Source organism: Citrus clementina, unplaced genomic scaffold, assembly GCF_000493195.1.
Source record: "Citrus clementina cultivar Clemenules unplaced genomic scaffold, Citrus_clementina_v1.0 scaffold_5, whole genome shotgun sequence".
Taxonomy (NCBI): Eukaryota; Viridiplantae; Streptophyta; class Magnoliopsida; order Sapindales; family Rutaceae; genus Citrus; species Citrus x clementina.
The window spans coordinates 31,889,978-32,017,441 of NW_006262201.1; the positions used below are offsets into that span (position 1 = coordinate 31,889,978).

Consider the following 127,464-nt stretch of genomic DNA (forward strand, 5'->3'; position numbering starts at 1 on the left):
AGTATTTTGAGAAATTTCTCATCAGCTATGTGTAGCTTTTATGTGCATTGCTTATCTTTGAGGATTCAAAATTTCTCTCATATATCGTGAAACTTTTTCAAATTAACATCCATTTTGGTTGAAGGGAAAAATAGTCCTTTTAATTAATCTTGAGAGTTGAAATACGATTTTAGAAATGCAGCTGCTAAGGATTCTATCAGTTTGGACAGCATACTCACTCCTCGTTTTGCATTTCCAAATATTCTATTCTCCACTTCTTATGGACATGGTTAGAGGAAATAAAAAGCTTATACTGTATTATTCTGGAGAAACAGTAGGGAAAACTAGTCAAATTCGCTAATTTTTCTGTAGGAAATTTTTAGACTCTGTAGGCTGGTGTCATTCTTTATTCACTAACCTTTTCTAGTTATTCTGAAGAATCTATTATATGTTTCTGTCCTTTTCCCTGATAGATTGTTTGTTGTTTTGTAACAGATGGTTCACAAGAGATGGCTGGAGAAGAACGAAAGATGATATCATTCTAGAGGTGAAGTTCTTATGTTCTGCCTATAATTTGTCATAAATTCTTGTTCAATCCATTTCTTTGTCTTCTATAATTATGCAATGGTTGGCACCTCAAACCAGAATGCTCTGTTGCCCTCCTCTCACCCTTTCTCTTTTCAGTTCCTCAATTGGTTTGTGATAAGAATTGAATTTTATGACCCAAAAAAGAGAGAGAAATTGAAGCTGATCCTTCACCTCCTCTTCTGATGTCATGTGTGTCCTGTTGGGCTTCAAATATTTTGGTAGTTGCCTTGAGTTATTTATGTCTCTACTTTATTTGGTGTTTATATTAATCTTAAGGTTATCTGTTGAGTACTACTCATTGATGCATGTACGACTTGTGTCCTCGAGGAACTCAACTCGGTGAACACTTTTGACATCACTACTGTCAAGTTTATTTGTGTGTCCAAATTTTAATTTGCAGCTCAAAAGTGCCTATGCGATTGCAAAGTTGAGGAAATCTGGTTATTCAAAACAGAAATTCTACACAGAGGCTGTAGACTTGTATAAGGAGGTATGTTTTGTAATATTGTCTCCTTTTTCTAGAGATTAGGGATGTCTATTTGTTTGTAAAGGTTGCATGGTACAGAATCAAATTTGAGAGCAAAAACCCTTTATTTATTTATTTATTTTGGTGAACAAAGTCTATAATGGAATTGTCATTCATGTAACTACATGAAAAAGTTAGACATTCCTAGAGGTAAATTTCCTTTGTTCTTAATTAATACAAATTGACCTCATTAGTGAGGCTTTGTATGGCAGAAGAAAGTCAAGGATTCAACTCTGTTTAAATGATGGAATTGTATAAGCTTTTCTATTTTATGTATTCTTCCAAAACCAGAAAATATAGAACAAATTGTTTCCCGTGAGTCTAATGCGGTACCTTTCCTTTTTATCTTTATTAGCATTCTGGTGATGTGATACGATTTTTTTTTTTTTGGAATTGATATTGGATTTTCTCTGTGCATGATGATGAATGTGTTTCTTTTCCAGATAAACACTTTGATGGCAAATGGTGACAAAACATCATTAAGGAAAGCTGTTACGGAGAAAATGTATTCTGTATGCTTCTATTCTATTTTTTTGCTCTTTTTTTCTTTTCTGTTTTTTTTTAAAAGAGTCCCATTTTGAAATTTTGCTACTTAGAATGTTAGCTTCCACCCAAATTTTACATAGCATATTGTTTAACTTCTGAGTCACTAACTACGGTTGTCTAATAACAGGCACTTAAGAACGAAATTAAACAAAGAGAATCCATGTGGAGTTCAGTTAATTGGGAATTGATTGAACCAATTATAAAGATGCGAACACTGCGTGCTCGGCTGGCAAGTGTTATTTTCAATTTTTTAAATTATAATCCAGTTTCTTTGAACTGAGACAATAATGCATCCCTTTACTTTTATGAGTTAAACCTTCTTTTCTTTTATCATTTACAGATTGGTGTTGATCGAAATGACCTCAATAAAGTGTTCGTACAGCTTACGCTCGAGTTTTTGGCGAAGCAGGTGAACTGTCCATATTAATTAATATTCTTTCTTATTTAATTGTATCTTAAATTCTTTTTAATGGCAATCAAGTGCCCAAATGGGCTTGTCCCATTCAAATTATAGTTCAGGCTGCGCAAAATTGACTGGTTAAATGAAGGGTTCTGATTTTTATTGTTTTTCAAAAGTGGTGGAGGCCTGTTGCTAAGTGACTGGTTATAGAGTGAAATTTGAAGGGCAAATTAAACAAAGCTAGGATTTAGGTCCCATAATTTGAGTTTTCATAATCTTCATCTTCTATTAAAATGTTTATTTAGTATTATAATGCTATGTATTTTTTATATTCACCATATCATAGATATCTTTATGCATTTAGACATCTTTGGAAAATCAAGTTATCACACTGTACATAGCATTTGCTACGTATTGATTTATGCATCGCACACTTTCTTCTTTTTTGTTTGGGAGCTAGTGATGGTTTATTTATTGTGTACACCGGAATTTCTGGTTACATTTGACCGTAATTATTTCTTTTGCTTTTTGTTGAATATCCATTTGTTGAGAACTAGGCAAATTATGTACCTCTTGTACTCTGCAGAAGTTTGAAGCATATGATTCAAAAGGTGTCACTGTTGCCGGAGATAAAACTAAGGAGGTAGTGTTTTCCTTTTTCATGGTTGCTTACAAAATTCTATTCAAATGTACTGTATATAGTATTTTTTGTTTATGAGTAAACAGCAATACAGGCATCAAAAGTTCAACAAGTTTTTCCTTTGTTCTGTGTAAATGTTTTTCTTGTGATGTTGGATTAGAAAGATCCAAGAATTTTTGCACAACTTTTAGGACAACAATCCATGTTGTGATGGATATTTGGAATACATTGTTTCCACTTTTAAGTCTGATGCTTTATTCACTAAGTTTCTTACCCTGACATTTTAACTTCTGTTCTCTTGATTCCTCTGCAAGCGCGCTAACACATTAATGATTAGTCTAGTAATTTACAATTCGCTAATTTGAATCTAATTTGCCCTTTGGCATATTTTTCATCCTCTTACAGTAATACTAACATATATTTTTCATCCACTTACAGCATTAACTGATGGTTTACATGCTTCTCAGGTTCTTGTCCGTGACATCTGGGTTTTTGAAAAATCTCTCTTTCATCCTGGGGCTTACTGGCGGCTGTGTGGGCGGATTAAAATCTAGTCTGGTGATCCTTTGAGTGGACAATAATTCTGTCATGCTGATGACCCAAGTACAATGTTATGTTTTGTTGCCCAATTTTGTATCTTATTTTTGTAATTTATTGAGTCCCTATAAAATAAAAAAAATTTCCTTGTGTTTTTTAATCAGTCAAGATCAGAATTCAGCGTAATAAGTTATCTCAGCTTCATATTCTCCATTTTAATTACCTTCCGTAATGCAGTTCAATTTTGGGCGAGAATAACTGCATCAACAGATGATCTCAAAGTTGTGGCCGTGCATTTTTTATTTTGAGGAAAAATATAGATATAATGTTGGAGAGATTATCCTGTAAATATTGAAAACATTAGATTTGGGAAATCTTAAATATTATATCTTATAGATGAAAAGTTTATGAATAATTTTAGCAATGTACCTAACAATAAAGGTTTGATGTTGTAACAGAAGCTAAGAATCCAGAGATAAAAATCGCTCTTTATTTCTTTTTAAGTTTTATTTCTATTCTTTTTGTCTATTTTTATTTTTGTTTTGCTCAACTGACCTTTGTTTTGCTCAGTTTAGCTAATTACTTAGTAGTTAGTTATGTTAGTTGGCTTGTTACTTCAGCTGAGAGATTGAACACAGTGCTCTACAGTAGTGTAATTTCTGCAACTCTGGTGACATTATATAGGCTTGGATGATATTTGCTTCAATTTGATAAGTGACCTATGCCAAGTTAGTGAAAATTGAAAAAGCTCTTCTCAATACAACAATCCTTCATAGAAATTCCATTTCAAAAATCTTTTTACCCTTCTTGTTTTCGTACAGAATCTTGTTGCTCTAAACAGAAGCTGGTTTGCCAGAAAACTTTTACAGTTCTGTCAAGCAAGCAAAGAAAAGAACAAAACCTTTCCTAGTCAATTTATTCTCACAGCGCATTAACTTCTGCCAAGAAAGCCATCTTCTTAGCGGCCTTAACATTGATTTAACCGCTCCATTCACATTCACACATCAAAAGGAAAAATATAATACGCCCAAGAAATGGATCAAAGGGAAAAGCAGTTCCAATCTCTTAACATTTGCCGTAGGCTCTACAACCTCATGAAATTTTTAGCAAGGCACGCCCACAAGAGTATAATATCCAGCAGTCCTATGCCTCGCCAGATAGCTCAGGCACCAGCAGGATCCAATGAAGCCAGCTCTAAGAGTACCCAAATGGTGCAACCCATGGCTCAAGCAACACCACCACATGAAGGTGAGCAAGCCAAGACCTCTAGCAATGAACAAGACATAGGCGGCAAGGGGGCATCCGAAATCGAACGCATTGGTGCTTCTACCACAGTTTCTCCTACACAATCTGAAGAGAAGAAACTAGAAAAGGAAGCAACATTGCCACCAGATGCTTCTCAATCAAAAGCTCCAAAGAAAATGGTTAGCATAAATGAAAATATAGAGACAATCAAGATAAGCAAGAAGAAGAGCAAAAAGAAGAAAGAGCAAGAAGTGCCGGATGATTCAAAACCTTTGAAATCAATTTTAAAGGTGGCTTCAGATGTAGACAACAATTCAGACAGCCAAAGCGAAAGCCTTCTTAGTCGTGCAAATGCTGCATGAATGATTTAAGGATCTACCTAAAATTTTCTTCATTGCTATTAATGTAAGTAGTCAAAAGTGATTGCTTTATAGGCTTGATGCAGCAACCACGAGGTTGCTAGATTTATTCGTTCATTTACATTTTATTAAATGGAATTTTATGTCTATGTTTTACGGCCAGTTTCCTTTGCATGGAAATTCATTTAAAATTTAAAATATGATAACTTTTTATATGAAGTAAGCCATCTTGGCGGAGTAGAATAAAATACACTCTTCAATAACATTTTACAGTGTAAACACATTTGGTCCTTACTCCAGTAGTTATCTTTCATTATATTTTGTATGTTAAAGAAAACTCCAATTATATTTTTCATGAAACTTGAATAAAGATTACCTGCAATTGATACGAATAGAATAATCAACCAACTTTAGTTGGTGAATGAATGAAATTGATAAGAATAGAATAATAATAATAATAATAAAGTAAAGCATCAAATGTGACTAAAATATTTCACCAATTCTAATCAAAATGCTCAATTGCATAATGCATTGGTTTCCTTAAGAGCCTCTCATGAGAAAAAAACTAAAATGGGTCAAAATGGGTGTTCGCTATTCTTCCCTCTCTCTTTGCAGTCCCACTCATCAAAATCACCAATCGTTTCGTCTGGCCACCTTTACTTGTGATACAAAGCAAAAATCAATTTTTTCTTTCTATCCTACTGATAAAGATAGGATCTTTAACACCCATTATCGAAGAGTTTCATTTTTTCCCATAACCCAGTTCTCAATTTGTGGTTTGCATTCAAGAATTGGAAATTTGAAGTGTGGCAGAGTGAAAGAGATGGAGACTCGACAGGGAATTGCAACCAAAGAGGCTTTGGATTTGCAGAGTGTTGATCAAGATTTGGTTCAAAAGATGGTTTATGACGCTCTCGTGTGGAGCTCCCTTCATGGTCTTGTTGTTGGTGACAGGAGTGTGCAGGTTAAGCTTTAAAAAAATTCATTTGTTGAATCAATATTATGATCAGTTGGAAAATTCTATGATTTTTTTTTTTTAACCGTAAAAAGATGAAGAAAAGCTAAAGGATCAGAGAAAGTTGAAGTGCTTCTGTTTCCAAGCGATCAACCACTGCAAACATTTATTTTTTTTTTGTTTTCATTGAATTTCTTTGATATTATCTTTCCAAATTGGATTACAGTGATAGTTGTTGTCAAAGTGCTGGTTTTGGAGTAATTTTTTTCAGCTTGGATATTCTCAGTAAATGTTGAATGAGAGGAGATATGAAAATGGGATACTGTACTGTCAGCGATAATCATGTTTAGTTGTGAGTTGAAATACTAGTACATGAATTTGATGTTGTTGTTGTTGTTTTTTCACATTATAGAGATCAGGGAAAGTTCCTGGTGTTGGATTGGTGCATGCCCCATTTGCCTTGTTGCCTGTGTCATTCCCTGAAAGTCATTTCAGAGAGGCATGTGAGTTAGCCCCCATTTTCAATGAACTCGTCGATCGTGTCAGTTTGGATGGAAAATTTCTACAGGAGTCTCTATCCAGGTACTTCGCTCTCTTATAATTTTATTATGCTATTTATGAAATACAAATCGTTTAGGGTAATAAAACAGAACATTTTCTTTGTCGTCTGCATTCCTTTCATATCACGCACTAGCCTTATTGTAAATCATGAAGCATATGATGTTTAGTCTCTTCTTATTTTTAGCAATTATTAATAATTACACTTCAGATATTTCGTGTGAGCTCATATGAATGAGTAATATGCATATGAGCTGTGTCTTGTTCTTTACTGGCTTTATAAATTTATCCTCGGTTTTGACAAATATGTAACATACAGTGGTAGCTACACTATACCCTTTAGTGCCTGAATTGCAGCTTCTACAGTATACTCCCCACAATTTTTTATTCTCGACTCTAGCATATTTTGAGCACCTCACCATTTGCGTCTTCTAAACTTAATTTGATTATCTTCAGAATATTTCTTTGGATTCTTCCTGTATATGTATTGCTTGCACTCTGACCTTTGTTTTGGTGCATGCAATTTTCTCTTATATGATAAAAAAGATTAGAGATGTGTGTAAATTAAATTTGTCTGCTTTTCACATTGCAGAACAAAGAAAGTGGATCCTTTTACCTCTAGGCTCCTGGATATTCATTCAAAGATGCTAGAACTCAATAAGAAAGAGGTCGGTATTTATCTGTAGGGAATGTGGCACACATTTTTCAATTTTTGGAGAGATTCATTTCAGTCGTTGTACCATATAAATGAGCTAATTTTCCGTTAGATTGTGTAGTTTTAATATTGCTCTGATTTCATTTCATTTTCCCTATTTTGCTTCTGTAGCTCTGTTGGTGTAAAGCAGAATTAGGTAACTTTTTGTTGCATGGTGATGAGAATATAATACTCATGTTCCATTGCTTAAACAGGACATACGCTTGGGTTTACATCGTTCAGATTATATGCTTGATGAACAAACTAAATCGCTCCTCCAAATAGAGGTTAACACAATTTCATCTTCATTCTCTGGCCTCAGCTGTCTTGTCAGTGAGCTTCACAGGTGTGTCTCTGTACTTTTTGTCTATCCAAGATCCACTAATGACTAGATTAGTTTCCTGTTTTATTCAACCAATTCATCTAGTTAGCAAGAATTTTCTTGGCCTTGTCTGATAATGTTGCAGAAGCTTACTCATTCACTATGGGGAACGCCTCGGATTAGATTCAAAAAAGGTCCCTGGCAACTCTGCTGTCATTCAGTTTGCAGAGGCTATGGCTAAAGCTTGGACTGAGTATAATAATGCTAGGTTAGACTTGAAATAGAAGGGGATCTTTTTAACTTTTGTTCTGCTGCTTCTAGAGAAGCCATTTTAGTCTTTAGTAACACGGAATATTTTGGTGCAGGGCTTTGGTTCTGGTTGTGGTTCAGAGTGAAGAACATAATATGTATGACCAACATTGGCTTAGTTCTGTACTGAAGGAAAGATATCCTTTTCTTTTAAATATAAGACGCCCATGCAGGAAATGCCTGTGCCTAAGAGGGAAAAACAGGGCTCTATGCAAATAACAAAAATAATCTATCTTTTCGGATTGTACTTTTCAAATAGTCTTTTTAATTTAGATTACTTTCTGCAGTCCTTGTTTCTAAATCTCTCCTTAGCTTAATAACACACATAATGTTACAACTATTCGGAAGACATTGGCTGAAATTGATGCAGAAGGGGAACTACTCCCTGATGGAACACTTCTTGTGTAACTCTTTGGCATTGAACTTCAATTTTTGTCTATATTAAATATGTTTTGTTTCTGATTCTGATATCAAAAAGCTGTGCACTTGCAGAGGTGGCCAAGTAATTGCAGTTGTTTATTTTAGAGCTGGGTATGCACCAACTGATTATCCTTCAGAATCAGTAAGCAAGTTTGCTATTTTCCTGCCAGTTACAGACTTTCTAATCTTTTAGAAGAAATTTTAATGTTAACTGGTGGAGGTTCACCTAGTTAAAAATGTCAGTGTACATATCAAAGTTTTGGGTGATTATAGTCAGGCAGTGGCGCATATAAGTGTATGTGTGGTAGGCTTGGTAAATCTTACTTGACGTATTAGGTAATATGACAAACATTCCAGTTTCAGTATGGTGGAATAATCTAGCTTCATTTACCAGCTATTGGCTCTTCTAAGATCATGAATGGTTCACTAGTTTTCGCTGAGAAAATCTAATGGATATGTTCTCATGTTTCCATGTATCTGTTTCTATGAACTAGATATCCTAACTCCTAATTATTTTAAATGAACATCATGCAAACAGTTCCTATCTATCTACAACCACTGTCATTCATCGTGCTATATTTTCTCTTTTATTGGGTATGTATACCACAAATAAAACTTGACAGCGCATTGTGTTGCCAAGTATGTGATTTTTCAGTACTCTTCTTGTTCATAGGAATGGAGAGCTAGATTACTAATGGAGCAGTCTTCTGCTGTCAAGTGTCCATCAATATCTTATCATTTGGCAGGCACCAAGAAAATTCAACAAGAACTTGCGAAACCCAATGTACTTGAGAGGTAATAATTTGGCCTGTGTCGTGGCTTCAGTGCTCACTTTTTTATTTGTGAATCTTGTGCTTTGTTGTTGGAACTAACTTTCAAAATGATAAATACTGATGGCCTGTAGAGTAGGCTTACAATGCTACACTGCAAATATAGCTCGATTATGTAAATTGTGTGGTAGCCATTATTGGATACTTCTTGTTAAGCCAAAATTGTCCACGAAGGTTCGTTGTTAAAAGTATGAGCCTTCTGCTTCTGGCCAATCATGTGGATCTTGAATGGCTTAATACTGATAATGATTAATCAAACAAAGGTCATCTTTCCCTTGCAAAGGGGTCTGAGGGAATTTCTAGAGAAAAAACTTCATTTACTTTAGCTTTTTGCTTGTGAGCAGGTTCCTTGACAATAAAGAGGATATTGCCAAAGTACGTAAATGCTTCGCAGGATTGTGGAGTTTGGATGATTCTGAGAATGTCAGCAAAGCAATTGAAAACCCAGAGCTATATGTCATGAAGCCCCAAAGAGAAGGCGGAGGTCCTAATATTTTTTAATTTTGCTCCTTTTGTTACTACTAATATTAAATACTATTCATATTCCAATTCATGATTTATGAAGACTGTTTGATCATCTCAATTCAGGGAACAATATTTACGGTGAAGATGTGAAGGAAACCCTTCTTAGATTGAAAAAGGATGGGACTGACGAAGATGCTGCTTACATCCTTATGCAAAGGATATTTCCTAGTGTATCCCTCACATTTTTGATGCGTGATGGCATTTGTCATAAGGATCATGCCATATCTGAACTTGGGATATATGGTGCTTACTTAAGGTACATAAATCATGCACCTAAAGATTTATAGATGTAAACACAATTTGACTAATGAACTGCCCCTACCTAATGCATTGCACCTCGGTCACCAATTTTTCTTTGGAAAGCACTCACATTCTCAAATTGGAATCTGCAGGATCAAGGAGAAGGTGATCATGAATGAACAAAGTGGTTATTTGATGCGGACGAAAGTTGCTTCTTCAAATGAAGGAGGGGTAGCAGCTGGATTTGCGGTCTTGGACAGTTTATATTTAACTTGATTAAACTAGCTTCCTCGCTACTCCCACTGACCCACATGATTCATGATATTATATCATACACACAACCATTACATGCTCTCTCACAGGATCTAAACGTTGAAAGATTCAGTAAGAGCTCCCAGCTTGCTCAATTAATTGACATTCAATCTATGGAAGGAAGAGATACACAGAGAAGTTTCTTCTATAAAGACCATACATTTTCCATTTTTACGAAAGCATTGAATTTGTAATGTGGGTATCGTGGCATGCCTTTTGTAATTTTTTTTTTGGGTAATAAATGATAGTGCTTTCCAGTGTCTGAAGAATATTTGGAACAGAAGCACAATTTGAGATTTGTGTGACATATTGAACAGAGTAGATGGGAATTTGGATGTTACCGAATTCCAGTCCAGGGTTAGAATAGTATCTAAATTATCTCAGAATAGTATCTAAATTATATCAGATCTAAGTAGTTAAGGCCAACAGAAAGGCAGACATGTTTGGTAATTAACATGCAATAGTATTTTATAAAAGAATGTTACAGCATTTGTATTCACAAGAGAGACTTGTAACTAGTTTCTACAAACTATATTGCCATCAAGTATCGAAAAGAGCCTAAAATGAACCAAAAGAATGATAAAAAGTGTCTCCTCTTCGAATGTAAGTTTAGCTATCGTCTTTCCATCCATGTTCTCTAGCTCGTTTCTCCCACAATGCCGAGAGTCTGCTTTCCTCCCCAAGATCCTTTTCAGCCCTCTCCCTTGCCTCTTCACATGTTTCAATGCCTGCAGTGCATTTCTCTGCTTCTCTTTGGTAGTGGGAAGAGGCTTTCCTAGCATCCATTATCAATTCCTTAGACCGTTGCAGGGTTTCATTGGCTACACTTTTTTGTAATGCAAGCTCCTCTGAGAGCAATGCTACAGTATCCTTCTCCATTTCTGCACTCAATTCTGGATCATGTTTACCGCAGTCTGTGCAAATAAAAAAGAAAATGATTTGATAATTAAGAGGAAAAAAATAAGCCCCTTAAGTTTCATGAGGGGAAAAATTATAATTGTCATCACCCTTTAGATATTCACCCTTCTGGCCTTCTTTATTGCCTTAATTTTGAATTCTACATACGGTGACACCTATTAAGTTATACATAAATGACATTACTTTCCATACAGACAAACACATTATTATAACATATTTTCTTCTGAGGGCTGCAAAGTTCCCTGTTTTCAAGGACTAAATTGCCAGAACCATAGTACCACTACATCCAATTTGCATGGAGCACAAACAGTAACAGACAGTAAAAGAGATGCAAGACAGATAAACAGACCTGTAAATGAGTCATTGTTAGGTCCTGCAAGAAATATAAAAGTGAAAGAAGATTAAATAACAGAACCATGTTCTAGAAACTAAAAATGTATATTTTCAACAGAACAAAACTGTGAAATACAAGTATCTGCTTAAAGGTCAGTCACAGCCCTCAACGCTAAGCATAATTAATTCCATAACCAGCATAAAGGCTTTTCTCAGTGTGCAAATTGCAAAACAAGAAGTTAACTAGAAGCACAGTAAATGACTGTTAGATAAACTGTCGGTAGTAACCTACAGTTTCTAGATAATTAAATCATACTGAACTCACTCCATACAGACTTGCACTTTATAGTCGAAACAAAAAGCCATTCAATTATCATGACTTCTCATTTCTCATTCACTTCATGACACCATTGTAACAACAATTATGAAATGTGGCAACACGTGGATCCAAGAGTGTAACAGAACCAATCGGATACTAAAATCAGAGACTGAGGATGCACAAAGATCAGTCAAGAAAGCAAAATCAATGTGAACGATCATTGAACTTACTTGAAGAACACAATGATAAAACAGACCACGCAAACAAACCAACTGATATTCCACTTCCATACACAGCAAAATAATGTCAAGCATGTAGTTTTCACACCCCCCCCCCCCCCCCCAAAAAAAAGTTTCTAAAAGAAGCTCCACAAAACCTCTTAAAAATCAAATCTTTTCCTTAACAAACCCAAATATGCAAACCACCAAAAGTTACCATTTTTGGGATAGTTTTAACATTTAATGCAAGTTCACACTCACCTAGTGGCAAGGCAAGGCCAAGTTCTGAAGAGCACTCGCAGAAACAAGGACATGAAGCAGGAACAACTGATGAATTCTTCTTTATGCGCGCATGAAATGGTGGCCCAACATTGTAGCCAACCAAAACCGCACCAACCAAAAACAAAACCAGCCGGTAAACACCTCTACTACAACGCCCTTTTTGCAGTGAATGAGCCATGTGAAGCTCAACAAGAAACCAAAACAAAAAAGATAACCGCCAACGTCACATATTGGAATCGGTGGTACTTACATAATAAAAACGAAATTTTCCGTATGAAAATCAGAGCTTTACACAAAGTGGCTTAAAAAAAAAAACTTGTGTTTTCGCAAAAATAAAAAATACCCAGATTGAAATATCAGATGCCCATTTCAAGATCAGGGTTTTAGACTCAAGATTCGACTGCAACTCAAATTTCAAGACCAGACAGAATTCGTCTGTTAGGTCAGATGGGCATTAATTATTCAAAAAATGTGGCCACTTTTGCGTATTTTGAGAAAGAAAAGGACACCAGATCCCAATAAAGGTTGCAGAATGAGTAAGTAGGTACAGATGAACAGGCCCGGTTATGAATTTGGTGTTAAAAGAGAAAAACAAAAAATACAAGATATAATGATTGTGTTTGTTGCTTTTTGTTGTAGTTTTAACGGAACCATCAGATTTAATGGAAGATTTGCGTGAACCAATGGGGGAGGTACAATGAGTCCACATGGGCCAGGTCTTCACATGGTAATCTCAAACTGTGGCACTATCTCATTGGTTAGATTCCGTAGCCGTTTGAGCCAATTTACTTGCGAACACACAATAAATAAGCGAGGGAGCTTTTCAATGAATTTGGTTTTGTATAAGAATTACGAAGATAAGAATGGAGTTCGATAATGCTTTTGATATCCCCACAAAATGAAATCTATCTGTATCTAAAATGTATTTATCACATAAATTGCAGTACTTTAGTCAATTTTAATTTTTCTTTTTTTTGGCCTTTTTGGCTGATGTTGATCTATAAACTAAAGTTTTTCCTCTTAATAAAGCCATTGCTTTGCTTAGCTTGTCGGTAACAATTTTCCAAGTTCTAGTTGCCCAATTCTTGATTTGGATAGTTTGAAAATGAATAGGTTGGTTGTTGGCAAGACATGAGGAGGATTCTACTCACTAGCCAAAATGAAAGTGCCATAAATCAATTTTGGCACCTAGTGTTAAGCCCCTGAAATTTTTTTTTAAAAAAGTTTGGCCCCTGAATCTGCATGTGAAAAAAGGCATGTACGTTCTAACTTACAAGCATTGCTTAGATTAGTTCAGCACACATGATCTTCCAAGTAACAATGCAATCAAAAACAAGCTTCAGCATCAACTATTTGCTTGGTTACAGAATGATGTTCAGTCATACATTAACCTAATTGTTAGCTAACGAAGAATTACAATCAAAAGTACAAAAGATACCACTTGTTTAGCTGGCAGTCTTAGGGCATCACGGTGCGACTAAAAAGAATAATCACAAATTGCAGTTACAATATCCAATACTGTACCCTATGAATTTGGTCAATTTGCTAGTGGGATGCCAATGATAATAATGATGATCAGTTCTTTACAGTTTGCAGCTTCAAATGCTTCTCATTCTGGAATTTTCAGGCAAGAATCTACTGGTCTGATCATGCTTAAGATGATTCAGACGCACAATTAGCATCAGAGTATTCTGCATCATTTTCTTTCTCATCATCTTCTGAATCTATCATCAAATGGTCGAAAAACTCATCAAGGTACCAGGGACAGTTCTCATTCCATTCACCCCTGGTGGCATGAGCTCGCCATTTTTGGTCAGCAATCATTTCGGGCGAGAGGCCCCATTCAAGCATTTCTTGGTCCGTGTGATGGATTGCTAAGCTATACTCTCCACCCTCTCCTAACTGCATCACTCGAGTCTCACAGTTGCCTGGGTTATTTAAATGCTCAAACTGCTCAACTGTCCACTTGAACCACTTCATGAGAAAGACACGTGAAGTCAGGCCATGAGATACAATAATCAGATTTAGCTCCTGGGAAGCGTCATGCTGAAGTCTATTCAAGTCTATGTCCCTCCACAGGGATTCTAGAAAATCTGCAAAAATCAATTGGTTTCCAATAGTATGAGTTACAAATCTCTCACTTGGTTCATTTATCTAATATAAAATAAAGAACACAAAATAACACCTTTGATCATGACTCTACTTCAAAAAAGAGAAAAGAAAAGGTCAATTTTTTTGTCAAGCATATTAAAGGAGAAGCCTCTTCAATTCAGTAACTAAAGTTTGTCATTTCCAGCAACAGAGACAATATTCATGTTTGCAGGAAAAATTAGTCAAATCAGTTATGCAAGTAATATCATTGGGTTAAAATCATGGGGCTTTAAAAATCACAAGTAGCCAAGCAATTCAAGGGACAGAAATGTGAGTTACATGCAAAGACATTCATATTTCTCTCCCTAGAAATTGAATGCTTAGCCAATGGAAGACAGGAAAATGTCGACTAACATGATTTTCAATTATTTGCCTAGAATTATTTGGTTGAATTCCAAAGCGAGCTACGTAGCTCAACGCGGTTAGTGATATTTCTTTTTGTTTGTACTGTTGATGTAAAAGATATAAAGTTCATAGCATGCATTGCATGACAAATTCTTTTCCACTTACCTCCTGTCCGGATCTAACAACACTGTTTCTATTGCCTTTTTGAAAAAGCCAAATACTAGTGCTAGGTAATAAAATACTAGCTGAAGAAAATTCAGCTTATAAAATAATCAATGGAAGATCAGACAGTCCTTGGCCCCTTCTCATTATTTCCAAGGAAACTACATGTGCTAGTAAAGCCCACCACAAAATTCACTTTAAAATTTTCAATATTTGCTTCTGCTTCAAAACCAATGAAAGCACTTTCAGATATGTCAAGCCACCTTTCAATACCATATTTGAATCACTTTTTCTCACTTATTACCCACTAACTAGTTTCATGTTTCATTAGAAGCTTAAAGGAAGACAAACATTGTTCCAAAATATCTTCCAATGCCCACATGTTAACTAGCAACACAGAATCCACAAGCAAAAGCAAAACCATGCTACACGTTTGAAAAAACGACAAGAAACACAACAAAATTGCAAAAACCATCCAAATAGTTCTTAAAATGCTTTCCTTGCTTCTGCTTCCAAAACCCCAAAAGCACTTCTAGAGTTTCGAGATACCATTCTCTTACCATTTCAAAAGACTCAGAGAGAGACCAATAATTCAGATGTCAAATTGTCAAAATGTGAGTTTTCTTGCTCATTAAGATACAGCTATATTCTATCTAAACAATTTAAACACGCAATAAGCAAAAAGTAATTTCACTAAAGCAACCAAACACTATATGAAAAACAACTAAATGATATTAGATTTTTTTTTAATAAAAAAGAAAGTTGGAATAAAAAACATACTTGAAACACGGTCAAAAACATCAGCTGCCGACTCCCCTTCAGGAAATCTATAATAAAATCTCCCAAACTTCTCCCTTGTTTCCTTTATTACTTTCATCCTCTCACTCACCTCCAAAATACAAAAAAAAATAAAAAAAATAAAAAATTAGAAAAAACCAATTTTAAATTAATTAAATTAATAAAAAGCTAATAAAAAGCTAATAAAAGAAATGAACTTAATTAACTAACAATAGTAAGAGTTACTCTTTAGAATTTTCATTAAGCATGGTGTAATCCGGGCACCACTAACGAAGTACCTGAAAGTTACCGAAATCCTGTTCGCGAATCCTGCACTCTTCTCTGACGCCAATTATACGCTTCCTGGAGAACGAGCGTCCGATCTCGCGGAGCGTCGACCGCGTGCGCTCGTACGGCGACACGTAGAAGTAGACGCGGTAGTCATTGGCGGAGCCGGAGAGCAATGAGCGGAGGCGGGCCCCGCAAGAGCGACCCTGGTGGATTCCGCCGGGCGTCAGGGGGATCTTGTTATCGGGCGTGGTGGCGTAGGCGCCGGTGTTGAGGTTCCCCTCCGACTCGCCGTGTCGGACCAGGATGATCCGATTCGGCAGCAGGTGCCTCTGGTGGCTGTGGCAGCGCTGGTGGTTGTTTTGCAACATTGTCGAGAAAATTACGACGCTTGCTTATTGTTATTTTTCACTTGATTTTGTTTGATTAGTAGGAACGAATCCGCTTTGCTTTGCAGTTAGTTTTGTAAATTAATTTTAAAAGTTCTGTAATTGCTGTTGATTTATAGGCCTTCTTGCTTTTCGTGGGAGGTACGTGTAACATTTTTATAATAAAAAATGGTGGTCAATTATTGACTAATTTGAAGATTTGAAAAAATAACAAGTTAAAAATTTGTTTCTTTTTTTTTTTTTTTTTTTAAAGAAGAAGCTAAGAGTCGTAAGTCGTAACATCGGGTTCCCTTGTTTTGAGTGAACAATAAACCGAAATTTTTTGTTGGATTTGGTTTGGGAATTTCAAAAAATAGATTGAGAATTTCGAGTTTAATTATAAAATATTGAACCGAAATAAAAAAAAAATTGTTTTGGCATATATATGTTAATCCATTAATCCATTCTATTTGTTTTAATTATAAAATATTGAACCGAAATTTAAAAAAAAAAACAAATTGAATCATATTTTTTTCGGGTTTAGTTTGATTTCTGCCCACTCCTAAACGCTACATGGTATTTTTTAAAAATTAAATATTATTTTTTCAATTTTCTAATTTTATTTTTGAATTTGAAAATTTAAATAGAAAACTAAACCATAGTATTCAATTTTATTTCGACCTGGAATATTTAAATTTTTTTCTCAGAAAAAATATCAAATTGTACTGATAATTTTTTTGGGTCCGATTTGATTATGCCCACCCATACTTAGAAGTAAGAACAAATATAAATTATTTTTCTTTGTCACTCAATTTATTTTGTTCAAGTTAAACTAAACTTATCAACTTAGGTTTTTTTTTTTAATTGATTCTTTAGAAAAAGAAAAAAAATCAAATCGATCCGAATCATAAATTTTAATTAAAAACTGAGCTAACAACTATAATTCTTATTTGAATGGATCCAATATCAAACTAAGAAATATTTAAATTTATCCGAAACTAATCCAATGATTCAGTTTGGATTTTAGATTTGTATGGTTTTAATTTTTGTAGCTCTATATTTCAACTTTGCGAGAGTATAACTTGATTTCATTATGGAAACTTTTTTTTTTCCCCCAAAATCAACAGCAGGTACCCGTATGGAAAATTATTATGAAAATTATGTCCTTATATGTGCTTTTTATCAAAACAAAGGGTCTCAAATATTATTAACCCAAATGGTTAAGCTTTAAGCTTTGTCCTTCATTGAAGCATCGTGAGGTTTCAGTTCTTGCACGAGGATTGGTGCCTCGGTGGAATGCACCGTATAATTTATAATGGTGAGAAAAAGCTTTTATTTCTTTTTTCTAGAATATGTTATGAAAAGGGCAAATTAGGGAATCACCAACATGGCATCCTTATATTTATCAATTGCCAACACACGACGCGTAGTCATGAAAAGAAATAGTGCTTGCCAACTTTTGTTGAACATTTTTTTTGCCCTTTTGAGTTGTACAGAAATGGGTTGAATTTGATTATTAAGGGCATGCGTGTATGTATATACGTATCGCTTTGTGATAAAGTTTCTAGAAATAGAAAATGAAAAGCTAGATGGTGCTTACTAATGTTGTTGAAGCAATCCTGTATAATAAGAATGGCCGAAATCAAAGGGTGCCTCTAAGTTACGTTAAGCGTAACTTACGTTTTTTGTCTTTTTTCTTCTGGCGAATTTCACACGAGTCCTTGTATTCTTTATGTTTATGGATGTATTTGCCTTCTTTTATCAATTATACATCTATTTTTCATTCTTTCCAATGTTCTTTTTATTTTTTTAAATAATAACATACGATTATCAAATGGCCAAACCTAGGTTACGTGTAACGTAACATACATTCAAGAAGTGAAATATCTATTGGCACCCTTGAATTTTATGGAAACTACATTAATTGAATTAAAATGGTAAATTAAAATATCAAATGGTATCTATTAATCAGAATTAATCAGAGTATATGTTGATAATGCCCTTTAATCAGAATTAATTCTTAGGAATGATTTTAACGGTAATTCTGAAAGCTATTGCATGTTAATTTTGAAGTCTGTCATGTATATTTTTTATATTTTTTATATAATTTCTCTTTAATTTAATTATATAATTAAATTACATGCAATAAACCTACAATTCAAGACTAGGATTAATAAATTTAGGACCAGAAGTTTATTCTGAATTTATAGATTTGTATGAATTTGATAATCATTTAATAATGTTTAAAGAAATAAATAAAACTTTAGAGAAAATAAAAAAATCGATAGGAGGGATGGAAGAAGACAAATACATCCACAGCTGTAAAAATTGAAAATAAAAAGAATTAGGAGGGCTCATATGATATTTGCCAAAAAGAAAAAGACAAAGAACGTAAGGTACATTGATTGTAACTTAGGCGTCCCCAAAATGAAATCTTGATTCCTTTATCTTGTTGTAGTTGCGTATGGAACATTTCTAGAACCTTCCATTTCACGCCAACTTTTGACCAAAACTTTCATTTTCAACATTTTCTACGCCTTGGACTGACACTTCCGCATTCACCTAAAGAAAGGATATTAACCAAGTTGGGATATATTCACATTTATAATTTTAATCGGACTTATGAATGAATGAAAAGAAATTGCTATCTTATTTGTGTTAATATATATATATATATTTTAAGTGGAGCGGTGAAAAATAAGTTGTCCTTAAACAATATAATACGAAATTGAGACATGTGGTATCCGATCATATAATACAAAAACTTTAAATAATGAATTCGTGTCAACTCACATTTTCGGCGCGATACTGGAATACACAAATAACTTTATGGATTTCTAGCTTGTACATCTAATTTCAAAGCACAATTGAGAAGCTTTTGTGTCATTTTCTTATAAATGGATGATCTATTCCGTCGCTTGAGAATACAAAGAGAAGTCAGGGACTTGCAAGTTATAATTCCAAAACAAGAAAACATAAAATGGTGGAGACGCGGGGAATCGAACCCCGTGCCTCTCGCATGCGAAGCGAGCGCTCTACCATATGAGCTACGTCCCCTTTGGCTTTCAGGGCTTTAATTTTATTTTTAAATAATATTTATTTGTTTTTTTTGGAATTATTTGACGATGTATAGTATAAGTATATTTGGTCATTTCTGAGCCACTGAGACCTTTCTGCAAAAACAAGTCTGTGATTCTGAAAATGTGTATTAATTAAAATTTAAGGATCTGCGTGCAATGGTTTAGCCAGAAATAAAATGGGGTAAATTTAGATTCTTTAAAAAATTTGATTTTCCTAAAGTGTTTTAAAAGAATTTCATATATAACACACTCATTTACAGTGATTTTGATTATGATCATTTAATTTTCAGCCTGCATTTTTATTTATTATTTAGAGTCGGTAGGACAAATTAAAAATTTTATTTCCCAAATAATTTTTTCCGTTAAAATTTTCAAAAATATTTTCTAAGGGTGTGTTTGGCACCTAACATTACACCATATTACAACTCCGTATAGTATTAAATTAATACAATATCATGTTTGGCTAAAAAGGGATGTGTATAAGGCACTGTGCTAACGCGGTAGTTGCCACATTAGCTTGTCTATTTTTTTTTTTACTTCTAATTTATAATAATAATAATAAATATATATATATATAGTTTTTTAATTTCATATAATTTCATGTAATATTAATTTTTATTTTTATTTTAAATTATAATTATTAATATAAATTAATAATTTAAGAATTTAATATAACTAATAATAAAATTTTGAATAATATTAATTTAAAATTAAAATTAATATAAAAATAATATAAAAAATTATTACATATACTACAAAACTCTTACTTAAATTATTCAGCATAATTCATTTTGTTAGTGAATATATTATAACAATTGTATCATTTTATTATTTTGGATTATCATGTGATATGTATAAATTTTTATTCTATCATTCTAAAATGACTTTTGAACTAATTTTGTAGGTTTTAACTATTTATTTTTGTTGTTATATTATTTAGAGATTATTTGATTAAATTATTTGCTTCGATCTTTATTTCACAGGTTATATATTTAGAGAATATTGAAAATAAATTTTATGCTTTCAAAAATTAAAGGTTATAAGTTTTGATTTTTATGAAGAATTATAATATTGTTTAACATTTACCTAAAAAGTTTATTAAATTTTTAAAACTTAAGATTTTTTATTTAGTATTTTCCTAAGTATTAATAAATATTATTTTCTCATTATATAATTTAAATTAATCACAAAAATAATACAATACAATGCAATACCAGATATGATCAAATTAAATATTAATACAATACAGTGCAATACCAGATATGATCAAATTAAATATTAATACAATACAGTGCAACACTAAATATTGTACAATATTATTATAGTATAATAGTAATACAATACAATATAATACAATATACAAATAATCTAACATTAAAATAATAAAATATAATATAATACAATATAGTATACAAAATGCCCGCTATAAGAATTAAGATTCACTAGGACAGCCACTTGTCTCCCTACATGACACTGCCAATCTCACACACAGGTTGTTAAATGGAATTAATGATCCAACAATTATAAAAACTGTATTAATTTAATTGTACGGCCTGTTCACTAACACAACTTGTGCTGAACCTGTTGATATGTTACAACATTAGTAATATACACACACGCACACGCACACGCACACATATATACATACATACAAATATATGTATATATAGAGTAAATGGGAAGCTGGCAATGAATCTCTCTTATTGACTGAATGTTTGACTTTTCTTGATGTGGTTACTTTCCTTTCGTTCACTTCCGCGTCTGTGTGCATACCAATACATGAATGGCTATGCCAAATTACAACAAATTCGTCGATATGTCCGAGTGGTTAAGGAGACAGACTTGAAATCTGTTGGGCTTCGCCCGCGCAGGTTCGAACCCTGCTGTCGACGTTAATTTCTGTTTTGGCCCAAAACTCCAGAAGTATAGACCCCCGACGGCTATATCCTGCACTGCAGCACTGGCGGCCTGGCACAACCCACATCGCCATCTACCACTGCGATATTTTTTATGGTAAAATGGTTCCATTTACACTAGAACAAAACAATATCTGTCGGAACCTCCTCAATTCACACTCGAGGTTCTGAACTGAACAAGGCCATTTTTCGCTAGACCATACGCTATTAAGTTACAAGACCTAGGAGAATAAGCCACATTATATTGATTATTTTATTTTATCAAGGCTCTTATTTCACCAATTATTCAATCCATCTCTCCTCTACTAGAGTGACCCTTAAGAGTAAAGTTGACAACATTCTTAAATCAGACTCTATAAGTAAAGAAGATAGAGCAACATCTACAACCAGTTTTATTCCTTCTAAAATCGCGTAAGCTTCAGTAATTTCCACATCTCTTAAGCAAGGCTTCTTTGATGTTGCAACAGCTATTACAGTTTCTTGATAATTTCTGATAATGCTCCTGAGTCCAGCAAAGCCGCCTTCCATGTCCATAGCTGCATCAGTATTAAAGCATCAGTATTAAAATTGAAAATTAGAGAATTGAATAAACCGAACTAATATAAGAGTTGAACCAAATCAAACCTATGTTAAACTGTTTGGTTCTTTTTTTTTTTTTCTTTTTTTCCGATTTAGTTCAACTTTCATTAGGAGGAATTGTAAGTAAGATCGATCATAATTGTTCAGTTTATAATTAGCTCATTTCAAATATGTTCATATGTGTCAAATTTTTTTAGACGAGCAAATGGATAATAATATGATGTATAAATATCTTGTTTAAGATTTTTTTTTTTTCCCCTTATCTTAATAGTAGCGCCACCGCCATTTGACACTTGTATCCACATGAGAAATGGAAATTTTTACTCATTCGTATATTTTAACAAGTTTTGTTGCAGAAAGTAGAAACACCCGAAAAAGGCCAAACTCATGGTAGAGAGAGTAATATGAATGAGCTACAAAGTAATCTTTTCCTTTTTTTTAGTTTTAATTTGTTAAGTGAAACTAGTGGAGGTATCTTTTATGAAAGTTCTTTAGTACACTATTAGTCAAACGTTCTTTTCATGGGTATGGTCAACAACTTCATCCTAAATTGTTTTTTTCTTATCATTTTCTACTTCTTCTAGTTTTTTCTATCTCAGATTCCATGAGTATGTCACTTCAGAAGAGTCCCTCTCCAGCCCTTTTTCAATGGAAAATGTGATCCATTGTTCAATTCAGCCTGACCCACAAGCTCTGCTGACCGTGTGATCGAATATCCCATTCATCATGAGACCAAGTCAAACACTAAATTAATTAGCCTCTCCATATCATCAAATCATATTTATCACTAAAGTTCTCAACAAAACAGCAAGCACCTCTAATTGGGAACCCCGTGCACTAACCTATAACTTATACTTGCCCAAACAGAGAAAATGGAAATCTAAAAGTGATGGGATTTTTATTAATTCATTAATGGGAGATAATAGACACTTTCAAAAGATACCCTATGGATTTGAAACTTTTAAATTTAATTAACATTAACTAATTTACCTATTATGAGAAATTTTAAAATACATCAAAGATAGTAAAATTAACTAACTAATGTATATATGACATGTGTAATTTAATTTAATATAATCACCACTTACACGGTAATTTTTTAAAATAAATACATACGTATCATAATATTTTTTTCTTATTGTGTGACTCATAAATTACCTCTCTGATGTATTCTAAACATTTTTCTCTGACATAGCAAACACAATTTGATATGTTTGTTGCTCTTATATCCCCAGAAATTGTACTTAAGTCCTCCATTTTATCTCCAAACTATGTGAGAGACACCTCACCCATAAAACCCCTGAAGCCTCTCTTATTATGGCACGCATATGCAGCTAGCAGCATATGTATAGCCTGCTGGGACAACGTCAGTTTAGAGTGCAGACTTATAATGCATGCATGCACACAAATTCACAAATTAAATCTTGTCCATATTGCTTCAGCATCCACGTGAACATGCTCTAATCATTCATCTTGTTGGCACACAATGCTGGCGCCACACGTGCAGGTGGCTATGATGATGACGGCTCATATTTTGATGATGATGATAATCATGCTGACCCATCATCTCATTACACCTCCTAAACCCTTGTAACCTCCATTCCCCAACTCTTCCTTCTTCCTCTTTTTCCTCTTCCTCTTCTAGGGTTTCTTCATCTTGCAGTTCTTCTTCTAGGCTTTCTTCTTCTTCTTCTTCTTCAACTTCATCGCCTTCTCTAACGAGATGCAATCTCAGCCGTCCACCTTCACGGGAAGCGCGTAGAATCTCCGGCCTGTCAATCCTAACCTCAGTTAACTCTAGCCTCCCATCAGTCCTCACAGACCGGAGATAGAAACTAGGCTGACCGTTCCTGTTTAAAGACGAAAGCGGCGGAGGAAATTTCTTGGCCTCCTTCCTCTCACCACCACCCCCCCTACCATGACGGTAATCTTTTCTCCATCTGGCCTTACTCGAAGACTGATTAGACATCTCCTCCATCTGATGATCGTCGGCTGTCCTTTCATCAGAGCTCTCAAACCCCAGACTCTCAGTGCACGACATGAGCCCGTCGACGCCTCCGCCCATATAATCAATGAAACCTATGCCCCCAGGGTCTTTCTTGGAAAACACAGATGGTGAACAAAAGAGAGGGCTTCTTGTTGTTGTTGTTGCCGGCTGTGGGGAAGGCAAGAGCTTGGAAAACACGGATGATTCAATGACGTTATAAGGGCTAGTGGGTCTACAGGCATCATCACCGGCGCCGGGGTGTTTATTGTACGAAGAAGAAAAGTTGCTGTTGTAGTTGCAGTTGTTGCTGTCGTCATCCATTGTGTTTGTTAAGCCGACGAATGAGTGAACACTCTTTTTACAAAGACTCGTCATTACGTTGATTTGGGGATGAAATAAAGACAGAAATTGAACATATATGTGTGTGTATATATATATACACACACACACAAACACAAAAGAAAAATGAGGAGATTAAATATTCAAACTTTTGGGAAAGGGAGAGAAAGGGATGAGGGTATTAATAATATCCTCACGCCAAAGATAGAGGAGACAAATGGCGAAGCGAGTGCCAACGTGAACGCCTGAGCTGGAGTGATAGATTAGATCCCAATCGAGGAAACGGTGCTTGGTCCCACCAATTATGGCCTAAAACTTCGCTTCATTATCTGTCCATTTTACATTAATATTTACTAAATATGTATATGTATATGGTTCTTTGATTTATCATTTTATCTACCTGTTTTTCTTTTTTAGTTCTTTTTTTTTCCCCTGTTGTTGGGTGAGTCAATTAAGGAAATTTAAAGATTGAGTGCTTTGAAGTGAGTGATAGATATATATCACAGGTAGGTAGCTAGCTGAATTTTAGTTTCTTTTGAGGCTGGCGTGCAGTTGCATGGCATCACATGAGTTGGCATGCGCATGGTTGTAATTACCATATATAATAAATTGTGTCGTCATTCATTTCAATTGTGTATATATGGTTCATAATTTTGGTAATTATAAGAAGGTTACGCGTGTGAATTTTAATCTCGTATATTAGTTTGTAAAATATTGCTAATGTATCATGTACACAAAATTTGTTTTTAATGGGTGCATGATTACTAATTTGGAGTTCAAAGTTTTCTTCTGGAATTATTATTATGTGGCTGTCGACAAGTCTATATGGATTTCAGCAAGAATTGACTGACTGGCTATATAACCAAGCCGCATATGGAGAATTTAATTGCAATCATTGGGGTTCAATTAATGACAATTTAATTACAATAATTGGGGTTCATTTTATAATTAATTTATTATAATACTAATACAAAACGGCCATGCCAATGGATTGAGTAACTAATTTGAGTACTCAAATGAAGGTAGATGATTGGAGCTCAAATTAAACTATTCCATATCTTTCCATTGGTCAGTGTAAAGGGCAGCGATTAATTCATTGGTAGAGGCATATGGACACGAAGTGAAGATGAAGAATGAAACAAGATTGCATATAGAAAAGACAAAAAGAGAAGAGAGGAAACATCATATTCTTTGCAAGTTGGTAAGGAAAAGGTCATCTTCCTCAAAATGGGCAAAGTAGGCATCCGGTGCATTGAAGGGTGCATGCCAGAGCTGAGGCTAAAAGCCGGGCAAGATTTTGTGACGCATATTGGCTGGCGGTGGCCTGCATGGACCAGCTATCAATATTATAAATGGATTTTGCCAGCTGCTGCTTTTAGATTCTATATCGTACACGGTACACCATAAAATATTGTAACTTGAAAGGTATACAGCAAGCTAGATTGTATAAGCTGGTAAGTTTGAAATTAAGGTGAAGCTTTTAAATAAAATGAAAAAACAATTATAGAAATGACTTAAAATTAGTGTCAATTACTTAAAATTATTGTCAATTTATAACCAAAGATCATTTTAGATAATGTCTCTAATTAATACAATGTCGATAGATGTTACCGATCATAACGGGAGGAGAAACATTAAGATCGGGGTGCCACAACGCCAGCAGAATATTTAAAAAAAAAAATTGGGATTTTTATACGAAGTCCACTATTTTCCTCTCTACACCCTCTTTTTATTTAAGAATCTTAGTATCTAAATAACTTTTTGGAAAATTACTTAATTAACTCTTTATTTTCTTTCTCTTATGAGTTTCACAAATTCTCATCAATTCATTCAGATAATTCTTTTAGTTGCAAACAATGGTATTACTAACTAGGAGGAACAGAACCTACCATTTAAAAATAAACATCAATAAATATTTTATTAGCTATGAAAGTTATTGGATTCCGATAAATTAATTTTTATCAAACTTTTTGCCAATGAATATCAAGAAAAAAATTCTTATATATAAAAAGTATGAAATAAAAAAACATAATGTACTAAGAAAAGCTAGAAAAAGAATTCAAAAGAGAGTGAAACTAAGTATTCAGCTTATTAAATGAGAAAATAGAGACAGAAAGATATTAATTAAGGGTAATTTTGAGATTTCAAATTTTAAATCTTTAATAATGAGTATAGAGAAGAATTTACTGGATTCAAATAGCCCCATCCTCATACAAAATATGAAAAGTTAGTGTCAAGAGTCAATATTAACTCTTGCATACTTTAATCTATAACTTAGCCCAGTAGTCATTTACTCAGAACTCTACCCTGGCAAAATCATATTTTAACTACCGACTGTCTTGGCTATTTTGTAAATATATATATATATAATTCAGAAGGATGGTGACTCCTGTTAGTTGCTTCGATCGTCCATTTAGAGAGAACGGGTCAAATTATTTGATTTTAGCTGACGTAAAATGGATATTCTGGGAACATTATGCGCAAATTGAAACCAAAACAATAGATCAAAAGGAGAATCTTTTTATATACACACACACACACAAATGTGGACCAAAGTTGGTATATGACTATAACAAAGCCCACGTATGCTAGCTATTTTCAATCACAAACACCAAGTAAATTATTTTATTTGTATTTTTTCCAGTTGTGGTGACGATAGAGCAGAGCTTGGTGGTCATCTCTTCATCACATTTTGAGTGAACACAAAATTTTATGATCGCGATGCAACGTGCATGCATGCATGGTCCTGTGATTACTCAACATCAATCAGTATCATGATAAAGAAAGATTAATAATAAGTGTGTGTTGGTATCAATATATGCGGAGGCTAGGGTTGATGTATTTTCTTTATTTTCATCAATATCTTTAATTATGAGTTCAATATATTATGGATACTGAATTCTTGTTCTTTCACAAAATAAAAAAGAGTAGGTTTCATGTATAAGTGTTCTGAGTCTTGGGTAGTTCAATGGATAAAACACTCTACATAATGCAGAAGAAAATAAGAATAAATAAAAACTGTTAAATACGATGATTTAGAGTTCCTTTTTATTTATTTATGTATGTTATAAAATGGTCTTGATTACGACCACATTTAATTGATTTAGATCTTTTTGGTTGGCATCATTATATAATCTCTAGGATCTTTAATTAATTACCTGATACCTATCAGGATCTTCCTAACTAAATCTTTATTGTATTGAAAATTTAAGATTTGAATCGGATTATATAAAGATGAGAGGGGTTTGGAGTTGGTTGTTGAGTTTATTTTGTATAACAATATTGAATAAAAAAAAATCTATGTGAAATATTAACTTTCAAAGTCATTTGACTAATAATGGAGTGTTTGTGATATTAAAAATCTTGCCGACAAGCTTTGGAAGGTTCGTCCGGAAGAATTTTCCAAGAAAGTGTGCTCAATGGGTGATGGATATGATCCATTATTATTAGTTGTGGAGTCAATGTCTTGATGCTGATGAAGATCACATCGTTGGTGGGAGCCCTTGATGTTGCATACAATCACCACCCACACATCTTATCTTCAAGAAAAAAATATGAAAAATTATTAGCCACGTGGAAGGAGGGCATTTGTTCACGTGTAAAAATTAGTAATTTGTGTCGTACATCTCTCTTAACGAGGACGATACAATTGGAACTTAATATGCATAGATTTTTATATTTGAAGATTATTGGGGAAATTGTAAGTTGGCATTGTTGCATTATTTGTATTTTGTAGACAGCATTTCATTGATTGAGGAACATTTTAATTGGAAAATTTTATACGTGCTAGTCATTTTACATCGTTCGTACGATCATCGAATTAAAATATGACTTTTTTTTTTCTTTTCCTAAAAAAATAAATTTACATAAGATAAAATGACAAGTCCTTTAAATATATATAAAAAATGACAAATCATTTAATTGAAGTTTATATTTATAGTCAATACATGTACACTAATATTAAAAGTCTTTTTAACCATCATCCCCATCATCATGATAAAAATGAATGATACACATCCTAAATTTTTTATCTTAATAAACTATTTCAAATGATATGACATTCATCAATTAGTTGATGAGATAATACAATTATTTCATTTAAATCTTATAAAGAATTACCCACCACTTAATTAATAACATATATTTGAAATGAAATTTGATATAAAATTTTTGGGATATTTATGATTACTTTTAGGACAAGTATTTAGCCCTCAAGTGCCTGTCGAGTGTGGGGCTTTCTTGGCTTGGGCTTCGGCTGGAATTGGGGGCCATATGATCAGCAAATCCAAACCCTCTCCTATCAGTGGGGAAAAGCATGAATAGGAGGCTTGCAAAAGCCCCAACAAGTATTGGCAAGTGCATCAACAGTACATTTGTATTAGGCCCCGGATGTGGGAAAAAACAACGTCGCGCATCAGAGTTAGTTGTTGCAAACACCAAGAACACAAGCAAAGATGTAAATGCATGCACAAAATCAATCCATCGGATTTTATACGTGTCCAAACATACCCCCTCCTTCTCAGTACCCTTGTCCCCATCTTCAATATTATTGTCTGCTTTCTCGCCCTCGTCCTCGCTGTCCTTTTTGTTGAAGATGTGTAGGCCAGTGGTAGTGGCTATACCATAGTAGAGCTTGCCTTTGCTGCTGTAGTAGCTATCAGTGAATGAGGAGAGAAAGCATACAATTGAGCATCCCGCAAGGGCAACTATAGAGAGGTACTTGTGTGCCGCCAGGCATGTGCCATTGTTTGACAATGAAGGCATCAGTGCTTGGTATGCAAGAACTGTGCCCGTTGGTAAAAGATTTGCTAGATTTGCTGCTGACGGACAATTTAGCTTGGCAACAGCTTTTGGCTTATCTGCACTTTGAACCATGGGGTAGAAATATTATAGTATGCTAGTTTCTTAAGAATTTGCTTGCTTAGTATGGTTTGTTAATTGGGCAGAAGTTATATATAAGCAAGCGAGGTGATGCCCCATTAAGATATTGCATAGTAAGTGGCGAATATGATCGCTTGATGTGAGAAGAAGCGACGCAGAATCCAATCAGTGCCTAATTAATCTGTTAGCCTGAACCAAAATGTGGTTTACATATTCCATATGTTACAAACTTTCTTTACGCCTTTAACTTCATCTCTCTGATGATAATCAGACATTATATGTTCTTTCTAACCTTGTGTAGCAGTCAATCTTTTTCATGCTTTTTATATGCAATTATCTTTTACTCTCCAGTGGCTCAGATGAAAATAGAATAACTTTTAGTTTCAGCATTTATACTTTCAAATGATTCATCTGGATAGAAATAAAAGAGAATCTGAGCAGCAATTAATTAAGTGGAAGAACCTAAAGAACACTAAAGTGAATGGAACTTATTCATCAGAATCATTTGAACATAGCTGAACCTAAAATCAATCATATAATCTTTATAGCACTAAGAGCAGGGAAATGTCTACATTATTGTTTGCAATAAACTGTTACAATTTCCTTAAATTTCCTTTCAGATAATAATTCCTAGTCCTCTTGACTTTGAACTATTCAAATATTACAATAAGACCGTTCTTAATATATCATTACGACGTAGAATAAAACAAACAAGAAAACTGAACCATGAGAAATCCATCTTCGTCAAGAAAATGGATTCATAGATGCTTGTATTTCTTCCAGTGTTCGCCCTTTGGTCTCTGGTACTAGCTTTGCTACGAACAGAACAGTTAAGCTGCAAATGGCTGAGAATGCAAAGAATGTTCCTGGTGAATTACAAGAGAGAAAATGAAAGAAAGATATCAGAATATGACAGTGTATGGTTCGTGTATCATATCATAAACTCAAGAAAACGAGAGGAATTGAACCGAGGTACTACCTGTGGAGCTCCATTTCATTAGAAAATTGAAAGTGAAAGAGATAATCCAAGACCCTAACCAGCTAACCAATGTTACAAGGCTTCCAGCTGAACCTTTCATGTTTATAGGGAATACCTGAAGTGGTAAAATTAATGAATTCAGTTGAGTTACATGTCTTAGTCGCATATTATAGATATTTCATTTTGAACACCATCAATCAAAATATGCAGAGTTAAATCTTTAATGTACCTCTGACATTATAACCCAAGGTATTCCTCCCATGCCTAATGAGAATGATCCTGTGTATACCTAATCACATGTTCAAAAATATGAACAAAGATATTATTTCAGCTACCAATCTGCAAAATCTATAACTTAAAGCAATACTTTTGGATAGCACGTAATCAATCCGATGAGGGTCAGAGCAAATGGTCTTAAGTTTTGAGAAGTCAGAGAAAAGCCTTCCTTGTATTCATTTTTATTTTCGTACATAGCAAGAGGAAAATAATATATAATTTTTTTTTTCCAAGCGAATATTCATTACCAGCACTCCAACTAGTGCTAGAAAAGGAGTTGCCTTTATCCACTGTTGAAGGTCCTGTAAAGGAGAAAGTTTGTATATTCTCATGGAGATTTAAGAATGGGGAAACGGGAAAGAACGATCCGACAGATAATTAAACTTTAGTTTAGAACCTGGAAGAGAAATGACAAAGCGGCAAGGAGGCAACCCAAACATGTTCCAGCTGCAGACACCTGGAAGCATTAGCAGACTTCAGCATCCGCCATTAGTACAACTACATCCAAACATGGAACATATTCTTTTGCTTCTTACCAACAGAAGTGGCCGTCGTCCAGATTTATCCATTAAAAGTACTCCCAACAGTGTCATTGGAATCTGCAGAAGCCAATTTCCAATGCTTTAGAAAAGCCTCTACCAGATTCCAAAAATTTAATTACAGCTAAGAGTCAATTACCTGAATAACAACCATTGCGATCATCCCAATACTACCAGAAAATCCTGTCATACAGTCAGAGATTAGAGCATTCATTTTCTCTCATTCCTTTTTATATCCCATTGACTGTACGAAGTATTCATAATTGGGCCTTCACTTACCAGCTGATATGAATATGGAACTTGCATAAAATGCAATTCCATTGACCCCTCCAAATTGTTGCAATACCATCAAGCCAACACCAACCTTAAAAGAATTTTAAATGCTTCAAAAAATAAAACAATTTATAAAATAATTTGTCCAAAGGAAAATTGCCTCAGCTAGATTGATTTTAAGAAGCTCACAATGAGGGAATGTGCGTATTTCCTCTGGAACAACTCAAGAATGCCACCTTCAGAAAGCCTCTCAAGGGTTTCTGTGTACTCCTATAAAATGAAGCAAAGCCACTCAGTTGTGGTTCTTACTCCTACCAGATGAATCAAATATTTCATATAAAATTAAGAAATTACTCTAATCTCGGCTGCTTCTTCAGAAATATCAGCATCTGCCCCCCTAAGGCGCTGCAGGGCGGCTTCAGATTCTATTCCTTTACCAGTCTTTGCCTGCAAATAATTCATAAACCGTTGATGTTAATGTAAACCCCAAATTTAAAGAACCTATAAAATAATGCATGCGACTCACCAGCCATCTTGGTGATTCTGGGATGAAGCATAGACCTATAAGCTGTACTAGACATGGAATAGTTCCTGAAATCAAAATAAAAGGATTCCCTTGTTACAGACACCCCTCAAATTACAATTCAACACCATAGGAACAGACGAAATTACCAATCAGAGCTAAGATCCGCCAGTTCAGAAAAGCTCCAATGAGATATGTCATTGACACGCCAATACATATCATCAACTGCAAGAGCAAAGATTAGATATTTAAGGATGCAATGATAATGGCTTGAACATTTTATAGAGATTAGTTCACCTGATGGACTGTTGTAAATCCTCCTCGAAGATTTTTGGGCGTGATTTCAGCTATATACACAGGTACCTGTGTGTGAGAATTAGAATAATCTTTTATCTGCTTCCTCAGCGAGTAACTGAACTTGAATTGCAATGCTCTGAAAAAATTACCACGTAAGAAAGGAGACCCATCCCATATCCCACCAACAGCCTTCCGAGATCTAGCCACCAAGCAGCCTTTCACAAACACTGAACTTTCAACATTGTGAACAATTGAGATTTAAGTATGAGAAGATAAGCAAAAGAAATCTTTGAAACATATACCTTCGAGAATACAATTATAGCCCATCCAATGATGCAAACTATGTCTGAGAAGCCCATTGTCTGCTTCCACAAGGCAACCAAAAGATTAAAAAAAAAAAGACATTTGAAAGTAAATCAGAATGGAAATTCAACAACATGGCCAGATACAACAATGGATTCGTAAGAAATACTTACACCTCTTCGGCCAATGTAATCCGCTATTTTCCCACTCATTATTGCACCTATCATAGCTCCGATCGTCAATATTGAACCGAAAAGTGAATACTGCAGATGAACGAGAAGAGAAAACTTATAAAGGGCATCCACAATGCGAAGAAACAAAGAGAAGCAAAACGGTATGTGTCAACTTATACTGAACAAATACAGAGCAAAATTCATAATTTATATGCCTACCTCCGCGACAGAAAGACCAAGATCATTGGTTATTCCAGACTGAGCAGGTGATGAATACCCAATCTACAAACCAATCACAAAATTTTAGTCAATCCCAGAATTCAGACGACCAAGCAGATTCTGATCCTACATTTTCAACTCAAGAAAGAAACAAAAGGTTTGCTGTTTATTCAATTAGTTTCTACTCACTATCAGACTAAAAAAGTTGCTACTCCCCTTATAATTCTCAGAGGACTTATTACATTCTTGAACATTCTCAATTACATTAGAGAGATACACAATTCATGTATCAAATACATTATATTAATAAATTTTGTAACTGGGTCCTGTAGAATCAAGAGCGTACTACTTACAGCAGAACCAAAAACATAGGAACCACAGACAGCAACGAAAGTGCTGAGCACAACAGCACTTGTGGCAGAAGCACTTCCACTTCCACTCTCACCACCACTACTGCCACCACCATGTACCTGAGACTTCTCCTTAAGCAACGAGCTCGATAACCCTTCTTCCATAACACTTTCTTTGCCCAAGATCACAAAAATTTCACACAAATGTTATCATCAATCCTTCGAGAAATTTCTTAAACAGAAGCTGAGACTTTGTTACATCTGCTTCAAGATTTTAAGACCAAAAAAAAAAAAAAAACAAGAGTGGTCAACTGGATACTGACGGTCCCACACGAGTGACTTGTAAAGTTTTCTGTTTTTTTCCGTTTTGGTTGCGTATGCAGTTTGCTTTTTCTTTATTGCTATGTTTATTTATTTTTATTAGGCAGGTGATTGATCGTGAATATTACACCTCACAATAGTGCTTTTATTCACAACAATTTTGTCAAAGCCATTATGAAAAAAATGCCAAATTTGAGACGATGAGAACGAATATGATTCATATTTGATAATGATCAACGAATATGAATCATATTTAATAATGAATAAGATCCGATTTAGATGACGAGTACGAGGGTTCGTGACTAAGCGCCAAATATACTATATTAAGAAAATTGGGGGGACAATAATAATTTTCAGTTATTGATTTTTTTGTGTTTTCATAAATAAAGATATAGTTCGTCAACTTGTATCAAATAAGTCCTCTAACAGTTTCTTATTAAATCCAAATAATCTTTTTTTTTTTAAATTTTTTGACCCCTACTTCTTCAAGATTGACTTTGGTTGACTAGTTAAATAAAGTTAATTGAAAATTACTCAGTCGAGACATTAGTCACAAAGAAATAAAATTTGACTTGAAAAATAAAATATAATCTTCAAAATTATAAAAAACAAAAAACAATGATACGTGGAAAATAATAACTATTTTACTCATTTAGTAAAATAATACTAAACTTGCTCTTTAAAACAAGTTATTATTTACTTAAAATCTCATAGAGGCCATAAATAGTCTCAATTCATTATGCAAAGGACACTCATGGCATTTTTTGTTACATTCATGGCTTGTATTACATTGCCTTTTTCTGTATAAAACTATAACGAAGAATTACTACTGTTACATAGAGGTATGAGAAGTCACTATGTTAGTTTTTATTTTATAGCTTAACACTGCTTTTATTTTGAAACTTCAATTCTAGCCAAAACCATGAAGAAAGAAATTGAAAATTTTGAAAAAAAAACTTGTGTTGGACTAGTCCACTACCTCACTAGCCAGCCACTAAAACTTTGTCAATGATCGAATAGACCATATAATTTAATAATATTAAATTTTTGCGGGTTTTAAATGGCATTCACTTATAATCTATAATGAGACCCACAGTTTTATAAATTGATAGAGCATTAGCAACTGATGCACAAGTCATTCTTCAGCGGGCATAACGTTATTGGAACTTTTTATTATTTTATGTAAACGGTTATTTATTAAATTTATTTACTTAAAGAAGTATAAATAGATATAATTTTTTTAGCGAGTAATTAATAAATGAATTAAAATCTTCAAATAAAGACATATTTTATTTCCTTTTATAAATATCAAATTGGTACATTTTAGTTATTGTAGTAAACTCCCTGATTTTAGGATTAATCTACCAATCATGTGTATAAAAAAAAAATTATTTTAGAAGTAATTGTCTGATAATTTAAATTTACCAAACATGATATGAAATCATTTAAAACTTAATTATTTCAAAATCTAATATAAAAGTGATTTCTTGAAAATCTAATAAAACAATCCCCAAAATACCCATACTCTCTGGTTGTAATGTTGATAACTTTAGTATTAACAGGAAGTGAACAAATATATGATTATTATAAAGTAAATAGAGAAAGATGAAAGGGGTTGGTTGAAAGAAACCAAACTCGAGAGACCCAATGAATACTACCTCCAAGTCGGGATGATTCAATTGCATTTGCATTTGGATTTGGTGACTGTTTATAGTGAGCCAGTCAACAAATACTAAGACATGTGTCAACAGTGGGGCCCGCACTCACAACTAAGCGTATTAAGTTGATAAATTAGCAAATTAAACGCCAAGTGGGCTCCATGGAGTTGAATTATTCCGTTATTTTAGCTAAACGCAAATTAGACATGCAGATGCTCCATGTAGTTGCCAAACAAGACTTTGATTCTTCTTTCACTTGCACCTGTGAAAAAAACTGGGACACATGGAGAATCCTCAACAAAACTCGGAGGAAGGATTAATGCCAAAGTCTTCACCTCCTCAGCCAAATCCTGCAATAGTTGCAAATGAAGCTGGTCAGGGCAGTGGCTTCCCAGAGAGTGATAAATCTTCTGCCACACCCGTTGTGGTTCTGAGCACCTTGGTAGCCATCTGTGGTTCATTTGCTTATGGCTGCACCGTGAGTAGCATTCCACTGTCCTCGTATATGTTCTTGTTTCTTGACCCTAATCTGGCTTTTAAGTGTTTTTTTTTAAGTTTTTTTATTCTGTGGAGAAATTAATAATTCTAATGAAATTTGAGTCTTCAAATTGATTTCCAATTTTCTATTCTATCTCAATCGTGTGGCTGGTATTAATTAAGTAAGCGTACATGGCTGGCAACTCTGACGATCTTATGTTTATTATATTTATATTTTTGTTAATTAAATAGGTTAGTGGGTGACTTTAGAGATGATCATTGGTCAAAACTTTCAACATCACATGGTTGAAGCAAGTGGGTTATTTTTATCCTAAGCAGAAAAGTAATCTATTATAATATATACTAATATCCCGAATAGGCGTAAAGATTTCTTCGGCGGTTGTCATTCCATTTTTTTTTTTTTTTTTCAAATTTCATAGTAGTTGTCAAAGACTTTTTTTTTTTATTTTTTTTCATTTGCCTATCGCGCTTTCATTCAAGAAAAATAATCATGGGGACATCAGAAAGCTTGAACGAAGGACTTCCTTTTATTGTGCGAAGGCCTGTGATTACTAATAATGAAGTTAGTAATGTTAGTGGCCTGCAAGAAAGTGATTCTTCGGCTACACCAGCTGTTATTTTCAGTACCTTGGTGGCCGTGTGCGGTTCATTTGCTTATGGCTGTGCTGTAAGTTTGATCGTTGTTTGCTGCCATCAGAGCAAATCAATATATTTAACTTGGAAGACTAATCTCTATATGCTTGAAGATAATAGACGTTCAGGAAGCAGTTTTGATTGAAATCACTCTCATCATAGGCCACTAGTCAAACAAATAGCTTTTCATTGGCTGCAGTAATGGCTGGTTGATTGATCGATCGATTGATTATTGTTTTCAGATTGGATATTCATCACCTGCTGAGTCTGGAATGAGGGCAGACCTGCGACTGTCTGTGACACAAGTAAGTTGACCAAGCCCAAGTTGTCCATGAATGCAGAATCTAGAAATAAATAAATAAAAGGGAAAATATCCACCGTCCACCTGATTTTATCCACTTTTTTAAAAATACACAAATCCTAATTTTTTTAGCTGCACTCCACCTAAAGTAAGGTTTTCTTACACTTACCCACTCCCGTGTTCACACTGTTAAAATCTCGCTGATGTCATAGGGATAAATTTGTCATTTGACCCTTCTTCCAACCTCTCGAAATGCTTTGTTTCAGCACAATTAAATTCTTTGTTTCATCTGGTTCTCTTCCAATTCAGAACAAGTCTGAACATACTGATCAAAATTACCGGTATAGAACTTCAATTTCTTGTTTTGCATGTGAATGATGTTTGTGCAAACTCCATTAAGAAAATCCTGGGAGTGTGAAATCACCACCAAGATGCGGTCAAATTTCTTCAAGGTCTCTTCCAGCCAAACGCAAGCTTCTAGATCTAGATGATTTGTGGGCTCATCGAGCAACAGAATGGTTGGGTTAATAAAGAGTGCACGCGCCAATGCAATCCTCATTCTCCAACCACCAGAGAAATCACGCGTTTTCTTAGCTTGCATAGTCTTGTTAAAACCAAGACCGTCGCCTTCAGGTGCTGCTTGAAGTCCATAATGTCACCCTCCCACCGGGTAACAGCTTGATTTTCACACACCCATATTTCATGGGCTACCTGGTTTATGAGCCTGAAATCGTGGCTGACGAGAACCATACCCCCATCCCACTCATTCAATGCCTCAGCAAGCGAGTCGATTGTCTCAATATCCAGATGATTAGTTGGTTCATCCAAGAGACCTGCGCTTTTATTTTGTTGTGTGTAATAAAGTCAACGTTCTTACCTTTATTTGCAATTAGATTGATATCACCATTTTCTTCACATTACATTACATCATTACCATGCCAAGAAAGAGCAATATCCCCAAAACCGTTTGCAACTCCTTCCAATCACCCTCCTCAAACTCTGACAGCAAGCCCCACAGCCATTATTATCCACCGCTTTCACTCCACCATAAACATTTCAGTAGCAATCTCCATCGAAATTTCAACAGGCAACACCATTTTCCTAGATTCCCTAGTCCAACAATATCTCCTTTTCCTTTCTTCACTATGCACCCAACCTCTCACCAATCTCCTTCAGTTTCTTTGTCGCCAATAGCTTGATCTCAATCGATGATCGTGCCACCAGCGGCTCGAGCCTGAAGATCGACCATCCATCACCGACCTCCTGTGGCTAGCTACGACTTCTTCAGTTATTAGATTGAGTTTGGGATAAGGTTTCGGCCAGCCACTTTTTTTTTTTTTGCATTTATTTAGGGCAAAATTATAGTTTTATATTTGGGGTAAAATAGTCATTTGATCAATTTTCCGTTAGTTCTCTTAACCGCGTGCAAACGGAGGTGGATGGATGCAAGAAAACCTTACTTTAGGTGGAGTGCAGCTAAAAAAATTAAGATTTGTGTATTTTTGAAAAAGTGGACAAAATCTGGTGGGCGGTGGATATTTTCCCTAAATAAAATCATATAAACTTTGGCAAGAATTTGTCACTCTTGATGCACACAGGCACATGCACACACGCACACACAACATCTATCAATGTTTATGCAGGTTAACTTAATTGATCATTTCTATTCTATGATCTTATATATTTTGATTCCTAAAATTGACCATATCTTTCCGTTATTCTTCTCATTCTGCAGTATTCAGTATTTGGCTCTGTATTGACAGTCGGAGGAATAATAGGGTCATTAGTAAATGGGAAAATAGCAGACCTCGTTGGTCGAAGACGTGTAAGTCATTCAATCTTCTGCATAATGTCTCAATGGATAGTATGAATTTTCAAAATTTTGAATAGTATGATTTTTCTTCTACCTTTATTAATAGTGTTTCAATTAACTGCAAGTGCAACAGACTATGTGGCTATCGGAGTTATTCTGTATTGTTGGGTGGCTGGCAGTAGCATTCTCCAAGGTTTTTTTCCTTTAGCTTCTCAGTGTCGTCACAGTCATGTTTGGTTGGCTGCCTACATGAAAACTGTACTTAGAATTTTATTTGGAATTAAATTGTTCCTTTTGGGTTCAAGTTGCATATCTAGCTATATCTACTTGTAAAATGGTATGTCGATAGGCTGTAACTTACTTCAGTACTTGTTGACAGCATGCTTGGTCACTTTATCTTGGACGATTTTCACTTGGGATTGGACTTGTACTTATGGCTTATGTGGTAAGTGATGTGAACAATTTCGTGGTTGCTGAATTCATGTGTAAGGCATCTGACAGCATTTGCATAATTGTTGCAAGACAGATACCTGTATATATCGCAGAAATAACACCGAAGAACATCCGGGGAGCATTTACAGCAGCTTTTCAGGTATATCTATGTAACTTATGATGATTACATTGCTTGTTTAACTTATTATTAATGAGCATTTACTTTGTCATCAACTCTGCAGTTCTTGCTTACTTCTGGTCTTTCAGTAATGTACTTAGTGGGTACTGTTGTTTCCTGGCGAGCCTTGGCTCTAATTGGTAGCTTCTGCTTCCCATTCAATTGATTTCATTTGCTTAATTGCTAACCCTTTAAGTTCCTGATGTTTCTTTTTTATTTGATTTTCAGCTGCTGTTCCATGTCTGTTGCAAATTATTGGTTTGTTCTTCATTCCCGAGTCTCCAAGATGGCTGGTTAGTCCAAGTCCATAAACTTTTTTCCTGGTGGAATTTAATTTTGCAAAAAGCAGAAACTGGAGTCCCTAGCTTTTTGTTTAAGCTCTTGTTACTATGCTTGTGAATTAAGAGCATATTAAAGTTAATGTGTAATTCTCTTTGCAGGCAAAGGTTGGTAGAGAAAAAGAGCTAGAAACTACTCTACAGCGCCTTAGGGGAAAGAATGCGGATATTTCAATGGAATCTGCTCACATCAGAGTAAAACTTTTAACTCTAATGTTTGACTATCCAATAAAAAGAAAATACATGAAAATAACTTTATACCAATGGCACAATACAAGGAATGAGCATTCCATTATTATTGTACAGGAATATACACAGACCTTTGAGATGGACTCAAAAGTTGGAATTTTTTACCTCTTTCAGCGAAAATATGCTTATCCACTCGTAGTGAGTCTTTAATACTCGTATTAATACTTTTGTGATCTCGTTAATTGCCAGTTCTATGATTTTTATATTAGATTGTTTAATTGGTTTAGGTTGGAGTTGGATTATCAGCAATGCAACCATTGTTAGGAGCAACTGCAATTCAATACTATGCCAGCTACATATTTTCAGAAGCAGGTAAACAACAACATTTTGCGCTACTTCATAGAACTCATGGATTTTAAAGGAAATAACAGTATGAATCTTCTGTTTGTAATAGATTTTTCAACAAAAATTGGGAGTATATCCTTGGCTATCATTCAGGTAATTGACCATCAATCAAACATGGGATTTTTCCATTTGAAATACTCAGGAACATACAATTTGTTTTACAGCTTCCGGTTATTGGTGCATCGGTGCTCCTGACTGATAGATTTGGAAGAAGACCACTTCTTTTGGTAAACATTTCAAAAAAACATATTCACCCCAAAATTATTAATGCAGAAGGTTGGCTAATTTATGTGGCTAATTTATGCTTATACAAATTCATCTATTTGCAGGCTTCTACAATTGTGATGTGCTTAAGTCTCGCTATTATAGCTACGGCATTCGGCTTGCAGGTTCTTCTGGAACAAAATTTTTACACTTCTGCAATTCTAATTTGCAATTCTGTTTGGACATATTTATGATTATTGCTTAAAATTTTTATGTGCAGGGCACACATCGTTGGAATGAGGTTACTTCAGTGCTGGTGTACGTTGGCATAATGGTAATATAATCGATGTAGAAAAGGGAAACTTGTCTCTGTATGTTATGAGAGCTTACTTACATTAGAGGGTTTGCTGTAAAGATTCTTTTTTATTGTTTTGTCTATCAATATGGAGCAAAATGTGACTAATTGACACTGAATCTGCAATCAGGGGTTTAGTGTAGGTTACTCAATAGGCTTGTCAGGATTACCAGGTGTCGTAATGGCAGAGGTATATGACTACGTGATCTAGCTCTACATCTTTTCATGAATATCTCAACCAGAGTCGATACATGAGCCATTGAACTTCCATTTTCAGATATTTCCCATAAACATGAAAGGTTTAGCAGGAAGCCTGGTGATTTTCATCCACCACTGCATCAATTGGACCATTACATTCACATTCCATTTCATGATGGAATGGAGCAAAACAGGTACCTGATACCCCTGATGCTTATACATTTTCCATTTCGCAATCCTCTTTCTTCTGTGTTGCTCTCTAGTTACAAGCCTGTGTTGGCTGCTCTGGCAGGAACATTTTCTATATTCTGGGTCATATGCGCCGCAGGTGTTGCGTTTGTTACATTCCTGGTGCCGGAGACCAAGGGACGAACACTTGAAGAAATACAAGCATCAATTACAAAGCTTTCTCGGCGGTAAATCAACATCACTCTACTGCAAGTGTAATAATAACCTGGTTTGATTGGACTGCTGTACATCACTGGAGTAAATTCTGCTCATAGGATGTGCTTGGTGCTACGCAGTGGATTAGACTGTATTGGACTAAAATGTATTAAGTTTAATACGGTACTGGATTATATTCTCTATTAAAAATTTTAATAGCAATAGATTAATATTATTTGTGTATTTTCTATTCTTATTAATTAATAAAATTATATCTATGTATATATATTTTTTCCTTTAATTATTCAGCATATTTTTAGCGTTTATGAACAATTTGACTAATACTACACTGCTTCTGAGTACATAAAAGTGAAGAACACTTACTGCTGCCGCGGAGAGGCCCAAGTCTTGCTTGATTCCAAATTCAACAAGTGATGACTATTCCGACTATAAATTAATAATCAAACATTATTGTACGCGTAGTGAACTGACAATCTACGCACCGTAAAATAATTTGAAACATTATTGATTCCAAGTCATATAAACCAAAGATAAATTTGTATTCGTAGGGTCCAATGATCGTTAGTGAAAAAAAAAAAAAAAAATGGAGGCTTTTGCCTAACCGCACGAGCGGTGCGTGGCTTTTTCCCGAGAAGCTGAAAGAGCGATGGGTGCAGTTAGTGGAAAACAATGGGCCTAGTCATTTAGTATTCAGCAGGAATTGAATATCCTGCCCGATTTCATGTCAATGCCCAATACCATCGTTCAGCTGGAAGCCAATATTTGTTCTATTAGATTGTCCAATATTGCCACAATTTTTTTTTTTTTTTTAAATTACACGAGATTGTTATTTAGTGTACAACTTATAATACATGAAATTCAGACAATAAGACGTATTTCATAAGAGAAAACTCAATTATATAAGAAGATTATTATTTTATATAATTATGTAATATACATAATTATATAATATCCGTTAAATTTTTCTCTAACGATTATGAAAATTTAAGATAATAAAATTATATTATTTTTACCGTCATTAGATAAAATCTAACTACTGTTACATAATTATATATGTAATATAATTACCCCTCAAAATTCCATTACATAACAAAAACCATTATATAATATAATTGAGCAAAGAATTACCCCTCAAGATTCCAATAGTTAGCACACTTGCCCCACTAAAATTAAAGTTTACAGATATGCTTTTTCTATTATCGTAATATTTATTTGAAAAACGAAAAAGTCAAGTGCGCTCTATTCAGTTGCATCATTTCAACCTTTTTTTTTTTTTTTAAACTCACTAGTGCAGTAATGCAGTGGCTACACAAAGATTTGTTTCTTTCACTTGCTCCTGTGAAAGAAATAGGACATGGAGAATCCAGAAAGCTTGGAGGAGGGACTGATAGCAAAGTCTTCACTTGCTCAGTCAAATCCTGTAATAGTTACAAATGAAGTTGGTGAGCGCAGTGGCTTCCCAGAGAGTGATAATTCTTCAGCAGCTACACCCGTTGTTGTTCTTAGCACCTTGGTAGCCATTTGCGGTTCATTTGCTTATGGCTGTTCTGTAAGTAGCATACCGTTATCACGCACGCTAGTTACTTTTTTTTGTTTCTTGATCGTAAATGTGAAGCAGAAATGAGCAAATTAGAGTAAAATTGAGTTTTTAATTGATTTATAATTTTCTATCCTACCTCAATCATGTGGTTGGTATTAGGTAAGCTTACATGACTGGTCCAGGAATTTCATGTTAGATGGTGTGTATTTATCAAATGTTCTTCATTTTCAGCAAACAATGGATTAGTGTATAATGGTGACTCACCAACTTGAGCGAATTGGATTGTTTCAAAGTTTCATTCTTGTTTTGAAAGGCAGCTTAATCAATAGTTACTTTAAGACAACAGAATAGGATCTTATGTACATATGTTAGTATAATACTGGTTAGTAGGTGACTTTAGAGATTGGCATTAATTAAAACTTTCACCATCAAATGCACGAAACAGGTGGATTATATACATATGTTAGTATAATACTTGTTAGTAGGTGACTTTAGAGATTGGCATTAATTAAAACTTTCACCATCAAATGCATGAGACAGGTGGATTATTCTAATCAGAAAAATAATCTATTATAATATCTACTAAAAATTCAAATGGGTATAAAGATTTCTTCTGCAGTTGTCATTCCAATTTCTTATTTCATAATTGTCAAACTCTTCTCTTTTTCCATTGCCTCTCTTTCGTTCAAGAAGAATAATCATGGAGACATCAGAAAGCTTGGAGGAAGGACTAATTCCGAATCCTCCACTTCTTGAGAGGCCTATGATCACCAATGAAATTGGTAATGGCAGTGGCATGTACGAAAGTGATCCTTCTACTACGCCTGCTGTTGTTTTCAGCACCTTGGTGGCCATTTGCAGCTCATTTACTTACGGCTGTGCTGTAAGATCCATTGTTGTTTTGTTGCTGTGAGAGTAAATGAATACAATTTTCTTGCAAGATTAGTCTCTAAATGCTTGAAGATAGCGGGCATTCAGGAAGCAGTTTTGAGTGAAATCACTTTCATATTAAGCTACTAGTCAAAATTTTAGCTTTTCATTGACTGCAATAGATTGATTGATTATTGTTTTCAGGTTGGATATTCATCACCTGCTGAGTCTGGAATGAGGGCAGACCTGGGACTTTCAGTGACAGAAGTAAGTTGACGAAGCCCAAGTTATCCATGAACACAGAACGTTAAAATAAACAAATAAATTCATATAAACATTGGCCAGAATATGTCACTTTTGATACACACGTGTACAGACAACATCTACTATTATGTATGCAGATTCACTTAACTGATCATTACTATTATATGATCTTATACATTTTGAGTCCTATTATTGACCATGGCTTTCCCTTATTCTTCTCATTCTGCAGTACTCAGTTTTTGGTTCAGTATTGACATTTGGAGGAATAATAGGTTCACTAGTAAATGGGAAAATAGCAGACCCCACTGGTCGAAGAGGTGTAAGTCATTCAATCGTCCGCTTTATGTCTCAATGAATAGTATGAAATTTCTTTTACTGTTGTCAATAGTATTTAATTAACTGCAAGTGCAACAGGCAATGTGGCTATCTGAGTTATTCTGTATAGTTGGGTGGCTGGCAATTGCATTCTCAAAGGTCTTTTTCCTTTAGCTTCTCTTTTTCATCACAGTCATGCTTGATTTGGCTGCCTGCATGAAAACCATACTTAGAATCTTATTTGGAATTCAATTGTCCTTTTCGGGGTTCAAGTTGCATGTCTACCTCTATCTACTATTAAAATGGTATGTCAATAGGCTATAATTTACTTGTGTACTTGTTGATGGGATGCTTGGTCCCTATATCTTGGACGCTGTTCTATTGGGATTGGACTTGCGCTTATTGCTTATGTGGTAAGTGACATGAACAATTTCATGGTTGCTTAATTCACATGTGAGGCATGTCACAGCATTTGCATCATTGTTCCAAGACAGATACCTATATATATTGCGGAAATAACACCCAAAAACATCCGGGGAGCATTTACAGCTACTAGTCAGGTATATATATGTTAATTATAATGATTATATTACTTGTCTAACTTATATTTAATGAGTGTTTACTTTGTCATCAATTCTGCAGTTCTTGATTGTGTCTGGTATGTCAGTAATGTATTTGGTGGGTACTATTGTTTCCTGGCGAGCCCTGGCTCTAATTGGTAGCTTCAGCTTGCCCTGCTTTTGATTTCATTTGCTTAATTGCTAAGCCCTTCAAGATTTCTGATGTTTCTTTTTCATTTAATTTTCAGCTGCTGTTCCATGTCTGTTGCAAGTTGTTGGTTTGTTCTTCATTCCAGAGTCACCAAGATGGCTGGTTAGTCCAAGTCAAATGTCCATAAACTTTTTTCCTGGTGGAATTTAATTTTGCAAAAAACAGAGACTGGAGTCCCTAGCTTTTTGTTTAAGTTCTTGCTACTATGCTTGTGAACTAAGAGCGTATTAAAGTTAAATGTGTATTTCTCTTTGCAGGCAAAGATAGGTAAAGAAAAAGAGCTAGAAACTACTCTACAGTGCCTTAGGGGAAAGACTGCAGATATTTCTATGGAATCTGCTGACATCAGAGTAAAATTCCAACTCTAATATTTGACTACTCAGTAATTACAAAACACATGAAACAGCTGTACATCTCTTGCACAAAACAACCAATGAGCATCCCATATTGTACAGGATTGCACGCAGACATTTGAGAAGGACTCGAAAGCTGGGATTTTTGACCTGTTTCAGCGGAGATATGCTTATTCACTCTCAGTGAGTCCTTAATAGTTGTATATATATATTTTTTTATATATTTGTAATCTCGTCATATATCATCTGTCCTATTTAAGTGGTTTAGGTTGGAGTTGGATTAATGGTAATGCAACCATTTGTAGGATCAGCTGCAATTGCATATTATGCTAGCTACATAATTGCAGCAGCTGGTAAATAAACAACATTTTGTACTATTTCATAGAACTTCTGAATATCCAAGAATATGACAGTATGAATCTTTTGTTTGTAACAGATCTTTCGACGGACATTGGGAGTATATCAATGGCTATCATTCAGGTAATTGACCATCAATCAAACGTGAGATTTTTCCATTTGAAATACTCAGGAACATACAATTTCTTTTACAGCTTCCGGCTATTGGCGCGTCCGTACTCCTGACAGATAGATTTGGTAGAAGACCACTTCTTTTGGTTTGCACATATAAGAGAATTAAGTTTATCCAAAAATTAGTTATTCAGGATATATAAATGTTCATATTTTTGCAGGCTTCTACTATCTGGATGGGCTTAAGTCTCACTATTATAGCTTTGGCATTTGGCCTGCAGGTTCTTCTATTACAAAATTTATGCACTTCTTCACTAGTTCTCAATTCTGTTTGACATATTAATGATCATTGCTTAAAAAACTTATGTGCAGGACACCCATCTTTGGAATGAGGCTACTCCAGTCCTTGTGTATGTTGGCATAATGGTAATAGTCTCTAAATGTTGTGAGCTAACATCGAAGTGTTCTTTCTCTGTAAAGATTTTTTTTCCCAATTGTATCGTCTGCCTAATTGGAGCAACATATGGCAAAATATATGATCAGGGGTTTAGCATAGCTTTTGCATTAGGCATGGCGGGACTACCAAGTGTCATAATGGCTGAGGTATATGACTACATGATCTAGCTCTACTTCTTTTCATGAATGTCTTATCAGGAGTCGATAAATAAGCCATTGAACTTCCATTTTTCAGATATTTCCAATAAACATCAAAGGTTCAGCAGGAAGCCTGGTGATTTTACTCCACAACTGCAGCAATTGGATAGTTACATACACTTTCCATTTCACGATGGAATGGAGCAGAACAGGCACCTGAAACCCCCCACCATATATGCTCGTACTATTTTCCACTTCTCAATCCTCTTTATCTTGCTCTCTAATTACAAGTCTGTGTTGGCTGCTATGGCAGGAACATTTTCTATATTCTGGGTCATTTGCGCTGCCGCTGTCCTGTTCGTTGCATTTCTGGTGCCGGAGACCAAGGGACGACACTCGAAGAAATTCAAGTATCAATTACAAAGTATTAATAAATTTTATAACAGAACTCCACATTTGTCCAAAACCATGCACATATAAATGCCTTAATAAAATGGTGTATATGATCTTGGAGCTGAATTATTACAAAAATGAGAAAATGGCTAAGACCTTAAAAAGTTGAGAGACAAGGATTGAAAGATGAAGAATAAAGTAGCTGGGAGAAGAAGAAGAAAGTCGATAAGAGTGGGAAAATGTGCAGAATAAGTTTGATAATTTATTGAGTATTTGTTGCGCATGTATGGCGCATCATGGCTACAGAAACATCTCAGTTTATGATAATTATCATTTTGTTGTGGAATTAGTTGGAAATTATCCAGACATACACATAAATAATAAGAAGTTAAAAGGATCAGGTCAAGAAAATGGACGCCAACCTTTGTGAGAGTGGTCACCTGCTTCGAAGTTCTCAATAACTCATAATATATTTCACTTTCACTGCTTTAGTGCGACTCGAATCCTCTGCATCTCCTAATATATTTGACGTCTTTAGTGTGACCCAGTTTAGTACTCTAGTGCATGACCTGTGAATTGGCCTTTATTCAAGGGTACGTCTATCAGAGCACTCACGGGCCATGTTGGCAAGTCAAAGCATTGCCACGATTTCCTGCCTGTCGCAAAAGGGCATAAATAATTTTTTCGGGCAGTTGCAGTAGTTGTCATGCGCTTGCTTCGTTCATTTGCCTTGCTTTCCCTTGAAGAAATTAATCATCATGGAGAGACCAGAAGAAAGGTTGAAGTTGGAGGAAAGACTAATTCCAAGTTCTTCACTTGCTGATGAAATTGGTGATGGCAGTGGCATGCAAGAAAGTGATTCTTCAGCCACACCTGCTGTTGTTCTCGGCGCTTTGGTGGCCGTACGTGGTTCATTTGCTTATGGTTGATCTGTATGTACCATTATTATCATCATGTTTTTAGTGTTGTTTTATCTCTCTCTTTTTCAGTTCCTTTTCTTGATGGCGTGTATTTAGACATGTTCATTAGCTACACTATAAACGTGAATAATTGGAGTGTCTTAGAATTGTAACTGGGCTGTTACATTCACATTCCATTTCATGATGGAATGGAGCAAAACAGGTATCCGATAATCCCCCATGCTTATACATTTTCCATTTCGCAATCCTCTGTCTTCTGTGTTGGCTACTCTGGCAGGAACATTTTCTATATTCTGGGTCATATGCGCCGCAGGTGTTGCGTTTGTTACATTCCTGGTGCCGGCGACCAAGGGACGAACACTTGAAGAAATACAAGCATCAATTACAAAGCTTTCTGGGAGATAAATCAAAATCACTCCACTGCAAGTGTAATAATAACCTGGTTTGGTTGGACTGCAAGTGTAAACTCCCCTCACAGGATGTGCTTGGTGTGACGCCCCGGATTAGACTGTACTGGACTAAAATGTACTAAGTTTAAAACGGTACTGGATTATAATATCTGTTAAATTTTTTTAATAATAATAGATTAATATTATTTGTGTACTTTATATTCTTATTACTTAATAAAATATTATTATTATTACTATTATTATTTTGTATTATCACCCGGGCTAATGTTAATCGCTGACAATTGCTTTGTTGTCATATAAACCAAAGATAAATTTGTAGGGTCCAGTGATCATTTTAAAAAAAAACAAAATTTTTGAGGCTTTTTCCTAGCCGCACGAGTTAGTGGGAAATGGTGGGCCCCGTCAGTTGTCAGTTAATCTAGGCCCAACCAGTGGACCGGGCCGAAATCACAGTTAGCCTTTCCTTGGGTTTTCCGTCATTTCCATACCATTGAAACTCAAAGATTTTTATTTTATTTTCTTACCAAGCAGAAAACTGATTGTTGTTGAAACTTTTTCTCTTCACATGCACAGCTTGCATGGAAAGTGACGCCGCATTGATTATTTATTTATTTCAAATACTGATACGTTGCAATCAAAAGCCTAATGATTCAAGATATATGTCCAATCTGCATAAGATAAGAGTGGGACGGGAAGCCATACAAAATCGATACTACCCACATGATGAGTGTTTGGCTTTAGGATGGTGTTTATTAACATGTCTGCATTGTAACTCGCACTAATTAGTATTTCTTCTTTTTATCATTTTTTTTTAAAGATAAGAGAATAGATAAAGCTTGAGTGTATTTTTTAAAATTACTCGACCGCGTTCCTAGAGACAATATATATATATATATATATATAAGAAAAATTATCAGTACTTGCTCTTTTATATTGATTACAACACATGGGCAGGGCCTGAAACAGCCGCGGTGCACATTTCAACGTACAAAAAAGGGGGACTGGAAGAGAGCAAATGTACTTGCTGCAGCCAAAGAGAGACCAAGGCCCTCCATGATTTCGGATTCAGCAGGAATTGAATGTCCCGCCTAATTTCATGCCAATGGTCAATACCAACTATTTCGGATAATTAATTCTTGTAAGTTAACATGGTTCAGCTGGAAGCCAATATATATTTTTTTAATTACTTGAGGTTATTAGTTAGAGCACAATTCATATTTCGTGAGACTCAGATAATTACTGAAAATAGTATTTTATAAAGAGTAAATTTTCTTTCCATATACTCAATTATACAATATAATTAAGAAAAGAATTATCTCTTGATTTTTTTTTGAGGGGTTTAAATTGTGATGACAATAACCTTAATCATTGGGCCTAAAGTCAAGTGGCTTATTGTTCCTAGTAAAATTAAAATTAAAGTTTTTTTCTATTATCATAATATTGAAAAAAAAAAAATTGTCAGGTGGGCTCTATGCAGTCGCATCATTTCAACTGTTTTTTTTATAATTCCAATAATGCAGTGTTCTTTCTTTCACTTGCTCCTGTGAAAGAATTAGGACATGGAGAATCCAGAAAGCTTGGAGGAGGGACTAATAGCAAAGTCTTCACTTGCTCAGCCAAATCCTATAAAAATTACAAATGAAGTTGGTGAGCGCAGTGGCTTGCCGGAGAGTGACAATTCTTCAGCTACACCCGTTGTTGTTCTTAGCACCTTGGTAGCCATATGTGGTTCATTTGCTCATGGCTGTTCTGTAAGTAGCATACCGTTATCATGCATGCTAGTTACTTTTTTTTGTTTCTTGATCTTAAATGTGAAGAAGAAATGAGTAGATTACCATAAAATTGAGTTTTTTTATTGATTTTTAACTGTCTATCCTACCTACAATCATGTGATTGGTATTAGGTAAGCTTAGATGACAGGTCCAGTACTTTGATGTTAAATGGTGTGTATTTGTCAAATGTTTTTCACTTTCAGCAAACAGTGGAATAGTGTATTATGGTGGCTTACCAACTTGAGCAAATTGGATTGTTTCAAAGTTTCATTCTTGTTTTGAAATGCAGCTCAATTATCAATTACCAATCAACAGTTACTTTAAGCCAACGGAATAGGATCTTATGTCAATATGTTTAACATTAACATATATGTTGTTAGTTGGTGACTTTAGAGAATAGAGATAAGCATTAATCAAAATTTTCATCATCAAATACATGAAACGGGTGGACTATCCTAATCATAAAAAAAAAATAATCTATTATAATATATACTAAAAATTCAAATGCTTATAAAGATTTCTTCTGCAGCTGTCATTCCAATTTCTTATTTCATAGTTGTCGAATGCTTCTTTTTTTCCATTGCCCCTCTTTCGCTCAAGAAAAATAATGATGGAGACATCAGAAAGCTTGGAGGAAGGACTAATTCCGAATCCTCCACTTCTTGAGCCAACGCCTATGATCACCAATGAAATTGGTAATGGCGGGGGCATGTCTGAAAGTGATTTTTCTACTACACCTGCTGTTGTTTTCAGCACCTTGGTGGCCATATGCGGCTCATTTACTTATGGCTGTGCTGTAAGATCCATTGCTGTTTTTTTTGCTGTCAGAGCAAGTCAATACATTTTTCTTGCAAGATTAATCTCTAAATGCTTGAAGATAGGAGGCTTTCAGGAGCAGTTTTGAGTGAAATCACTTTCATCACAAGCCACTAGTCAAAATATTAGTTTTTCATTGACTGCAATAGATTGATTGATTGTTGTTTTCAGGTTGGATATTCATCAGCTGCTGAGTCTGGAATGAGGGCAGACCTGGGACTCTCAGTGACAGAAGTAAGTTGAGCAAGCCCAAGTTATCCATGAACACAGAACGCTAAAATAAATAAATAAATTCATATAAACTTTGGCCAGAATATGTCACTCTTGATACACACACGTACACACAACATCTATTATTGTGTATGCAGATTCACTTAATTGATCATCACTATTATATGATCTTATACATTTTGAGTCCTATAATTGACCATGGCTTTCCCTTGTTCTTCTAATTCTGCAGTACTCAGTTTTTGGTTCAGTATTGACATTTGGAGGAATAATAGGTTCATTAGTAAATGGGAAAATAGCAGACGTCACTGGTCGAAGAGGTGTAAGTCGGTCGATCTTCCATTTTATGTCTCAATGAATAGTATGAAATTTCTTTTACCCTTCTCAATAGTATTTAATTAACTGCTAGTGCAACAGGCAATGTGGCTTTCTGAGTTATTCTGTATTGTTGGGTGGCTGGCAATAGCATTCTCAAAGGTCGTTTTCCTTTAGCTTCTCTGCATCATCACAATCATGCTTGATGTGGCTGCCTGCATGAAAACTGTACTTAGAATTTTATTTGGAATTAAATGGTCCTTTTCGGGTTCAAGTTGCATAACAAGCTCTATCTTCTATTCCAATGGTCTGTCAATAGGCTATAATTTACTTCAGTACTTGTTCATAGGATGCTTGGTCACTATATCTTGGACGATTTTCTCTTGGGATTGGACTTGCAATTATTGCTTATGTGGTAAGTGATGTGAACAATTTTATGGTTGCTTAATTCACGTGTGAGGCATCTCACAGCATTTGCCTCATTGTTCCAAGACAGGTACCAATATATGTCGCAGAAATAACACCCAAGAACATCCGGGGAGCATTTACAGCTACTAATCAGGTGTATATATATCTTAATTATAATGATTAATATTACTTGTTTAACTTATATTTAATGAGCATTTACTTTGTCATCAACTCTGCAGTTCTTGAATGCTTCTGGTCTTTCAGTAATGTATTTGGTGGGTATTGTTGTTTCCTGGCGAGCCTTGGCTCTAATTGGTAGCTTCAGCTTGCCCTTCTTTTGATTTTATTTGCTTAATTGCCAAGCCCTGTATGATTTCTGATGTTTTTTTTTCATTTAATTTTCAGCTGCTGTTCCATGTCTGTTGCAAGTTGTTGGTTTGTTCTTCATTCCAGAGTCACCAAGATGGCTGGTGAGTCCAAATCAAAAGTTCATAATCTGTTTTCCTGGTGGTTTTTAATGTTGCACAAAGCAGAAACTCGAGTCCTCAGCTTTTTGTTTAACCTCTTGTTACTATGCTTAGCTTTTTTGTTTAAGCTCTTGTTACTATGATTGTGAAACTATGAGCATATTAAAGTTAGTATGTATATCTATTTTCAGGCGAAGATTGGTAAAGAAAAAGAGCTAGAAGCTACTCTGCAGTGCCTTAGGGGAAAGACTGCAGATATTTCTATGGAATCTACTGACATCAGAGTAAAATTCCAGCTGTAATATTTGACTACTCAATAAGTAGAAAACACATGAAATATCTATAAATCTCTGGCACAGAACAACCAATGAGCATCCCATATTGCAGGATTACACGCAGACATTTGAGAAGGACTCGAAAGCTGGGATTTTTGATCTGTTTCAGCAGAAATATGCTTATTCACTCTCAGTAAGGCTACTTGTACTTTTTTTTTTATATTTGTAAGCCCATTCTATATCGTCTGTCCTATGATTTTTACATTAGATTATTTAATTGGTTTAGGTTGGAGTTGGATTAATGGTATTGCAACCATTAGCTGGATCAGCTGCAATTGCATATTATGCCAGCTACATATTTGCAGCAGCTGGTAAATTAACAACATTTTGTACTATTTCATAGAACTAATGAATATTGAAGGAAATGACAGTGTGGATTTTTGTTTGTAAAGATCTTTTGACAAACATTGGGAGTATATCAATGGCTATCATTCAGGTAATTGGCCATAAATCAAACGTAGGATTTTTCCATTTTATATACTCAAGAACATACAATTTCTTTTACAGCTTCCGGCTATTGGAGTGTCCATCCTGCTGACAGATAGATTTGGAAGAAGACCGCTTCTTTTGGTACACATGTCAAAGAATTAAATTCATCCGAAAATTAATTATTCAGTAGGATGGCCAAGTATGTGTGTGTTTGTGTGTGTATATATATGTTCATATATTTGCAGGCTTCTACTATCGGGATGGGCTTAGGTCTCACTATTATAGCTTTGGCATTCGGCTTGCAGGTTCTTCTCTTACAAAAGTTTAGAACTTCTTCACTAGTTCTCACTTCTGTTTGAAATATTTTGATCATTGCTTAAAATATTTATGTGCAGGACACCCATCTTTGGAATGAGGCTACTCCAGTCCTTGTGTACATTGGCATAATGGTAATCGTCTCTATGTATTGTGAGCTTACGGTAGAGGATTCTCTACAAAGATTTTTTCTATATATATGTATATATATATATATTTTGTATAGTCTATCTAATTGGTGCAAAATATGACTGAATCTATGATCAGGGGTTCAGCATAGCTTATTCATTAGGCATGGCAGGATTACCAAGTGTCATAATGTCAGAGGTAAATGACTACGTGATCTAGCTCTACATCTTTTCGTGAATGTTTCAACAGGAGTCGATAAATATGCCATTGAACTTCCATTTTTCAGATATTTCCTATAAACATCAAAGGTTCAGCAGGAAGCCTGGTGATTTTACTCCACAACTGCAGCAATTGGATAGTTACATACACTTTCCACTTCATGATGGAATGGAGCAGAACAGGTATCTGAAACCCCAACATCACCTATATACTCATACTATTTCCCACTTCACAATCCTCTTTATCTTGCTCTCTAATTACAAGTCTGTGTTGGCTGCTGTTGCAGGAACATTTTCTATATTCTGGGTCATTTGCGCCGCAGCCGTTGCATTCGCTGCATTTCTGGTGCCAGAGACCAAGGGACGAACACTCGAAGAAATTCAAATATCAATTACAAAGTTATAATAAATTTTATTACGGGACTCCACATTTGTCCAAACCATGCATATATGGTTTATATGATCTTGGGAGCCAAGTTTTAATAAAACTTTAGCATAACTGTATATGATCATGGGAACCAAATTTAAAAAATGTTTGATTGCAGATGATGATGGTTATTTATTGTTAATAAAACATATAAACCGGATATGTGTTTAGCAATACATTTTTTTTTTAATAGCAACACTCTTTGAATTTTAAAGTACTGTATGCATAATACTTTATGAATTGATTGGTGTGACGTAGAACTCATAATATATTTTAAGAGATGTGACACAATTCATTAGATATTCATGTAATCACTTATATAATTTATTTTCTAATATTATTAGTGTAAAAAATACATTATTTTTTTCAAGAATAAATATGCGTATCTCATAACAAAATTTTCTTTAAACTTGTACATTTATAACCAATTTTCTATGTTATTTATTATGGCATTAATAACCAATTTTATTTTTAAAATTATAATTTATTTACATTTTTTTTAAGTGTGTAGATGTCTTTTTTTAAAAATTAGTTATTGATAAAAATTTAAATAGAGGAATGAGACAATGAGGGTATATTTATAATTTTATTAACAATATATAAACAAATTAGATAATTTAATAATTTTTTTATATGCTAAAAGAATATAATAATAAAATTATAATAAATTAAGGTATAAATATCTTTTTTAAGACATTAAAGAAATTTTTACTTATTTACCTAAACGTTGGGGTGTGTTTGTCATTTTCCTATTATTTTTTGTCTTTATTGGACTGACGTTTACTGGAGTGGAAAGGTTGGGCTTTCGGCCTTTATTCAAGGGGACGTCAATCATTCAGCAGTCATGGGCCATGATAGCGGCGTAAAGCATTACCTCAATTTCCTGCCCATCCCAAAAAGTCACTTTCGCTTGAAGAAACTTTAAATCATCATGGAGAGATACTAGAAGAAAGCTTGAAGTGGGAGGAAACTATGAGGGCCAGTTTAGTAATATTATGATTTTAAAATAGTTACTGCTAGTTGTGTAATTAAAATAATTAATTATAAAGAGAATCGATCGAATCTTTGGTAAAATTTAATTTTAAAATTATTGTGAGTTTTAAAAAAAATCGTATATATTTGATAAATTTTATCGTTAAATTACTGTGGAAAAAATAATTGAGTTGAACATAACATAATGTTGAATAAAATTTATTTAAACTGTAACACCCTAAATCCAACACTATGTGGAGCACGCAGTAAAGGATGTTACTTATAAATCATAATTCTTACACCAAAAACCTTAAATCGAAATACCTCAAATTTTATTAATCAAATCGATAAATCCACAAGTCTGGTGCTAAATAGTTTCTCCCAAAGGCATAAATATTACAAAAGTCTCAAAACTCTCTAAGCCTATGTTTGGTGCAACTTTTCAAGTAGAGTTTTTACCCAAAAAACTTTAATTATTTGGTTGTGAATAAGAATTTTTATTAAAAATTTATGAACTTACTTTAATAGGCAAAATTTTTAAAATTATGTTATGAAAAAAATAAAATAAAATAATTAAATAAGTAGAGGATATTTTAGATATTTTAACATTTAAAAATAACTTTTCAACCTTTATTCCTAAAAGCTCAAAATTTGAACTTTTGCTAGTAGATGCAAAATAACTTATTTAAAATTCAAAAGCTCTATTAGAAAAACAACCAAACAATAACAAAAATTATGATAAGAGCTTATGAGATTAAATAAACATTTATAACAATTAAATAAGTCATACCAAACATGCACTAAATACAAATTCATAAATAGATAAACTTAAGGGAAACATAAGTTTATCCTACTCTTATTCAACTAGGAAAAGTAAATAAATCTCAAGCTCCAAAGATAAGCACATTTCTCAAGAAAGCTACTCAATCTGCAAAAAGTAATGATGAAGAATGTGCCGTCAACTTAGTGAGTAAAACCATTCTCAATGCACTAAGCTTATCGGGTATCAAAAATATTGCAAGCCTTCTTTTATCAAAACCATATGTTGTAAATCATAAATTTCATAAAACGACATATTACAACAAGATGACATAAATTCATGTTAATTCAGAAGATCAAAAGCATAGTTAACCATGGGAGCAAATTATAGAACATATGTACAGGAAACAAAGTTAGCTCATATCACGCCGTGTCACCTATACTCTCAATGACCAGGCCAGAAACATAATTAAAATCAAAATATCGTGTACACATTCAAAGCAAAAACCCAATACTAATACAAGACATATATATATATATATATATATATATATATCGTACAATATGATTGGAATCAAAATTAGAATGACTATGGATAATGAGCCAAAACATTTCAATTCATTTTGCGTATGTAGAAACTTCCACGTGGCACTTCATGCACTTTGACCCTCGAGAGGTGGCCCTTATACAGCGTCAAGAGGTGGCCTCTACACAAATTTTCATAAATAATCTTAATTATATATAGGAATAAAACATTCATATGAGATTCATGAAAGATCATAACAAAGATTTAGACTTGCAAAATAAATTACATTCTAATAGTTTATAGACAATTTCATAAAAGATAATCATTTAGAAAAATAAATTATATATTAACAAGGCATATTTAATATTTTGTTAAAACCACAAAAAAAAATTCAGATTTGAAAACATTTACATAAGCTAATTTTGTGATGAAAATCAATTAATTTTTAAGGAACTATAAAAACACGTGTACTTATAATAATATTAAAATAATCATACATATCTAGTACATTAGGAATGAAATTACTGATGATAAAAGTAATGATTTAAACAGACCTCTAGGCCCTTAACAACCTCAAACACCTCAAACATCTTAAATAAATATAAGATACTATTAACAACTTATTTGAAGAACCTGATTTTCTAATTCATAACCGCACAAGTCTGATTATTTGAATTTTAACTCTTAATCTAATAACTAGAATGACACAATATTACACAAAACTATTTTGGACATCCATGGATATCTCTCATAAAATTTTAGGAGGATCTGATGCCAAAAACATTTTCACAACTATTTGTTTCTTGACAAGTTAAAAATTGTCTCATAATGCCTTAACGAAACAGCTTGGGTTCCAAGATTTTTATAAAATTATATATTAATTAGAAAATAATGAAATTAAACAAAAAAAAATGCTAGACACATATATTAATCTTTATTTAAAATTTCAGAATTTTTTGAGCTCTTTTGGCACTACAAATAATTTTGTGAAATTATTCATTCTATTGAAATCGCAGTTTTCTAATGCAATAGTGTTGGATTCGAAAATCTATATAAAATCAAAGAGAAGGTCAAATCTTATGAAATAAAATTAATCCAATAATCCTATATGTCTAGTTTACAAAAAGATAAGGTTCTTTTTAAAAACATTTATAAAATATATATTTCATTTCAAGATATTCATGCTGTCCAAAATTGTCCAGTGTATTTATTGCATTAAAGATTAACTAACATGACTCAACAATGAATTAACTACACACAACTTAAACACATCGTAAATCATGCATAAAGTCTGTAGTAATTAAAATCATGCAAGATAAGACTCTTAGTAGAACACAACGATAGGAAATCTGGTAGAGTGTCGGAAAAATAAGACTTATAAACCATTAAGACTCTCTCCTAAGTAAGAGTTCAAATTCTAGGGTATGATAAAAGAGTGATAAGCAGCTGAGAGAAAAAAAATGTGGCTGTGAATTTAGGGTTATGGAAGAGGAAACAAAAAGTATGAATTTATAAGGAGTCATAGGAAACCCTATTAATTTTTGGAAAGAATAAATCTTTTCCAAAATTATCCCATAAACAATCCTTATTAATAAGGAAAGAAAGTTTCTACACATAAGAATTCTTGTCCTCTCATAATTCCTTCTTTTTTTTTTTCCAAAAAAAACAAATTTTGGGTATTACAACTCTCCCTCTCTAAAAATAAATTTCATCCTCAAAATTTGTTGTGATTCCTAGTCCTTATTCATAAGCAATTCAACCTCAAATGGTAAGTTTCAATTTAACTCTATTCAAGGGACAATTGAGAAAATGTCATATTATTCCCAACTCCATCTGAACTAGAATTAATCCTAAATGGCCTTATAAAATCATATCTCATATCCTACTAACGCACTATAGAAATTCAAGAGATGAAAAATATTATGGTTAAAAGCTTTGGCTGCAATACAACAAATAAAAAAGGATGGCGGAAAAACATAGTACTAATTTAATCCAAAATTCAAAGCTTTCTATGGAAAATACTTACCGCACCTAAGACCTCGCTATTCAATTTCTTGATATCTTGCTCTATCATGGCAAAGACACGTGGCTTTTTCTTTTGACTCTTGGCAAAATGTATTTTACCATTACGTTACTTTGAGCAATCTATAACCTTATGCCCAATCTGTCCACAGCCAAAACAAACTCCTGTATATAAATAACATATGTCGCGATGGTACTTGCCACAACGGTTGCAGAAAAGTATATCCTTTTGAAAAGACTTGCTACTAAAGTCCTTATGTTCACCTTTGTTACCATTACCATCATGTTATCTTGGCTAGTTATTTTATTGACAAGTTTGTGTAGCTTGAGATTGAATTAAATCCATTTCTGTAAGAATGGCACGACCCAGCAAATCAACGTAATTATTAAGTTTAAGGATGGTCAAATACCTCTTAATGTTTGTACGTAACCCCTCTAGGAACTTCCTATATTTACTACCCTCATTAGCGACCATGGTAGGGGCAAATCGAGACAGGGTCGTAAATTGTTCCTCATACTCAACAATGGACTTCGTTACTTAATTCAATTTCAGAAAGTCAGCCTCCATCTGATGTCGAACCCATTCAGGAAGATACTTCTCTTGAAAACCCTCTAGAAACAACTCTCAAGCGATAGATGCATCTTGTAAAGCAACACTCAAAAGACAGGCTTTAACATATTACCAGTGGTCTGCCTCATCCTCAAAGACAAATGAGTCCAAAATCACCCTCTAATCATCGTTGCAACGCATAGCCACGAATATCTTCTCTGTTTTACCCATGTGTCTACAACCATGAGATCGACAATCTCCTGAAAGGTAGGTGGTCCCAACTTCTTAAACTGCTCTAAGCTCAATATAGTTCCCTAATCTCTTTCACCACTTTGTCTCTCAGCTGCACATTCCCCTGTGCCCTAGCCCTATCTCTAGCCATATCTTGAATCAACTTACTCTATTGTTCCATCAATCTAACCATTGCACGCATTATAGGGTTACCTTCGTTAGCCATCTCATGCAAGGTCGGTCAGTGTCATCAGACACATCAGAAGTATTTATTGAGCTATATGCATTCCTAGCACCTTCCTTGCGTGACATCTTTGACTAAACCAATGACGAATAAGAATAAAATAAATAAATAAATAGATTGAAAATAAGTAATAAATAAAGGACGTATCAACACACCAAGTAATAAATAAGTGGAGAAAATTGATAACAAAATTTAGAAGTTGTCAACAAGAGCAAATAAGTAATTCATGATATGTTGATACTAGGAATCCTCAATCAAAATAGTTATCACATAGTCATGGGTCACCAAAAGGTCAAAAGGGTCTAAATCAAATTTTTAGTTATTGGCGATTGCTCTCCACCTTAAAGATCTATTCTCTCCAATAATCTCAAGGTGAACAATACCATTTATACAATTTTATTATTGAGCTTTGCAATCCAAAGCACGTCTACTTAGTTAGGAGAGCTCATGACTTATAAAGCAATTTAGGAGCTCATTCGTTAACGATGTGAGATATTATATAAACATTTATTGGTATGTTTTATTGTAAAATATTTTTTATTTTACATGTATATGTAATAATTGTTAATTAAAATAAATATTTTCTATTATGAATCAATATAATTTGTAATAGTAATAATAATACCTTTTGGAGCCTATAAAAATAATCCAAAACGGGCCCCTAATTCCATGTTCTTCGCTTGCTAATGAAATTAGTGATGGCAGTGGCATGCAAGGAAGTGATTCTTCAGCCATACCTGCTGTTATTCTCAGCACCTTGGTGGCCATATGTGGTTCAGTTGCTTATGGCTGTTCTGTATGTACCATTATTATCATCGCGTTTTTAGTGTTGTTTTTTTTTCTCTCTCTCTCTATTTTTCAGTTCTTTTTCTTGATGGTGTGTATTTGGACATGTTCATTAGTTACGCTATAATTGTGAATAATTGGGATTGGAGTATCTTAAAATCTCAATTAACTAGATATTTTCATGCTTGATGAACTTGGTAGCCCACTTAAATTCATTCCTTATTTCCCATTAAAGCAACATGCAACAAGATCTGAATGCTCCACTTTTTGAGGGAAAGTTGTTGGTTTCTCACTGACTAAGCAGATGGTTGGTTACTGTTTTCAGGTTGGATATTCATCACCTGTTGAGGCTGGAATCACGGCCGACCTGGGACTCTCTCTGATAGAAGTAAGTATTCATTTAATTTTTTTTTTCTCATGATCAACCCCAAGTTGTTTATGAAATGCAAAATTTCAAAATAGAAGTTCGTATAAACTTAGGCCACAGTAGTTTGCTATGAAACATAATGCGCAGATGCAATGTATTAAGGTGTATGCAGATAAACTTGATGTTAATTCAATGTGAATGCAACATGAGTCCTACATACTGCCGAGAAAAGCTGTATATTTGATGAATTTTTCAAGGAAACCTTGATTTAATTTGATCATCACTATTCTATGATCAGTAATTAGCGGTTTCTCGCCTATGATACATTTTGATTCATAAAATTGACATATATTTCCCTCACTCTACTCATTCTGCAGTACTCACTTTTTAGTTCACTAATGACTAGCAGGCCTCATTGGTAGGAAAGGTGTAAGTAATCCAGTTTTCTGCTAAATGTCTCAAGTAACAGTGTGAATTTTTAACTTTGAATAATTTCTTAGGCTTGTTAATAGTATTTACTTAAATGTATGTCCAACGGGCAATGTGGTTATCTGAGTTATTCTTTATTTTTGTGTGGCCGGCAATAGCATTCTTGAAGGTTTTTTTTTTTCCCACTCTTTTCATTCTCTCCATTTGACTATAATGCTTTCTTTTGTTGCAAACATGAATGTTGTACTCCATTTCTTCCCTTTTTTTTTGGTTTGGTCGTCCTCTTTTCTTCTTCTTCTTCTTTCAATGTTGATGAACTATATTTTAATTTATGTATTGCTTTATATAATGTTTGGTCACTTTATCTTGGACTATTTTTAATTGGTATTGAAGTTGGACTCATGGCTTACGCTGATGCAAACAATTTAGTTGTTGCTGATTTACGTGCGAGGCATGTGATAGCATTGCATCAGTATTACGAGACAGATGCCCATATATATTGTGGAAATAACACCCAAGAATATCCGGGGAATGTTTACGGCTGCTAATTATGAATATATGTTGACTATAATTGATTTTTTGCTTACATGACTAATAATTTATGAGTATTTGCTAAGTCAAGTCTGCAGTTCTTGTTTGCCTCAGGCATTTCACTTATGTATTTGTTAGGAACTGTTGTTTCCCAGCAATACTTGGGCTCTAATTGGTAATTCCTGCATGCTCGTCTATTGCATTGCTTGCTATATTGGCGAGTCTGTAATAAATTCTTATGTTCCTATTTGGTTTAATTTGCAGCTGCTATTTCATGTATAGTGCAAGTGCTTCGCTTCTTCTTTATTCCAGAGTCTCCTAGACGGCTGGTTTCTTTTCTATGTGATACATTTTGAGTCCTATAATTGACCATATCTTTCCCTTATTCTTGTCATTCTGCAGTACTCAGTTTTTGGTTCGGTAATGACAATTGGAGCAATATCTGGTTCATTGATAAATGGGAAAATAGCAGACCTCACTGGTTGAAGATGTGTAAGTCAATCGATTTTCTGCTAACGGTCTCAATGAGTAGTGTGAAATTTTCAAAGTATGAATTTTCCTTTACCTTTATCAACGGTATTTAATTAACAGGCAATGTGGTTATCTGACTTATTCTGTATTTTCGGGTGGCTGGCAATAGCATTCTCAAAGGTTTTTTTTTTTTTTCTTTCTCACCCTTTATCTTTTCTCTGTCATCGCAATCATGCTTGACTTGGTCCCCTACATGAAATTGTTCATATTCAATTTGCTTCGGTAAATGTTGATAGGATGCTTGGTCACTTTATCTTGGACGATGTTCACTTGGGATTGGATTAGCACTTATGACTTACGTGGTAAGTGATGTGAACAATTTCATGATTGCTCATTTCACATGTGAGGCATATGACAGACAGCATTTGCATCATTGTTACAAGACAGATACCTATATATATTGCAGAAATAACGCCCAAGAATGTCCGGGGAGCATTTACAGCTGCTAATCAGGTATATCTATGAAAATTATAATGTTACTTGTTTACTATTAATGAGCCTTTAATTTATCATCGCGACTGCAGCTCTTGGTAGCTTCTGGTCTTTCGGTAATATATTTGGTGGGTAGTGTTGTTTCCTGGCGAGCCTTGGCTCTAATTGGTAGCATCAGCTTGCCCTTCTTTTCGATTTCATTTCTTAATTGCTAAGCCCTTTAAGATTTCTGATGTTTCCTTTTCATTTAATTTTCAGCTGCTGTTCCTTGTTTGTTGCAAGTTGTTGGTTTGTTCTTCATTCCAGAGTCACCAAGATGGCTGGTAAGTCCAAATCAAAAGTTTATAATCCTTTTTCCAGGTGGTATTTAGTATTGCTCAAAGCATTATCTGGAGAGTTCTCAGCTTTCTTTTTTTAAGCTCTTTTTACATATCTTAAGTTAATGCAATTAGCGTGTGTATCTATTTTCAGGCAAAGATTGGTAAAGAAAAAGAGCTTGAAACTACTCTACAGCGCCTTAGAGGAAAGACCGCAGATATTTCTATGGAATCTGCTGACATACAAGTAAAATTCCAAATTTAATGTTTTGACTAACAAATAAATAGAAAAATACATGAAAAACCTACACGTCTCTGGCACAAAATGACAAATGAGCATTCCATTATTGTACAGGATTACACGCAGACCTTCAAGAACGACTCACGAGCTGGAATTTTTGACCTATTTCAGCGAAAATATGCTTACTCACTCTCAGTGATTCTTTAATAGAATTACTTTTTTTTTTCTTGTTAATATTTGTATTGGGTTATATATTGTCAATCCTACGGTTTTCACATTAGATTATTTAATTGGTTTAGGTTGGAGTTGGATTAATGGTAATGCAACCATTAGTTGGATCTGCTGCAATTGCATATTATGCCAGCTACATATTTGCAGCAGCTGGTAAATTTACAGCATTTTGCACTATTTCATAGAACTTATTAATATCCAAGGAAATGACAGTATGAATCTTTTGTTTGTAACAGATCTTTTAACAGCTATCATTCAGGTAATTGCATCAATCAGACGGGATTTTTCCATTTGAAATACTCAGGAACATACATTTTCTTTTACAGCTTCCCGCTATTGTTGCATCTGTGCTCCTCACAGATAAATCTGGAAGAAGACCACTTCTTTTGGTACACATGTCGAATAATTAAATTCATCCAAATATTGCTTATTCAATAGGATGGCCAGTTTATGGTGAAGGTGTATACATATATTCTTAATATTTTCAGGCTTCTGCTATCGGGACATGCTTGAGTCTCAGTATTATAGCTTTGGCATTTTGCTTGCAGGTACTTCTAGAACAAAATTTAGACACTTCTGCATTAGTTTCCAGTCCTGTTTGACGTATTCATGATCTTTGCTTAAAATATGTATACGCAGGACACAAATCATTGGAATGAGGTTACTCCAGTGCTGGTATACATTGGCATAATGGTAATTTAAAATATGTAGAAAAAGGAAACTTGTCTCTATATATTGTAAGCTTACGTTAAAGGGCTTGCTGTTAATATATGGCTTTTTTTTTTTTTTTCAATTGTTTAGTCTATCAAATCGATGCAAAATGTAACTCATTGACGCTGAATGTATAACCAGGGGTTTAGTGTATTGTATTCAGTAGGCATGGGAGGATTACCAAGTGTCATAATGTCCGAGGTATATGATTACTTTATCTAGCTCTACATCTTTTCACTAATGTCTCAACAGGAGTCGATAAATAAGCCACTGAACTTCCAATTTTCAGATATTTCCTATAAACATCAAAGGTTCAGCAGGAAGCCTGGTGATTCAACTCCACAACTGCAGCAGTTGGATAGTTACATACACTTTCCTTTCCATGATGGAATGGAGCACAACAGGTATCTGAATCCCAATGCTTATACTTTTCCCACTTCTCAATCCTCTTTCTTCCTTTTGCTCTCTATTTGTTACTTATACAAGTCTGTGCTGGCTACTCTGGCAGGAACATTTTCTATATTCTGGGTCATTTGTGCTGCAGCTGTCCTATTCGTTGTATTTCTGGTGCCGGAGACCAAGGGACAAACACTTGAAGAAATACAAATATCAATTATAAAGTCTTCTCAGTAATACATCAACATCACTCTACTGCAATTAGAGTATCAAGTGTAATAACCTGGTTTGGCTGAATTGTTGTACATTATTGGATTCATCTTCGGTGTAGTGAATGTTTTCATACAAAATTTCTTGTATTGTGCGTTACTGTTGTAAATTCCCTTTCTCATAATCATAATAGTGTTTTATTGACAACCGAAAATGAATATAGGAACCTATAAATCCTTCATATACTTGCACAACTCAGTAAAATCCTTTATTTGTGTAAATTCTGTTCATTATGTTTCGAAGAATATACTAAATTCTCTCATCGCACAAATGACTGATACAACTTATCATACATCAAGTTCTATCTTTTATCTTAATCCAGCAAAAGAAGTAATAATAGAGTCTTGTATTTCTTCCAGTGTTCGCCCTTTAGTCTCTGGAACTATCTTTGCAACAAACAGGACAGTCAAAAAGCCAATGCCCGAGAAGATGAAAAATGTTCCTGCAGTCGTGCAGCCAACAAAATCAAATGTTTAACATCAATGTCCATTTCTGTGTTAATTTGTGTGTCTTACCTGCTGAGCTCCATTGCATCATGAAGTTGAAAGTGTAAGTGACAATCCAAGAGCACGACCAGCAGATTAAAATTACCAAGCTTCCAGCTGAGGCCTTTACATTTATAGGGAATATCTGAAAGGGAAATACATTCTTTGAATGAATCAAAAGCTATATCCATAAAACCTTGCATGAAATTGAAAGGTTCTTTTCTTTACCTCTGACATTATAACAAAAGGAATTCCTGCCAAGCCTATGGAGTTAAACGCAGAACACCCCTGGTTTCAGAGTTGATTAGTTTCCAAACACACTTTTCTTTGTACGTAACTAGGTTGAAATTTGAAGCAAAAATAATCATGAAAAATCGGCAGGAGTTAATTGCTTTCTTGTCAAGATGGAGTACCATAAAGCCGACAAGCACCAAAATATGAGCGGCGTCATTCATATTCTTGACTTCCTGGTCAGAAAAATACTCTCTAATTCAGGAACATAACTAGAAAAATAGTGGAGCAAATGACATATCTTTGAAATGAAAATTTTGGAATTTGATTAAACCTTCAAGTAGAATGACAATCCTATAAGGAAGCAACCGAAGGCCATCCCACAAGCTGAAATCTGCAAGTATTGGTAACCATTCTCATAGCCTCGTTGATCAACAAAATCAAACATCTTAAACAAAGTCCTTGATGTTGTAATTACCATGAGAAGTGGTTTTCTTCCAGCTTTGTCCATCAACAATACACTAGTAATGACCGCAGGAAATCTGAAAAAAGAGAACATGTACTCGTGATAAATTCGTTTGGCAGAATCTTGAATTTACATTATAAGAAGCTAGATAATACCTGTATAATGGCTATTCCTCTACTTCCAATGCTACCGGAGGCACCTGCACAAAATCAGGCATTCGTATTGTCATTTTCTTTCCGTGTTCCTCTTACTGTTTTTGATCATCAAAAGTGTTCGAAATCACTGAAGGCCAATATACCAGCTTTTTCAAAGATGGAGCTTGTGTAATATGCCATTGCACTGGCTCCTCCAAATTGTTGTAGTAACATGAGGCCAACTCCAATCTAATTAAACAGATCTCAATAGTTCCCTATTCAGATAGGCCAAAATTATAAAAACAAGAGAATTAAAGATTCATTTGTATAAGTCTCACAATGAGTGAATTTGCGTATCTCCTCTGGAACAAGTTTAAAAGTCTAGCTACTGAATGTTTCTGAGAGATTTCGATGTGGTCCTACAAATTATTGTTAAAGAGCATTACTTATATTTCCCTCTAGTTGAAGTTAAACTCTCTATAAAATACTAAAGAGTCGGATTATAATGTACTCTAATTTCAGCTGCCTCTTGAGATATATCAGCACCCTTTCCCCTGAGATTTTGCAGAGTGGTTTCGAACTCCTTTTCTTTTCCAATTTTTACCTGCAAAAAAAATTATTCTTCACGCATTTCATTAATTTATCCTCCAGTATGTTTTATGGCAACAATATAAACAATGTGCTAAATTGGACTTACCAACCATCTAGGAGACTCGGGGATGAAAAATAAACCTATAAGTTGCAATACACACGGAATAACGCCTGATAAATAAATACAGAAGAGAATGTGAATCCTGCCGAACACTTTCAAGATCAAATCAATACAATACAGTAGAGAAAGTTACCAATTAGAGCCAAGACACGCCAGGGAATTACATTTCCAAAGAAATATGCAAGGGAGCAGCCGAATGTATTCATCAACTGTAAACTCGAAAAAATTTAAACTCTATATGTAGTCATAAACAAAGAGCTAACTAGTCGAATTCATACATTATGATACAATGTCACCTGATGGAATGCTGTAAAAACTCCACGAAAATCTTTCGGACTTATTGCTGCTACATAAATAGGTATCTGTTTTGGCAGAAAATAAGCAACTATATATCATTAAGTGACAAATTAATTTAAATAATCAGCAGATGTGAAATGCTAACATTTAATGCACTTACCACATAAGAAATGATCCCAGCTCCAAATCCTATAAGCAATCTTCCCGAATCCAGCCACAAAGCATCCTTGCAACAAGAATATCAGAAGCCAATCTATTATCCATTATTATTTTATTAGTAAATGAAGTGAAATTCTGGGGAAAGAAAGAACAAGAAAAGAAGGGAACCTTAGCAAAAGCTATTGCAAGCCAGCCTAGGGTGCAAATTAATTCAGAAAGCCACATTACCTGCTTCAGGATTTTGTAAGTTAATTGAGAAAAGGGCAAAGGACAAGGACACCCTGTGTTTTGATGAACAGTTAAGGGGACACCTTGCTCGTTTCTGAGTATGAAAGAGTGTTTGTGTGTCTCAGAAAAGGCCCGATGTGACCATTTCTAAATATAAGAAAATCTTCATGATCATACCACCAAATCACAAGGTGTCCAAAAGGACTTGAAGCTAGACTAAAATTAAGGGACTTACATTTCTCCTGCCAAATATATCAACTATTTTTCCACTTAGTATTGCACCTAGCATTCCTCCAATTGTCATTATTTAGCCAAAAACTGAGAACTGCATGCAGAATGCCAGCATAAAAATTAAAATTGATGTCAACAAGTACCAAGTCATTTGAACAAGAAAAAGTATCAGCCAAATTATGTTTCATTAATAAAATTTTCTCTATAACTGAGTATATAGGGATTTTCGTCTTATTACATTACTGTGTATAAATTAGAAATGGACAGTCTATTCTATTCTCAAATTTATATATTAAAATGCACGGATATTTACAGCTGAATTTACAGGTATGATTATATTATTAGCAATGTTATGTTGATGTGCATTAGTGGATCATCATCAAAGGAAATTTTATAAGATTGAATAATTTGTTGTAGAGTAATAGTCGATACTAACAGCTGCTATAGAGAGACCCAAGTCTTCCATGATGCCAGCCTCGGCAGGTGATGAGTAACCCACCTGCAAAATTATTAAATTTTTGATAAAATATCACTAATTAGGTCAAAGTAAGCAGATCCTATGGCTGGTATTTAGTAATGTGGATAGTTAATGGAAATTGAAGGGATCCACACCCACATCAGTAAGATAAATTGGTGGGTGGCCCAAGAGGTTGGATTTGGACAAGATATGCGACATGTAACAACCGTGTAAGATAGATTGAGCAACGTTCTTAAAGAAGGGATGTTTTTTTAAAAAGTTATTGTCTTGAGAATAAAAGCATATGAAATGATGTATCAGTCACTTTATTAATGGAGGGAAGCAACTCCATTATTTGGCAACTTTTGTCCGCCAGCAGCTGGGCATGTGACAAACTCTAATGTTGGTGGCCAAATTTTGGTCACTTTTCTGTATTCATCAACGTCAATTACAAAAACATACCTGTAATTCTCAAATCTCAGTCGCTTTTGCTCAAAATGGAATTCCCATCAAAGTAGATGGAGCATAGATAATTTGTTAATTTCAAAGATTTTCTCTGGAAAGTTCAGTCCTCTACTAGAAATTAAAGTCCTAAATAAGGTTCTTAATTTAATGCAACATCAATAACCCATTTCAGTCCTCTAGCTGACTAGTTAGCTTGTGTATATTCATGTATATGTATGTATTTATGTATGTAGGTACGTATGCATGCATGCATGTATGTATGTGCGAGTACTAAGCGATGAACCAACTTGAAGTTGAGCAAATATAAACATTTTTGAACTTACAGCAATTCCATAGCAGAAAGAGCCGGAGACAGCCACCAAGGTGCTGAAAACAACAACTGCAGTAGTGGCGTCGGAGCCCGAGGAATTCCTTATTGAAGGCAGCGATGCCGTGTCGCCGCAGTCACTGGTGGTGCCATAGTTCTGATAAGGCTTGTCTAGTAATCCTTCTCCTACACTAATTTGTCTCTCCATTATCTTCCTCCCTCCGCTAGATGCCTGTAATAAAGTATATGAAGAGCACCCTTTTATTTTCTTCCTTATTGTGATAATGCATTAGAATTTATTAATCACAATAAAAAATTAGGAGCTTAATTCTCTAAGGAAACAAACAGATGCAACCGGCAAGTATTTCTTGGTGTTGTAAATTTATAATAAATATTCTCATATACGTACCCCATGTGTAACACTGCTTTTCCTTCAAAACTTGTTTGCTTCCTTCTAATAATAAAGGGATTAATTATTGAAAAACCTCCAATCACACAGGAATTAATCTTTGCTTAGACTTTTGGTGAAGATCATAAAGAAAAATGAAACGCATGTCATATGAAGTTTGTACTTCATTTATTATATATTTGAAATTAAGGTATGCGCAAGAGTTTTTCTATTTAACTTTTTGGCTTTTTCTTATTCTTTTACCAAATATATGGATGAAGCATAGAAGAAATTGAGCCCACCTAAAGTTTCATAATTGATGTTACAGTCTGTTTTCAACTGATTTTGGGGTAGGAAAATCCAAACCAATCTAGAACAATAAATTTATATTTTTGGGGGAGATGGGGTACCTCACTAGTATATTGTGTGCGGTGCGGTGTATCTGAAATTCGGGGGAGGAGAGAAGGAGGGAGAGAGTGGTAGCTATGGTGGAAGGTCAGAAACAAGAGAGGTGTCCTTCCAAAATGAGCTTCACGCCTGCAAAACAGTGAAATGGAGGTTAGAGGTGAAGCCGGGGTACCCCGGCGTTCACACTCTGACGCTCAAGTTAGCAAACTCAAGCTTTAATGGTAAAGAGAGCTGGCTAGCCCTCTGTAAATTAGGGTTTAAGGTTGAAGAAAACCTATTTTTTGGAGTGTGAGTGTTTTTGGGCGAATGAGAGCATGATGGAGAATGAAACCTAGGCACCTTTATATATGGAGTACCTCTGCTGCCACGTGGCGTACCCTTTTTGGCTAACGTCCTTTTACCTTTTTATGATTTTTGGGCCGTTATGTGCATGTTCGCGGCGTATCTCATCCTTTGGAAACGTGGCGCGCGCTGGAGAGTGGTCCAGGGTACCTCTGCAGTAACTGTCGGGTAGGCGGCTGAGGACCACTGTCCTTGGGACAGTGTCATTTACTTTTGGCAGAGGTAGCAGGCGGCTGTCCCCCCCTTTTGGTACGACGTTCTTGATACCTTATTCTGACAAAATCGAATAATATCTTTTAAGAAGTGGAGACGTTTCTCATGGCGGATATTTTCTGAAGATTCTCTTGCATCTAATCTGCCGGGTACCTCGAGTGATTCTCTTGCATCTAATCTGCCGGGTACCTCGAGTTACGTGGGGTACCTCAATTTATATGGGGTACCCCTAATTGTGCGGGATACCTCTATTTGTGTGGGGTACCTCTAATCAAGCAGGGTACTTCTAATTACGCCGGGTACCTCTAATCAAGCCGGTGACCTCTAATTACGCCGGGTACCTCTAATCATGCGGGGTACCTCTAATCAGGCCGGGTACCTCTAATCACGCAGGGTACCTCTAATCATGCGGGGTACCCCTAATCAAGCCGGGTACCTTTAATCATGCGGGGTACCCCTAATCAAGCCGGGTACCTCTAATCATGCGGGGTACCCCTAATCAAGCCGGGTACCTCTAATTACGCCGGTTACCTCTAATTATGCACGGTACCTCTAATCATGCGGGGTACCTCAGTCTATGCGGGGTACCTCGAGTTACTCTGGAGTTATGCGGGGTACTTCTGACCGTGCCGGGTACCTCAAATCATGGCAAGTACCTCTAATCGTGCGGGGTACCTCTAATCATGTCGGGTACCTCAGATTGCACTGAAGTTATTTCATTCGTCGACACGTGGCGTTCTGCTATCTTTCTTATTTTTCCCCCAAACAATATCCCCCTAGTTTCTTTTGGCGAGAAGTATTGGAGGCAAAAGAAACTTACATAAAAAGTAGGAGCGACACGTGGCGATATGAAGTTTAGCTCAATGGGCAGTTGAATAGAGGACGCCTCTAGGGGTACCCTCATGAAGGGAAGATCTCTGGAGTGAACAAGACTTTGAGGGGACACTTTGATGAAGTTTCAGAGGAGAAGGCCCATAAGGTGGAAGACCCTGAGGAGCTTTAAGTTAAACTTGAGGACTTGGTACCTCGACAGAAGAACATAGTTGACAATGCTTTTGAGCGCATCATGACCGAGGAATGGAGTGCTGATATGGGGCTTGTAGTGCCAAGAGTAAAGAACTAGGTAGATAAGCCGGCTATCTTGAAGGCAATTGAGAATATCAGGGCTTCCCACACATCTTGGTCTGAAAGCCCATAGAGATCAACTGGGGTACCTCAGATGAAGTCGCCATAAGGTACCCCTGATACCGACGCTTGTGTTTCTGCTATTTCTAGCACTTTTGTTGATCCCCTTATCCTAAATGATGAAGGTGAAGATAACCATCTTAGTATGTAACCTTGTTCGGCATTACCGACAAGGCGTATGGGGTACCTCGGGTACCCTTAAGCTTGGATATCCCTTGAGCTATCTGTTACTTCATGGCGGGATAACCCAATTTTATCAAACATATGGCGATTCCTTCAAATATGCTTGCTGCTTATCTCAGGCTTTCTTAGAGTTCCTCCTGGTGTACACGAGGAATGGTTTTCTGTCATAGGGTACCCTGAGTACTATGGGTACCCTTAATCTTGTCTCATCAGTGTATCGCGGTTTACTTAGACATGCTTGTTGCGGTTAATTCATGGCGGAACAACCCAATTTCATCAAACATATGGTGATTCCTCCGGATATGCTTGTTGCTTATCTCAAGCTTTCTTAAGGTTCCTCTTGGTGTATTTGAGGAGTGACTTTCTGGCGTGGGGTACCTCGGAGATACCCTTAATTAGTGTATGACGATTTTCATAGAAATGCTTGCCGCAAATCTTCACAAAACTTATGGCGATTCCTTTTGAGAGATGATGGAAAACCTCATGATCCACCATTCACTCTACATCAAATATGCAAGACAAATAGTAATAAAGGTGGGCTGCTCGTCTACCCTTATGCAAGATGGTCAAAAATCTCATGATCCACCATTCGCGTAGAATCAAATAGACAACATAGATTGAGATAAAGGTGGCTGCTCGCCTACCCTTATGTGATATGGTCGAAAACCTCATGATCCACCATTCGCTAGAATCAAATAGACAACATAGATTGAGATGAAGGTAGCTACTCGCCTACCCTTATGCGAGATGGTTGAAAACCTCATGATCCACCATTCACATGGAATCAAATAGACAATATAGATTGAGATAAAGGTGGCTGCTTGCCTACCCTTATGCGATATGGTCGAAAACCTCATGATCCACCATTCGCTGGAATCAAATAGACAATATAGATTGAGATAAAGGTGGCTGCTCGCCTACCCTTATGCGATATGGTCGAAAACCTCATGATCCACCATTCGCTGGAATCAAATAGATAATATAGATTGAGATAAAGGTGGCTGCTCGCCTACCCTTATGCGATATGGTCGAAAACCTCATGATCCACCATTCGCTGGAATCAAATAGACAACATAGATTGAGATGAAGGTAGCTGCTCGCCTACCCTTATGCGAAATGGTCGAAATCCTCATGATCCACCATTCGCATGGAATCCAATAGACAATATAAATAAAGATGAAGGTGGCTGCTCGCCTACCCTTATGCGAAATGATTGAAACCTCATGATCGACCATTCGCTCAGAATCAAATATGACGAACAAATAATGATAAAGGCGGCTCTGATGTTGAGTAGATTATCATAATTGGAGATAGGTCAGGTACTTCGGGTACCCTGGAGTAAGATGATCTATGCATACCCTCTTGTATCATAATAAACAATACTTTTACTAGTAGTATGACTTTTCTTTATTGGATTGGTGGCCCAAATCGAGACTGAAACCGAGTCTTCAACTGGGGTACCCCGTTTTTCATCTTTGGGTATTCGAGGATCCAAAGGTGCCTCCAATTCACATTTTGGCTTAATTCGTTCCCCGTGGGGTACCCCCGCATAACTCTAGAGTAACTAGTTATGGGGTACCCTACCACCGAGGCCTCGGTGGTGGCTCTTGCTGCTCTAGTGGTGGCGATCTTGGAGGTTGGGGTACCCGTGAGATACCCTGAGTATTAAACACTCGTCCCCGCGGGGCAACCCGTGGAGGGCTCCGCATTTGGGGTACCCTTGGTATTGGGGCTTCCGTCCTCTTCGGCTTCTTCTTATTCTTTGTGACCTCGACCTTATCTTCTTGGCGCTTCAAATGACATTTCTCATCCATCTCCCCTTGCTGCAACGCCCGGGAACGGGCTTAATCTGGTCCCCGTGGGGTACCCCGCATAACTCTAGAGTAATTAGTTATGGGGTACCCTACTACCGAGGCCTCGGTGGTGGCTCTTGCTGCTCTGGTGGTGGCGATCTTGGAGGTTGGGGTACCCGTAAGATACTCTGAGTGTTAAACACTCATCCCCGCGGGGCAACCCGTGGAGGGTTCCGCATTCGGGGTACCCTTGGTATTGGGGTATCTGAGGCATGGTGAATGCTTCAGGAAGAGCTGCCGTCCGAATCGCTATAATGAACGGCGATTGGTAGGTCATCGGCGTTGGAGCAGCTGTGATGGTTTGCTTCTCGGAGAGGAGCTTCACTTGGGCTTCCAGGTTTTCCATCTTTTCCACAAGTTCGAGGGGTACCCTCGGTGTACCCGATGATGTCACCGCCATTTGAGAAGCCCTTTTGGCGTTTAACTTCTCACGGAGATCTTCGTGGGTACGCTTTACACGCCTCGTACCCTGGCTGCTGCGGGAATTGCAAGAGGCGGTGGAACGCTCGTCGCGGGAGCCCACGGTTTGAAAATTAGAACGGGTACCCGATGGCCTATGCTTTGGTTTGCTGGCCTCGGGTACCTCTTTTTTTACCATAGCTTGGTCGCCCGTTTGAGGTGGTGGAGCATCTAGCGCCACTGGTGGAAGTGAACTCTCGGGTGCCCAAGATCCAACCGCCCTAAGTATTGCATGGGCGAGATCCTCAAAACGCTTGTGCGAAATAGGTTCCTCCTCTTGGCGAACACCCGTCGATTGCTTGATACCCTTGCCCTTGTTAATGCGGGCTACCCTTCTTGCGGGATCACTACCTTCACTGCTGCTGTCATCTCTCATCCTTGTAGGATCCCCTATTAAACCTTCGGGAGGTACGTCAGGTGCCATGTATTGGAGTACACACAACAACTAGTTTGGTAACCGCGGAGGAGGCTTTTTGTGCGACTCCCCACAGACGGCGCCAATTGTTTTCAACTGATTTTGGAGTAGGAAAATCCAAACCAATCTAGAACAATAAATTTATATTTTTGGGGGAGATGGGGTACCTCACTAGTATATTGTGTGCGGTGCGGTGTATCTGAAATTCGGGGGAGGAGAGAAGGAGGGAGAGAGTGGTAGCTATGGTGGAAGGTCAGAAACAAGAGAGGTGTCCTTCCAAAATGAGCTTCACGCCTGCAAAACAGTGAAATGGAGGTTAGAGGTGAAGTCGGGGTACCCCGGCGTTCACACTCTGACGCTCAAGTTAGCAAACTCAAGCTTTAATGGTAAAGAGAGCTGGCTAGCCCTCTGTAAATTAGGGTTTAAGGTTGAAGAAAACCTATTTTTTGGAGTGTGAGTGTTTTTGGGCGAATGAGAGCATGATGGAGAATGAAACCTAGGCACCTTTATATATGGAGTACCTCTGCTGCCACGTGGCGTACCCTTTTTGGCTAACGTCCTTTTACCTTTTTATGATTTTTGGGCCGTTATGTGCATGTTCGCGGCGTATCTCATCCTTTGGAAACGTGGCGCGCGCTGGAGAGTGGTCCAGGGTACCTCTGCAGTAACTGTCGGGTAGGCGGCTGAGGACCACTGTCCTTGGGACAGTGTCATTTACTTTTGGCAGAGGTAGCAGGCGGCTGTCCCCCCCTTTTGGTACGACGTTCTTGATACCTTATTCTGACAAAATCGAATAATATCTTTTAAGAAGTGGAGACGTTTCTCATGGCGGATATTTTCTGAAGATTCTCTTGCATCTAATCTGCCGGGTACCTCGAGTTACGTGGGGTACCTCAATTTATATGGGGTACCCCTAATTGTGCGGGATACCTCTATTTGTGTGGGGTACCTCTAATCAAGCAGGGTACTTCTAATTACGCCGGGTACCTCTAATCAAGCCGGTGACCTCTAATTACGCCGGGTACCTCTAATCATGCGGGGTACCTCTAATCAGGCCGGGTACCTCTAATCACGCAGGGTACCTCTAATCATGCGGGGTACCCCTAATCAAGCCGGGTACCTTTAATCATGCGGGGTACCCCTAATCAAGCCGGGTACCTCTAATCATGCGGGGTACCCCTAATCAAGCCGGGTACCTCTAATTACGCCGGTTACCTCTAATTATGCACGGTACCTCTAATCATGCGGGGTACCTCAGTCTATGCGGGGTACCTCGAGTTACTCTGGAGTTATGCGGGGTACTTCTGACCGTGCCGGGTACCTCAAATCATGGCAAGTACCTCTAATCGTGCGGGGTACCTCTAATCATGTCGGGTACCTCAGATTGCACTGAAGTTATTTCATTCGTCGACACGTGGCGTTCTGCTATCTTTCTTATTTTTCCCCCAAACACAGTCTACCTAATCTTTGATAAAGTGTGTTATGCATTTTGGATTAGTTAATACTCCCAAATTTAGCTTCTGGTGCATGACTTCATTTTAGAATAATCTAGATTAATTGTTTCCCCAAAAAAGAAAAAAAAAGATTTAATTTGGGATATAAAGTCGTGCACTGAAGCTATAATAATGGTCAGTAAAGAATTCCACGAATAAAGAATTCAATTCCACTAAATGGGGCAAATCATGATTCCAGATTCTGGTAACCAAACGGTGGAATCATGATTACTACTTCCCTTCCCTCTTCCGTTGCCCCAACTAAACAGTGGACTAACTTTTCAAATGGCGTATTAGTGAGGTGCAAGTGGTCTAAAATATATGTTTAGGGACCCTGCAAATCTTATTCCCTTTCAATATGGTCCTCATTTTTAGATGTATGTCTTATGCTTGGCCTCTACAGAAATTACTTTTTCCCTATTATGGCCCCCCGACCCTTTCTACAAGTGACCTACAATATGATGAACTATTAGCATGCAAATGAATCAGTGAAATTTTCTCTTGTTTGAAAAATGCATTAGAGCTGTAATAAATAATAATAATTCAGAGATTACAGGACACTCCAGCTCCTATGCAATGTAAAAACCAATGACCGATACAACTTCCAACACCTCAAGTTCTTGATTATATCTCATAAATCACATTAAAGAAGCACTAACTGAGTCTTGAAATTCTTCCAGCGTTCGCCCTTTAGTCTCCGGAACAATCTTTGCTACGAACAGAACGGTCGAGAAGGAAATGCCAGAGAACTAGAAAAACGTTCCTGCCGTACTCGTGCAGCCCAAAATAACACATTAATGTTCAATTTGAATCAATTTCCATTTCTATATGTGCGTTAATTTTGTGTGCTTTGTGTATCGCTGCGCTTGTGTGTCTTACCTGCTGAGCTCCATTGCATCATGAAGTTAAAAGAGTAAAAGAGTAAGTGACAATCCAAGAGCATGGCCAGCAGATTAAGGTTACTAAGCTTCCAGCTTAAGCCTTTCCATTTATAGGAAAATATATGAAATGGAAAAAGCTTGCATATCCTTGAGTGAATCAAATGTTGGTGGTAAATTTGTGGGGAATGGCAAATGTAGAGAAATACAACAATAATGGTGGAACTTTATTACGTAAAGTAATGTGTTTACAACTAACTCTGTATGTAGGAAGAAAAATAATAGTAATAAGTAAACTACATAAATTTTGTGTGCTTCAAGGCACGTTACAAATGTCGCTTTCCTTAAGACGTTATTTGCCCCCACCAATTGAGTGATGCACATGGGTTAAGCAAATACACCTCCAGGATACAATGAAGCACTTGTTTATTTGCTTGCGTTGTGCATCGACGAAAGCAAACCAGAATACTCTTGAATGTTGCAAGCCTGCCAAGAAACAATATATTGTTTCTACAGAAAACAATATATTGGAATGTGAATGCACAAAAGAAATGGGGGTTTTGTGTTGAAATTCGTACTAGAAAGGAATGCTAAGAAAAGAGTGGTGTAGGATTATTCATTTCATATCTAAATGGCTTAAACATTGAAATACTAACTAGGCAACCCAAGAGGGGGGGTGAATTGGGATTTTAAAAATTAAGCTAAGCAAACCACACAACAATTTAATCTATTGCCTTAATCAAATTGAAAACAATAAATTCAATCATGCACAATATTAAAAGAGTAAGGGAAGAGAAAACAAACACAATAATTTTTACGTGGTTCGGCAATCCCCGCCTACGTCCACGCCTCCAAGCTCACCGGGCTTGAGGATTTCACTAAGCTAGCCTCCCAAGGCTTCAAACGCTTACAATTGACTTCCAAGGTGTCAATGGACCTTTACAACAAGAGATTATCCCCAATCTCTTAACCCAAGTGTATCCCAACACTTACAATCTTTTAACTTGATTTTACAAAAAAGATTACAAATGAATCTCTCTCACACAATGTGTTTGATCACAAATGAAAGCTCAATGTGTGAATGAATGAGATGAATACAAGAATTTAAAGCTCAATGAAAGTTGTATTCTCAATATTTTGCTCAATGATGATCGTTGGAAAACTTCTTGTTTGAATTGGATTGAGCTTATTTATAGTTGGAGCTGAAAACTAGCCGTTATTGACTTTCTGCACACTGTCGGATCGCCGTTAGCTAGATGTCGGATCGCCGTTTGACTGGTCAATATGACCGTTGGGCTGATTTTTCAAATTGTCGGATCGCCGTTAAATATATGTCGGATCGCCGTTTAGGTCCAGAGGCTACTGGTTCATATCGGCGAGCCGTTTATCACACATGTCGGTTCGCCGTTTAGGTCCAGAGACTAATCCTCAATTCTGTTAGATGTCGGCGAGCCGTTATCAAGATGTCGGATCGCCGTTTTCTACAGCAACTGCTACAGTGAAATATTTTCCAAATTCACAGTTTGACCCCAAAACTTTATAAAACTGTGTTACGGCCCAAAACGTTATGAAACTTTGCACATAGGTCCAATTTCAGAATTTCTAAGTAATGCTTTGTTAATCCCAAAACTTTCTGAAATTATGGTATAGCCCAAAATGCTATGACACTTTGCAAATAAGTCATTCTCCAAAATTTCAAGCAATACTTGTTTATTTCAAAGTTTTCAAAATTCTTTCAATTAAACCATAAACTTTGAAAAACAACCAATTTCATAAAATTATTTTTCCATTAAATATGAAACATTTATAATGTGAAAATAATGATTAGAATAAAAACAATCAATTTCATAAAAAGAATATTAACTAATTTGAGCTTAAAAGATTAATCATTTTTAATCTTGTTTGTTATCATCAAAATCAATATTATGGAAACATATATGTTAACAAACATGACCCCTATTTATAGATATACTTGTGCCCCCTCATTTGGGTTGTCATCTTTCATGATACCCCTTCATTCATGGCCATTGGATCTAGATTTGATTTTAATCAATGGTCCAAATTGAACCATCACCATTTCAAATGAAATGTCACCATGAAATGATGTATCTCTAAGTGAAATGTTGCCATGAAAAGTTATATCGTTTAGTAAAAATATACCTTTTCTACAAGACACAATTAAATGGACATGTCCTTACAACAAGACATCATTTAATTAGACATGTCTTTAGTGAAATATACGTTTTTCTATAAGGCACAATTAATAGGACATGTCTTTACTATAAGACACATTTATTTTAAAAATTTTCCAACAATCCCCCACCATTTTCAAAATAAATGAATTTTGAAAAATTATCTTGCACAGGCTTGGAAAACTTATGCATAGATGAAGGTGTCTTTTGGACTTGAACCTTCACTTAGTGACAATACATCAAAGTTAATCAAGGTGGCATGGTAGGCAAGCTTTGAACCAGCGACCTTAATCGACTCACCGGATATATCTCACACATAAGTTTTTAAATTCTCAAGTATTCCTTAGCCGACACGTGGATTGGCCCTGTGTCTATATCATGTTTTCATGAGCGCTTTAGTAACCAACCAAGTTACATAGAAAGCGGCACCACCTCCTACACTCACATAGGTAGACTTATCTAGAATGTCCCTGTAACTAAAACATTTATAAGTCTATTAAAAGCTAAGTAGCTTAACCTTTCCCATATGTTACAGGTATCAAGCACTAACCTTTGGGACGCATCTAAAATTATTATAGTGCTTGCTATCACAACATATGATGTACTTTTGCTCATTGAACCCAAGATCTTGATATTTCAAGTGTTGGGTTGAGTTTCCATCATTGGTGATAAGATGATGCTGGCTTCAGTCCCATCCCCTTAGAAGTTTTAAATACAATATCCCTTACAAGGCCTTTAGTTAAGGGGTCTGCCAAATTTTGGCATGATTTCACAAAGTCAATTGTGATTACTCCATCTGTAAGTAATTGTCTTACATAACTATGTCTTAGACCAATGTGCCTAGACTTTCCATTATAGATTTAACTATATGCTCTTGATAAAGTTGCCTTACTATCACAGTGAATAGATACAGGAGGCATTGGTTTAGGCCAAATAAGAATTTTTATAAGCAAATCCTTAACTATTCAGCTTCCTTACAACATGAAGCCAAAGCTACAAATTCTGCAGCCATGGTGGAGTCTGCTATACAAGTTTGCTTCTTTGAGCCCCAAGAAATAGTTCCTCCACCAAGATTAAAAATCCAACCACTTGTGGATGTATGATCATCTCGATCAGTAATTCAACTAGCATTCGAAAGTCCTTCCAAAACTGATGGATATCTAGTGTAGTATATACCATAATCCATTGTACGTTTTAAATATTTTAGAATTCTGTACACTGCTTGCCAGTGTGCTTGGCTTGGATTACTAGTATATCTATTGAGCTTTCTAACAGCGAAAGCAATATCAGGCCTAGTACAAGTCATCGCATACATAAGACACCCAATAATACGTGCATATTCTAATTGGGATACTGATCTGCCAGTGTTAGGATACAGTCCTATGTTTGAATTAAAAGGTGTTGACACAGACTTACAATCATAATAATTAAAAATTTCTCAATATAATGTGATTGGATCAATACTAGGCCATTCTCATTTTTTATAATTTTAATCCCCAAAATCACATCAGCAAGTCCCATGTCTTTTATATCAAAATTAGATGACAATAATAATTTAGTGAGTTCAATGCTCTCACTATCAGTACCAAAAATTAACATGTCATCTACATATAAACAAATAATCACACCTTTATTTCCATTGAATCTGCTATAGACACATTGATTAGATTCATGAATATTAAATCTATTTGAGACAATCACTTTGTCAAACTTTTCGTGCCACTGCTTTGGAGCTTGTTTAAGACCATATAAAGACTTGACTAGTTTACAAACTTTATGTTCTTGTCCTGGCATAACAAACCCTTCTGGTTGTTTCATGTAAATTTCCTCATCTAATTCTCCATTTAAGAAAGCTGTTTTTACATCCATTTGATGGATTTCAAATTGATAAATTGAAGCCAAAGCAATCAAGACTCTAATAGTAGCAATTCTTGCAACAAGTGCATAAGTATCAAAATAATCAAGGCCTTCTTTTTGTGTAAAGCCTTTTGCTACTAGTCTTGCTTTAAATCTTTCAATTGTTCCATCAACTTTCTTCTTCTTTTTAAAAATCCATTTACAACCTATAGGATTAGAGCCAGGTGGTAAATCAACTAATTTCCAAGTCTTATTACCCACAATAGATTCCATTTCATCACTAATGGCCTCTTTCCAAAAAGCAGCATCTTGAGACTTCATTGCCTCTTCATAGGTGAGGGGATCAGACTCTATAGTAGATATGATCATGGTCTGTTTTGATTGTGAGGCTCTTGTCCCTTCAACTAAATAGACTATAAAATCTTGTCGAAAAGATTTTATAGTCCTTATTCTTTTACTTCTTCTAAAATGATTTTGCTCATTATTAGCATCACGCTTTTGACCAATTTCTATTTGTTTATCATTCTCTTGAGAATCAATACTTTTTGGTATAGTGGAAAATCTATTTTCATAGAATATTGCATCTCTAGATTCCACTATAGTATTGATCTCAACAAAACTATTAGGTTCTGTTACAAGAAACCTATAAGCTTTACTATGCTCAGCATATCCCAAGAATATGCATTCAATGCCCCTTTCTCCTAATTTCTTTATTTTAGGTTTTGGTAGTCTTACAATGGCTCGACAACCCCAAACTCTTAGATAAGAAAGATTAGGCTTTCTCTTTTTCCATAATTCATATGGGTTCACCTTTGTTTTCTTATTAGGCACTCTATTTAAGATATGACATGCAGTTAAAATAGCTTCACCCCAAAAACCTTTACCAAGCCCAGCATTAAAAAGCATAGCATTAACCATTTCTATTAATGTCCTATTTTTCCTTTCAGCTACGCCATTTTGTTGTGGAGTATATGCAGTGCTAGTTTCATGTACAATGCCAACAGATTCACAAAATTCAGAAAAAGCATATTCACCTCATTTATCACTTCTAAGGCATTTAATTTTAGTGTCACAAAAATTCTCAACTTCATTTTTATAAGTTTTACATTTTTCTAACACCTGATCCTTAGAATGTAATAAATACACATAACAATATTTTGAAAAATCATCAATAAATGTTACAAAATATTTTTTACCTCCTTTAGAAGGATTACTATGCATATCACACACATCACTATGAATTAAATGCAATAAAGAAGATGTTTTTTCAATTTTTGGAAAAGGAGATCTTGTGATTTTAGTCTGTGCACATACTTTACATTTTTCATGCATATCATTTTCATGCTTAGGAATTAACTCTAAATTAGCCATATCATGCAATATTCTAATATTCACATGTCCTAAACGATTATGCCACAAAGATAATGAATCAACCATATAAGCAGAAGAAACATTCATATTATTGATATTGAGTTTAAACATTCCTTCATACATGTATCCTTTCCCAACAAAGGTACCACCCTTAGATAATATAAATTTGTTTGACTCAAAAACAAGTTTGAAGCCAAACTTATTAAGAAGGCTACCAGATACAAGGTTTTTCCTAACTTCAGGAACATGATAAACATCAGTAAGAGTTAAAGTTTTTCCAGAAGTAAACTCTAGTTGCACATTGCCTTTTCCTTTAACTATTGCAGTGGAGGAATTTCCCATGTAAAGAACACTTCCATCATCCATTGCTTTATAAGATTTGAAAAGGCTATGATCCTTGCATACATGCTTAGTTGCACCAGAATCTATCCACCATGCATTATCATCTTCAAGAGCATTAATCTCAGATATCATGGCCACAAAATTTGTGTTCGAAACTTCCTTTTGTTTCTTTAGAAGTCGACAATCTCTTTTGAAGTGGCCAGGTTTTCCGCAGTGGTGGCATGTACCCTTCTTTTTCTTCTTATTGTTTTGATTCTCTTTGGAATCAAACTTTCTCTTTTGATTATTCTTAGGGTGATTAGAATGCTTAAACTCCTTCCCTTCCTCTACGACATTAATTTTAGAGGACGTAGTAGTCTGATCCTCAAGACTATTAAGCTTGAGTTCCTCTTCAATACGAAGACTTTGGCCTAAGCCATCTAGACTAATTTCCTCTTTGCTATGTTTAAGATTTTTCTTATAGTCTTTCCAAGAGGGAGGAAGTTTATCAATAATTGAAGAGACAATAATAGACTCATCCATTTTCATGTTATGTTGGTTGAATTGATCAAGAATATGCAAAATCTCATTATATTGTTCAACCATAAGTCTATTATCAACCATTCTATAATTAAAAAATTTAGAAGCCAAGAATTTCTTACTTGTGGCATCTTCCATCATGTACTTAGCTTCTAATGAGTCCCATATCTCTTTTGCTGTAGGTTTGTTGTGATATTGATCAAACAAAGTATTAGACATGGCATTGCAAATGTGTCCCTTACACACGTAGTCATCTTGCTCCCACTTATGTCGCACTCTGGTTTCCCCTAATGTCTCATCCTCACGTTCTTGAGGCTTTGGTGTTGTGAGAACATATACCACATTGAGGCTTGTCAACAAGAAATGCAACTTTTTCTACCAACGAATAAAGTTGCCACCATCGAACCACTCCAATTTGACAAAATCTACTGCGAATTGTCGAAGAGATGAACTTGGTGCCATTGTTCCAGAAATAACGTCTTAAGATTGTTGGTGGTAAATTTGTGGGGAATGGCAAATGTAGAGAAATACAACAATAATGGTGGAACTTTATTACGTAAAGTAATGTGTTTACAACTAACTCTGTATGTAGGAAGAAAAATAATAGTAATAAGTAAACTACAGAAATTTTGTGTGCTTCAAGACATGTTACAAATGTCGCTTTCCTTAAGACGTTATTTGCCCCACCAATTGAGTGATGCACATGGGTTAAGCAAATACGCCTCCAGGATACAATGAAGCACTTGTTTGTTTGCTTGCATTGTGCATCGACGAAAGCAAACCAGAATACTCTTGAGTGTTGCAAGCCTGCCAAGAAACAATATATTGTTTCTACAGAAAACAATATATTGGAATGTGAATGCACAAAAGAAATGGGTGTTTTGTGTTGAAATTCGTACTAGAAAGGAATGCTAAGAAAAAAGTGGTGTAGGATTATTCATTTCATATCTAAATGGCTTAAACATGACCCCTATTTATAGATATACTTGTGCCCCCTCATTTGGGTTGTCATCTTTCATGATACCCCTTCATTCATGGCCATTGGATCTAGATTTGATTTTAATCAATGGTCCAAATTGAACCATCATCATTTCAAATGAAATGTCACCATGAAATGATGTATCTGTTGAGTGTTAGAAAATGTATATTTATAAAGGAGAAAATCATCATTTTACATTTCAAGTTTTACTAACAACCCTTACTTTTATGTATTTAAGCTTCTTGCAATTTAATTATGTGTGTTTGATTTTAATTAAGTATTTTATGTATTTTAGGGGCATAATGGTCATTTCACAATAAACGAGAGATCAGACGGCAAAACGGATATCACTTTTGAACTCAGGACGGTCGAAAACCTTAGGAGGAGCATAAAAGGAAAAATGGCACTATTCACATGTACGGTACTATTTACGTGTACGGTACTGTCTATGTTACTGTTCATGATACTGTTCACATAGACGGATTGATGACGTGGCATTGACCGATGATGTGGCATTGACTGATGAGGTGTCACGATCCTGTTGGGCTAAAATTCTTATGTACTGTTGATGGTGACGTGGCAGCATATCAGTGGACGAAAAATCTCGCGTACGGTACATGCATCACACAGGATTATTTTCAACCAAACCGCGTCACTGTTCATCCGGGTCAAACCGTGTTACTGTTCATCCACGTGGTCAAACCGCGTACTGTTGACTGATGACGTGGCGCAATCCTGAGCGTCCAAACTGTTTTTAATCCGATGGCCATGATTTACTCCATGTATCTATAAAAAGGGGGCTTCCCCCCCCTAATTTGATAGCTCTGAATCTATTTTTGGGATCCATTTTCTGTAATTCGCTCTCCATCTTGTATTTTCTACGTATTTTAATAAATTCCCATTTTGCCCTTAGTTCAATTATGAGTGGCTAATTTTCTTTCAAGCTTGGGTTGAAGGTGAAGTCTCAACATGTGTCATGGGCTTTATTTGGTAAATTTATTTTCTTTTCCCCTCTAATTTTTGTGGATGATTTGACTTTTCATCGACAAATAATAAAATCTTGTCTAAATACCGCCTTGGTTACACCGGCTCTCTAGTACAAGGTTATTATTATTTGACACGATAAGCCCTTAGCACCATATTGATTAGAGTGTGGTTCATGAGGTGTGGATTCCCCCCTCATGATTTAATTGGTATTAATAAGGAATATTTAGCCCATGGTGCATGTTGATACGGATCCAGATACCCAAGTACGTCATTTCAATAGAATTCTCTTCAATTTATTCTCGCCATTTCAATTCCAATTTTAGAATTTATTCTCGCCATTTTAATTTAAGTTTTAGCATATTCCAAATCATTTCCACCACAAATCCAATCCCCCATTTACAAAATTAATTCTACACACAGTTAAAATCCACCTCCTCGTGGGATCGACACTCGTCACTATTGATCTATACTACAATAGATTCGTGCACTTGCGAGTACATTAAAATTTGCACAACAAGTTTTTGGCGCCGTTGCCGGGGAGGTAAGTAATTTTAATTCGTAGAATTAATTTTTGTGAATAATTTCTTTTGTTTATTTTCTTGTATTTTTTTTATTAAAAAAAAAAGAGAAAAAAAAGTGAATCTGCAATTAGAGGTAATAATTTCTTTTCTTTCTCTATTCTTTACAATTCTGGAATTTAATTTTTAAGTTATTTTTCTTTGTAATTTTTGTTTATCTTATTAATTTAATTTTTAGTTAATTTATTTCACGAATTTTTTGTTCTAGTGTGTTTTTATAAGGTTATAATAGCGCAATAAGGTTAGTATAGTAATTTCTCCATCTTCTTTATTTTTTTGTTTTGTTCCCGTCTTTATTTTTATTTTATTTGTTTTGCATGCATGGTCGTAGGTCATTATTTCCTAATCTTGAACCTATAGATCTTGAATTAGAAAAAACACTTCGCACACACAAACACGTTAAAAATAAAATGGATTTACAAGCACCACAAGAGAGGCCATTTAAAGACTATTTAGTCCCTTAGCTAATTTGAGCACATCATGTATAAGATACCCAAATGTAGCTGCTAGGAGTTTTGAATTAAAACCTAGTGTGCTAAATTGTCTCCCCACATTTTATGGCCTAGAAAATGAGGACCCATATAATCATCTGAATGATTTTCATGCCAGTTGTCAAACTTTTAAATATGAAAATTTTTCAGACGATGATGTTAAACTCAGATTATTCCCATTTTCTTTAAAGGATAGAGCTCGTTCATGGTTAAATACTTTGCCTGCTAATAGCATTACATCATGGGAACAAATGGTAACGAAATTTTTGAATAAATATTTTCCAGTGCATAAAACCAATGCTATTCGCAGGGAAATCTCAGAGTTTACCCAAAGAGAGGACGAGCAGTTTTTCGAAACATGGGAGCAATTCAATGGGCTACTCTTGAAGTGTCCACATCATGGGTACGAAAAATGGCACCAATGCCAATACTTTTTGGAGGGATTATTGCCGAATGTGCAAGAATGGCTAATGGCAACAAGTGGAGGAGAGCTAATGTCAAAAAGCGCAACAGAGATTTGAGAATTCTTCCAACGACAAGCGGATAATTCCCGACAACGGAGTCGATCACTCAGGAATACTAGAAGAATTAAGGGAGTAAATGAGGTTTAAATTGGCGAGTCAAGTTCAGAAATTAAAGAAGTCAAAGCGATAATTGAAGGTCTCTCTCGACAAATAGCATCGTTATCGACTGCTAAATCAACAGAGCCACATGACCATGACTCATACTCAGATCAAGCCAATGCCATAGGTGTAATGAGAAAACCATCAAATTACAACTCATACTCCAACACATATAACCATGGATGGAGAGACCACCCCAATTTTTCATGGTCTCAAGGATTCCAACAGAATGGACCAACAGCTCCAGCTCCACCAATGCAACCAATTCCTCAAAATCCTCAAGCCTCTCAACCACCATTCAGACCATACAATCAGAACCAGAACCACTCTCAACCTAGACCATGGGAGGATGCATTCCAGAATTTCAGGAATGTTACTCACTCCACGATTGAGCAACAGAGCCGCACCATTGATGGACTACGAAATGAGTTGAGAGCGGGCTTCAACTCACAAGCCCAATCAGTTTCAAGCCTCGAGAAGATGGTGGGACAACTTGCTTCTTCAGTTCAGACCTTGGCAATGATCGTTGAGAAAGGCAAGTTTCCAAGTCAACCAGTACCTAATCCTAAAGGAGTGCATGAAGCAAGTACCAGTTCACCACAACAGCATGGAGAAATCAAAGCCGTCATGACCTTGCGAAAAGGAAAAGAAGTCGACAACAAAGTGGAGATGCCGGTGACAAAAGAAAATCAAATTGTACCTGTAAATGCTGAGGACTCACCATCGGAGGAGAAAGAAGAAACCAACCCGCGAGAATATGTTCCGAAAGCTCCATTTCCTCAGAGGTTAGCGAAAGGAAAGAAGGGAAAATCCACAGGTGAAATTCTTGAAATCTTCAAACAGGTAAGTGTCAACATCCCTTTGCTTGATGCGATAAAAAAAATTCCATCTTATGCCAAGTTTCTTAAAGACCTTTGTACTAAAAAGAGAAATATGCATGTTCAAAAGAAGACATTTTTAACAGAAAACGTTAGTTCTATACTCCAACATAAAATTCCTCTAAAATGCAAAGACCCAGGCTCCCCCACTATCTCATGTAGTATAGGGAACCACACAATTGAGAATGCTTTGTTGGATTTAGGAGCTAGTGTAAATCTGTTGCCTTACTCAGTATTTTTAAAACTTGGACTTGGAGAATTACACCCAACTCCAGTGGTGTTACAGCTTGCAGATCGGTCCACGAAAATACCTCGTAGTATTGTGGAGGACGTGCTTATCCAGGTAGACAAGTTTTATTTTTCTGTTGATTTCATTGTAATTGACACTAAACCAATACAGGATTCAAGGAAGCACATCCCCATTATTCTAGGCCGACCTTTCTTGGCAACTGCGGATGCTCACATTCAATGCAGAACTGGAAATATGCAGTTGTCTTTCGGCAATATGACTATGGAGCTAAACAACTTCAACATTGCCAAACAACCTCACAATGCTGATGATGGAATTGTTGATGTGGATTTAATAGAAACAATAGTTGATAACACTTTTCTTTCAAACCTTAGTGATGATTCTTTACAAACATGTTTAACTCACTTTGGTTTGGATTTTGATATTGACAGATCGGTCGATGAGGTCAACGCCCTACTTGACTCAGCACCATCCATGGACACTAATAAATGACAGTCAAGAGTTGAACAACTAGCACCATCAGTAAAGAAACTTATCCCATCATCAGAATCACCACCGAAACTCGAGCTCAAACCATTGCCCAACACATTGGAATATGCATTTTTGGGAGAAGAAAGTACTTTGCCGGTAATTATCTCATCATCCCTAAATGAAAAACAAAAAGGTAAGTTGTTGGATGTTTTAAAAGAGCACAAAGGAGCATTAGGATGGACAATAGCGGACATAAAATGTATAAACCCAGTAGACTGCATGCATTACATTCACCTCGATGAAAATGTTAAATCTACTAGGGAAATGCAACGTCGGTTAAATCCTAATATGAAAGAAGTTGTTAGAACCGAAGTCCTTAAGCTATTAGACGCATGTATCATTTACCCAATTTCTGATAGTTCATGGGTCAGTCCTGTACAAGTTGTCCCCAAAAAGTCAAGAGTCACAGTAGGTACGAATGCTGATAATGAATTGATACCAACTAGAGTAACTACAGGATGGTGTGTATGCATTGATTATAGAAAGTTGAATTCTGTCACATGTAAAGACCATTTTCCTTTACCATTTATTGATCAAATGCTTGATAGATTAGCAGGCCATGAATTTTATTGCTTTCTAGATGGCTACTCAGGATATAATCAGATTCCCATAGCACCAAAAGATCAAGAGAAAACTATTTTCACTTGCCCTTTTGGCACTTTTGCATATATGAGAATGCCATTTGGATTATGTAATGCACCTGCTACATTTCAACGATGCATGTTGAGCATTTTCTCTGATATGGTTGAACGATTCCTTGAAGTCTTTGTGGATGATTTTTCTGTCTTTGGTGACTTGTTTGATCAATGTTTACATCATTTAACACTAGTTCTGCAGAGATGTATCGAGAAGAACTTAGTCTTAAATTGGGAGAAGTGCCATTTTATGGTAAAACAATGTATTGTTCTCGGTCACATCATTTCGAGCAAAGGTATTGAGGTTGACAAAGCCAAGGTGGATCTCATTTCTAATCTTCCTCCACCCAAAACAGTCAGAGAAGTAAGATCTTTCCTTGAGCATGCTGGTTTCTATAGACGTTTCATTAAAGATTTTAGCAAAGTTTGTAGACCCTTTTGCAATTTACTTGCTAAGGATGTACCTTTTATCTTTGATGATTTATGTCTTGTGGCATTTGAAAAACTAAAGCAGTTGTTGACATCATCACCCATCATTCAGCCCCCAAACTGGAGCTTACCATTTGAGCTCATGTGTGATGCATCTGATTATGCAGTAGGAGCAGTATTAGGACAAAGAGTTGATCGAATTCCCCATGTTATTTACTATGCTAGTATGACATTGAATGATGCACAATTGAACTATTCAACTACTGAAAAAGAAATGCTAGCAGTAGTGTTTGCATTAGAGAAATTTCGATCTTATCTCATTGGTTGTAAAATAATTATATTCACAGATCATGCTGCTCTTAAATATCTTCTCACAAAGAAAGATGCAAAAGCTAGACTAATTCGTTGGGTGTTACTTTTGCAGGAATTTGACTTGGAATTTAAAGATAAGAAAGGCACAGAAAATGTTGTGGCGGACCATCTCTCTCGTCTCCATTTTGACACAATTACAGAGCCATTAATATTGAATGAGTCATTTCCAGATGAACAATTAATGAGTGTGGAAGTATTACCATGGTATGCTGATATAGTTAATTATCTTGTTACAGGTCAACTTCCAGAGCATTGGACCAAGCAAGACAAAGCTAAATTCTTTGCAGAAATAAAGAATTTCTTTTGGGATGACCCGTATTTGTTCAAGTATTGTGCAGACCAAATTGTTAGACGATGTGTCCAAGAAAGTGAAATTCAGAATATCCTTTCATTCTGCCATGAACAAGCTTGTGAAGGCCATTTCAGCGCTAAGAAAACAGCGACTAAAGTTTTACAATATGGTTTCTATTGGCCAACTATATTTCGAGATGCTTACACTTTCTGTTCTTCATGTGATAGGTGTCAACGAATGGGGAGCATTACACGAAGGAACATGATGCCACTAAATCCAATTTTAGTGGTTGAGATTTTTGACGTATGGGGTATCGACTTCATGGGACCCTTTCCCCCTTCTTTTGGCCATCAATACATATTGGTTGCTGTTGACTACGTATCGAAATGGGTAGAAGCAATTCCATGTAAGACCAATGATCACAAAGTGGTGATAGGATTTTTGAAAAGCAACATTGTCTCACGCTTTGGATTCCCTCGAGCAATAATCAGTGATGGTGGTGCCCACTTTTGTAACAAAGCATTCAAAGCTCTTTTGACAAAGTATTCAATCACACACAAAGTGGCGACCCCGTATCATCCGCAAACCAGTGGCCAAGTTGAGATCTCCAATCGAGAAATAAAGCACATATTAGAAAAGACGGTGAGGCCTGATAGAAAAGATTGGTCATTAAGACTTGATGATGCATTATGGGCATATAGAACGGCTTTCAAGACCCCGATTGGGATGTCACCCTACATGCTAGTGTATGGAAAAGCTTGCCACCTACCTGTGGAACTTGAGCATCATGCATATTGGGCTATCAAGAAATTCAACTTTGACATGCAGTAAGCCAGCTCAGAAAGAAGATTACAACTGCAGAACTTGAAGAAATTCGCAATGACTCATACGAAAATGCCAAGATTTACAAGCAACGGATGAAAGTCTTCCATGACAAGCAAATTATGAGAAAATCGTTCACTCCAGGTCAGAAAGTGCTTTTATTCAATTCTCGCTTGCACCTATTCCCAGGTAAGTTACGCTCTCGATGGTCTGGTCCCTTTATTGTTCATACTGTTTTTCCACATGGGGCAATTGAAATTAAGGACCCAAAGAACGGTGTCACGTTTAAAGTTAATGGTCAAAGATTAAAGCCATATCTAGAATACCAACCACATGGAGAAGACACCAAAATAAATTTGAGTGACCCACCAGATTTGAATTGATTTTTATTCTTCTTTTCGTTGATTTGATTTTTCTTTCTTTCTTTTTATTATTCTTTTGCTAATTGAAATTATTTTTGCATAAGTGTGTTTGTTTAACTATTAAGTTTTCTCTTATCATTTTTAATCATGAGTACCTTACTTAGACCGTTCCTCCTGAACATTCTTAAACCACTTCAACGTGTCAAAACTCATCTCAAAAGGCAGATTCAATTTTGTAAAACACATCGCATTTGGACTCTACAACCACCAGAGTTAGTAGCCTATGTTGAGGGTTTAGAAAGCCAACTCAGAGACATTGAGAGAAGTGTTTACGACATCCAGTTGGAGCTTGAGGTAAATTCAATAAGAGGACGATTTTAATTTTCTTTGTGTGTTTTAATTTATTTTTCTGTTTGTGTGCTTTAGTTTGTTACCCCGGTGAAGTGGCGGATAACGGTACTCCGTGACAATCAAGTCGGTTACTTCAGTTTCCCATAATAACTGACATTCTGAGGCGAAAGTATGGACATAAACGAGATTCTAGCAAAGCTTCATAAGCGATTCCCTTCACTTCCTCAGAATGCTCTCCTTACAATCTATAAAGCTCGGTCCGAACGCATGCGATTGCTCATGAGGAATAACATACTTGCTGATATCCGTTGGTTAATCGAGGCGAAAGTACGATCGGCAGGTGAGTTACCTCCAAAATTTATTGCATACATGCCTGGTTGTGGTAAAGGAAATTATGCACGAAAACGACGAGCTCAAAGAATTTCTGTTGCTTGTCACAAGTGTGCCAGAATGAGTTGCGATAAAAACCCATGTTCTTTAGGAATAGTGTCTAATAACAGGGAAGATAAGATTCAATTTATTAGGGATGGCTTGAATAAGGAGTCATTAGATGATATCATTTTGTCTCTTGAAACGCATCCCAGTGGATATGTGCAAGGAGCGATTCTCCAGTTATGGCCATTATTCCAGAAAGAGCATGCACGATATAGTCTTGGGAATCTGACTATAAACGACCCTGTTTGCCAGTTTATAAGAAAACTGGATGGGAAGCCTATCCTCGACCCATAGAGGGCGTTCAAGCCGTTTCTGGACGTAAAACTAGAGGAAGATGTGAGCCACAGTCGCAACTACTTGTACATATCCTTTTACTTTACTGTTATTTTATTTCACTGTTGTTTTATTGTTTGCATTATTGTCTTTAATAATTTTATTACTGTTTGCTTTTTCCTTTTTACTGTTTTCTTTTTTACTCGCGAGCCATGTGCTTCACGCGTTATTTGACACTGACATGTTACCTCATTCACAGTTGTGATCCACTGTCACCAAGATTCTTAAATGTGATTTCTTTTTTGTCAAGCACTCCCAAATTATTTTTGAGAAGTATTCCAATGGCAGCTACTCCCAATAGACAATTCAAGAACATTTGTGTGCTTTCTGGATTTACCTATGGCAAACATAAAGAGTTTGTTGAGGCAGCCATAGATCTTGGTCGAAGCATAGCAGCGAGAAAATTACATTTGGTGTATGGAGGAGGTAACCGAGGGTTATCAAAAATGGTCTCAGAAGCAGCTTTTATCAGAGGCAGTCAAGTGTTAGGCATTATCCCAAGAGTCCTAAAATCATTGGGCAGTTCGTCTGACTCATCAACTGGCGAAGAGTTAGTCGTCTCAGGTATGCAAGAAAGAATAACTGAAATGCTTAATCATGCTGATGCTTTTATTTTCCTTATAGGAGATCTTGCAACACTAGAGGCACTTATCACACTAGCATCTTGGGCCCATCTGCATATCCACCAGAAACCCATCGGTTTGTTAAATGTCAATAACTTTTATGATGGCTTTATCACATTTCTTAACCATGCAATAAAAAACTATTTCATTCCTTCTAATGTGAAAAAACTTTTTATTTGTGCTCACACTGCTAATGAGCTACTTGATATGTTACAAGCTTATAAACCAGAGCCAGACCCCTGGACTTTTGTGTTGGAGCGACCAAATAATGATGGTAACAGTAGCCGCAGTAAGAAGTACAAATTAGATTTAACTCTTCGCCTGTAAATATTTTCTTCTGTGTTGCACCACCCAGGTGATGTCTTCTAAACTCTACTTCTTTCCTTTAAAACATTGAGGACAATGTTTCGTTCTGGTTGGGGGGAGGGAATAGTCGACAATTGTGGAATCTTGGTTAAGTTTTTACTGATTTTTTGTTGTAGAAACTAACTGTTGCTAACGTTTTGTGTTGAAGATGGCTGAATATGGAGTGTAGTTACTCTAGAAGCGCATCTTCATCGTTAAAAAAAAAAAATCATTTTCTTCCTCTTTCTCCTTTATAAATATATATTTTCAAAATTTTGGGTCGAAGATGGCTGAATATGGAGTGTAGTGCCTCTAGAAACACATCTTCTAAGTTAAAAAAAAAAAAAACCATTTCGTTTTCTATCATTTTAAGTGTAACTTTTCTAATTAGTTTTTATGCATCATTTTCACATTTCTGCATGCATATTTTCCTTTCATGTTTAGAATAGGTTGGGGGGTATAATGTTGTTTAAAAAAAATAAAAAATTATTTTGTGTGATTTGTTTTAACATTGGATGACATGATTAATTTCAAATTTTAGTATTTGTATTATCTTTGGTCTTAAGTGATGTTACGCTATGTTTGCTACTTTACATGTTGATGTCGGAGACAAATATGAGTTGCTTGAAGGAATGAACATGTCATAAATAAGTGCCAAGTGAGTTGTTGAGCCTATCATTTTCTTGGAGAGTAACCCTTTTGCCCATTTTTTATACAGCTTAGCAGTTTATTATTTTATATACGACCTCTAGATTTCTTTTGAGTTAACCCTTAAAAAAAAATATTGTAAAATAAAAAAAAGAAGAAAAAAAAAATAATGTGTGTTGCTACATTGGGAGGCCCGTCTAACTAGTAGATATGGATGATTATTTAGAGCCCTAAAAGACGATGGAAAGGTCATCTTCGATCCGTTTGAGCCTTTCTAGCCATCCCTTTTATTAAATATCCATAGTTAACCCTTTTGAGCCTTTAAAAAAAATTTAAAAAAAAAACATTTTCTTTGTCAACTTATCCTCTTGACCCACTCCGATTTGGAGTATTACCCGATGTCTTATAAGTTCCATCACCTATTTATGTTTGAGAAAATGTAAATAACTATATTGTTCAGTGAAGTTATGCCAAATAAAAGCAAAAAAAAAAAAAAAAAAATTTCTCTGCATTTTTCTCAAACATACACTTTGTTTTCCTTATTTCTTTTCTTTGTTAGCCATATCTCTAGCCAACGTTACGTCCTAATAAAAGTCCTTCTTGATTTTAGGGAACTATAGTTTGAAGTAGAAGCTAGTTATATGGGCTAAAAAGATGTAGTGATACATAAAAAATAAATAAATAAATGAATAAATAAATTGGGTTGACTAGCATTTTTTATTTGACTTGAGATCATATTATTTCTAAGCTGAGGGCATATTTCTTTCATCTTGGTGAGAGCATGTGATATGACTTCTTTATTATTTTCTCTCAATTACCATTCATTGGAGTGACTACTTTTATTGGGTTTAATTTCTTTGTGAGAGTGTCACTACTTCCAGTGAGATTTTGGGGTTTGACATGTCATTCTTGAAAGTAGCTATAACAAAGTCTACTGGGCTGATTCATGTGGATGGTTGATGTGGGTGTGATGTTTCTTTAGACTGGAGATAATGCTTATACTTTTATTTGATTGCTATCATTAATCTGATTGAATAAACATGAGTGTTTCTATTAAAAAAAAAAATCATTTTGGATTTGAATTTCGTTTTCGCTTTATTTGCTAGGGACTAGCAATAAGCTGGTTGGGGGGTGTGTTGAGTGTTAGAAAATGTATATTTATAAAGGAGAAAATCATCATTTTACATTTTAAGTTTTACTAACAACCCTTACTTTTATGTATTTAAGCTTCTTGCAATTTAATTATGTGTGTTTGATTTTAATTAAGTATTTTATGTATTTTAGGGGCATCATAGTCATTTCACAATAAACGAGAGATCAGACGGTAAAACGGACATCACTTTTGAACTCAGGACGGTCGAAAACCTTAGGAGGAGCATAAAAGGAAAAATGATACTATTCACATGTATGGTACTATTCACGTGTACGGTACTGTCTACGTACTGTTCATGACACTGTTCACATAGACGGATTGATGACGTGGCATTGACCGATGATGTGGCATTGACTGATGAGGTGTCACGATCCTGTTGGGCTAAAATTCTTATGTACTGTTGATGGTGACGTGGCAGCATATCAGTGGACGAAAAATCTCGCGTACGGTACATGCATCACACAGGATTATTTTCAACCAAACTGCGTCACTGTTCATCCGGGTCAAACCGTGTTACTGTTCATCCACGTGGTCAAACCGCGTACTGTTGACTGATGACGTGGCGCAATCCTGAGCGTCCAAACTGTTTTTAATCCGATGGCCATGATTTACTCCATGTATCTATAAAAAGGGGGCTTCCCCCCCTAATTTGATAGCTCTGAATCTATTTTTGGGATCCATTTTCTGTAATTCGCTCTCCATCTTGTATTTTCTATGTATTTTAATAAATTCCCATTTTGCCCTTAGTTCAATTATGAGTGGCTAATTTTCTTTCAAGCTTGGGTTGAAGGTGAAGTCTCAACATGTGTCATGGGCTTTATTTGGTAAATTTATTTTCTTTTCCCCTCTAATTTTTGTGGATGATTTGACTTTTTGTCTAGATACCGCCTTTGTTACACCGGCTCTCTAGTACAAAGTTATTATTATTTGGCACGATAAGCCCTTATCACCATATTGATTAGAGTGTGGTTCATGAGGTGTGGATTCCCCCCTCATGATTTAATTGGTATTAATAAGGAATATTTAGCCCATGGTGCATGTTGATACGGATCCAGATACCCAAGTACATCATTTCAATAGAATTCTCTTCAATTTATTCTCGCCATTTTAATTTAAGTTTTAGCATATTCCAAATCATTTCGACCACAAATCCAATCCCCCATTTACAAAATTAATTCTACACACAATTAAAATCCACCTCCTCGTGGGATCGACACTCGTCACCATTGATCTATACTACAATAGATTCGTGCACTTGCGAGTACATTAAAATTTGCACAACAGCATCTCTAAGTGAAATGTTGCCATGAAAAGTTATATCGTTTAGTAAAAATATACCTTTTTTCTAAAAGACACAATTAAATAGACATGTCCTTACAACAAGACATCATTTAATTAGACATGTCTTTACTGAAAGGTACGTTTTTCTATAAGGCACAATTAATAGGACATGTCTTTACTATAAGACACATTTATTTTAAAAATTTTCCAACATCAAAACCTACATTTGGAAAACATCGTTATGGAAGTTTCTGCTTCATTTCAAAAGGCGATTTTTTTTTTTTTTTTTTACACTTCTGAACATTATAACATATGGAACTCCTTCATTGCCTAGGCAGTTGCACACAGCATTACTCCGGTTGCAGTAGCAATTAGTTGACAAAATTATATTTTAATGGTAAAAACTTGCGGGAAAAGTAATTAACAATAATGAAAAATCAGCTAGCAGAAGTTTATTGCTTTCATTGTTATGATGAATTGCCAAAAAGCCGGCAACAGCCAGAATAGGAGTGGCCACATTCATGTTCTTAACATCATGCTAAGAAAAACACGAAATAATTTTCAGATGTAACTTCATAAATCAACAAGCGGATTGTAAATATGATTGGAAAGTTTAGAATTTGATTAAACAAATTAACCTTCAAGCAGAATGACAGTCCTAAAAAGAAGGAACCGAAACCCATCCCATTAGCTGAAATCTGTAAAACATTGGTAGCCATTCCTATTGACAACAAGATCAAATGTTTGATACAAATTCCTTTCTGTTCAAATTACTATAAGAAGAGATCTTCATCCAGCTTTGTCTATCAATAATACACTGGTAATAACTGCAGGAACTGGAAGAAAAGGACATTGTACTATGTCAAAGAAATATATTCTTCAAAGAGCAGAATATTGAAGTTACAAAAATAGTCAGAGTACCTGTAAAATGTCTATTCCTCTACTTCCAGTGCTACTGGAAACACCTGCAGCAAATCATCAGGCATTCGTATCATCATTTTCTTTTCGTGTTCTCTGTAGAGATTTAGATCATCAGTAGTATTTACCAGCACCTTCAAATATGGAGCTGGCATAATATTCTAGTGCACTGATTCCTCCAAATTGTTGTAGCAACATGAGTCCAACGCCAATCTAATTAAAACAGGTTCTAATAATCCATATTCAAATTTGCAGAAAATCATAATGAAAGAAATATTAAAGGTTCATTTGTATTTCTCAGCAGGCTCACAATGAGTGAATTTGCAAATTTCCTCTGGAACAAGTCCAAAAGACTAGCTTCTCAGTGTTGCTGAGAGATTTCGATGTGATCCTACAAACAATGGAAAATAAAAATTAATTGAATTTCCCTCCAGGGGATGTTAAACTCTGTTTCTAACCTACAAAGTGGGATTATACATACTCCAATTTCAGCTGCTTCTTGCGAAATATCAGCATTCTTTCCCCTGAGATTCTGCATAGCAGTTTGAAACCCCTTTTCTTTACCAATCTTTTAACTGCAGCAAAAGTTTTATTCTTGTTACTTCTAAAAAGTTTTCTCCCTAGTATGTTTTATCATCACAAAATTTTTTATTGCATATCAAACAATGTCCTAAATTGAGCTCGCCAGCCATTTGGGAGACTCTTGAATGAAAAATATACCTACGAATTGCAATAGACATAGAATATCACCTGAAATACTAAACTATGTTTTGATCAAATTAACATGTTGTGACCACTTGAACTTAACAGGTGATAACAAAGCAATTGAACCCCAAGATCTAACACTGATGATTTGCTCTTAACAGGTGATAACAAAACAAACAAGAATTAAAGCAAAAACAAACGAATATTACTCCAAGAACCAAAACAACACACAACACACAAAACACAGAACAAGGATCTTAATTTCAAAGAACAGAATGAGCTTCCTTTTCATATTGTTGATTATACAGAACCCAAATTGAAATAGAAATTTACAAGTTTCAAGAAGAGCTATTACTCACTCCCTAACTCTCTCTAGATCGCGAGATGCCAGCTTACAAAATCTGCCTAATGACCAGCTTGTAAACCCAGAAAGGGTCAAGGAAGTCAAATGTAGCCAACAAAGTTTGTTGGCCATGGCAGCTTCTTTTGTCACAACTTTTCCCGCTAATGGTAAAGTCTGTACACCCTCAATACCTTGAAACTTTGAAACACACTCCAACATACCATAATACATGCTGTAAAAAAATTACCGATTAGAGCCAAGATACGCTAGGGAATGACATTTCCAACAATAAATATCAGTGCAAAGCCGAATATATTTATCAATTGCACACATGAAAAATTTTTAAAAAAATTACTAATGAACGAAGAACAAGCTTGTCGGATTCATACATTATGATACCAAGTCACCTGATGGAAAGCTGTGAAAACTCCATGAAAATCTTTTGGAGTTATTTCTGCTACATATACAAGTATCTGTTTTGGAAAAGTTATCATCAAGTTATGTGATAGATTTAATTAAATCATCAATTATATGTGAAATGTTAACATTTCTGATCTTACGACATAAGTAATAATCCCAATTCCGAATCCTATAAACAATCTTCCCAAATCTAGCCACAAAGCATCCTTATAACAAGAATTAAATACCAGGCTCATGACCATCATTTTTTATTAATTAGTAAATGATTTGTAATAAAGAGTAATTGTGAGGAAAGAAAGAAAAAAGAAGAGAAGGAATCTTGGCAAATGCTATAGTAAGCCAACCTAGTGTCACGGGCCACTCAAATTCGCCACAAAAGGAGGCTAAATTGGCGTGCCAAGGTGCGCTCAATAAAAGTCCACAAAGGCAGGATGTCGTCAACAGCAAGGTGCGCTTAGCTGTGTGCCACCTCATACTTTAGTGACCGGTGGTGCGTTTAGTAAGCGGACAGCCCAAGTTCACAAGCTAAAGTGAGCAAGCCCAGCCCGATTCTAGAAATCTCTACAACTCTCTACAACTTGTAAATGTAACGCCCAAATTCCATTATTTTATTTTATTTTAATTGAATTTTTAAATGGCATTATTGCCCTTATAAATAGGGGTTATCCATAGGGTAATTTTGAGAAAAGGGTTATTTTTTCAAATTCAATAGGGTTTCTTAGGACTCCCTATAAATTCATAATTTTTTCTCTTTCATAACCCTAAGTCCACGACGTTTCTTCTGCTTATTACGCTCTTACTCAAACCTTAGGATTCAAACCTTTGTTTATGAGAGAATCAGAGCGATTTTATAAGTTTACTCTCCTCATTCTCCACAAGATTTCTAATCACTCTATCTAGGGTTTATATTGGCATGATTTTAGATTGTTCTAGATCATAATGCATGATTTAGGATGTGTTTAGACTTTATTTAGGGCTCTGATTTATTATGAGTCTAGTTAATTAATCCTTGATGTAGTTAATTAATTCTTGATGCATTAAGCGCACAAGATAATTCTGGACAGTGTGAGTACCTCGAATTTAAACCCATATTTTCTGAACGGGTTTTCTTACGAAATTTATATTTCTGGAAACTAGACATGTAGGGATTCTTGAATAAATTTTGTTTCATTAAATTTGATTTCGTTTTCGATTTTATATGTATTTTCGAAACAGACACTGCTGCACTGGAAAACTGCAATTCCAGTGCAGCAATCAGATTCAAAAAATTATTTGTAATATCTAATGAACTCAAAAATTTCTGAAATTATATTTAGACGTTAATATATGTGTCTCGTATTTCCAGTTTTAATTTTATAATTTTCTGATTAGTACCTGATTTTATAAAAATCTCAGAACCATCTCTGTTCAGTTAAGGTATTGTGAAACAGTTTCGAAATTCATCAAGAAATAAATAGTTTTGAAAATATTTTTGGTATCAGATCCTCTTGAAAATTTTACATGAGGTACCCATGGATGTCCAAAATAGTTCCATGGAATCCTATGTCATTCTGAGTTTTAGATTAAAAGTTAAAATTCTGAGAATCAGACCTGTACGGGTATGAATTAGAAAAAACTCAGGTTCTTAGAGTAAGTTATTAATTGTCATATCTTGTATTTGTTTAAGGTATTGGAGGTGATTGAGGCTCTTAGAGGCTTAGAGGTGTGTCAATTCAAATTCTTTTATGGGGGTAAGTAACTTCATTCTTAATGTACTGGATATATATATGATTATTTTGATATTATTATAAATATAAATGTTTTTATACTACTTAAAGGATTAATTGATTTTGATAAAAAAATTAGTTTTATGTAAATGTTTTCAAACCTAAATTCTTTTTAACAAAGTATTTTATAAATACTTTTTAATATGTAAATTATTTTATGACATGACTACCTTTTATAATTGTGTCTATGAAATATTGTGCAAGCCTAAATTGTTGTTATGGACTTTCATGAATATAATACGAATGTTTTGTGCCTATGTATTATTTCAATTATTTATGATTGTACGGGGGCCACCTCTTGAGACTGTTAATATATATGTTTCCATAATGTCGATTTTGATGATAAAAGCTCAAATTATTTTTTATACATTTTAAATAAATCATTATTTTCACATTATAAAGGTTTTATATTTAATGGAAAAATAATTTTATGAAATCAGTTATTTTTCAAGTTTATGGTTTAATTGAAAGAGTTTTGAAAACTTTGAAATCAACAAGTATTGCTTGGAATTCTGGAGAAGGACTTATTTGAAACATTTCATAGTGTTTTGGGCAATATCATAATGTTAAAAAGTTTTCGGAATAACAAGTATTATTTAAAAATTATGAAATTGGACCTTTGGCACAGTTTTATGATGTTTTGGGTCATATCATAATTCTATAAAGTTTTGGGGTAAAATTATAATTTTTAAAAATAAGTCACTGTAGCTGTCACTGTAGCAAGCGGCTAACCGGATTTGACAAGCGGTAGATCAGATTTTTGGCAGTAGCTTACTGGAATGAAAGCAGCTAACTGGATTCCGAAAGCGGCATGCCGGATGTTCTAAAATTCAAATATTTATTGTAACGGTAACATAAAAGCGGCTAATCGGATTCACAAAGCGGCAAGCTGGTTATCACCAAAAAGCTTAGAATGGCTAGTTTTTGGGTTCAAACTATATAAACTCAAATCCAATTCATTTTTGGTAATTTTTGCAATCATAAACAAGTGCACATAACATATATTGAACTTCAATTTAAAAAATCATCATAGATTAAATCTTCATTGAGCCATTATTTGTATATCCGCTCTAAAAGAGAGTTGTTTATTGTAATTTTCATTTCTCATCAAATTGTGAGTGTACAAGTGTGAGAAACACTTGGGGTGAAGAGATTGGGGAGATAATCTCTTGTTGTAAAGGTTCATTGACACCTTGGAAGTCAATTGTAAGCATTTGAAGCCTTGAGAGGCTTGGATAGTGAAATCCTCAAGTCCGGTGTGCTTGGAGGAGTGGACGTAGGCGGAGATTGCCGAACCACGTAAAAATCATTGTGTTTGTTTTCTCTTCCCTTACTCTTTTATTATTGAACTTTATTAAATTTATTGTTTTTGATTTGATTAAGGCAATAGATAAATTTGTTGTGCAATTTTTTTAGCTTAAGTTTTAAAAACCCAATTCACCCCCTCTTGGGTTGCCTAGTTAGTATTTAAGAGACTATATGGGGGCCACCTCTTGAGGGCCAAAGTGCCGCAAAGTGCCACTTATAGTGCAAAGTGCCACGGAAAAGTCATTATGTTTTGGCTTATTATCCGTAGTTATTCTGATTCTGTTTCTGACTGTATTATACGATATATCTATTCTAGACCAGTACTGTGTTTCTATTATGAGTGTGCACACGATATTCTGATTCTATTTCTGGCCGGGTCACTGAGACTATAGGTGACATTATGTGACATGAGCTAACTATCTATTTTCTGTAGACGCGTTATACAATTTGCTTTCATAATTGATTATTCTTTTGATATTCTAAAATACCATGAATTTATGTTATCTAATTGAAATACATTGTTTTATGAAATTTATGAATTATAATATATGTTTTAAGTAAAAGAAAGCTTGCAATATTTTTGGGTATCGGTAGGGTTAGTGTGTTAGGAATTATTTTATTTACTGAGTTGACGGCTCACCCCTCGTCATTACTTTTGCAGATTAAGTTCCTTTGAGAAGTGTGCTTAGCTTTGGAGTTAAAGACTTCGTTTCCATTTGCTATTTGAATAAGAAGAGGAATAGACTTATGTTTCTTTTTAATTTATTTCTATTATGAACTTGTAATTTGGAGTTTTGAGACTTTTGTTATTTTTTATATTTGTAGAGAGATTATTTAGTGTTAGACGTATGAATTATGGATTTATTTGAATAAAAATTTGAGGTATTTCATTTTGGAGTTTGCGAGTGAGGATTACTATTTGTAGGTAACCTCATTCTTTACGTGCTCTAGACGTATTAGATTAGGGGTGTTACAGTAAATATCTAGACAATTCTACACATATGTATTCTAGAACCTAGTGGATATTTAGGCAACTTGCGTGGAACTTTGTAGATCAAGGCAAGTCACTCTATAAATAGGGCATGGCTCCTACTATTTTACTCAACATTACACTACACACAACACACCACATACCAAGTAAATCAAGCATCCTTGTAAAGCTCTTTTGTATTCTCTTTTGTGAGTAATAAAATTTGCCTTGATCATGTTGCTCTCTTCTCTCAAGCTTTCATGCAAGCGTCCTTGCTTGGCTAGCTTGAAAAGTTCAATAGACTTATTTAGTAACTTTTGTAGTAGAAGTTGTCTAAGTACTGTATGGGTTGCTGCGCATTATACTCATCTCGTGAAACTAGGGTGCAAAATATTTCAGAAAGCCACATTGCCTACTCCAAGATTTTACAAGTTAATTGGGTAAAATGACTTGAAATTTTGGACTAGGGTTAAGCGCAAATCACCTTTCTCCTACAAAGGATGTCTACTATTCAACTTACCATTGCACCTAGCATTCTTCAATTGTCATTATTGAACCAAAAATTGAGTACTACATGCAGAATATTAAATTAGAGGTGGAAAGCGTTAAATTTTTCTCATACATAAATGAGTAAATATGGATTTTGATCTAGCCACAATATAGTAATAATAATTAGAGCTGCTCTCAAATTTATATTTCAAAAAGTATAAACGTTCACGCATGAGATACTTAATACATAAAGACATGTGAGTTTGCGAGTAAGATTATCCATTAATGTCAATTTGATATGCATTCCTTGATGATCATCAAATAATTTTATAAGCAAGATTAATTTGTTGTAGAGTAACAGTCGATACTAACAGCTACTATAGAGAGACCCAACTCTTCCATGATGCCAAACTTTGCAGGAGATGAGTCTTCCACCTGCACAATTACAAAGAGTCACTACTTAGGTAAAAGTCAGCTTATCCTACATTTGGTTTTTAGTAAGGGTGGCAATCTCGGTTAGGATTTGTTTATTCGATTCGATTCAATGCGAACTAAATGGGTTTGGATTTGAAAAAATTGATTCGTTTAATAAATGGATGATTTCGAATCGATTTGCTAATTAAATGAATCGAATATGTGTATGAGGACATTGATTTGTTTATTGGTTTAGGATTCGTCTAATAAATATGTAATAAATGAATCGAATATGATCCAATCGTTTCAAATTCATTTATTATTAGTTTAATTAAATAACTTATTTATCCTTAAATATGTGTGTGAAAAAAATTTGAAGTTTGAGGGCTAATATAGTAATTATAAATGATGATAAGTTTGTATTTTATAGGATGTTAAATTTATGGTCTTTAATATTTTATTTTCCTTAATTTTTGTTTATTAATTATATTTTTGTAAATGAATTCATATTCAATCCGCTTCTTTATGGATTTGTTATAGGATAAACGAATAGTAAACAAATCTAGATTTGATTCGATTCGATTCTACTAAACAAATTAAACAAATCAAACCAAATATTTGTTAATAAACGAACCAAATCCGAACCTTGAAATTTCAATTCATTTAATAAACAAATAAAATTCAAATCAACAGATTTTTTGCCTAATTCTTTTACGATTCGATTTATTTATTTATTTTGCTACCCTTATTTTTTAGAAGCCCAATGACCTAATTGCCCATTTCCGCCCAAATTATATTTCATTGTTTTGCATAGATTGAGATTTGATCAGGTGCGCCGGGTGGCTCTCTAAGGCGCATGTGACAAACGTTCTATTAGAAAGCTGTTTTATTAATTTATGGTATGGAGAGTGATGATGCGCACTTGATCAACTCTTTGTATAGATCGTATGAAAAATCACTTCTTAAAATCTATTACACTTTATCCCATATTTTAAATTTTTCGTTATATTTCTTGAACAGTTTGATTGTTTTATTAATTTATAAATGCCTGCCTTATCTTTGATATGTGCTAAACAATTTGAAAAATGTAATGAGGAAGTCATTTTGATTAATAACAAAAACTTGTTACCGTTTCCGTTATGACATTGTGAGGTAGATTCACTAACTCGAACAAATATTATTTTAAATGTCAAAAGAGTATGAGTATTATGAATAAAATGTGTATTGCGCGATGAATCAGAGGAGGAAAGCAACTTCATTATATGACAGTTTTTGTCTTTTTTTCCGGCCAGCTACGGCTAGCCTCTTTCCACTTTTGGAAATGAAAATATTCTAATGGGGCAGAATTGATCACTTTTCTTTTGTAATTAACATCAATAATCCCTTATTTTATATAGTATATGTATCTCATCTTGTCCAAATTAATGAAAAAATAAAAATAAAAACAACCCACTCTTAAATATCTATTGCTTTTTTTGTCAAAATGAAATAGCCATCAAAATAGAGCATAATTTGATAATGAGTTTCGTAAATTTTCTTTGGAGTACATTTAGTCCTCCATCAAGAAATTAAAGTCTTAAATAAGGTTCTTACAACACCCATATATGCATTCTAGTTTTCCGGTACCCTCTAGCTGACTAGCTGATGTATGTATGTATGTGTATGTATATGCATGTATACGTATGCCTGTATGTATGTGTGCGTGTGTACGTCTATATATATACATACGTATGTATGTGCAAGAACTAAGACGAACCCATTGATGTTAAGCATAAACAATTTTGAACTCACAGCAATTCCATAGCCAAAAAAGCCGGAGACAGCCACTAAGGTGCTGAAAACAACTGCAAATACTGGCGCAGGAATTGCTCATCGACGGTGGTGATGCTGTGTCGCTGCAGTCACTGGTGGTACCATTGATCTCAGGCTTTGATAGTAGTCCTTCTACACACTGTCTCTCCATTTGCTGCTTGATCACTCTGCTAGCTCCTTATCTTTAGACAACCATATAATATTAATAGTCGCCTGTAATAATAATATATTTGAACACCCTTTGTTTTTATTCCTTTTTGTGATAATGCATGAGAATTTATTAATCACAACAAAAAAAATCAGGTCTAAGGAAACAAACAACCGGTAAATATTTCTTGGCGTTGTGGTAATGATATTTATTTAATTCTCACAAACATCCGTAACTCATCTGATCATAGGAATTAATCTTTGCTTTTCTTTTCAAACTTAATTCATTGCTTCAGCAATAAAGGGATTAGTTATTGAAAATCTCCAATCACAGGATTTAATCTTTACTTAGAAGAAAAATGAAATGCATGTCATCTCAAGTTGACGGGAACAAATCACTAATTAAGAAAAGTCAGCAGATCCTACGGCTGCTATTTAGTAAATGTACAGTCAATGGAAATTGAAGGGATCACCTCCCACATCAGTAAGAAACATTGGCTATTCCATTGAAGGGATCACCTCCCACATCAGTAAGAAATATTGGTTAATAGCCCTAGAGGTTGGATTTGGACAAAATATTTAGAAGCCCAATAACCCAGTTGCCTATTTTGACCCTACTATTTCATAGATTGACCAAAAAATTATTGCGATTGCTTATAATGTGACATGCACCAATTGTGTAAGATAGATTGAGCAACGTATTCAAAGAGCGAATATATATATATATATATATATATATATATATTTTTTTTTTTTTGCAAACGTCAAAAGTTGTATTGTTTTGAGAATACAGGCATATTATATGATGAATCAGTCAATTCATTAATGGAGGAAAGCAATTCCATTATTTGACAATTGTTGGGAAAGAAAGAAAAACCGGAGAAGGAACCTTGGCAAATGCTACAGCTAGCCAGCCTAGGATGCAAAATAATTCAGAGAATCACATTGCCTGTTTCAGGATTTGACAAGTTAATTGATCATGATTCAAAAAATAAAAAAATTAGACTAGGATTAAGATAAACTCACCTTTCTCATTCCAAATATATTGCTATTTTTCCACTTAATATTGCACCTAGCATTCCTCTTGTTGTCATTGTTGAATCAAAATTGAGTAACGCATGTAGAATGCTATTCAATATATATATAACGAATTCACATTTACAATTATGGCTTGATTACAAAAAGATATGAAGATAAGATTACATGTACACTGTGTAGTAGGCTTTTTGTCATCGAACTGACAAAAGATAAAATATTAAAAGGCTTGATTAAAATAAACTAGCTACAATGAATTGTCGGTGATTAAGTGTCGATAAGAAAGATTATAGGTAAGAGACGTATTCACAGTTTTTTTTCTTATTGGATAGTGATAAAAAAAAAAAAAAAGACACTTAGAAATTAATTTGGAGAAGCTCGACCAAATTATTGAGTAAATCCGTAAATGTAAATTTTAGGCTTGACCATGCTGTCCAGTTATAATACAATGTCAATTTGGAAGTATCAGAGTCTACTGTCAATTATGCATATTAAAATATGGAAACATTCGCTGTGTGATGTTTACAAGTGGGATATATTATCTATTAATTTTATTTCGATATGCATTACTTGAACATCAAAGAATTTTATAGACATAGTTAATTTGTCGTAAATTAGTAGATGATACCAAGAGCAGCTGTGTATGGAGCTTTCCATGAATGGACCATGATGCCAGACTCAGCACCTGATGAGTATGACCCAACTGCAAAATTACAAAAATGAATAGTTAAGTCAAAGACAATGAATGTGAAGGGATCCACATGTCAGATTTATTGGGAGAAGCCTGATGCAACAAAATTCCCACGAATCTAAACTTGCCACGTTACCAACGTAGATGACAAGTTTTATTCCTTTCCTTTTCGTTGCAATCCCGAGCTATATCACTCTACATATTGTCTGAGTTTTGTTCCTTCAACATCACACATACTCGTTTAAAGATTAAAAGGATAGAATCAAAAAGAAGAAGAAGAGGGATAAAATGAGAAAAGACATCCACGATAAACACAATGTGTCAATGGGGTCCTCTTTAAGCACGTCCGGCATTTCACATCCGACATGATGGGGCAGCTGGCACCCATGCAAGACGCGAGTTATCCAGTGTTGTTATTAGTGCTCGGAATTGAAACTTTCAAAATAAAATAACAGAGGACTACTACTAATTGTATTACAAGAATTCCCTCTTCTTTCATCTAGTTAATCAACGCATCCCTTCCATCTCGGTTCTATATCCATCCCTGCCAAGATTATAATGTTGTAGCCACTCATAATAGGATTAAATTCGGTAGTGATTTTGTTTTTGTACTAACTTCTTAGCAAAGCTGTGATTGGAGGTTATTTGAATATAAATATATGATAACTAAATCTTAACTTATAAATATACGTGTAAGAAAATATTATTAAAAGATCAATACTAGATTCTGATTAGTAACATCCGCGGAGTGAATACAAAAGAAGACAATATATTAATTTGATTCTTTATTATATCTCACCGGTCCTCATTTATAGCTTAACTCCATTAAAAATTTTAATGTAATCTTTTTTCTCTTAACATATCTCACCAAATCTTGATTTTACACTAATTATAATTTTTATATTTTTTTCCAGGCACCCATATATAAAACTTATAAAATCTATTTTAAAAAGGGAAAAAAACTCTCATAGTTGCTATAATCTCACTCTTTCTTTTTAAAGGTCTTGTCCATTGTTATCATAACCATAGAAGAACATTTGGTACCTCATCATCATCTTCTATTGAATACTGTAAATTAATTTGATACTTCTTCATTGTCCTTTATTGAGGATTATAAATTAATTTCTTCCATAATTATTAAAGTAGAGTACATAATATTTGAGAAAAAATAATAATTTAAAAAATTAAGGTTTAAGAAATTAGATTAGCTAGATTACATATTAATAAAAATTATCATGTGGGTGCACTTAAAGGCTATTTACCCTTTTAAGTCATTTTATGTAAAGATAAATAGGTATTAGCATAACAGTGATTAGTGGGGGCTGATGAAGTATAATGAGGGGATCAAATTTTACAGTTCGAACTAATAATCTGATATAATCAAATCTTCAGTAAGATAAATATGATCCTCGTGTTTCATTCAATTTATCCCTATGTTACATCAATTTAGCTATAAAGCATTTTCATATAGAATGGGTGCATCACTTTCCACAAATTTGGACTAATATTTTATATATATTTTTAGGATAAGCCTGAAAAGTAGTGTCTCTGACACATTCTATTATCACTATATGGTTTTTTTTATGTTGTATTGCATTATGATAATGCATATATATTGTATTATTTTGTATTACATTAACACTGTATTCAGTGGCGGCGTCATTTGAGAGCTAACAAGGGCTTAAGTGGATTTACAATAAAGCCCCTGATAAATTTTTAAAATAACTAAAAGATCCATATTTTAATACAGCGTTTAAAAATTAAAAAAAAAACCTCAAATTTAAATCCATAACCACCGTCATTCTTTGGCCCAGAAAAACCTCTACCGTCAGCCTGTCGTCTCTCTCTATCCAACTCCCATGCCATAAACGCCACAACCTGCAGCTTGCACTTGAAGCCTTGCATCACCTCATCTTTACAATTTTTCTGGTACTACCATTGCCCCTTTGCAGCTTTTATATTAATTATTAAGAATTGATTAAACTATTTTGATTATTCAGTACCTTCGCCACTTTATGATTTAATGTTTTGATTTTTTAATTGGTTTATACCTTTTTGAATTGAATAAGATTATTAGCTTTAACTTTTTGTGGCAAACTGGCAATGCTTCGTGGGGTCACTTGGGTAATAAAGTGGCAATGCTTTTAACTTTACTAATTATAAATAATAGAATAACACTGCCATGGGTTATGTAGTGATGGGTTATTAACTTAGTGGTTGAGGAGTTAGTTGAGCAATTGGTTTCTTAAAGTAATATTTTATAATTTTTTCATTTTTTTTTTATATTTTGACATGGAAATTGTATTGGTTTCTATTTAAATTATCGCAATTAATTATGTTTATTTGTTACAGTTATGGAAAAATATTACTTAAGAAAGTCATTATCACAACCTTCTCTGAAAAAAATAAAATACAGCTCAAATCAAGATGTAGAATTCAATTTACAAGATTTTCCTACAGATCCTGGTTTACGAATTTCAATCTCTTGTTATATTCCTAATATTCAAGATCAAGTCTGAAGAGCATACTTACAGAGAGGTCCTGTTCAGTCTAAAAATCACAACTTCAAACTTTCAGATTTTGGAAACCAAAAAAGGCGGTTTGGTAGTAATTGATTTGGGAAATTTGGACCTTTGGTTTGAATATAGTATAGAAAACGATGCAGCATTTTATCTCTTTTGTTATCTTTTTAAAGAATAGATTGGTAATAAAGGGAGTGGTGATTCGTTTGTTGGTAAAGGTTTTAGAAATTGGAGGAAACCTGAAAGATTTATTGAACAGATGGGAGATGTTGATAGTGCCTATAACAAAGCTAGGGAGAAATCTGAAATGTTGATGAATCAAAATCAACACATTCAAACAGCCTACGCAAGACATTCTAACAAGCATCGAAGCAATTAATGAGCTCACATGATAGTAGGGATGGCAATTTCTGGGTCCGAGTCCGGGTTTGGCTGTTCCGGATCCAGACCCGGACACAAAATTCTCATACGCGTATTGAACCCTTTTTTTTTTTAATCTGGGTCCGGTCTGGGTTCAACCCGAAAAAATCAAGGTTTCCGAATTCCGGGTTTTGAACCCGAATTGCTTTATTTTTATCTTCTATTCCTCTGGCCAACAATGCAAGGTGTTCAAAACAACGAACATGGTTAGTGCCAAGATGATGATTGACCATTTAGACCACTTCCACCAGCTGTCAAAATTGCCGATCATGTCTAGTAATCAATTCCAGCTGTCTCTATTCTGCACATGCTTAATGCTCTCGTCTGTAGTCTCTGCACACAACTCTTAACACCGTGTTCTAAATGATGCTGAAACTTTAGATAAAAGAACACGCAATGCCAAAACCTGATTGTGAACACATCCGCGATATGATGAAGAAGAAGAAGATGATGATCCTAGTTGTGAATTTCAACCCCTTTTGCTGGCTGCGACAGAGTGAGAGATGAGACAAGTGATGCTGATGAGTGATAAAACGAACACAGCCGCACCGTGAAGGTGATGACAGGCCATGTCGCGAAGGATATGATTTGATCTGAAGAAGAGATTACAGGAGACTTGAAGAGAGAGTGAGAGAGATTAAGTGAGGACTGAGGAACAGGTCACGGGTGAGAGAGATTGAGAGAGGAACGGATGAGACTTGAGAGATTAAGAGGAGAAATTACAGTAGAGTTCAGTTGAAGAGAGTGAGAGATCGAGAATTCAAGATTTCGAGAGAGGAACGAGAGAGATTGAGAGATCTAGGGTTCACTTTTGTTTTCTTTTTATTTTTCTATTTATATTTACGGATTTTCGAATAAAAATTAATATTAAAATAAATAATATCCGGGTCCGGGTTCTGAATTTGCGGGTTCACCTGAAATCATATCCGGACCTGGAAACATGCGGGTTTTCAAAAACTGATCCGGATTCCGGATAAAAATCATTCCAGTGCGGGTTGAACCAGGACCGGATTTTCTGGGTTCAGTCCTAGTCTGATCCGGATCCGGGTCCGACTTTGGTTGCCATCCCTACATGATAACTACTATTGATTGCATTCGATTTTTATTAAAACAAGGGCTTGCATTTCATGGGCATGATGAGTCTAAAGATTCAAGCAACCGAGGGAATTTTCTTGAGCTTCTACGCTTTCTTACTGATCATAATGAAGACATTAATGTTGTCACTTTTGACAATGCTCCTGGAAATCTTCAAATGACATCAAATGAGATTAAAAAAGAGATTGTAAGTTGTGTTGCAATTGAAACTACTAATATTATTATTAATGAGATGGGTGATGTTTTGTTTTCTCTCCTTATTAATGAATCTCATGATATTTCTGTAAAGGAGCAAATGGTTGTTGTTTTGCGTTATGTGGATAAAAATGGCTATGTGGTTGAACGTTTTATTGGAATTGAACATATTACTAGTACTACATCTATTTCACTTAAAGAGGCACTTGACAGGCTATTTTCCAAACATGGATTGAGTATGTCTAGGTTGCGTGGACAAGGATATGATGGAGCTAGTAATATGCAAGGTGAGTTCAATGGTCTTAAAGCACTGATTTTAGAAGACAACAAATGTCCTTACTTTATTCATTGTTTTGCACATCAACTTCAGCTGGCTCTTATTTCTGTGGCAAAGAAGCATTAAGAAGTTAATTCTCTTTTCAATTTAGTTACAGTGTTAGTTAATGTTGTTGGTGCTTTAGCAAAACGTCGTGTTATCCTTCAAGAGAAACATGCTCAAGCCATTATTAAAGCACTTGATGATGGTGAACTTTCAAGTGGAAGAGGTTTAAATCAATAGATTACTTTAAAGAGATCTGCTGATACATGTTGGGGCTCACATTATGACACGTTGTTGAGCATAATCACCATGTTTCCGTTTATTGTTGATGTGCTTGAGATAATTTCAAATGAGGGGAATTCTGAACAAAGATTTCAGGCTGTAATGTTATTAAAGTGCATACAATCATTTGATTTTGTGTTTAGCTTGTTGGTAATGAAAAGATACTTGGATTTGCACATGAGATATCACAAGCATTACGAAAAAAAGATCAAGACATTGCAAATGCTATGAAATTAATTGGAGTGTATAAGAGAAACTTGCAAAAAATGAGAGAGAATGGATGAAACTCTTTACTTAGCGAAACTTCTTGTTATTGTGTGAAGCACGATATTGATGTTCCTAATATGGATGATTTATTTCGAACTCAAGGGAGATCACAATGGAAGGCTCAAAAGGTCACAAATTTGCATAATTTTCGTGTTGAATTATTTTATGCAATTTTTGAATTATTTTATGCAATTTTAGACATGCAACTTCAAGAATTAAGTAATTGTTTCAATGAGACGAATACTGAGTTGCTTCTTTGTGTGGCATGTTTATGCCCCAATGACTCATTTGCAGCTTTTGATAAACAGAAACTACTTCGCCTTACTGAGTTTTATCCAAATGATTTTTTTCCAGTGGATCTTGTGGCACTTGAAACTCAACTTGATGTTTATATTATGGATGTGAGTTTTGACAACAATTTTTCAGGAATAAAAGGGATTGGTGAGCTAGCAAGAAAATTGGTTGAGACTAAGAAGGATCAATTATATTCATTAGTTTATTTATTGGTGACATTACCACTTATTTTACCAGTTGCCACAGCTACAGTAGAAAGGGCATTTTCAGCTATGAATTTTGTGAAAAATCGTCTGCGAAATTAAATGGGAGATCAATAGTTAAATGATAGTCTTGTTGTATACATAGAAAAATATATATTTTGTAGTCTTGATAATGAGGTTATTCTTCAATGTTTTCAACATATGAAACCTCGTCGAGGACAATTATAAGTATATTGAATTAAATACTTTAATAAAATTTTATTTTGATATATGTTATTTGTTAATTACTTTCTTGAATTAAATTACTATTTGAACTTAGCCCCTCCTAAAAATAATTACTAGCATCGCCACTGACTGTATTAGAATAATACTATACAACTTTTGATTCTACACTGTATTGTATTAATTTTTAATTATACCATGTTTGGTATTGCATTATACTGTATTAATTTTTGTGTGATTAATTTAAATTATATATTTAAAAAATAATATTTATTAGTACTTAGAAAAATACTAAATATAGAAGTGTTACATTTTAGAAATTTAACATTTTTTTGGTTTAAATGTTCAAAAACATCATAATTCTTCATAAAGATTGAAGCTTATAATCTTAAATTTTATGCAACATGATTTATTTTGAAGTATTTTCGAAATATACAACCTGTGAAATAAAAATCAAAGTAAATAATTTAATCAAATAATCTCCAAATAATATAACGACATAAATAAATAATTAAAGCCTATAAGATTAATTCAAAAGTCAACTTAGGATGATAAAATAAAAATTTGTGCATACCACAAGATAATCACATAATAACAAAGTGATATAATAGTTGGAACATATTTACTAACAAAATAAATTGTGCTAAATAATCCAAGTAAGAGTTCTGTAGTATATGTAATAATATATTATATCATTTTTTATGTTATTATTAATTTTAAGTATAGCTCATAGGAAGTAGAGCTTATAGAATTTTTTTTAATTGTCTTTTGTATTCCATTATATAAATAAATATAATTAAATTTTTGTTATTAGTTATATTGAATTGTTAAATAATAATAAATTTTTAACTAGTAATTATTACTATAATATAATTATAATTAATATTATGTTATGTTCTTATTTTATATATTTTTAAAGTATTTACTATTAGTTACATTAACTTATTAACTATTAGTCAATTTTATATATGAATTATTATAATAGAATAAACATACATTATTTACTTATATTTTTAATATAATAAAAATTAACAAATAATATAATATTATATTAAAAATTATATTTATTTATTATTATTATAAAGTTAAAAACGGCAACTATTTCATTAGTTAAACTTGACTGGGAATTGAGTTTAGTTTATGTAGCTAGTTGCTACAGCCAAATATGAAAGTGATGCAACCCCATGTAAGGAGGGGTGCCAAACATACCCATAGTGCTATAAAATGCTATTTAAAGATTAGTGTTGGATCTAAAATCCTCAAAAGTAGTCTCTATCACATTTTATTGCTACTGCAATGGTTAAAAATTAGTGATTATGTTAAAAATTTATATTATTCATAGTTGTCCTTCCTCAACAAATGTAGCCTAAAATGATAAAAACTTATGTAGGTTATGCATGACATCTTAATATGTTAAGGTTGTGCACCCAAACGAATAAGAACTTACTTTTGCTTGGCCTACTTGGTATTGTGGTGGAACTATCTATTTTAATGCTATGTGTGAAGGATAAGCAAGTTGCCAAGCTATTAGCTATCGTGTCAAGTGAATTTGCAGCATGTGAATTAGGTAAAGACCGTTTCTTCTAATTTTAGGCTCGGTCGCTACAGCTTCTGCTACAGCACTGGGATAAAACCAATAAGCATTGAGTAATAGAGTGATTAATCTCTCTTAATGGTTTTGACTGTTTCTTCTAATTTTAAGTTTGGTTGCTACAGCTTCTGCTACAGCACTGGGCAGAATCCTATTGTATCCTCAGTTGTCGCATGTTGGATGTCGTATATCTTTATGTAACCTAATAGTGACCAATTATTATGCCAACATAAGATATAACATTACACGTTTAGGTTCTAATTACCCTATAAAGTGAATCCCTATGTGTAGTTTATCACTAATTTTAGATTAAGCATGGCCTTTTTGGAATCAAGTAAAACTCAACTCAGGAAACCCAATCTAAAACCAAGTATTGTTATAATATGTTCCACTAAGATAGGCCATTTTGTGGCTCTTTCTTGGCTTGTATCATTAAAGGATTAGTCAGCCGAAATAATAAATATAAATAAATATTATCATAAGAAAATGCTATAGCAAACATGCAGCAACACATATATTCAGTCAATAAACCATTAAGACTATTTATCACTCAACCACAAATAAATTTAGTTTATAATCTGTAAAAGAAACATGAACAATAGAGTTTTAGTCATCAAATACATCCTCATGATTAAAAAATCAACAAGAAAACAAGAGAAAACTAAGAAGGACTAGATTCCCGATTGATTTCTATAAATTTTCCTCTGACGTAGCCCTTGATTTTACTCTTGGATTCTATCTTTTCTCTTGTTTCTTTTTGGTTTTTGTTCTTAGTTGACGGCCTCTAGTTGTTTTTTGCGTATGTGCTCCTTTTATAGATGAAAATTATGGTAACTGGAAGTCTACGACGCGTATCTTCTAGATTTGGAAACTCTATATCGCAACTTGTTAAGTGTCTCGCGCGAAATCTTCTCTGTCAATGCTCTAAGATTGTTACAGCAATGGTTGCTATAGCAATGACTGCAGCATCTGCACTGTTCCAAACTTATTTCAATTCTTCTGCAACCATGTTCTTTCATTCTTTTTGTAAGCCTATTGCAACAACATCATTTTCTTGAGATTCGGGCTTCTAATTACCTACACTTATGTATATGATTTAAGCACACAATTATTTCAAATCAAACAAAATTTACTAAAATTAAACTAAAATGGATGTTAATGCAAACTATTATTAAAATGCAATAAAAAACACATTATTTACTTTCTAAATAATCTTGATTTTAGTCTAAAAATGCCATGATAACTCTCATTTCATAGAGTTATCACACCTCCAAATTTAAATAATTACTTGTCCTTAAGTAATGACAATAACATTAACACTCAATCACACATTAATAACATAGCTCTGCCATCAAGATTGCAAGGATTCGTCAACCATTAGATCACACTCTTACTCACGCAAAATTGCCATACCATTTTAGTTCTAGACTTATGCCTCATTTTTTCCAAGGTGTGTGTGTGCCACTTTGATCAAATTATAGAGATGCTACAACATTGCACTGTTGTTACATACACTTCAGAGGTAGAACACAAGTACATTCATACATGGGGGAAATAGAAATCACAAACAAGTTCAAAACTATGCTATAGTAAAATATTCTTTTTTTTTTTTAAAGATTTCTCTTCAATGTATCATTGATATTTCATGTGAACGTCTATCACTTATTGTGATGACACCCAATTACTCACTCAATGTACAAAATCAGAGTTGCGACAGTAATGCTCACTACACAGTCTTATCTATAGACATCTTTAACTCAAGGCTGAACATGAGGATCATGAACAGACATAGTTACTCAATATCCTATACAGAAGACTTTCTCTCTCTAAATTTTTTGTTTTGTTATGCTACAACAAAGCTTATGGCTCTTGTTGCCTTTGGACTCAAGTCTGCATATAGGGTACATGCTTAGCCCTATTTACTCAGCAATTTAAGCTATTGGAGTTAACAAAAATGTTCCCCCGAACTTGAAATTTTGCTACCCTTTTCAATTTTCTAGCTTCTATTACAGTATTCTCATAAAACTCAGCTAAAGCCTAAGTGTTGGGATAAAATTTCAGCCCTTATCCATGAATTAACTCTACTTGGCAATCTAAAAAATTGTATAAAACTTACTTTATCTTCATTAGGTTTTTCACTCCATACACAAATACTAGATGGCCGAGCTACACACAATACTGTTAACATATATGTTTTTATAATATTGATTTTTTATGATAACAAATAAGAGAATGATTGATCTTTTAAGCTCAAATTGTAAGGGAAGCTTACATTTAGGGGGAGCAATTTGTGCAAGCATTCTTTAAATACATGAAAAGTTTGGCATCATAAAAAAGGGGGAGCTTTTTAACATTTATATATCCATAATGTTAATTTTGATGATAACAAAAAAAATTAAGAATGGTTAAGATTTTAAAAACTCAAATTAGTTTTTATACATTTTAAATAAATCATTATTTTCACATTATAAAGGTTTTATATTTAATGGAAAAATGATTTTATGAAATTAATTTTTTTTCAAGTTTATGGTTAATTAAAAGAGTTTGAGAACTTTGAAATCAACAATCTTTGCTTTGAATTCTGGAGGACTTATGTGAAAAGTTTCATATAGTTTAGGGCCACAATATAATTTTATAAAGTTTTGGGGCAAAATTATAATTATAAAAAATAGTTCATTGTAGCTGTCATGGTAGCAAATGGCTAACCGACATCTTGATAACAGCTAGTCGACATCAAACATAATTGGAGTTTAGTGTCTGGAAACTAATGGCGATTCGATATCTTGAAAACGACGATATGATAATTTAAAATTCTGTCCAACGGTAACTTGGACCAGTCAAAACGGTGATCCAACTTTGAGTTAACGGCTGTTCGACTTTGAACAGAAAGTCAATAACGACTATTTTTCAGGTTTAACTATAAATAAGCTCAATCAAATTCAAACAACAACAATTCCAACGACTATCATTGAGCAAAATATTGAGCATACAACTTTCATTGAGTTTTAAATCCTTGTATTCATCTCATTTATTCACACATCGTGCCTTCATTTGTGATCAAACACATTATGTGAGAGAAATTCATTTGTAATCCTTTTTGTAAAATCAAGTTAAGAGATTGTAAGTGTTGAGATACACATGGGTTAAGAGATTGGGAATAATATCTTATTGTGAAGATTCATTGACACATTAGAAGTCAATTGTAAGCATTTGAAGCCTTAGAGGCTTGCTTAGTGAAATCCTCAAGCCTAGTGAGCTTGTAGGCGTGGACATAGGCGGTGATTGCCGAACCACGTAAAAGTCGTTGTGTTTGTTTTCTCTTTACTTACTCTTTTATTATTGTGCTTTATTAAATTTATTATTTTTATTTCATTAAGGCAATAGATTAAATTGTTGTGTGGTTTGCTTAGTTTAATTTTTAATAACCCAATTCACTCACCTCTTGAGTTGCTTAGATAATATTTCAAATACGAAACACACAATGCACAACACAAACACATGTACTAACACAACCCCCCTAAACTTGAGAGGTGTTGTGTCCTTACAAGCACACAAAAATAAAACAAACCACACATACATATATTGGCACGAAAGAAATGCAAAACAATTGAAAACAAAATAAAAGTCTCAGAACTTGAAAGAAATTAGATTGGGCTAACAAGGGTACTCCCCTGTTGTTGGATGGTTTGCTACAGCATGAGTTGAAAGGTTCACTGTTTTTTAGTGGAACTCCCCAAGCGGTCCTTGGGTGAACCTTGTGGTGGAACAGTTGGTGGTGTTCCAATAGGAACATGAGCTTTAGGCTGAATGGTTCTTGTCCGCTTGTGCTCTGATTCTTCTGGTGTTGTAGCAGCTCAAGAGGTGGCCCCTTTATGTTTGTTGGATCCCTTGGGAGCTGTGGAAGGAGATTTAGTTGGCTTTTGGTGTGGAGCAGCTGGAGCAGGTTTTGTTGCAGCAGAGTCCTTGGCAGTGATTTTAGCAATGATGTCTATGAGGCACTTCTTCTCCGTAGCAGTTTGGGTAACTTAGCTATTTCATGTTCTGCATCAATGTCCTCTAAATTTTCCTCTGAGTCGTCTTCATCCAAAACTTTTTCTTTGCCCTTACTAGAGAGGATTGGGATTGGGCTCAACATCTTAATCCTCCCCTGGCTCATCTTGATAATCTTTGATGATGTATTTTGCATTCGTTTAGAAGGCACCATTTGAGGTACCTCCTCTTTGTCCTCCTCTAGGCCTTTGTCTTCTTCTTCTCCTAGTGAGCTGTCGGTTTCTGATTCAGCACCCTCTGCTTCTTTTGGAGCTGGTTAGTTATCATCCGTTAACTCTGTTCCTTTTTACTAGTTGCTGCTTGAGTGGTTGGAGCATCTTCTTCTGCTGGGTGGAAGTTAAATTGCTGTAGTAAAGTGTTAGGAAAGTCTATGTTTTTGCTTTTCATGTAGATAAAAAATTGATGCAAGTGGTCTTCAGGATGCATTAAGTAGTTCCAAAATCTATTATTTTCTCTTTGCTATGCCTCTACACATTGAGTGATGCTGTCACTCAGCTCTTGTAACCTCATTTCGACCCCAATGACCCTCCTTGTACCTGCTACAGTAGTAGGCTCTGGCGTGGCTACAATAAATTCTCCAACAATTCTTTCTATGGTTTGAGTATTGAGGGCTCCTTCATTCTTAATGCGTTCATCTTCAACATTTATGCTCACCTTTCCTGAGACACGGTGGTGGTGTGTGTTGTGGGCATCAATCTAGATTTTAAAAACTTTACCCAAACTTTGGCAATTGGTTTCAAATTGATCCTATTTATTACTCTACCTTCCTCATTTGCCCATGAACCCCCGTCAATAGTAAGGATTTTTAGCACACTATTCCATTTCTTAGGGGTCATGCTTCCAATCATATTTTAGTATTCACAGTCAACATCAGAAGGTAAATTGTAAAAAGCATTGATTACTCTCGGGTCTAAGGGGACTTGAGTGTTCCTTACCCACACTGTTCGTTGCTCTTGCCCCGACATATTGGCATAACATTCCTTGACAATCGGTAGCAAAAATTCCCTTGGATGTTTGCAAAATTCCAATCAGCCCCTTCTTGCTACAACAAGTAGATAGTGTGGATTATTTCAGAAGGTTGTGGCGAGAATTAGAAACCCTTTTCTTCTAAAATCTTTCGTGGTTCGATAAATTGTTCGAACTTTTCTTCAACTTTGTAGCCTTAGAAGCGTGATGGATTCTTTAGACGGCTTGCCATCTTCTTATATCTTGTCATTGCTAGAGCAGTTGCAACGAATTTGTTGGATAACGAAGGCTTAAGCTGTAAAAGGAATTGTGAATTCTGAGGATTGTTGCTAAAAGAGGAGAAAAAAATTCGAGTTAAATTCGAGTTGGTACAATGAAACCCTAATATATAAGTAATGGTAAAAATAGAAATAAAATAAAAATTAGTTTAAGGAGATAAAATTGGAAATAAGATTTTGAATTTAAAACATATCCAATTTAAATTGAAAATAAGATTTTAAATTTAAAACATATCAAATTTAAATAAAAAAAGGATATCGGTTTGGGAGTCTAGGGATTATGTATTCCCTTCGTATCTTTTTCTTGATTTGCTAAGCCAACTGTCAAAAATTTATTCTCACTCGGTAAAAGAAAATTTTCCATAGTTGTGACACTGCAACGGTAAGAATTGTTGTTGCAGTAGATAATCTTGTCCTGCAGCAGTCTGTAGTAAGTTTCCTATTTAATGAGAAGCATTGTCCACTGTTATGTGAGGTGTAATGCTACAACAACTTGTGTCAGTTTTTTGGCCCGTAATTTTTTTTAATAAGTAAAGTGCAATGAAACATGAAAATAAAGTAATTAATCAAAATGAGATAACTATAAAGAAAAAGATACAAAATTTAAATTTAAGGAAAACAAAATCAAATCCTTAATTATTGGGTTGCCTCTCAATTAGCGCTTGATTTTGAGTCCTTCAGCCTGACCTTCCCTGAACACTCAAACTGGATTGGTGAGGCTTACATCCTCCCTTGAGTTAAGTGAGACATCATCAGTGTAATGTTTGATTTGTTGACCATTTACCATAAATTCCTGACCAGTTTTTTCATCCTTGAGTTCCACAGCACCATGAGGATAAATGTTGATAAGTCTAAAAGGTCCGAACCATCTAGATTTTAATTTTCCAGGAAAAAGCTTTAATCTTGAATTGTAAGTAAAACTTGTTGGCCCGGAACTAAATTTCTTTGCTGAATATGCTTGTCATGCCATTGTTTTGTTTTTTCTTTGTAAATCCTTACGTTTTCATAAGGGAACAATCTTAATTCGTCAAGCTCACAAAGTTGGAATTTTCGATGCTCTGCTGTAGCATGCACGTCCATGTTTAGTTGTTTTAATGTCCAATATGCTTTATGCTTTAACTCTAATGGAAAATGGCAAGCTTTACCATCGACAATTCTATATAGAGACATGCAAAGTGGTGTCTTGTATGCTGTATGACAGGCCTATAATGTGTCATGTAATCTAAGTGACTAATCTTTTCTAGTGGGTTCATTACTTTCTCTAAAATCCTTTTGATCTCTCCATTAGATACTTCTGCTTGACAATTAGACTGTGGGTGATATACTGTAGCAATATTGTGCTTAATTTCATACTTAGCTAGTGCTGCAGCAAATATCCTGTTGCAAAAATATGTGGCTTCATCACTAATGATAGCTCTTAGAGTTCCAAACCTTGAGAAAATATTCTTTTGAAGGAATTTCACCACGACTTTGGCATCATTTGTTGGCAATGTTATAGCTTCCAACCATTTGGACACATATTCTATACTAACTAGAATATACAAGTTTCCAAAATATGGTGGAAAGAGTCCCATGAAGTTTATCCCCCATACATTAAAGAGCTCAACCGCCAAAATATTTGTTAATGACATTTCATGCTTTTGAGATATGTTCCTTGTTCTTTGACACTTATCATTTAACAAACTCATAAACATATTTAAAAATAGAGGGTTGGTAATAACTTGATTTTAAGACTTTGGTGACTATTCTGTAACCTCCAAAATGTCCTCCATATACTGCAGCATGGCATGAATACAGTATGTGTGGAATTTCTTCATCAGATACACATCTTCTAATCATATGGTCTGAGCACATCTTGTACAAGTATGGCTCATCCCACTGATAGCTTTTGACATCTTGGAAAAATATATTCTTCTGTTGATAATTCAAATCAGGTGGTAACAGTCCACTCACCAAGTAATTAACAAAATTTGCATACCATGGGAGTCCAGACTGCTGCAGCATCTGTGCATGCTGTAGTATTAGTAGTTGGTCATCTTGGAATGTTTCTTTGATGTCCTATTTGGTCAAGATGCTTGCATATGCTTCTAGCCTTTAGAGATGATCTGCTACTTGGTTATCGGTCTCTTTCCCATCCTTGATCTCCAAGTCAAACTCTTGTAGTAAGAGGATCTACCCTATCAATCTTGGTTTGACATTATTCTTTGCAATCAAATACTCTATTACCTAATACTCTTATAGGCAGAGTTGATTTTTATACTGGATTTTTTATTTTATTTGGTCTTCCAGCTAACTATGGACTTGTTGTTGAGCCACTGTGGTGTATTGTATTAAGAGCAACCAATCATGTAACCAAAGATGCAAGTATTTTCACATCTTATTTTGTTTATCTTGGGATAGATAAATTGCATATAAGAAGCGGTATGGGCTTAGATATTTAACATATTGGTTATGCTATGTTAAGTACACTCTCTACAGCAAATATTTATCTTAACAACATCTTGCATGTTCCTACAATCTCCAAAAACTTTTTAAGTGTCCTAAAATTTTTGTTGACAATAATGTTCTTGTTGAATTTCATAAAACATTTTGTTTTGTTAAAACTAAGAAAACAAGTACCATTTTGCTCAAGGGGATCGCTAAAGGAGAACTATATCAAGTTGAAGGTCTAACTACAGTCTCTAATGTTGTAGCTTCTAATAATACCAGGCCCAATGTTTTGTTTGTCACCACAAAATCTACTTCTAGTTCCAACACTTTCCAGTGTCAATGCTTAATCAATTAAGAGTTTCATATTTTATACACTCCTATGAAAGGTTGACAAATACAACTATTATTTAATTCAATAATGAAGCCTTAAAAGTCTTGTTTATTTTTTTGTTCTAAGTTAGTTAACTATAATATTTTGCACAAGAGAATGAGTCATCCTATAGCTCATGCTCTTAAACAAATCAATTCTGATTTTGATGTGAATAATGATATCAAACTAGACTTCTGTAATGCATCTCAATTTGGTAAATATAATATGCATCACTTTTCCTCTACAAAAACTACCACTATTCAACCTTTAGAGTTTTTACATGTTGATTTATGGGGAAAAGCTCCACTCTTATCTTTTCTAGACTATCAATACTACCTATTTATCGTAGATAACTTCACTAGGTTCACTTGGATATGTCTTCTTACTATTAAATCCAAAGTTTTATAATTTTTTACTAAGTTCCAACACATGATAGAGAACAATCTTAATACTAAGATCAAATGTCTTCAAATATATTGGAGAGGAGAGTTTAGATTATTTACATCTGATAATACAAGTTAGGCATCTTTGTATTCACCATGAAAATAAAAATAATTGAGCGAAAACACTTACATAGTGGAGGCAAGACTTATGCTTTTAGCATAACCACACTTATCATTAAAATTTTGGTGGTATACTTCTCATACTACCACTTATCTCATTAATAAACTTCCTACCCCTGTATTAGATAACAAATCATCGTTTGAATTATTATGTAGAAAGAAACCTAATTATTCAGTCATGAAAGTGTTTGGATGTGATTGTTTTCCTTATTTCAAAGCATACAATCATAATAAAACTTGAGTTCAGAATAAGTAGATTATATTTCTTAGTTAAAATTCACTTCGTAAAGGTTATTTGTGTCTTCATTCTTGAAGAATAATCTATATTTGTAACCATATTGTCTCTGATGAGCCTTGCTTTCCTTTTTAATCCAGAGTTGATTTTTCTTTAGTTAATGCTTCTTGTCTCTCTTCATGTTCAAAATGTCACTCTCATTCTTTATTTCTGTATAACTCTTCTTCTTCTCCTAAAATTCAATTTGATATGTACAAATCTCAATCTTCAATAACAAATGTCCTCCACCTTCTCCTTTACCTCTATAATAGTCCATCCACTCACTTTTAAATTCACCTTTACATGTTGTCTCTCCACATACAGAATAAACTTCTTCACCAGTTCATCAATTAACTTTTCCACAATCACTATCTATTATCATTCAATCATTATCATATCTAAGGTAGGGATTTTCAAGCTTAAACCTATATAACTACTTGTTTAGTTAAACCAATAGAGCCTTCTAATGTTTCAGCTGCAATAATAGATTCTAAACAACGTAAAGTCATGAAAGAAGAATATCAAGCCCTAATTAATAATTAAACTTAGTTCTTGTTCAGCCTATTCATTCTGTTACAGTAGTGATAACTTTATAAAATGAGAAATATCATAGTATTTCTAGGCTTAAATTAGTATCATTTAGAGAGTAAATGATAATTTTTATCCCATTTTCAGTTATTCTTTGCATAAGTATCTATTTAAGTTTGTTTAGCAATTTAATGTGTTTGAGACCATTTTGTGCTCTTATTAAGTGTACTATTATAAATGCTCAAAAGCCCTTGCTTTATTGATGAATGCTAAAGAAAAATGACTGTATTGCTGCAACAACAGACCTATAGAAAATGACAAAAGAGTTATCTGCACATAAACAAAAGAAGTCTAAACCAAAGAGAATATTGTAGCACTTATTACAACAATCTAGGACTAAGTACAGACAAAACTATCCAAGTTATTCATGCGTTATCTGATAGATTCTGCTGCAACTGTTACTGCACTGCCACTATTATGTGCAAACAAGACAGTGGCAAGCGACACAAAAGAAATGTGGTCCTAGAATGCCAAGAAAAAAATACGTATCCTCTTGCCTTTTGGTTGCCTTCATTCTAAGATATAAAAGGACACATTTTTTAAGAAAGACATCAAATAGTCGTCACGCACACGAAAAGAAAAAAGAAAGAGAGAATTTCTGAGCTACAACAGAGTGTATCTCATGGAGAAAGAGGAGAAAAACTTGAAGACTAAAGCGTGACACTTTGATCCTTTTGTATCTCAACTTTATTATTGTATTTTGCTCTCTAATGATGTATTTCATGGCAAACACTTACATTTTTATTGTTTTAAAGCTCATCATGAGCTAAACTTGAATCTAGTTGGGTTTTAAATGAGCATAATGGTTATTTGACATATATATGTATGTTACTTAGAATCTGCTATAGCATTTTGTCTTGATTTTACATATTGCAAATCTTTATTTTAGTTGAACACCCATTTAATGGACACTAGCTAAAAAAAAGTCTAAAAAATGTTTGACTTAGTGGAACAAATTAAGATAATGCATGGTTTTAGATTGAGTTTCTTAAATTGTGTTAATCTTGATTTGAATAGGGCCTTGCTTAATCTAAGATTAGTGAAGAACTAGACATAGAGACTCATTTTGTACGGAAAATATAGTCTATGTCGTATAATGCTATGTTTAATGTTAGTTTAACAATTGGTCATTATTAGATTGCATATAGACATAAGGTATCCAACATGCGATCTAGAGATTCTGCTTTTGAGATTCTGTCTAGTGCTGTAGCAACTATGTTTCAAGTATAAGATATTCAATAACTAATAAATGAGTTTAGAACCTAACTACCCTTTTGTCATTGAGGTATATCTTTATGTTTGACTTTAGTTTTTCTTTACTGCATTCTATTTATTACATTTTTAATTTCATTAGATCATCAGTCTCAAATCATTTATTTTGTTTTATTTAGTCTACTAAAATTGCACTGTTAAGATTGTTGTAGCATGTCTTATAATGTCAATTCCTTTAGAGATGATCTTGATACTTATCATTATATTATTTGTTGTTACACACTGACACATCACACACCAAGTACTTGGCAACAACTGGGTGTTTCATGGTAGTGTATTAAGTTACAAAGTTAGGCTTATAGCCACGGGATTTTATCAAACTTAAGGGCTGGACTACAATGAAACATTAAGTCCAGTTGTTAAATCTTCTACCATGAGAGTTATTTTGAGTTTGCTTATGCTAAATCATTAGGTGCTGGGACAAATTGACATTAATAATGCATTTTTTAATGGTTACTTTATTGAAAAAGTTTATATAAAGCAACTAGAGGACTTTATAGGCAACACTAGACTTAATCATGTTTTCAAATTACACAAAGCCTTATATGGCCTCAAGCAAAGCCCTAAGGCATAGTTTAACTAACTTAAAGTGTTACTTATAGCTCATTGGGATTTTATTAACTCTAGATCATATACTTCTGTATTCTTTAAGAAAGTTTAAGGACATTTGCTGCCTGTTCTTATGTGTGTAAATGATATCATCATCGTACGTTCAAACACTTGGCTGATACAATAGGTCATTAGTGACTTGCAGTCTGTTTTTACACTCAAAGATCTTAGAGAATTCAATTATTTCTTTAGTACTCAAGTCACCAAGAATTAATTAAGACTCTATCTCTCTCAATCCAAGTATATCTAACTTACTTGGCAAAGCAGGAATGCATGATAGCACACCCTCCTCAAGTCTTAAGGTCTTTGAAGTCCTCTCACCAAAGTGATCCTTTTTTTGATACTTCCTCGTATAATAGCCACTACAATAATTCAATATTTTATTTTGACTTGACTTAAATTTGGTTTTTCAGTTAACAAACTCAATCAATTCCTCTCAGCTCTACCCATTAATCATTAGCAAGGTTGTGAAAAGGGTTCTCAGGTATCTTAAAGGTACCATTCACCCTGATCTGTAGTTTTATCATCATGGTAACTTACAGACAAATTACTTCAGCGATACAGTTTAGGCAGGTGATAAGGATGAAAAAAGGTCAGTTGTTGGGTTATTAGTCTCAGGCTAGTATTCTAATACTCTAAAAAGCAAGCTATTGTATGTTGATCAAGTACTGAGTATGAGTACATAGTCTTGGAAATAGCTACCTTAGAGGTACTCCTCTGAGATTGTTGTTCCTCTTCCCTCCATTCTAGTCATTTAGTGTGATAACCAAAGTGCCACAACATTGGCATGTAATCTCAAGTTTCATTACAGTACAAAACATATTGAATTAAATGTTCATTTTATTAGGGAAAAAGTTGCCACCGACAGTTTTCAAGTTCATTATGTTTCCAGCTCTGATCAAACTACAGATACTTTAATCAAGTGTTAGCCTATCGTTATTTCCGTTACTCGTGTGATAAGCTTAACCTTACTTCATTAGGATGAACTTGAAGGGGGATGTTAAGGATAAGCAAGCTGGCAAGCTGTTAACTGATGAGTCAAGTGAATTTAATGCATGTGTATTAGTTGTAACTAATTGCCACATAGAACTTATGATAGGATGTTATTAGATTCAAGTGATTATTGTTAGTGAGGTTATTAATGAAACTCAATTGATATAAATTGAGCTCAGAATGCTTAGTGTGAAAAATCACAAAGTAAAACCTAGATCATTCTATTTCTTTTTCTCTCTAATTCTCTCGGTTTCCAAACATCTAGTTACAATTTTCATAATACGACATCCATTGGCTTAAAAATTAAAAATTAGTCGATTCCTATAAATCTGCCAAATGGTAAGTTCTTATTTGTCTAGGCCCACTAGCTCCAAATAAGCTAAATTACTAAACTCTTACAGGTTTTTCATTACTTATATCCTAATCAATAAATGTTGTGTAGTTCTTGTTGGGAAATTGATGGCTAAAGCAAACATATAACTAAAGTAAAATTGAGAAAATTAAGAAAATTGAGACACAAGAATCATATAGGAGACACCATAATTTAAATGGTTCGATTGTTAGCCTATGTCTACGAGCAAAAATAGAATGATAAAACTTTACCAATGAAATAGAGATTACAAGTACTTAAGTCTTTTAACTCACTACCCATGCACTCAATCTCTCACCCACTAGTTACTTAAGAGCTTATTAAAAAATAACTGAATTCTCTCACTCAACGCTTCACTTCTCTCGATAAATGAAGAATGGGGTGACAAAGAGGGGAAATGAAGCCTCTATTATTTCCTCTCCTTTTTTTCTATTTTTTTTATTATTAAAATAAATGAGTCACCAGACTTCTTCCAACTTCCCGCAAATAGGACTGAGAAATTCTGCATTTCTTT

The 127,464-nt window shown here is 34.8% G+C and overlaps 13 protein-coding genes and 2 non-coding genes across 22 annotated transcripts in view; 8 read left to right on the forward strand and 7 right to left on the reverse strand.

Moving 5' to 3' along the window:
* LOC18042461 (39S ribosomal protein L45, mitochondrial) overlaps positions 1–3,696 on the forward strand; it is a 4,965-nt gene extending 1,269 nt beyond the window's left edge. Inside the window, exons 6-12 of the mRNA XM_006433127.2 lie at positions 475–526; positions 968–1,057; positions 1,537–1,605; positions 1,767–1,868; positions 1,980–2,048; positions 2,626–2,682; positions 3,147–3,696. Of these exons, the coding sequence (XP_006433190.1) occupies positions 475–526; positions 968–1,057; positions 1,537–1,605; positions 1,767–1,868; positions 1,980–2,048; positions 2,626–2,682; positions 3,147–3,233 (526 nt within the window). The 3' untranslated portion in view covers positions 3,234–3,696. The remainder of the gene's footprint in view (positions 1–474; positions 527–967; positions 1,058–1,536; positions 1,606–1,766; positions 1,869–1,979; positions 2,049–2,625; positions 2,683–3,146) is intronic.
* A 1,594-nt stretch (positions 3,697–5,290) lies between these two features.
* LOC18043127 (glutathione synthetase, chloroplastic) lies at positions 5,291–10,254 on the forward strand. Of its 2 annotated transcripts, none has more exons than XM_024184157.1 (12): positions 5,291–5,784; positions 6,188–6,357; positions 6,926–7,001; positions 7,243–7,373; positions 7,495–7,617; positions 7,715–7,795; positions 7,982–8,062; positions 8,151–8,220; positions 8,752–8,873; positions 9,235–9,392; positions 9,497–9,689; positions 9,826–10,254. In XM_024184157.1, the coding sequence occupies exons 1-12, from the start codon at positions 5,374–5,376 to the stop codon at positions 9,947–9,949; spliced, it is 1,740 nt and encodes a 579-aa protein (XP_024039925.1). In that variant the 5' UTR covers positions 5,291–5,373; the 3' UTR covers positions 9,950–10,254. The 2 variants fall into 2 exon arrangements, with proteins under 2 accessions (XP_024039925.1, XP_006433193.2); XM_006433130.2 differs by having other exon boundaries at positions 9,253–9,392.
* Positions 10,255–10,334: 80 nt separating this feature from the next.
* Positions 10,335–12,790, reverse strand: LOC18041177. 2 transcript variants are annotated; one of them, XM_006433131.2, is made up of 3 exons: positions 12,035–12,788; positions 11,253–11,276; positions 10,335–10,899 (listed from the first exon to the last, which is right to left on the reverse strand). In XM_006433131.2, exons 1-3 carry the CDS (start codon positions 12,231–12,233, stop codon positions 10,595–10,597), a joined length of 528 nt encoding a protein of 175 aa, XP_006433194.1. In that variant the 5' UTR covers positions 12,234–12,788; the 3' UTR covers positions 10,335–10,594. The 2 variants fall into 2 exon arrangements, with proteins under 2 accessions (XP_006433194.1, XP_024039926.1); XM_024184158.1 differs by lacking the exon at positions 11,253–11,276 and having other exon boundaries at positions 12,035–12,790.
* Positions 12,791–13,370: 580 nt separating this feature from the next.
* LOC18042904 (phosphoglycerate mutase-like protein AT74) lies at positions 13,371–16,320 on the reverse strand. Its single transcript, XM_006433132.2, has 3 exons — positions 15,790–16,320; positions 15,494–15,602; positions 13,371–14,148 (listed from the first exon to the last, which is right to left on the reverse strand). The coding sequence occupies exons 1-3, from the start codon at positions 16,147–16,149 to the stop codon at positions 13,709–13,711; spliced, it is 909 nt and encodes a 302-aa protein (XP_006433195.1). The 5' UTR covers positions 16,150–16,320; the 3' UTR covers positions 13,371–13,708.
* A 2,810-nt stretch (positions 16,321–19,130) lies between these two features.
* On the reverse strand, positions 19,131–19,203 carry TRNAA-CGC. The gene has a single exon. It is a non-coding gene; the product is annotated as a tRNA-Ala (tRNA).
* Positions 19,204–21,036: 1,833 nt separating this feature from the next.
* Positions 21,037–21,118, forward strand: TRNAS-UGA. The gene has a single exon. It is a non-coding gene; the product is annotated as a tRNA-Ser (tRNA).
* A 1,757-nt stretch (positions 21,119–22,875) lies between these two features.
* On the reverse strand, positions 22,876–24,113 carry LOC18042905 (protein FANTASTIC FOUR 2). Its single transcript, XM_024184628.1, has one exon. The coding sequence runs from the start codon at positions 24,081–24,083 to the stop codon at positions 23,190–23,192; it is 894 nt and encodes a 297-aa protein (XP_024040396.1). The 5' UTR covers positions 24,084–24,113; the 3' UTR covers positions 22,876–23,189.
* Positions 24,114–28,238: 4,125 nt separating this feature from the next.
* On the reverse strand, positions 28,239–28,922 carry LOC18042906 (protein DMP10). Its single transcript, XM_006433134.1, has one exon. It carries the CDS (start codon positions 28,920–28,922, stop codon positions 28,239–28,241), a length of 684 nt encoding a protein of 227 aa, XP_006433197.1.
* Positions 28,923–29,444: 522 nt separating this feature from the next.
* Positions 29,445–33,243, reverse strand: LOC18040494 (sugar transporter ERD6-like 5). 2 transcript variants are annotated; one of them, XM_006433135.2, is made up of 18 exons: positions 32,864–33,243; positions 32,511–32,573; positions 32,292–32,381; positions 32,118–32,177; positions 31,965–32,030; positions 31,816–31,881; positions 31,668–31,743; positions 31,522–31,586; positions 31,350–31,442; positions 31,185–31,265; positions 31,002–31,086; positions 30,862–30,905; positions 30,720–30,782; positions 30,581–30,640; positions 30,432–30,485; positions 30,137–30,196; positions 29,908–30,022; positions 29,445–29,794 (listed from the first exon to the last, which is right to left on the reverse strand). In XM_006433135.2, exons 1-18 carry the CDS (start codon positions 33,023–33,025, stop codon positions 29,673–29,675), a joined length of 1,425 nt encoding a protein of 474 aa, XP_006433198.1. In that variant the 5' UTR covers positions 33,026–33,243; the 3' UTR covers positions 29,445–29,672. The 2 variants fall into 2 exon arrangements, with proteins under 2 accessions (XP_006433198.1, XP_024040141.1); XM_024184373.1 differs by lacking the exon at positions 30,432–30,485 and having other exon boundaries at positions 32,864–33,242.
* Positions 33,244–34,980: 1,737 nt separating this feature from the next.
* LOC18040495 (sugar transporter ERD6-like 10) lies at positions 34,981–47,787 on the forward strand. 4 transcript variants are annotated; one of them, XM_024184001.1, is made up of 19 exons: positions 34,981–35,317; positions 36,213–36,275; positions 38,007–38,096; positions 38,218–38,277; positions 38,464–38,529; positions 38,611–38,676; positions 38,759–38,834; positions 38,923–38,987; positions 39,135–39,227; positions 39,339–39,419; positions 39,509–39,593; positions 39,676–39,719; positions 39,791–39,853; positions 39,956–40,015; positions 40,111–40,164; positions 40,316–40,375; positions 40,463–40,539; positions 47,441–47,478; positions 47,554–47,787. In XM_024184001.1, the coding sequence occupies exons 1-19, from the start codon at positions 35,123–35,125 to the stop codon at positions 47,679–47,681; spliced, it is 1,464 nt and encodes a 487-aa protein (XP_024039769.1). In that variant the 5' UTR covers positions 34,981–35,122; the 3' UTR covers positions 47,682–47,787. The 4 variants fall into 4 exon arrangements, with proteins under 4 accessions (XP_024039769.1, XP_006433202.1, XP_006433203.1 ...); XM_006433139.2 differs by lacking the exons at positions 47,441–47,478; positions 47,554–47,787 and adding an exon at positions 40,676–41,010 and having other exon boundaries at positions 34,982–35,317; positions 40,463–40,577; XM_006433140.2 differs by lacking the exons at positions 36,213–36,275; positions 47,441–47,478; positions 47,554–47,787 and adding an exon at positions 40,676–41,010 and having other exon boundaries at positions 34,987–35,317; positions 40,463–40,577.
* On the forward strand, positions 42,297–46,492 carry LOC18041172 (sugar transporter ERD6-like 10). Its single transcript, XM_024184005.1, has 19 exons — positions 42,297–42,337; positions 43,022–43,211; positions 43,403–43,465; positions 43,692–43,781; positions 43,877–43,935; positions 44,124–44,190; positions 44,272–44,337; positions 44,420–44,495; positions 44,586–44,650; positions 44,806–44,898; positions 45,004–45,084; positions 45,170–45,254; positions 45,338–45,381; positions 45,453–45,515; positions 45,591–45,650; positions 45,742–45,795; positions 45,913–45,972; positions 46,061–46,175; positions 46,277–46,492. Exons 1-19 carry the CDS (start codon positions 42,327–42,329, stop codon positions 46,441–46,443), a joined length of 1,509 nt encoding a protein of 502 aa, XP_024039773.1. The 5' UTR covers positions 42,297–42,326; the 3' UTR covers positions 46,444–46,492.
* A 1,373-nt stretch (positions 47,788–49,160) lies between the features above and the next one.
* Positions 49,161–53,657, forward strand: LOC18040562 (sugar transporter ERD6-like 10). Of its 2 annotated transcripts, none has more exons than XM_006433145.2 (18): positions 49,161–49,437; positions 50,446–50,508; positions 50,735–50,824; positions 50,920–50,979; positions 51,167–51,232; positions 51,314–51,379; positions 51,465–51,540; positions 51,631–51,695; positions 51,884–51,976; positions 52,080–52,160; positions 52,254–52,338; positions 52,420–52,463; positions 52,535–52,597; positions 52,702–52,761; positions 52,852–52,905; positions 53,039–53,098; positions 53,187–53,301; positions 53,406–53,657. In XM_006433145.2, exons 1-18 carry the CDS (start codon positions 49,246–49,248, stop codon positions 53,522–53,524), a joined length of 1,452 nt encoding a protein of 483 aa, XP_006433208.1. In that variant the 5' UTR covers positions 49,161–49,245; the 3' UTR covers positions 53,525–53,657. The 2 variants fall into 2 exon arrangements, with proteins under 2 accessions (XP_006433208.1, XP_024039771.1); XM_024184003.1 differs by lacking the exon at positions 49,161–49,437 and adding an exon at positions 50,051–50,254.
* A 5,679-nt stretch (positions 53,658–59,336) lies between these two features.
* Positions 59,337–64,238, forward strand: LOC18040371 (sugar transporter ERD6-like 18). Its single transcript, XM_024184006.1, is given in 18 exon segments — positions 59,337–59,362; positions 59,555–59,645; positions 59,961–60,023; positions 61,365–61,454; positions 61,554–61,613; positions 61,730–61,795; positions 61,881–61,946; positions 62,018–62,093; positions 62,184–62,248; positions 62,397–62,489; positions 62,598–62,678; positions 62,783–62,867; positions 62,991–63,103; positions 63,203–63,262; positions 63,354–63,407; positions 63,567–63,626; positions 63,715–63,829; positions 63,934–64,238. Coding segments are annotated over 17 exon segments (1,359 nt in total). The 5' UTR covers positions 59,337–59,362; positions 59,555–59,558; the 3' UTR covers positions 64,059–64,238.
* A 161-nt stretch (positions 64,239–64,399) lies between these two features.
* Positions 64,400–67,122, reverse strand: LOC18041066 (sugar transporter ERD6-like 5). Its single transcript, XM_024184004.1, has 16 exons — positions 67,039–67,122; positions 66,744–66,803; positions 66,577–66,642; positions 66,416–66,481; positions 66,253–66,328; positions 66,105–66,169; positions 65,919–66,011; positions 65,746–65,826; positions 65,572–65,656; positions 65,428–65,472; positions 65,286–65,347; positions 65,142–65,201; positions 64,990–65,043; positions 64,805–64,864; positions 64,607–64,721; positions 64,400–64,533 (listed from the first exon to the last, which is right to left on the reverse strand). Exons 1-16 carry the CDS (start codon positions 67,105–67,107, stop codon positions 64,400–64,402), a joined length of 1,191 nt encoding a protein of 396 aa, XP_024039772.1. The 5' UTR covers positions 67,108–67,122.
* Positions 67,123–110,791: 43,669 nt separating this feature from the next.
* On the forward strand, positions 110,792–112,476 carry LOC18041115 (zinc finger MYM-type protein 1). Its single transcript, XM_024183795.1, has 3 exons — positions 110,792–111,296; positions 111,471–111,554; positions 112,076–112,476. Exons 1-3 carry the CDS (start codon positions 110,792–110,794, stop codon positions 112,474–112,476), a joined length of 990 nt encoding a protein of 329 aa, XP_024039563.1.
* The last annotated feature ends 14,988 nt before the right edge of the window (positions 112,477–127,464 follow it).

Bases quoted from the DNA above. Each gene is read 5' to 3' on its own strand.
- LOC18041066 (XM_024184004.1), bottom strand. From the start codon at position 67,107: ATGACAATTGGAGGAATGCTAGGTGCAATACTAAGTGGAAAAATAGTT. The intron at 65,827-65,918 runs GTACATTATAAT...AATAATTTGTAG, and splicing joins AAGAGGCAGCTGAAATTAGA to GACCACATCGAAATCTCTCA. The intron at 64,865-64,989 runs GTACTCCATCTT...CTCTGAAACCAG, and splicing joins TGGTGCTTGTCGGCTTTATG to GGGTGTTCTGCGTTTAACTC.
- LOC18040494 (XM_006433135.2), bottom strand. From the start codon at position 33,025: ATGGAAGAAGGGTTATCGAGCTCGTTGCTTAAGGAGAAGTCTCAGGTA. The intron at 31,882-31,964 runs GTAATTTTTTCA...TCTCACACACAG, and splicing joins TGGGTCTCCTTTCTTACGTG to GTACCTGTGTATATAGCTGA. The intron at 30,906-31,001 runs GTAAGTGAAGGC...ACTGTATGACAG, and splicing joins TTCCATATTCATATCAGCTG to GATTTTCTGGTAGTATTGGG.
- LOC18041115 (XM_024183795.1), top strand. From the start codon at position 110,792: ATGATAACTACTATTGATTGCATTCGATTTTTATTAAAACAAGGGCTT. The intron at 111,297-111,470 runs GTGAGTTCAATG...TTGGTGCTTTAG, and splicing joins TGGAGCTAGTAATATGCAAG to CAAAACGTCGTGTTATCCTT. The intron at 111,555-112,075 runs GTTTAAATCAAT...ATGCAATTTTAG, and splicing joins TGAACTTTCAAGTGGAAGAG to ACATGCAACTTCAAGAATTA.
- LOC18040495 (XM_024184001.1), top strand. From the start codon at position 35,123: ATGGAGAATCCTCAACAAAACTCGGAGGAAGGATTAATGCCAAAGTCT. The intron at 38,988-39,134 runs GTTAGTCCAAGT...TTCTCTTTGCAG, and splicing joins CCGAGTCTCCAAGATGGCTG to GCAAAGGTTGGTAGAGAAAA. The intron at 39,594-39,675 runs GTAAACAACAAC...TGTTTGTAATAG, and splicing joins CTACATATTTTCAGAAGCAG to ATTTTTCAACAAAAATTGGG.
- LOC18042904 (XM_006433132.2), bottom strand. From the start codon at position 16,149: ATGTTGCAAAACAACCACCAGCGCTGCCACAGCCACCAGAGGCACCTG. The intron at 15,603-15,789 runs GTACTTCGTTAG...TGTATTTTGGAG, and splicing joins AGGATTTCGGTAACTTTCAG to GTGAGTGAGAGGATGAAAGT. The intron at 14,149-15,493 runs GTATGTTTTTTA...TGATTTTTGCAG, and splicing joins TGTTTTTGACCGTGTTTCAA to ATTTTCTAGAATCCCTGTGG.
- LOC18042906 (XM_006433134.1), bottom strand. From the start codon at position 28,922: ATGGTTCAAAGTGCAGATAAGCCAAAAGCTGTTGCCAAGCTAAATTGT.
- LOC18043127 (XM_024184157.1), top strand. From the start codon at position 5,374: ATGAGAAAAAAACTAAAATGGGTCAAAATGGGTGTTCGCTATTCTTCC. The intron at 6,358-6,925 runs GTACTTCGCTCT...TTCACATTGCAG, and splicing joins CTACAGGAGTCTCTATCCAG to AACAAAGAAAGTGGATCCTT. The intron at 9,393-9,496 runs GTCCTAATATTT...ATCTCAATTCAG, and splicing joins GCCCCAAAGAGAAGGCGGAG to GGAACAATATTTACGGTGAA.
- LOC18040562 (XM_006433145.2), top strand. From the start codon at position 49,246: ATGGAGAATCCAGAAAGCTTGGAGGAGGGACTAATAGCAAAGTCTTCA. The intron at 51,977-52,079 runs GTAAAATTCCAG...CCCATATTGCAG, and splicing joins TGGAATCTACTGACATCAGA to GATTACACGCAGACATTTGA. The intron at 52,906-53,038 runs GTAATCGTCTCT...ATCTATGATCAG, and splicing joins TTGTGTACATTGGCATAATG to GGGTTCAGCATAGCTTATTC.
- LOC18041177 (XM_006433131.2), bottom strand. From the start codon at position 12,233: ATGGCTCATTCACTGCAAAAAGGGCGTTGTAGTAGAGGTGTTTACCGG. The intron at 11,277-12,034 runs GTGAGTGTGAAC...TATTTCTTGCAG, and splicing joins TGGCCTTGCCTTGCCACTAG to GACCTAACAATGACTCATTT. The intron at 10,900-11,252 runs GTCTGTTTATCT...TTATTTGCACAG, and splicing joins TAACAATGACTCATTTACAG to ACTGCGGTAAACATGATCCA.
- LOC18042905 (XM_024184628.1), bottom strand. From the start codon at position 24,083: ATGACGAGTCTTTGTAAAAAGAGTGTTCACTCATTCGTCGGCTTAACA.
- LOC18041172 (XM_024184005.1), top strand. The intron at 44,338-44,419 runs GTATATATATGT...TCAATTCTGCAG, and splicing joins CATTTACAGCTACTAGTCAG to TTCTTGATTGTGTCTGGTAT. The intron at 45,651-45,741 runs GTTCTTCTATTA...ACTTATGTGCAG, and splicing joins CTTTGGCATTTGGCCTGCAG to GACACCCATCTTTGGAATGA.